Source organism: Semicossyphus pulcher, unplaced genomic scaffold (genome assembly GCF_022749685.1).
Source record: "Semicossyphus pulcher isolate SPU_LCO1_2020_fin unplaced genomic scaffold, fSemPul1.0.p SCAF_17, whole genome shotgun sequence".
Classification (NCBI taxonomy): Eukaryota; Metazoa; Chordata; class Actinopteri; order Labriformes; family Labridae; genus Semicossyphus; species Semicossyphus pulcher.
In genome coordinates this window covers 4,999,142-5,137,259 of record NW_027211681.1, presented here as the reverse complement: position 1 = coordinate 5,137,259, position 138,118 = coordinate 4,999,142, and the positions used below count along the sequence as shown (strand labels likewise).

Here is a 138,118-nt window from a genome sequence, read left to right as displayed (position 1 = left end):
TGGACTTCGCATTTCCTGTATTCCATTCAAGTCTGTTAGAAAAAGATCACACACACATCCTAACTGCCTCGTAACGTATTCTGCACATGTATAGTTTTCTGTTCCTCTCACTGTGTCCTCCAAACTTCTCATTTGTCTTTAAATTTGTCTTATTTCACCACTCCCCTTCCTGTCCCCCTCCTCGGCTGGCATGTTAATGGATGATTTTATGCCTATTAAGAATGTAAGAGTGAATTTGTCTGTGAATCCATACCATTGAGCCGACATGTCCGCCGTAAGCCACACAAATGATTTTACACCAGAGAAGAACCACGGGGGAATAAGTGTCTCATCCCTTATCTCTTCTTTTCCCTCCCATCAGTTCACTTCCCAATACCTGCTGTACCAAACAGCCAGATGCAGAGAGGGTCCAAGTAATGTATCTGCTTTAGATGACTAAACTTGTTTTAAGTTTCACAACTGGTGCACATTTTTATGATATTTTTGGGGGGGACATTTTACCTTCATTAGATAGAAGAGAGAAATATTGGGAGGAGAAAGTGGTGACAACACACAGCAAAGGACTGAGGGCTGGAATCAAGCCCGGGGCTACTATGTCCTCTGCACGTAGGGCACAAACTCCACCAACTAAGCTAAACCAGCATCTCTGGTATGATTGTCATCATATGCACAATCTGTAGGCCCGGAATAATTGCTGGCTACAATGGAAGGAATCTGAGTACAGATATGCTATGGAAGGCTAATTTCCCCACTTGAGATGTTTTAAAGTCATGTTGATGTACCATTTATATTTCATGTGCAAATATCATGCGCAAAAGTCCCCAAAGCACTCATTTCTCGATTCTGGTAATACAAGAGACTGAAAGCTGAAAGAAAAATCCTCCTGGGTAGCATTAAAGAACTTAACCAAAGCTTCTGGAGCTGGTCAGCTGATATTTTTTAGCCAGGCTAGAGGCATGGCTCTGACTGTTTTGTCAGTCTCTGTGTTGGTTCAACACTCAAGTGAAGACAGAAGTGCCTGACACAGCCTTTACATGAATTGCCATGAAATTTGGTAATGCCTTTCATGCCAAGACGATGTCCTAATGTCTTTGGTGACCCTCTGACCTTTCCTCTAGCACCACCTGCAGACCAATATTTTTACTTTACCAGTGATTTATCTAATAATCTACAAGACACAAATACAATTTATTGTTAAAGCTGCAATGAGGAACTTTTGGCTTGTGTTGATTTAGGCGCCCCCTGTGGACAAAGCCGTACCTCTTATCTCTTTGCTGATTCTGTCCTGTACATGTTTAAGTGGTGGTTTTTAACACTCATCCTGCTTTCTTTAACAGTCATATGTGTCACTCACTTTAAATTTCTGCCATGGAAAATGTAAACAAAGGCAGTGTGCAGTTCATTGCTTTGTCGGATGCCTACCCCCCACCAGCAGTTTCAGACATAACTACATAGAAATAATCAATCTTGTCGCTGATGGTCTGGTTTGCTTTTGAAGGTCATACTGAGTACTCAGTATTAATTTCAGTCAGTTTCATAACCATAAAAAAACTCCTCACAGGGCCTTTAATATTTTGGTAATGAATGAATACCAGCTAAACTAATAGCATCCCCTTTAGCTACAGCTGCCCTTTTGTTAATTGCTAATTATGTTAGCATGCTAACACACTAAACCAAAGAAGAGCATGTTAACACCAATGCCTAAGTTAGCATGATAATACATTTTTATTTGAAGGCGCCTTTCTCGGCACTCAAGGACACCCTACATAGCTATATATATATACACAAAATACACATTAAAAGAGAGAAAAAACACTAAAAGTGACAAAGCAATTCGGGGAATGAATCGATGTTGATAACATGATGAAATAAGCATGTAGCTCAAATCACTGCAGTTAAAAGACAGAGCAGTCAAAAGAGGCTAGCATGGTGTTAGCCTTGTGTTTAAAGCAGTAAGGACTCACTATCCCACATTTCGAGGTAGCTTAGTAGATAAAAAAGAAAAAACGCAGGATGTCTGGCTGCTTTCTTTCTTACTTGATTGCTTTCTTTCCTATGTCCTAAATAAATAGCAATACTTAAAACTTAAAGCAATAAGAGGCTGGAGATTTCACATGGTACAAACTAAGGAAATGAACTTGGATCCACTTGCTATGGTATAGAGGATGTTCAGCTCTGCCAGCTCAGGTGGTTATTCTGCCTGAGTTCATTATCACAATGAACGTTTCCTGAATAGGTTTGTGGTTCATTTTCACTCGGTGTGTATTACAGGGCACCCACAGGCATGTTCAGTCAGTTACATTAATTAAGTTATAAGGTTGAAACTGTTTGCAGTTACAGACGAGCCGTGGGTTTCACATGGAAGGCTTTTCCCACAATTACGGCATGTTGATACATTTATACGACTTACGTAGGAATTTTTGTTTATGTGCTGGCACAGTTTTGTGAAATGAAAAAGCCAATGCAACAACCACTGTGAACTAAAACTAAAGGAGAGTGAGTGACATGCTTATCTAAGAAACCGACATGAGATGTTTTTAAAGGAAATTTTTATTCCATGTTGTGTGTAATTTGTGGTTTGTGGATTTGAGCTGAAGACAGTAGTTAGCTGGGTATTTGACATGCAGCCTTCTGCTCTACAACATGTTCCTGGCCGGCTTCAGAGCCATCGATGATAACAGGGTAGAAAGTATGTGCACAGGTCGCTGTGAATCTTTCATCTGCAATATGTCAGCTAACACTCTTTCATTGAAACGGAGCGGGAGAAAACAGCAGGAGGGCGTGGAGGCCAACTTCAGGTACACTTGGTTCACTTCAGCCTGTGATGTGGTTTGACTGTTTATTGTTTTGTCTTCGGAAATAATTTAACAATTATTTTTGCCAACTGTTTAGACAGTACTATTCCCTTTACATAATACATTTACATAATCATGAAACATTTGCTTCTCAACAGTCAACTGTCTTGCTTCTAACTAAGGTACATTTTTCTAGCTTTTTCTGAAAGCTTAAACTTGCAATGATTGATCTTTTGGCCTCTTTGGGGCAGTTGAACAAGCACTGACCTATCAAACTTCATAATTTTATTAAACATTATGGCACAATCCAATACACCTTTTATCAAATTAGAACACTTTCTTTGCGGTCCGCTCTCTGTTGTAAAAGTGGCTTCACTGGCAGAGGGCTGCGATTAATTCAGGGGGCGGGGTTTCTGAAGAATCACTGAAAGGAAGCATTATTTTGTTTGACTGTTAACCGATTTCAATAACTGTGTAGTTAGAAATTTAGCATGTGTTATTGTGTTCTAATGCTTGTAAATTGGTTTGTGTAAAAACTGTATTGTTTTCTGGTCATTAATGAGGTAATGAGGTCAGATGTTTAAGGAGAGGGTATTTCACATTTTAAGACATATATATATAATGCTACAATGTTGGATTTTCCAGACTAAATGTGGATGAAGTTTCAAATCTGTAAGTAAAAGTAGAGCTGCTTTCCCACTGGTCAAAAAATCTGCTAACACCAGGCTTTTTTGCTTAGTGGGAAAGGTTACAATCGGCATTCAGACCACGGTGACGCAGCAGAAAAGAGAAAAGGAGTATATAAATTTAGTTGGGAAAGGGGTTTATGTTGGAGTAATCCCCAGGCTTCTCAGCTCTGTGTGCTGTGAACACCAGGTTTCATAGTTTTTTCTTCACGCTGCACTTTGTGACGGCAGACAGCTGGACAATCAGGAAAAAGTGGGCTTGTAGGGGCAGGGTTTCTTAAAGGGACAGAGCTGACTGAGTCGTTTCAGGCAGAGGTTGTATGAGGGCCTGCACAGAGCACCAGTGTGAGAAAAATGAGGAGATTTTTTAACTGTAAATTATGCTAAGCTACTCCACAGGTATCACAGAATGAAATATGAAGTTTGAAATTAGCATAATACCCTCCCTTTAAAGGTCACAGGGAAGTTAGTTGGGCATAGGTGTACCGTAAAACGTAACATGTTACATGTGAGCACAGCAGCATTATCTGGATTTATCATCATCTTCATTCTATCAAAACTGTCTGATTTTCTCATTATCTGTCTGATTCAACACACTGAAAAGACAGGAACATGACCCAAAGCTATTTTCATTCTGGACATTTGTTTTCTGGTCTGGACATTCCTATACATGCAAGTGACATTGGATAGTCACAACAAGCTGCATAACCCACCCTAAATATTTACCCTCTTTTATGTCTGTTCAGACCAGTTGAAAAATAGAATTGCGACACTTTCATCTTGCTGCTACATGCTTACGTGCGTGGTTCATGTAGTTCTTAACAGTTCCTAAGAAAACAGTTTTAATGTTTTGTCAGCGAACAGACGCCAGCAGAAATATTGTTGCGACAGCGTTCTGTTATAATTGCATATAGTGTACATTAATGACATTAATTTCACACATTGAATTCAATGTATTTCAGTTGTGGGATGCAACTCCAAGATACACTATTTGGCATCTTTAAGGATAACAGAAAGAATGTAAGTCCTTTGAACGGTCTGTTGCTGCACAACTCATGTACATAAGTTCAGATGGAGCCACTGGTGTGTACGTCAGAGTTTAACAGGTTAAGTCATTTGTTTGTCTAAAGTTGATGAGTTCACAGCTGTCTAATACGTCTAAGAATTTAGAAAGGATCGCTTTTTTTTTGTCTGAATTCACCACAGCTGAGTCACCGCTGCAGCACCATTAATCTCACACCCAGAGAGGCGATGACGGACGTGTACCTCTTAGGTGTGTGCGTATGTATGTGTTGACGACTGCAGGAAGAACACCTGTGTGGACGTAGATATGTACCAGCAGAGATCACTGACTTCTACACCTGCCTGTGGAGGAAAACAAGACACACGCAGAGTCACACACACACACACACACACACACACACACACACACACACACACACACACACACACACACACACACACACACACACACACACACACACACACACCATGACACATTAAAGGGACAGAGGCTGCAAAGTGTTTCAGGGTTTTAAGTGTTTAAATTTGAACTGTAGCCTTTTTGACATTTTTAACTTTAAGCTAATCTTAATGTTGTTTCATAACAACAATGCTTGATCACAGGACAAGAGATGACACACTTAAAGTCATTTGGGCTTTTATGATCAGAGGATGTTCTTGCTATTGGGGCTAAATCACGGAGACAAACATGAGAATTGTCTGTCTTTTTTTCTTTACAGAACATTATCAGAAAGCACAAAGATGTAACAGAGGAAAGATGAAAGGAAGAATAGAAATGATTTAAAGAAAATAAAAGAATTTCCCCTGCTCTGGTTATTTCTGCATGGACCATTACCTGCTGGATCCAACAGCGGAGATCTAACCAGTCGATGGAAAACCCCACAGAGGACAGACAGAGAGTGAAGAGAGGGGGTGGAGGCAGGGCAATATATACACACACACACACGCACGTACACACTCACACACAGGTCTTCACACATCAGTCAGACAGCCCTCTAGTCAGGAGAACCCCTGGCTCACCTTCACACAGATTCACAGATCACACACACACATATAGAAGTTGTGCTGACATGAATCTACGCAGTCACTTTGACTCACATAAACATGCCTCCTCCCTGCAAACACACACACACTTCAAAGGGAGATTGTAACCTGACAGGCCGACAACACTAAGAACCCACATACAGAATTTTCTTCTCAGAAACCCAGAAACCCACCTGCTTCTTACAAACTTTTAAGTCATACCTTTCTCTCTCTCTCTCTCTGTCTTACACACACGCTCCGTCAGTGTACGTATGCTGGTACTCAGGCGATGTCCGTCTGATGTTCTTTCCATCTCATCCTACACTGTGCACCCTTATCATAGGATTATACACACACTGAACCATGTCCTAACTAGACACAATGTAGCCGTGCTCCTGCCTGTACAACCGGCCAGATGTGAACCGCAGCGCTCTGTAATCTTATCTGAAACATGTTGCAAAGCAGATGAGCCTGTATGCTGGCAGTAACCTGTACATGGCAACATCCCTTTTATGTGAAATGCAGCTGGAGACATAAAACAATTTAAGACAAATCTGACAGAAGCGGTTTTTCCCCAGCGTCTGGAAAACATTGGCCAGATGTTGAAGGATGACAGACAGTACTGAACATAGTCAGTCAGGCTTTGTTGAGCCTTTTCACTCCCATTGCTAGTACGCAGGGGGCCAGTGGGTGTCACAGTCAGGGGGTGCGAACCTCATTCATACAACGCTATAGAGTCTGTAAGAGCGCATTGCTAAGTAGAACAAAGGCTACTGCACATTACAGGGGGGTTAAATTCCTACATTGAACAAGGTCCCCAGGTAATTCTAGTCCTATGCAAAGAGGGCTTAAGGTGTGCCAAGGTATTTTAAAAGATTGACAAGTTACTGAGCTCTGCTAACTGAATTATGCTTACTCAAGTTACACTCCTCTTTCACAGCAGCCGATTACCTTAATCTGAAACGCTTGAATTAAAAGTACACTGATAAACACACAGACAAACACTGCAGAGATAGATGAAACATCCTCACCTCAAGGCCTGTTAAGTAGCTGTGCTGCAGCTTTTGATTATACTTCAAGATCATTTTAGATGGAGTTCAATCCGTAGTCTGAGGATTGACTACTATAACCCTGACCCAGAATAACTAGCATTCAGCTCTTGCAGCGCACTGAGCAGTTTATAATGATGCGTCCTTAATTTCACACAGAAGTAAAGCAGGCCTCTTAATTCTGGCTCATGACCCCAAATTTTGCCATCTGAAGCGACAGTTTCCATACTTCGTCGTAGGCTAGCTAGTTAATTACAGTTATATATATTGTATGAGTTGGTTTAAAAAAAGGACTTTAATGTGCACTTGATGGATAATGTTGGTCTTAAAGGCTGAGGCGAGGCTATTATTGAATAAGTTTAACATTCTCACCAGTTTATGATCCGTGTAGAAGGAATTGCATTATGGTTAGCATTTAGCTAGTTAGACCTGACATAAAGTGGAGTAGACCCATAACAAGGGGACATATTAAAATTGGTTTTGGAAGTTACTAAAGCTACATGAGCGTAGAACTGTGTATAGTTTAGCAAACATGCTAAAATACATGTTATGTTAAAGTGATAAAGCACATTGTATATTTCCTTCTTCACAGTTTTGCTCTTGTGTTTTTTGGGTTAAGAAAGGCTCTTTTCATTACAAGTGTTGCTCTTACAGCCCCAAGCACACCGCTTCCACATTTGAGGTATCCAAAGCTTGACTGACCTTCTGCTAAGTTACAGGAGCTTAGCTGTAATTGGACAATCACGGTTAATCGGAGGATGGTGGTGGTCGTCTTTCTTCTGTTTTCAAAAGCTCAGCAACAGCTGCCAAAAGAGCCTTAAGGTGAGGTTGTTAATATACCTGTTGACCTTAGATCAAGAATGAGCTTTGAAACCAACATCTACTGTTTAAAGTCAACATGGGAAAGTCATGAAAGTGCAGATCCAGGACAACACTGTAAAAAATCCATCTAAGGAAGATCAAGTGATGTGAACCGAAGTGGACCTTGTTGCATACTTTTTAATCCTTTGTTTCTTAAGTCAGCAATGAACTTGGAAACCATATAAACCAAGACATGTCTTTGATCTGTCGTCTTTGATTGCAACATGCAGGAAAATGACTGTCCAACACAACAGTCTTTCTCAGACCTGTCTTTATCTGCCTTGCCACCTCATTTTCCAACTCTTGGATTACTCTCGTTTTCAATCTCCTATGCTTGAATGACATCTGGTCAATTCAGTCTTAGGTGTCGTAAGAACAAAGGTATGACTCACCCAAGACAGGCGGATGAAGAGAGAGATAAAGTGATGATGAAGAAAAGGATAAAAGAGTTTAGCGGTGTGCTCAACCTGCCAGTCACTTGTCTTAATTGTAGTGTCTGTCAGAGGAAGCGTGTACTGTCTCTTCAAGCAGATGACTTCATGGTTTTTCCTCCTTTCCCATTACAGCCATCGCTCTGTCTCTTTCAGGGGAGCCATACTCCAAACCTTTGGTCACCTTTCTCTCATTCTTGTTTTTATGATGTCTCTTTTTCTCCTCTCTGTTACATTGACTCTTAGCAGTGTTAACTCTAATCAGACCAGGCCCCTTCCTCTCCCAATGGCTGCAATTAAATATGATTTTTTTCCTACAAGGATCCGTTCATAGTATCACAATGAATGGTCCTCTTAGGTACTGTTGCAGTTGGATAATGCTATCAAACATTATGACAACATCTAACTTTTAAGAGGGTGGCCATATTTGTGGTCCAGTTGATGTCAGCTACTTCCTTCCTTACTTAATGGTGGGAGCCATACACTACCAAAATTGGATGGACATGGACCCTTTTCTTTATTATTTAATCAATTAATCCAGGCTCTTTTTAATGTTTACACAGCAGTTGCCTTATTATTCAGCAAGTGCAAATAATATTGTTAATAGATGTAGAAAACCAACAGCTTTGCTGTGTTTGCTACAACAACTCATACCCTGTCTAAACAATCTGTTGGTGTTGTTGTGTGTCGCACTCTGTGGCTCCAAAAGCAAAAGAAAAGTCACAGTTGTTTTAGGAGGTTGTTTTGTGTCTGCTGCTTTATGTGAATCAGCCACTGCAGAGCTCGGGGCCTGTACCAGCTGGTGATACTGATCCACATGTGCTTGATTTTTTAATGACAAACAAGATATGAAATTTAATGTCACACTGGCTCAGTTTTGCCAGACTTTATGGGCACCGACAAACCTTTTGGCAGTTACTTTGCTAAATGGAAGGGGCACTCCAGTGATACCTCATGTGAACGTTGTATTATGTCCTGTGTGACTCTGGGGAGCCTTTGCAAATCCTAGAGTTACCCACATGTAATCACTTGAATTTGCTTTGTTTGAACTTGGAGAGTACAAATAGTTAAAACAAACAGGGTTGAGGCGTTTGGAAGTCATTGGTGTTTACCAGGCAAGCTGATCTAACATAAGACATTGGTTGCACTATAGCAATTTAAAGAATCCGATGATTTTGGTACCTGACTGTAAGTCAAAATATCTAAATGTGACTCTTTTGCAATTCATCCAGTTTATGAAAGTGTTTTATTAAAGGTCTAATCTCGAAGATTTCAGTTGTATTGTCTTTGGTGGCACCTTTGGCGATAAATGGTAACTCCCAATTTAACCAGACGTCTACGGTTGGCTCCCTTTTTTGCCTTCAAGGTTTGCCTTCATCTGAGCGTCAAATTTGTTTCTTTTTCTTTGGATTTTCACTTATTTTTGAAGTTGTATCTGTCGTCATCGATCTTTTCTTTGTTTGTTCAGCCATCCTAGATTACCGTTTATTCGCAACACTTACAGAGAGCGGAAAAGCAGCCGCTTAGCTCCGCCTACCTTCTCTGGCAGACCAACTACTGCTGGCTGATGGGAAACTAAATGGCGTCACTAACTGGGCGCCGCTTTTGATTTTTTCTGCGAATGTCCCCACAGACACCCAGTCCATGATAATACTATATACTGCAAATGTAAAGGCTTTCATCAGTGGGCCATAAGCTCAATCACCATTGTGTTACCTTGTGTTTACCTTGTTGTGTTTATGTGTTACATAAACATTTTCAAGATTATACCTTTAAATATCCGCTTTAAGCATTTTTAATTCTTTTGGGCACCAAGTTAAGGACTAGCTGCTCTGACAAAAGCAGCGTTTAATTTCGGCCAGCTTTGGAGAGCTGAAATGTTATCAGAATTTGTCAACAAGAAGATCAAGTTAACCAAATGAATACAGATATCCTCATACTCTGTATGTAATGCACAGTCTTTGACTTGATAGAGGTTGTTTCATCACTGCACCCATACACCGTCTCACACAGCGGCCATTTTTCTCCATCGTCACACTCAGGGTGGGAGGCTCAAAAACTGTTGTGTCATACTGCTGTGTTCAAGGTTTGTAAATCATGCAAATATAGTGAATGTAACAAGTCACTATCTTTTTATTACTTTCCGACTGATCAGCTACTGAAAGAACAGTGGATAGTCCAAATTCGGAGAGATATTGGTCTACATTTTAAGGTAAAACGGCACATTTGATACATTGTTGTCTAAGCTAGTAGCTAGCTTAGACAACAGCTAACGTTAGATAAGCCACTAAACATTTGATAGTTTTACACAACAAGGAAAGGCGTAAAATCCCAGCTAGTGGTTATGATAGCTAGCTAACAGTGATGTTAGATAGCTGTTGGGTGTATGCTAGTGTTAGCGTTCTGAAGCTAACTGTTTATCAAATACTGTGTGTTGTTTTATATTGAAATATGGCAGTGTTTTTTCACTATTGTCTTTCAGATGTTGATCAGTCGGGACGCAGCGAAATGATAATAATTTTTTAGATTCCTACGTTCATACGAGTAGCAAACCTGGAATGCAACATAGGAAATGAAAGCCATGTGAATGCTGTAATGCTGCAGACACAAAGTACTAATGTACCCCTTCAAAAAGAATGGATGAATGGAAAACTGCATTTAATACAACCACACAACAAATAATGAAAGTATTTCAATCTTTTTGGTTTGTTCTGATATTTTTTTATTTTATCTCATACCTGTAAAAATATATTCTCAAATTAAATAAATATATGAAATAAATATAGTGTATGTTCTAGCAAACAGAAACTCATAAATAAGAATAAAATCTGTCCACAGGTGTGTAAAGGTGTCTCTGTCGGTCGGCCCCCGTGCAGTCAATGGGAGAACAACAGAATTCCTTCACAGGGTTCTCGAACATGTCTCTCAACTTCCAACAGAACACGCAGTATTCCACCACAGAAGAAGTCCTCATAAAGCTCCATAGGATCTTTGCTTCTTCTCGTGTTCCTCATGCACCTCGTAGAAAAGTCATATTTTCTGAGCAGCATCTGTCTTTGGAGCAGTTTCAAAGTGAATCCATCAGCCAGTCTGGGTGATTCCCCAAACAGACTGGCTGCTTTCCAGTGCATAAAACTACCTTCCTGTGTAAACCAGCCACATTGTATAGAGGATAATGCTTTTTAATTAACTTTAATAAATCGTTTTCTTAGCAGCCACAGTTGTGTTTTGAATAAAATTAAAAGGCCTACCGAAATCAGTGGAGTCGACTCAGCAGAAGAAGTAAAAAGCTACAAGCAGCCCGTTGTATATCTCACATATTACTTCCCACACTTTGTCCTCTTGTACATGCAGTTTGGACTAGCAGGTAGTTGGATTTGGATTGGATCTGCATAGGCCAATAAAGTGGCAATTTTAGTGGAAACGTCATGGGGCCTTCACATCTTCCACAGATGATCCCTGGTGCTGTTCAGTCAAACTCCCTGGCTGGTCTTCCTTAGAGAGCGTCTCTTTCCTTCCTCCATCCCAGCATCAGAGAGTGATTTGGTGCTCTTTTTATGATCCTGTTTCGTCCTGACCAACAAGATCTTCCCACTCCCACAGAAGGGTTGGGATAACTTACACTTGCTTTTCAGCCCATACGGGCTCTGACGGGGTCAACACAAAGCCCCTTCAGTCTCAGCTCTGTCCCAGTATGTCTCTGTACAGCTCTGGTACTCTCTCCGGGTCTACAGGCCTCGGAAGGAAGTGAGTGAACCTCTGATGTCGCCTCGACCTCGTTCCATCCCGAGATGTCCCATCTTTGTTCAGCGCAACAAAGTAAAACGCGCCTTTTTCCCCATGTCGGTAGATGTTCGATGAGTAGGTGTTGTACCAGTTTTCCTCAAATTGTTCCCTAAAAACAGATTCTGCGGAAAGCTTCTCCTACAGACGGAAAGATAAGGAGAAAAGCATTAGTCATGTGATGCAAAATGTGCCACCTGCTGGCTGTGTGTTATACACACATCTGTTGAAGATTTTTATATAGCATTATTTGTGTACTCACCGATCCATACAGTTCTCCCTTGCTGTTCATGGCGAGGTAGAGGCCACTGTCCACCCCTCGGATGCTAACCAGCCCCACGGCGAGACTGATGAACTCCAAAATACCTGCACACACATTTTACATTACATTAGGAATAAGGAAATAAACTTTGCCAACCCTTTTGTTCAAAAACACTCAAATATACATGCACCTGATACAAAAAGAGCACAGTAAATAACTTTGTACATTTACACCAGCTGACTCTGACAAGAATGAATGGGTGTCTGGAATGGCCTCTGGCATGAAGTTACGTCCAAGTCTCAATGGAATAAATCAAGTGCCAGAAGTGCTTCAGCCTCGCAGCCCTGAGAAGAAATCACCAAGAGGTCTACTTTTGATGTGCTGTTAAGCTGCAGCTGTTTATCTTTCCTGCCTGAAGTAAAAAACGGCTTCCAATCTGATTGCAAAGAGGAAATGTGGAACAAATGTTCAAACACACAAATCTCAAAGTAACGTCCCTCCTTGGAAAGCTCATTTGACTTGAAATAAATTTGGTGATGGATGCAGAATAACATCTAGTGTTAGCACCATAGACCACAGTCCTGCTTTTACAGCAGCAGCTGACATCACACATGGTTGACACTTATATTATTAGCTTTTGATTAGGCTGAAGTGACCTGTTACTCCTTTGAAGTAGCATGGGCATGATCACGTGATGTTATTAGTTTCATGATTGTATAAAGTGGGTGGGAATGGTGCAGCTATGCTATTAGATGCCCTCCCCCCCACCCCCCATTATTTACTATTTGAATAAAATTTTAATTACATTCACATCTACAAAGACAATAAAAATAAAGGCATTGCACTGAACTTTCTCTTTTTTTTGTTCTCTCTCTCTCTCTCTCTCTCTCTCTCTCTCTCTCTCTCTCTCTCTGTGTGTGTGTGTGTGTGTGTGTGTGTGTGTGTGTGTGTGTGTGTGTGTTGCAATGGAAGAATACCTATTGCAAAAATTGCAGATCGACTACAAGGCTACAGCTATTAGTCTACTACTACTAGTAATACTAATATTTATAGGCTAATAATAATAATGGTGAGTGTAGGTGTATTCGTGAATGGGTCCGTACCGAATCTGCTGTGGTCCTTCCTGGTGCCCTGCACGGTGCCGTCAGGACGGATCTCCAGGTGGAAGCCGGTCCTGCAGTAGAGCTGCCTCCGCCTCAGGATCCCCTTCAGATGGCTGAGGTCCGCCAGGCTCCGGGACAGCCTCTCCGCGGACACCAGGTGCTCGTGCTGCTGCCCCTGTCCCCCCATCATCAGTCCGCTCACAGAGTTGTAGTCCACCGCCCCGGCTGGGGTGAGTACGAAATGAGAGCCAACGGGAGCCGGAGCGGCACCAGCCGCACCAAAGCTGTCCAGAAATCCGTTGACGAAGCTCCCAACCTCCGCCGCTGCCCCCATCACAGATAAGACACCCGATCCGGTTTACAGCTCAGGAGATCCAAATCGAGATCCAAGTGATGAACAGAATGTCTCGGCACGAGTCAGCGAGGAGGGATAACCCGGTGAAAAAGAAAAGTTGGACGTGCGGGCGAATGAAATGCCCAATGGATGCGCGTTTTTGCGCAGTCACCAGCTCCGGTAATTAAATTGAATGACACCTAATTGAGATTTAAGTCCCGTTTTATCTCGTTGTGTGCAGGTATCCCCGGTTGCTGCAGCCCATGTCCCTTCTACTCCTCTCACTGCTATTTATCCTTCTCTCCTGCTCTCTGCGCGCTCCCTCTCTCTCCTCTTCACCTCGGGATACTCCCCTTTGCTCCGGAGCACTTCAGGGTTTTCCTCTCTCTCTCTCTCTCTCTCTCTCTCTCCCACAATTCACTTCAGCCTTTTATTTCTGCGGTACCCTCCTCTCTCTCTCAGCTCCTCCAGCAGCTGTGTGTAGCGCAGTGAGGCCAATAGTACACTGCACTCCACAGCTATATAACGCATTAATACCCCCATATGGAAATTCACCCCGAGTTGCCTTTTTATGCAAATGCGCACAGATCTTCTCCCTTTATGGCTCATTTCTGCTCCCGTTTGAAACGTGCGCCTTCATCTTTCCGCTTCTTCTGCCTCACCTTTGATGTTCAGTTTCAGCGCAGAGAGCGCAGGGACTTGGAGAGGATAAGAAAAACTACTAATAAAAATGAGCCTGAGAGACGGGTTTTCCCTTGCTGATAACTTGCAGCAACTCAACAGCTTCATTGAAGCTCAGACACAAGGTCATATTGCTCGTGGGCACTTCTGGCTGAAGGGAACTGTGCGTATGTATGCGAGGGAGTCACAGGGGAGTGCGCAACTCAGCAGCAACTTGTGTATGAAACAGACATAGAGAAAGCGAGAGTGTGTATGTCAAACACCATGAAAGTGATATTGCCATTATACCCTTAACGCGTACAGCCCCACGCCCCCAGCCCCAAATGACTCAGGTGCGGCGGCAGAGAGAGAGAGAGAGAGAGGAAAGCCCCCATTTGCGTAATTTTCGCACTCGGCTGTTGATTTATTGCTCCTGTTTTATGTAACCCAGCCGCCCGCACAGACACAAACACACACACACACACACACACACACACACACACACACACACACACACACACACACCTGTGCAAACGACATCACTTGACTGTCAATCCCTTCATTGATCTTCCCGCGATGCTTTGAACAGTTCAGGGAGCCCACAGCCTATATCCTTAATTGTGGTCTTAAAAGACGAATCAAAGACGCAGATGCTTCAAAGGGAGGGATCTTGTAAGGGGATCAGGTAATAACAACTAGAAAAAGGGAATATACCTGTTTGAACTCCAAGCTTGGATAATACCCCGACACTTGACTCTTAAAGGGCTTCAAGTAGCTGTTAATTCTTTTAGTAAATAAACGGATTTGTTACGCATATAGAGATTTTTATTGATCATAACTTTGAACATTGACTTTTCCCACCTTTCTTTATTCAAGCCGCATCATTTGTTTGATCTGCGTTGAGGGACTGTGAGGTCAAACCGCAGTTTAGGTGTTTGATTCTGATGTGATCTTAGCTAAACAGTGGCACAGGAGCCGTGTTCCAGCCTATATGGCATTGATTTTGGCAGCTATACAGACACGCGCTCGCGCACAGCTGCCCCCTCCCTTGGGAGCTGCATTGATAAATGAGTTGAAGGTGCAGAGGTGTTTGTGTGTGCGCGTGTGGTCGCTACACGCAGGTCATTTTGTAAGCCTACTTATATCAATTTCTGCTGCATGACAGGAAGACAGAGGCATTGTGGGACAGCTGCGTGTATGTTTTATTTCATTTGAACTGTTGTGATTGTGTCTTTGAACGGGCCTACAGGAGGTGTTATGTTGAGGGTGTACACTGCTCTTGTGCACGTAATTGTTAGACAATCCGTGTGTGGCGTGCGTCCTTCTCCCTCTCTCCCTCTCTCCCTCGCTTCATTAGTATTTATGACCAGAAAAAAAAACTTTTCTTAAAGGAGAAAGGATCGATCGGAATCGCCTTCAGGCTGATCGGATCCTGATGCATTGGTTATCGATCTGACCACAATGAAGATGTCAACTGCAATGCCACGATATTCAAGCCTGTTTACACAGTGCACGTTAACGTTTCTCAGGGTCACGTGGTTTGCCTTGGAGTGTATTTTCTATAGGTTTACTGCTCTGTTTGTGATAGAGTGAAGCCAAGCATGTAGCCACCATCACAGTCATGGAGGCCCCTGGGGTTAAACCCCCACCCCTCACGCACCTAACTACCCACCCACACACACACACACACACACACACACACACACACACACACACACACACAATAAATTACAACCTAATCGAATGCCTGTATAATGGAATAACTGAATAAGTAGCCTAGAGGTTATTAATGCAAGTGGTCCAAACTGGGGTCGGGGGAACTCCAGGGGTCCTGGAAAGCACCATACCCTTTCAAATGTTTAATATAATTATTACTGATTCTGATGCCATTCAGATTTACCGCATAGAAAATACATATTTACACATTTGAGGGTTTCTTACCAGTTGTAATTTTGTAATAATAATTTGTTCCAACTCCACCAGTCAACCAATCAGGAAATCTATTGTTATGAGTAATTATCATAAAAGGCTAATTCAGTTTAGGTAATGAAAATAATACATATCAAAGGAACTAATTAAAGGCTTTGTAGCTGTAATTAGTCTTTTAAAGTGTTTATTTCTGAGGTTTTGATATTCATTGTTTGATCTGTTTTCAACTTTTGGTTAAATGGAGCTTAGGTCAGAGTGATCCTACGTGCTTCATGTGTGAACAGGTGACAGGCCCATGTATTAGACTTCTCTCCTTTCTTCTCTCAGCATCAAAGTCAGAGGAAAAGCCCCATCAGGTTAACATTAGTCCTACATGTAAAGACTTAAATGAAGAGTTCATCTTTGATATTCGTTTGATATCTGCTCTCAATCGACTCCTTTGATCCTGAACTTCCCACCAGAAAATTTGATACCACACTGACCTTCAGTGAAAAGAAGATTGACAGATGTTGATATCATTGGTCACTATTTCCCCCATGCAAACTGAGATGTTTTTCAAGTTCATTGCAAGTTCATTTGTTGTGAGATATTTGAGGTTAATCACTTTCTTTCATTCCATTCTTGATTATTCCATACCCACTTCATGTTGCTTAATACTTCCACTTAAGAATATTTGCGATGCATTTGTGATGCATTGTCATGGATTAAACTACCCGACTGCAGCCTAATAAATGAGCGTTTCCTGTTTTGTTTTTTCTATACTAAAAACTAAACTAAACAAAAAATGTGACTACTCCCCCACTACTGTTAAAAATAACAGCAGGGAGACAAAATAAATCTCTATATGTTATAGGCCCGCTTTTTGATCGGATCTATCAACTTTAAAGTCATTTTACATCGTTAATTTGTCACTGAATTTGATATGTAAGCTATTCAAACGCGCATTGGTTAAATTCTACTCACGTACACAGGATGAATTTATTCCAGAGTTTATGTATGACTACATTCTCGTTTATACTGACCGGAGTTCAAATGAATAAACTCTCACTCAGTGAAACACCTAATCCTCCCCATGCAGTCTGTGTGGGACTTTGCTCTCAGCCTCAGCATCAGTGTGCTTGCACATCTCGCGATAACAGCAAGCACCGCGATAGTTTTGTGCTGCCCGCAAAGTTATAACCATAGCAGCACAGCAGCAGCAGCAGCAACAACCAAAACAGCAGCAATGGCCGCTTTCCGCAGAGTGGCAGCGCTGGCCGGTAAGCTAAACCTCTGGTCGGCGACGAGAAACGAGCTCGTCGGTGGTCAGACGGTCAGCGGAGGAAGGTCACGGAGGTGTATGGCTGTCGGAATGTGTCTTGCAACGGGAGGCGCAGTGGCACTTTACTTTTACAACGATATGACGAGCGCCAGAGGCAGGAAGAGGATGAGGAGTCACAGCATCAACGGTTTGCTCCCGTCCATCCCGACCGTTGAAGCCAAGGAGAAGGTAGGAGGCTGACTTAAACCGCCGCTCCGGTTTTTAACGTTAACAACGTGGCTTTAGAGACACGTAGCGACTTCGCAGGTCGTTGGCAGAAAAAAGTGTTTACTCAGTGTTGACATAGGGGCCTTAGTGTGAAAAACAGCGAAGATGACCACTGGGAGAAAAGGAAGAGAGCGCTGAGCTTTATCATATCTTCTTCCCCTATAATTAAACCCACATAGTTTCAATTTTAGCCCTACTTCTGTTTTGCAGCCATGTTGTGTCTGGCAGTTTATATGTTATTCCTATCGGGCGGATAAACTGTGTCACTCATTCCCAGCACACCCAGTGGAAACAGTTTGCTCACTGTTTGGCTTGGTCGCAGGAAGATGTGCGCGCGCAGATGCAGGAATGGCGCTCTCCGCTCGAGCTGGTGCTGAAATGACAAAACGATGAGGATGTCAGTCAGACAGCTGTGTGCCTATGACTGCACATAATCAAAGTCAAGGATGGTTTGAGCAGCAACATTTTAAATTTAAGAGTAACACTTTAAAAGAAGGTACAGCAATTCCTGTGTCGTTTGCAGCTCCTGTAAGGTTAAATTATTTTAAAGCTTAACTTTGTGAACTGTAGGTTCATGTTACAGCTAAGTCATACTTCAGTGAACGAGTATCCAGTGGTGTAAGAACTGAGAACCACTTGGAGCCTCTGTACCAAAGTAGCAATACCAAAAATTCAACAGCCCATTGTGAGATAAAGTCCTGCTTTCAAAGTTTTTGCTTTACTACTTTTAATACTGTTACCACTGTTAACAGCAAAATAATGTTGGGAATGACTCATTAAGGGAGAGGGACCTTTTTACAAGTGTATTAATATGTACATTATATTATACAATTATTACTGAGGATTAATATAACACATTTAAAAAATATTTCAGCTAGTACAAGTGGAGCTAATTTGACACTATACATTGTATTATATTTACATTATAAATATTACAAGATGATAATATGTATTAAATGAAAACAATGAATCCCCCAAATAGCTATGAAATACATTTATGAGTAAAGAGTACACAACTATTCATTTGAAATGTAGAGAGATTAAATTATGAAGTAATTTAAAATTGATTTATTCAAGGACTTAAGGACAGTACTTGAGCTGAGTGGTTTTGTTGTTTGACAGTAAGATAATTGGCAATAATTTTGATAAGTGATTAAGTGGTTTACATTAACCGCAAGCAAAAATACCAGAGTCTCAAAATGTACTAAGACATCAACCTATAGGGCTAAAAATATGATAACAATATATTTTTTTCTATTTTGATCCACTTCAATATGTGCTAATGCTGCAGTTGGAAAAATATCCTGATGATAAAGAAGCCTAAAGAAAGTAATGGGAAAGAGAGAGAGAAACATTGAAAGAGAGAGGCAATACAATGGTTAAGCAAAAAAAATTGTCCCAAACAGGTTAAGGCATTGATAACAACTGCCCCGGGCGATGTCAAAGCTTCAGCTTGATTTGTCGTGGAGGACAAGGCCTAATATGAAAGTGGCTCCATGAGAAGAGCCAGTATGTTTGTTAAAATGATTATATGCATTTGACATATGTAGTCCAAGGAGACTTAAACACACAGGAGCAGATTTAAAAAGTGCTCCAATGTGGTTTATTCAAGAATTTCCTTGTCTCTTTTATCATGGAAGTAGATTAGGCAGTAGTTTGACGCTCCTGTTGCTTGGAAGCTCCTAATGCCAAAACTGTAAATCTGCCCTGCTTCAAAACTATGTGTGAGCACCTGAATAACCTTACCTTTGTTGTGGGGGTAAAATTATGTGAATGTAAACTGTGGACTACAGAGCAAAATGATGAGAATATTTGAATTTCTATTATAGTCTTTCTATGATAAAGTATGGTGAAGCTGTACGGCCCAAAAGATGGCTGGTTTCGAACCGTTTTCGTTGATTTTCCATTTACTTAAATTGGGATTATTTTGCAGTTATTTATTTATTTTATTTATATTTTTTAAAATTTCACGAAAACCTTGTGACGGATCTCTGAAACCAGTCACCCTTATAAAGAACAAAAAACAGAGTACTCAAAAATAATCATTAGCCTTTATTCAGAGCACATTAACATGTATATTCACATTTGGATTCTGTATGGATTTCTACCTTAACAGAACACCAGTTGTTTGTCAACTAAGTGGTGAACATGTATTAGATATGAGCTGCTTTATGATCAGAAGAGATGTCCTGATTAAGTTATTTTTGCCTGGATCGCAATCCAACTCCTTTGATATTTGGTATATGCTGAGTCTGATCCAATTCTTGTATTTAACTACCCTTTATGTGCAGACTTAAAGTTAAAAGATAAAACTTAATTTTAATGTTCATTAAATATGTATCTGGGACACTGAAATAACAGCGTTCGTTTTTAGCAGGGCCTCTTAAATGAACTGGCACCGAGGGTTTATTAGAGGGTCTTCAACTTGCGGTTAAAAAGGCTTATCAATGATGTTCAATAGAGGTTTATCTTAAATGTAACTTGGATCAAAGAGTTTTCTGTTGAATTGCTGGGTTAAAGGAGGGGTAGGTATCCAGTTTAAAGCCGGCGAGCCCATAAGAAGACCACCATAAGATAGCGCCAAACTTTGGAACAGGATAACTCCAGTGGGAAAAGGGACAAACAGCCATCTGTTACTCAGTGAATGTATCCTGAAAGAATCTGAACAATTAGGTTGAATTCATTTTCCGTCTTCTTCCATCATGGCACCTGAAGGGGTCCAAAAATACAAGATGATAAGGATTAAATTGAGCTTAGGGTAGCCAAGATTTAGGAAAAGAGTTGACTAGCAGTCTGTATACTAGAGACTGCATGTTGAACTGCATAACGAGACTATGACTCCAGCAGTGACACTGGGCGAGGCTGGGCTCAGACAGACACCGGACCTTTTATGAATATTTTTAGTCTGACACCTGTAATCTCATTTACACTTTAAGGCTTCATCAACTTAGGCCAAGGAAAGCCAAGCATCTTTAGTGTTTGTCTCAGAGGCAGGTTCAGACTTGTTTTATCACGACAGACTACACTTTTATTACTTCCTCTTTGCAACTGTTTGATGCCTATCAATTTCCAAATGAGCTAAAAGACATCGTTCTGACCCCTGTAGGTTGAGGAACTGGCTGAAGCTGCTTGGACAGTACTACTTCTTCTAATGTACTACTTTGTCTTATATTCACTGAACTTGTAGTCAGAAGGAAGAGAAAGAAAAAGGGTTCAATCTGAAAGAATTGGGTAGATGGACAAAAAGCTGCACCTGTTAATGGCAAACACTGGACTGCCTGAGGGGAAAACATCGGAGCATCTGCTGTGCAGGAGAACGAGACTAGATGACAGGAACACATTTAGTTTTGGCTACATAACAGTGTTACCATATAAGAACACAGTGTACCACAAAGTCATTTCATTATTTTTCCACCCGTAGCTTACTTTACTTTTTACATCATGCGTTGCAGCATGCGTGTTTGCTGAGCTGCCTTTGCAGAACTTTATAAACTCCATTCATTAGTGTGAGTTGAGGCCATGGGCGTCTTTGCTCCTACACTTGATTACAGTGCATTCCTATGAAGCCGAGTCTCATCTCCTATTCATGCCTTCAAAAGCCCCCTTGGTGAAGGCAGCATCAAAGCTTTATGAATGAATCTGTGCGCTCATTAGCATGTTAGCTGAGCTGAGCAGGAACCTCGGTGCACTGGGCCCCTGCAGCCAAACAGGTTTAAATTTGGAAACCTCTCAGCTAATTAAACAGCTTCATGCAGCACAATCTGTTGGCGTAGCAGCTCTCCAACACTGCAGCTAATCAAGTTGAAGTCCTGGCTCCTCACAGAGATAGAGAGAGAGAGAGAGAGAGTGAGAGATGCTAATCAAGGAGAAAGTAGTGACAAAGTATGCGTGTGTGTGTGTGTGTGTGTGTGTGTGTGTGTGTGTGTGTGTGTTCGCATGTGCCCCCGTTCTCCTGTTCTTGTATTTTGCCAGAGGTGCTGACTGTTTATAATCTCAGAGAGCTAAATGGAGAGATGATGCCAAGAATAGATGGATTTCCTCATTATGGAGGTTCAAAGGCAGTGTAGAGGCACTTCAAGTTCAGATTTTGCTTTCATCATAAGAGGCCAGAGAGTTTCCTCTACACAGAAAGCTGTCACAGCCGGGAAAGTCACATTCAAACTGTGGCCTAATCATTGGGGCAAATTAACTCCTGTCACTTTTTAGATTATTAAAGGGCTGCAACTAATAGTTACTGTCAGCATCAACTTATTTGTTGATTATTCTTGTGATCAAGGGTCTATTTGTTTGGAATACTAACATTACAAAGTGGTGAAAAATATATGTCTATATTTCCAAACGCCGTTTGTAAAGAACCCAGAAAATAATTGCACTGAAGAAGCTCAAACCGGTAAATCAGTTATAATAATAGATGATGATTAATGGTTGACTACGAATTGATTATTGAACAATTGTGACTAGACTATTTAAATCTAAATCTACATTTTAATAATATTGTACTAACATTTAAATAACCAAAAACTGCTTCTATGATTGCTTTGCTTCTTTCTCCCAGCCTCGCTGATTTGTTTTGTTGTTGTACTTTTGTGACAATAAATTACTTAAAATATTTTGATTGAAAGAAATAAAAAAAGAAATAATAAAACCAAAAAAACTAAATAGAACCTGACCAAGAAGGGATTTGTAAGACTGATGCTATACCAACCTTTTATTGGAAAGATTCAAACATCATGTTGGGGTAGATATAGGGAATTTTTCAGCTATGATAAAGAATTCTGTGTGTGTTTTGCGCTGATTTTGCACTGATATGACTATGCAGATGTAGTAAAAAAAAGCTGTTAAATGTAAGACTTAATTTAAGAAATGTACATTGTTATATATTCAGTGGTTGTGCAGCCCACTGTCTGCTCTGCTATAAGTGCTGCAGACAGAGCTGAGTATTGTAAACTTTAAAGTCGTTTTCAGCACTATATGTTCTGTAAAAAAGTTTTTATATCTGAGATTATTGTAAAATATTTATGTCAAAACAATCATAACTGTCATAGGCCTATATCAGCCAAATCATTTAGACATATTGGTCAGGCTTTAGCTAATCTACTGGGCAACAAAGTGAATAACAGTGTGTTCTGTTTTGTACTTTGGTTTATGCAGGCCCGTCCCTTTGACTTTGAGGACGGAGACGTGTACATGTCGTCCCACGAGCATCGCTTCCGCATGTTCAGCTCTGTGGAGTACGAAGGGCAGCTGTACATGACTCCACAGAACTTCATCGAGTCGGTCACCATGGGCGAACCGAGAAGTACGTTTCACACACTCAAAAATGAGCTCTTAAGACGACGCTGTGCTTTTAATTTAACTTCAGCGTGAAAACATCTCAAGATTGTTGTTTTGAATTAAATGACAATTGGCATCATTTATTTCATTTAACGGAACAGTACAGATCCCTTCCTGCTTTTTATATTTGCTGTAGTAGTTATATTTGTAGAGTTACATTTTGTTAGAAATGGTTTGTAACCAACTTAAGTGATGTATATTATAATATTTGAAGGCAAGCTATGATCCGTAAATGTATTTCCAAATATGGATGTCAGATGTCATGTTAAAGATGAATCTTTCTTTTTACGGAAATCAAGTTTTAACACACTTAAAAATCTGTTTTAAAACAGGTCGTTGCTGTTTCTGTCAGCCTGCTGCCAGTCGTAACAGATTAGCCCGGCCAGCCAGCCTCAAAGCAGATGGCTTTACAGCTATTGTTTAGTCTGAGGTTAATGTTAGTCAGACACACACACGCACACACCACACACTTCCTGACTTGTCCACATTCCATTTGCACACATTTGCCCTTTCTCTTAACTATAAAATATCTAAACCAGACACTTAACTTTTCTGGTGACAACTCATTTAAAAATGCCCTCACAAGTTGAGGTTATCTCAACCAGCCAGCTAAAAAAGCAACAGTTCCTTCCTTCAGCTGGCGTGTGATTGTATTGCGTGCAAACTGGGCACCTGTATGTGTGTGTTTACATCCAGCCTGGCTCACTGACATATGATACAGCCGCACATAACCTCTCAGCAGCCGACATCCTCTAATGCCCCCTTTGAAGTTGAATTAGATGAACTTTGTTGTATAAAACAGAACAAAAGTAGCATGTGCTTTTACGGGGACATTCCACATACTACAAAGACGAGCACAGGCACTTTAGATGGTACAAATGGGCCTGTGATGATGACAGTGTATATACAGTGAGTGTGTCTGTGTGTGTTGGTGTGTGCTCGTACGTGTTGTGACTGTACCCGGCACATTAAGACCCATTTCTACATCATACAGATGCTATCTGACCAAGCCCACCCAAACTCTCTTCTCCTCTTTCCCTTCTTCTTCTCTCCTCTTTTGTCTCGTTTCCCTTGCAGACAAGAGGCCCTGGAGGTCCCTGACCAAACAGGTGGGAGACACACTCTTAATGCTTCTGTTGCTGGCATATGTTGCATGTTACATCTGTAGCAGGCTTTTTCTACCCTGCAAAGTTAAACCCAGATTTTTCCAATATTGTTCAGGTTTTTGGTGTATAAACAAATATTAACATGTTGCATTAGTGCATGATTGCAGATTATTATCAGATTTATTAAGTTAGATTGCAAGCCTTCATTGACCTTCACACTGAAATCATTAAGACGTCATAACTGCACCGCACAGAAAGTCATTAGAAGAGAGTCTGTCAACATTTGGAGGAATATTTGAGATGAGATGACGTTTACAGTGTGACATGGGTTATAATTTTAGTTTGAAATTAGTTAAATTTACTATTTTAGAACTATTCAATGTACATAAATATCGTAGAATAAATATATGAATGTGCAGCCTTTAATCCATTTATTTGGCCCAAATACAAGGCTTTGCTTGCGTGTAGCTCTGTTGTTGTCAGCAGGACTGAACATAGTCAAATTTGTCAATGATATTCAAATGTGTTTGCAACTGAAAGTAGAAATACAGGAAATTAGTGCCATCACAGTTTACCAGGCTGAAATCTTAGTACAATCCCACAATCGTTTTTATGTCTTCTTACAAACAAACAGTTATGTTTACTTCACTGAAAGCTTCATGTGTTTCCTTGAGGCGTAACAAACTTGCATTTCTGTGCATCAGGAGCTGGAGAAGATTTTGACAGATACTCCCCCGGTATGGAGAGGATCCTCCAAACTGTTCCGCAACCTGAGAGAACGAGGTCGGACAGAGTAATCAGACACACACACACACACTCATATATGCACACGCAAAACAGGAACAAAGGCACAAGTGCTTGTCAACATCAGTGAATGTCAGTGGATACGAATTTGAAGTTTTGATTTCATATAGTTTAACTTACTTTAAACATATACTCAATGTACTGATTAAGGATTTAGTATTAAAATGTTCTGATAATATGAGGAGTAATCGACAAACGGCTTTATAATTTTACAGCATATTTAGCTTTCTACTTCACCTGCTTGGGTGTATTTGTACCAGAGCTTACCTGCTGATGTGTGACTAAATAGTGCTTGTGAGCATGCGTGCGTGTGTGTGTCACTGTAGGTGTCTCTAATCCGGGGTTGGAGCCATGCTGACCCTCCTTACAGCCAAACAACCTGCTGAACAAACTAAAAATAAACCTCCTCTCCTCTCCTTTTTTGCATATGGAAAAATAACAGATCACTAATGTTAGTGAGAAAGAGAGAGACCGAGCGGAAGAGAGAGAGAGAAGCTCCCCCTAATTAAAGCGTTTGCTTGAGGAGAGTGTAATAGAGGAATCACACAGTCTGGGAGTGAGTCCCTGTAGTGATGATTACACACACACACACACACACACACTGGGAGATGCTAAATATAGCACATCCTCTCTTCCTCTGATGATGTTTTACATTTATAACTAGTGTATGCATGTGAGTATGCGTACATTTACAGCTCAGGGACAAGTATCGACGAGCTTGCAATCATCCCCATCATCAGCAAAAAATGAGAGGCAATGAAAAAAGAGAGTAAAGAATAAGTTAAACCGGAGCAGAGAAAGACAAAAAAGACATGAATGAGTGAAAAGAAGGCATGAAAGAGGAGCGAGGAGAAGATGTAGAGAAGTTGAAGAAGTAGAAAAAGTGATGATAAATGATAGAAAGATGGTGAACCTATCCTGAGAGGAAGACAATGAAGTTATATACACTGCATGTCTATTCAAATTACTGATGGCATTTTGCCAAGACCACACACACGCACACACACGCACACACACAGCATTCAGCAATACCTCTCTATGAACTAGTTATTTGCGTGCATTACCTTTAAACCACTCATTTGTGCATTCACAGGTTTACCCACTTAGTTTTCTTACAATGTGTAGCTAGCATAATGTGAATAATTTGTGTGTGTGTGTGTGTGTGTGTGTGCTGATGTCAGGACATGCTCGTCTCTTCATGCCATGATGAGCGAGGACAGTCAAAATCCTTGGGATGGCTTTGGATTTCTGAGAATGACAAAGGAATGCACAGAGCTGCCAGAACATTGTTGACTATGTGTGTGCGTGTGTGTGTGTGTGTGTGTGTGTGTAAGCTGTACAATGTCAGCATTGGTTGGGCGTGGTTTACACAGTAATCTGTCACAGCGATGGTATTACTTTGGTTTAGAAACTTCTTCTACACTGAGCATTTTTTATAACCATAGCCTGATACTTTGGTGATTGTAAGTTGCTCCCCTTGTGATAAGTAAATAGAGATCCGTTACCCGTGTTTTCCTACAGCAGCGAATCACTGAAAGCATGTGAGTGTAAACATGCAGGATGTGTTTGAGAAACCTGAGTAGTGTCAGAGTGTATCTCCCGCTCTTTGCACAGCTCGGGCTACACGGTGAAAAGAGAATTCAGTTCCAAACCAGCTCCTCTGCACAAAGCAGTTGGGCATCAGGAAAACACAAAGCTCACACTGGCCTGAGCTGGTGTCATGTTAACCTACATACACATATACACACGCATGGGAGAGCAGTCTCCCGTAACACTCAAGCGAGTCACCCTGAACTATCTGAGCGATCAGACAGAAAGCGAAACACAGGGAGAGAGGGATGAGCTGGAGCTAAAAAGATTCCTAAATGGGCCTGAGGCAAGAAAGGATCATCTCCTGAAACATTTTTCACTTGCTTATCCAAACACACACACACACACACACACACACACACACACACACACACACACACACACACGCATACACGCAGCCCGACCAGCCGGTGTCTTTACTTTGGACACTTGGGGTGTAGAAGAAGAAACGGTGTGTGGCCGAATGGCTGTTGGCAGCTCAGCTCAAGAAGACACATTTTAAGATGCTATCTTCATGAAAGGGAGGATTATGTGTGTTGCTGTGTGTGAGTGTGTGTGTAAGGAGGCCCACGCTCTTTGAACATCTGTAAACATTGTGGGTGTGTGTGTGTTGAATGTGACCTTTTCCTTAACTCTCTCTGTCTTGCTCTCATTACCAGGCATCATCTCATACACAGAGTACCTGTTCCTGCTCTGCATCCTGACAAGTGAGTCAATTCAGTCTCTCTACAAAACCCCCTTCGCCGATCTCATTTTCTACTCTCTGTTTCAGTCTTTCTCTTTCTTTACTTCAGCAGTGTGCTGAGCTTCTTTTAGGAGAACAAGGTTAGCTGAGGTACATGAATAAAGTATACTCAGGCCCACCCAGAAACTTAACAAGAGGCAATTATGACTCAAATCTATGGGTTTCCCCTTCCCCTTGGGGTAACACAGAAGTTGAGAGAAAGACAGGAATAGGAAGAAAAAAACACCTCTTCTTGGACTCTTGAAACTTAAATGTAGACAGGAATGTGAGGCTTAACTACTGCACTCATCTTGTAAAAGTCATTTTAATGGGCAGCCATTAATCCTGAACATTACGGGTTGGAGTCACAGGGTAACTCACGATACGATACGCGATACGTGGCCCACAATAACGATAATATCATGATGCAGCGATTCTGCAATAATTGATTTACTACAAGACAATCATATAATGATAGATCAGGATATCTGATTAAATGAAGAGTGCAAAATGCCCCTTAAAAGGTAAAGTGCAGAATTAATATAATTATTCACTGCAATGTGGTGTCAGTTACACAGAATTTGACAGTGACGCTGTGAGTCAAATTGGCAGGCAAATCTGTTCAGAGCACTGTATTAAAAAAATATATTATATCGCATGAGTCAGGACGACGATATATTGCCTTAGCGATATTTTGTCCCTCCCCTACTAAACATATTAAACAGGATAGAGTGAAATTCAGATGGGAGATCAAGGAAAGTAATGACTTAATTTTTGACAAAGCAAGGAAACACCGTGTACATTTCAAACTAGTACCCACTTCTACCTGCATAGGTTTCATGATAATATTAAATGTGAGGATAAGTCAGGTAAAATTCTTGTTTTGTTTGAAGATGTTTAGTTTGTGTTCTGTAGCAAACATCTGCGTTCTTGTATTTCTAAAATCAAGTGAGCCGAGCTTGATCTGATTTGGTAGATCCACAGCTACACCTGATCAATACAAATCTTGTAAAGTGGTGTAGAACAATCCAACTATTAACTTTAGCTCACAGCCCGTATAGATTTATCTGCCTGACACATCTCCCTCCTGTCTCTCTTATATGCCTCTTCTAGCCATGCTATTTCTGGATTTGAAATTGCCTTTTACAACCACACACACAGACACACACAGACACACACACACACACACACACACACACACACACACACACACACTCGCACACTCACCCTATGTGTTCTCCTCTCTGTTCTCCAGAGCCCCACGCTGGCTTTAAGATTGCTTTCAATATGTTTGATGCAGACGGCAACCAGATGGTGGACAAGAGGGAGTTCTTGGTGGTGAGTCTCCATCCCACGACTGAATGTATCTGTTATAATTAACCTTTCTTTTTACTGCCATCACAGAAGGCCAGTGTTTGCATATTAGACAACTAACAATCAGTGTGAAATCAGTGCTTACAGAGAGATATGAGATGGAAAAGCCTCCACTGAATCTCCATTGTGGGAGTTTTACAGTATGGGGGAGATAGTGTTTGAGAGGTCCAAAAGAGAAACCACACCAGAAATGATCTTGGGATTTGGCGTCATCATCTCAGGATGAGCACAGGATGTGTTTTTCCATTAAACTCTCTATCTTAAATTTTCACAGCCTTAAACTAAAGCTGTTTTCATGTTGAGTTTAAAGCATTTAAAAGGTGTTTTCTCTTCACTTTTTCTATTAAACAACTGAGTAACCTAAATAAATAAATACATATAATTTCTATAATTTTGATAGTTAATACTGCAGCAAGCAGGAAGCAATCAAAATCTCTGTGTAGTCTGGCTAGAGATGGAATCACATGGGGGAAAAATTATGCACAAAAATCTGTATTCAAATATTGGGAATATTTCATTTAACAATCCCCAAATATATAATGTAAGTCAATAGTGTTGTTATAATCTCCGCTTTGTTCATGGTGATATCCCTTTATAATTCATGTCACATTTTTTACCATAGTGCGGTAGTTAGGAATTTTAATCATTTATTCAAACTAACAATTTCAAATGTTGTTAATGTCTAACTTTTGTGGGTCATGCCATTGAAAGCAAACTTAGGAAATGACCTCTTACTCCCCAAATAAAGTATAACTAGTAATACTAAAACACTGATTATTGTGCAGCTGTGCACCCTTTTATACACGTATGTGACCTTAAGTCTCTGCTAAAACCAAACTGAAAAACCATCACTCTAAATCACATTGTCAAACGACCAATACTTGAATCACTGCAGAGCGGAGCACGAAAGAGTGACCGACTTTGTGACTTTGAACTTTTAAGCTTCAAACAGAGCTTTGAATTTTCAATGAGATCCTGGTTGTTTCTCTCGTTACAGCTTCAGGAGATCTTCCGGAAGAAAAATGAGAAGAAAGGGAGGAAAGGAGATGCTGAGAAGTCGGCACAGTTGGTAAGAAAGTTGGTAAAAGATGCTAAGGGTTTGTTTGTGTGTGAGTTGAGGCACATATGTATGGATGGGAAATTAAGCTCCTTTTGCTAACCACCATTTGCACAGCTAACAGTGAAATGACCCTCGATTATAAGTCTTTATGGACATGGACTTCAGTAATGCTGCGATCATCAGTTGGGTAAATTTGGAATACAAAGAAAATATTTTGTTAACTTAAACATTACTGTGAATTAATGTCCCTCTTTAAATGGCATTTTAATACATCCATGAGTGTCATATGGCACAACGTCTCTGTGTTGTTACTCAATCTGCAAAGAGAGTGATGTGTGTCAAAGTGTACATGTGGATGTATTGAAAATGACACATCATCATTTAAGTTAATCGTCATGTGTATTTAAACAATAGTGAAGTCAGTTAACCCCTCGTGTAACCACGTGTGAGTGCATGCGGCCTTACAGGAACAGTTACGATAAAGTTGTATCTCCTCAGTATTTACTGTGATAGTTAACCCGATGGTGAACTTGTTAGACTGCATACACTCTCAAAAGAATTTGTCTTTTTCAAACCTTCTGTGATTACAGTGTTGGAACAACACAAGTCAACTTGCTCTACTGAGCTGAATTATTTAATAATGTGTTTTAGGTTTGAAGGCTTGATTTTTGATTGTAAAGTTTACAGCAGGTTTAGATTTAATAATCTATAAAGCCTGCGTGTAGAATAAGAGCCAAAATAAATGAGTCAGGCTGGTCAATATTAGTTTTTGTAACAGATTATTTAAGCTCTTAGTCTCTCACATTAGAAAATTAGGTTGCAAGTTTTTATTTAATTAAAATAATATGAGGGAGCTTCTTTATAAAAATGTTTTTGTTGTTTGTTGATATAAAATATCAATATGTGCAGATATTTCATGACTGTGTTTTCTTCAGTTATTAAGAGGTCATTAATGATTGGTTATTGTCTCAGTGTTTGCCACCTTTTGTCTGCAGAAAGCAACCCTTAATTAGAATAAATGCTGTCAAACCCAAAAAGTATTTTTATTCCCACACTACAACATATTATTACTGATTTTGAAGCCTTAATGAACCAACTATAAAATCCACAGAGATCCATTTTACAATAAAATCTTCATAGTAACAACTTATTAAACCGTACAATTACATGTTTGGGTAAAGTGATAGTTGATGCATTTGTTTCTCTAAGTCTTGTAGATCTGTCCTGCTTAAGCTTTCAGCACATCTGAAATAAGGGATTTGAAAAAATCAATTCTGAAGGAGACGGTTTCGTCACTTTCCCGCACACGGTTGCACAAATCATCACTGGGAAGCGGCGTGTTGTAAAGCGTGTGTTGTTCTACAGTGTAATCACAGCCGTGTTGAAAATGACACATCCCTCTGCAGAGTGTATCCACAGCCTCTTTCCTTGCATGTACTAACATGTCTTTTACCTTCTCTCCTCCCTCTCTCTAAATGCATGCTCTGTCCTCCTCTCTCTCTCTCTCATGTCTCTCTCTGTGTGTTAGAGTATGCAGCTCTATGGATATCAGGTTGCTCCCATGAACAGCGTATGTATTCAAAACCATAACCCCTTAGTCTCCTTTCTGCTCTTTTGTAGATGGTTTAAGAAATGGAGGGAAGGATGAACAGAGAGCTAGGGGTTCTTACGTGCTACATGTTTTATTTAAAAAAACGGCAACATATCTGACATTTTTTTATAAGATAATAGTTGAACCACACTGAAGACTTTAACATGGTGGTGATAAAAGGTTACAATGGTAGACAGATGCTGTGCGGAAAACCTTTCAGAATATCATGAATCTTTTTTCAATTGTACAAATTTTCTAATAAGACTAAATATATTTCCTAGTCCTGGAAATTAAAGGAACAGTTCCAAAATGTTTAAATTATATGCTGTCTTGCCAAGTTTGTAAACATAAGGCTACATACAGCAGGCGTTAGCTTAGCTTAGCTTAGGATAAAGACTGGGAGTAGGGGCAAACAGCTAGCCTCGCTCTGGTCAAAGCTAATAAAATAAGCGCGTCAAAAGCTCATTGCTTAACCCTCTGTATCGTGAAACTGACGAGTAAAACCACAATGACTTTCTGAAGTCTCTGGTTCTGGTTTCTGGCAACCTCACAGTGGCAACAAAACCTGGTAGTCCCTGTGTCTGATTCTATAATTTGGACAGAGCTAGGCTAGCTGTTTCCCCCTGTTTCTGGTCTTTATGCTACGCTAGCCTGCACCTATTTCTAACTTCATTTTTACTATACATAAATCTTATTATCTAACTCTCAGCAAAATCAAATAAGATTTTAAATTTACTTTAGGTTTTTTATTCCAGTAGTCCACACAAAAGGCGTATTGCTGAATCAGTGAAATAACAAATGTATGGTATAGAAACTGAAGTGGATGGTGGGAGGTATGGGGATGGGGAGTGTTAGCGTCTGAACCTAGATTTTCAGAATAATGTGTCTGACCAGTTTCACAACCTGCTATGTATGTGGCAAATCAAGCTAAACCATGCTGTTCCTTCTTTCTTCCTGTTCTGTAAGGCGTGTTAGGTGTAAATGTCAATTATATGGGGATATTTAGAAGACTCTGTTTAATGTCCCTGTCGCCCACTTTTGTTTCCTGACCTGGCCTTTGAGAGAGCCTTAACCCCGACCAAGTCCACCTGATCCTCTGTTGTCACTTAAATGTACACAGTAGACCACCTGAAAGGAATAATGGATAAAAAGGATGAGCGGGATGGAGAAAGACTTCCTTAAGGACAGGGTGTCCATCTGTCAGGTCGGCTGACTGATTGATCGAGGGATGCTGGCACAGGGTTCGATGAATGGAGAGAGGGACGGAGGAAGAGGGGTAATAGATTTAAGAGGTCAGGAGAGATGAACTCCTACAAAAAGAGAGTGATGTGATTAAGAATGACTCGAGGCACTCTGAAGCAATCAGACTGTGTCCATTTGTTTTAGGATATGTGCAGTGTGTGTGTTCCTGTTGGGGTTGGTACAGAGGTTTGTTAGAGAGCAGGGAGAGCAGGAGATCAAGGAGCCCAAGACTATGGACAGAAAGTTGCTTCATTTGTGTGACCACTTTCACATTAACATTATAAAGAAAGCAAAGAGGTTACAATTGTCTTCTGAGCATGTTTCTTAAAAAATGTCTTTGATTCTTTGAATAAGAAAGGCTATCTTATTCTTTTCTCTCTGTCTCTGTCCCTCTCCCTCTCTCTGTACAACACACACACACACACACACACACACACACACACACACACACACACACACACACAGACTCTCCTTGTGCTGTCAGTGTTGTGATGGATAGCTGCATTGTCACTGTGAACTTAAGAGCTGTGCGGGGTCATGTTAAAATGGCTGCTGCTGTGTCCTCCCTGGAGAGCAGGACGAAGTGGGTGGTCAGGAGCTCCACAACACTGGGGTTGTTTTTCATTAAGACAGAAAACTCTCTAACTGAACCAGATCTTTTATTTTTTGGGTTTGTTTTGGACAGCAATATGTCTGGTTTGCTATCATAGGAGGACTAAAGGAAGTCTTGCTTTAGTGTGGAAGAATTGTGTGTTTGAAGAGGTCCATCAATAAGCTGGTTTTTATTCAGGTTTTTCAGCACAAAGGAAAACTAATGAGTTATGGATTTTGACGGCATTGGAAATAAGAAAAACCTTGAAGTCCTTTGGAGAATAAATAAAGGTTTGAAATGAAATGAAAAATAACATTTATATAGAAGGGTTTAGGCAGACCACTGAAATGCATTAGAAATTGTGTTTTTCTCCATCTTATGTCTTTGCCTTTATCTTAGAATTCTTTTATCTCCTCTTGTATAGATTTTGCCTGAATCTAACCGTCCTTCATTTACTTCCGTTATGTTTAACACTAACGGTTTTCATGTTTTGGGGTTATTACAGTTGATGGGGTGAACTCTAAATACTCAATGGACAAGGTTTTATTAGGTAGCTCAATAAGCGTAAGATTGTTTGTTACAGACCAGAATTGTCCTGATAAAGTATTTATTTATGACTGCTGTTTATGACGATACAATATTTGTACTCTAAAGCAAAAGTTTTAAAAAATCAACGTCATTGTTCTGTTTGTTTTAAGAATTGATAGAGTGATCACTGACCTTTACTTCCTGAAGTAATTGAGTTGGAGGTGAACTGACCCTGGCCCTGCTTGACCGCTCCTACAGGTGCTAAAAAAAGACAGTCAGGAGTTTGTGGCGCGGAGTTACTGGGACGTTCTGAGGCGAGGTGCCAGTCAAGTCCTCTTTTCGGACCTGGCGGAGGTACATTAGACCCACCTGTCCTCTGTTACTACATCCTTCCATATTTCATCCTTCACTCCTTCCTCTTTAGGTCCTTGTATTTAATGTTGATCCTTCGACTGGCCCCGTAGATTCAGAATAATGTTGTTGCATCAAGCTTGGCCAGAATAAGTATTAACCTTTGACTTCTTGGGCAACCATGCTAGAGATAGACCGATATGTTTTTTTCAGGGCCGATAACGATACCGATTATTAGTAGTCAAGTGGCCGATAACCGATATTTGAAGCCGATATTCATTTGCAGTAAAAGTGAAAATATTGGCGTCAAAATTTTGAATAATACAAACTCCAACACTTAACTTTGTTTAAATGCCTTTAAGCATATGCATCAGAGCCAACATAACCCAGTTTTAAATTGATCTCTTATTGGCCGTCGAAAAAAAAAAAAGGCCGATGCCGATATGTGTCAAAATGCCGAATATCGGCGCCGATAATCGGTCTATCCCTAAACCATGCCTCAATGTTAACGTTGACCAAAATATTATTTTTTAACTTATTTTTGTATTTTTTTAAGGCTAAAAGAGAAGACTGATCGACAAATGTGTCGATATGGGCCTAAAGTAAAAAGTTATGATCACCATCAGTCTTTTATTCTGGTTCGGCTTGATACTGTTAATTTACATAGACTGACATCTCATCTTTTCTCCTTTGTTCCTTTCCTACACTTAGATTTATGTCCCTCAATATCTGCCATACTCCCAACTCATTGTTGTAGGGGATAAAAAGCCATCAATCTATTCCTCCATTCCCCCATGTAAGTCATTTCTGTTTGGAAGAGCTCTAAAATTGATCTCCTCTAAAACCGAGAGAACGTTACATGAAAAAACAGTTTGAAGTGTTTTCCCCATTTCATCTGTCACTCACTTATCCCTGATGAACAAATATAACAAGAACTTTGTCTTTATATTTGTTACAATTAATTAATTATTTTTCTTCAGTATCTATCGTTCTGGTGTCACAGTATTGATCCTATAATAATGCTAGTTAGATGATAGATCTTGTAATGTCCGTATTTTTATAACCTGTTGTGTTTCCCACCTGCCTTATGTCATGTGGTCTCTCCATTATGCTTTTGTATGTGTATCGGTGCCTTGTTATCTGTGCTGTGTTGTGACTAGTGTTGTAGCTTTGGTGTCACATTGTTGTCAGTTTACACCACAACCTGTTTAATGACTCTGGTATGATGATAACAAGGCTGACAGCAGAGCACATACAAAAACCCTGATCATTATAGCTTCACAAACTAATACTGAATCACATACTATTTATGTTTCATATTAAATACAGTATAACACAGGTTTATATAAGACCCCCTCCAGTAAAAATCAAGTGTTTAACCTTGTAAACATCTCCATGTGGTGTTCTTCATGTGCTACAAGACATCAGGGACAACATGAGCAGTCATCTCCATGGCTGGGCCTGTCTGCTTTTAAACTGCAGTGTACCAAGGGCAGGCTGAACAATAACGTTTTCAGATTGTCAGGTTTGAGACATCACAAATGTAAGGAGCCAATTCTGTTAATGGACAGGGTGACACTATACATATTGTTATGGCAACCATAGACTGTGTATGGCAACCACTTGGGCGGTGCGCGAGCCAGCTGTAACCGTCATCTTAATTTTTACAAACTCACTACTGACTACTAACTTGTTGAAACTATCTAAGTTTCAACAAGTCGCCACTAAGCGATGGTAGAGGCGTGTTTTGTTTTCATGACGGAGAGGGCGGTTGGAAATGTGCACGGTGGGCACATTTTGTATTCTGCAGAAAAAAACATATTAGACAAAATTTTATGTGTCTTCCAGCCAAATGGTGACCTGAAGTATGCTTGGCTAGCTGGCTAAAGATACCTTCAAACAACCCTCTATAGCTTCTACCTCCATGAGGCATGATTTTTAGAACAATAAAGCTAAGGGTCTACAATTATCTATTATCTAATAATCTATTGTAAGCTAGCAACTCTTTGAGGCTACGTATATGTATGCACGGTGGTAGTGAGTCAAATCTAGCTAACATCAGCACGCTAACAGTTAGTTATGAAGTGCTACCATGCTGGTGTTTAGCAGTTTAGCAGGTACATCTTAGTTTTATTTAGCACAATGCTAACATTTCAAAAGTACGGCTGATGAATATCATTCGTTTTGCAGCTATTTAGTCATAAACAAAACTTAACATTTTGGCAGTTTGTGCCTCATAGAAAATTTTCATTGGCTACTTAAAAACAGTTTTTCTGATATGTCTTACACAAGGGTTATATGCTGGTAATGATTAAGAGCTAACAGTGCTAGCAGGCTTGCTAACTAATGACAGGCTGTGTGCTGCGGTGGTAGCGGAAGCTGAGGTGGAGGTAATGACAGTGGAGCGTAATGGGGCTGACCTTGTATTTACACCGAGCAGCCTTTGATCTGCCGGGATGTCAGACGGACAGAAGAGACGAATCAGACGGAGGGGGAGGATGAGGAGGGGGAAATAAGAGGAAGAAAAACAGGGACATTTATAGATATATAAAGTAAATTTAATTAAACAAAGAACTGAGACAGAATAAAAAGAAAAGGAATCAATTCCCTAAGAACCAGATCAGATAAGTAGGGGGGTGGGGGTGGGGGGAGATAAAATCAGAGACAACAAACCGGTGAGAGAGGCCCACAGAAGATGACACAGGTCAGCAGAGAGAGCAAATGTAGAGGAACAAAGTGGGTGGGGAAACAGAAGAAGTTCGGGAAATACATTTAGGGGAAACGAAAGAAGCAGGTTGTATTTAGAGAGAGAGGTGTTTACTCAACAGATTAGTCACCATTATACCTCTTTGCTTTTGTCTGGAGAAGGAGGGACTGACTGACAGGCTGAGAGGGAGGGAGGGAGGGAGGCAAAGAGCAAATCACCTTTATGTTTGTCAGGTGAACGAGTCAACGACGGGTAGTGTGCAGGAGAAAGGAAATCAGAGTAATCAAAGCAGAGCAGGAGGGAGAGGAGAGAAAGACAAATAAAGAGAGAGAAGGCGTGAGAAGAAGAGAGACCAACAGGTCGTGAGAAGGGAAAGGGAGGGTGAACTGTCTTTGCCCTGAAAGGTGCGAGTGACTGACAGTCTGACGGACTTGACTAAAGAGCGACAATGAGCTCTTCCTCTATTACTCACAGAGAGGGAGGTTGAGGAGACCATTTAGTGTTTACATCAGTAATTACTGTTTTTACCTTCAGCGGCATGATCAAAGTCTGTTAAAGCTCGCACACACAGATGGACACATGCATGCACCAGGTGTCGGCTCGTGCCTCGTGGGCGTGGTGAACATTACGTCTTCGTGGGGATGATGAGCTCACACTGCTGCTGCCACACTTCCAGGAACGATGAGCTTGTTATGTTCAGTTTGGCATTACGTCTACCTGAGGTCACACTGGTAGGGGGTCATAAAAGGGTTGATATCGGACCTTTTATTAATTTTAATCTGATTAAAAAAAACAACAACCAAGTAGTCATTACCTCTTATGCAGACAGTCATTAACTCTGTTTAGGAAGAAATCTCTATTTTGTTAGAGTTTAAAAGTTCGGACCCTTCTTCTTTTGTCGTAAAATTCGATGTTATCAGTTTCCTGTCAGTAAAAACGAGATAGGTGATACTTGCATTAAAACTTCATAATTACAGTAACAACCTCAAACTTTTTAATTTAAATAAATGTCCTGTAAGTCACTATCTATAACCGAATGAGTTAACACAATGGTGATTGAGCCTATGGTCCACTGATGAAAGCCTTTGCATTTGCAGTATATCATATTTTCATGGACTGGGTGTCAGTGGTGACATTAGTGGAAAAAATCACAAGCGGCGGCCAGTTAGTGACGCGTTTTCCATCATCCAGCAGTGGTTGGTCTGTCAGAGAGGGTAGGCGGAGCTTAGTGGCTGCACTTCCGGGTTTCTGTGAGCGTTGCGTGTAAACAGTAATCTACTATGGCTGAACAAACAAAGAAAAGATCGATGACTACAGATACAACTTCAAAAATAAGTGAAAATCCAAAGAAAAAGAAACAAATTCAACACTCAGATGAAGGCAGACAGTCTACAAACGAAAGCGAGGAAAATCAAGAGTTAGAACAAGAGCAGAAAAATTTAAATCTTTGAGATTGTATCTTTAAAGCTGCTCTAACCAGTATTCTTTATACTAACATGGATTTAATTAATATATGTAATGTGAAAGGTATGAGTCACAGCGATCAATCCACAGACAATTATCACTCAGCTTCACAGCTCCTCTTTGCATTTCAGCATCATTCAGCATCATCAACTTTCCCTTCAGCAGCTGCAGCAGATATTAGATATGGAAACAGATATTTACTTCTTCAGTTGCATAATTCAAAACGTAGCAAAAATGAGAGTGAATAATGCTGGCTAGACACAACTATGTTCACCATAACAACTTTATGAAGTAATGATGTCGTGTTTCGTTTGCTGCTTGTTCTAATGTCCCTAAACCGCTCAAAAAAATCACATAATGCAGCTTTAATCATCACTTTGACCTTTCTTTACTAGTGATGGGATAAAAAAATAATAGGTGAAGGTCATTACATGTATTTAATTGATGTCATACATTTCCCATGGTGCACTGCATCCAAATATTACTAACCTCTTTAGCTAGTTTGCACAATTCAAATGAACTCAATCAGCCCGAAGTTTCTTTTTATTATTCTTATCTACAGAAGAGCAAAGCAAAGACACAAACAGTTAGAATAAGGAGGGAAGAGCAGCAGAGAGACACCACCTGGATGCTGTCTCGATGTATGAACAGCGCATGTGTCATAAAGACATCAGTACTGCGTCAGTTATAAGATAAAAGAACCAAAGTATGTGTATCCTGTTTGTCCGTAATCAGAGGCTTAATGAAAAGATCCTCAAATAAGTGAGACACAGAAAACAAGACACTGAAATGATCAGTGTGTAATGGTTTCAGTGTGTCTGGGTTTATACGTCTTCCTTTGACCCTAATCAAAGACCAGACTGCGAAGTGAATCAGAGACAGTCCTGAATGATGGTGGTCTGAAAACAGGATTGACTTTAAATGTTTTCAAGGGGACATTTTTATTCTGTGAGTCCATTACAGGTGGATCTACTAAAATACATTTTATTTGGACTTTTCTTTTTTCCTCAATCTACTCTATCAGTGTGGAGAAGATTACTTCACTTTACTGATCATCTATCCCGATCTGAATCTTTTTTTAAATTTGATTTGCCATCGCATTTGTCTTGGCTTTTTTTCGTTTCAAATACAGGACAGTTTTACCGTTCTATGCCTTTATAAGAATTTACAAGAGACAATCTGAAGAGGAATAACACTGTTATGATAGAGTGCTTCTTGAAATATGTAACATTTGATGAGGAGTTTAATGTTTTTAAGGCTGTGATTAACAAGACAAAAAGGAGGACCTACTGATTTATCATATATTTTACATTTTAGAAGCTAACACTGGTTTTGCGTTAACGCACATCCCTGCATCTCAGTCACAGTCATTTGCTCATCCTTGATAAAATGAATACACATTTTATGTCAGAAAAACAGCACAGCAACTGTAACATCTGTCACAGATGTGATTGTGTAGTTTTCCAACTTGTACAAACCTTTTTCACGTGTGTGAACCTGTGTCATCTTGTTTGACATTTTCTTCTCATCCCACATTGGATTTTAGGATTTTACTCTCGAGGTAGAACCACGAATTGCATCGTGGTTTTGATGATGATGATGATGATGATGATGATGATGATGATGGAAATGGCGTTTATGCTCTTCCCCCTTAATATGACATGAGATTCTACCTGATCTTGATGTCAGCTAATACCTCAGCATGGCCGTGGATTGGACAGGGAGATGGCTGAGGGGGGGCATGGCAGGGAGAGAGACAAAAGATGGGGGATTGACATCGTCTCTTTTTTTTACGCTGACGCTCTGCTCAAAACTGTCACCTTTTTCTGAGTTGAAATGTAAGCGAGCAAGGAATCGCCAAAGAACACACTTAGGTCAAGTTTCCTTGAAAGCACATAACGTCCCAATCTTGCCTTGTTTTTGTAAGGGATTAAGAGGATGTTAATCACTAGATTACAGCATGAGCAAACAGAACAAACATCCCACAGCCTGTAGAATTGGTCTCTAATTAGCAGGATCATCCCATAAACATAGACTTGTAAACTTTGGGAGGAAGACAGGGGGACTAAGATTTTAAAATATTTAAGCACAGTAAAAATAGAGGAATACAAAAAACATTAAGTTGCAAATATGAAACTATGATCCTCATCTGGTGACGGAAAAAGGTGGAATCGGCCCACAGTCTGCATTTGTGCTTATGTGGGTTTTTTTCCGTGCTGCTGTTTGTGATTTGAGGTTCTGTTGGGGTGTGTCGATGTGGCATTGGCAGAGAAATGCATGGGATGTGGTGGCTTTACTGTGTCTGTGTGTTTTTGGCAGCTTAGTGTTGTGTATTGTGTGTCCGTCTCAGCCTTAGTTATCCATGTCTTCTTTCCCTCGTCTCTCTTTCTGACACCTTCTTTACTCCGCTCTATTGACTCTTCTCTACCTGGTCAACACTTTGTCCTCCCTCTTTCTACACCCCAAACTCAAGCAATACTTGCATGACTCTGTTTTCATTTTGTCTCTGTAAGTGTGCTGCTACCTGAACACTTCCTGTGTCCTCACCAGATCAGTATTGGTCCGTGTTTCACGCTGCTATAGCAACACTTCTCACCAGTCTAGGCAGCATGGACGTAAATGGCTCCATACCGCTCCTTTATATCCTTACTTTGCTTTGAAAAACAATGATAAGGATGCTCTTAACTGTTCAATTTCAAATGGACAGAGATCTTTCTGTCCATTTTACCACATCATCCTTTCTTTCTTCTTCACATATTTTCTAATGCTGGATTTCGAAACAGTTCCACCATTTTTAAAAGTGTCATCAAGTTGTAAAAGAACTAAAACCCACCTGTTTTTGTCTCATTTAAGAGGTTTAACTGAAATGTTTTAGCTGCCTAGACTGGTACGTTTGATGTCATGATGGCCGCTGACAGCTTTTTCGTTTGATTGACAGTCTGTTGACGCTTTCCCGGCTTCCTGCTAGCCTGGCACCACGGTGGCCATGTTGGATTGATGATGGACTCGCCCACTGCTTCTCCTCCAACCACAATGCTTTATTGTTATTAATTATTCTCTCATTGCTTCTTATTCCTCCCTCTCTGATGATTCATAGCGAGCTGATGAGAGCATCACCATAGACACCACGCTATTGGTGCATTTCTTTGGGAAGAAAGGGAAGGCGGAGCTTACATTTGACGACTTCTACAGGTACAGTACAAGATTTTGTGCTAATGCTTTGAACATTGCCCAAATCACAAACAATAATGTGCTTTTTAAGACAAATCTTTCCTATAAATCTCTCTCTTCTTCTTCTTCTTCCTGTCCATTGATGTGTTTCAGGTTTATGGATAACCTTCAAACAGAGGTGCTGGAGATAGAGTTTCTGACCTACTCTAAAGGGATGACCACCATCAGTGAAGAAGACTTTGCCAAAATCCTGCTGCGCTTTACCAATGTGGAGAACATCAGCGCCTACCTGGAGAATGTCCGCCAGTGTATACCTGATGAGAAGGTAGGACATAAATACACGGACACAGCAAACGACACACAAACTTTCCACCTAAGCAAGGAGATATCTCGATAATGTAATTTTAGTTTTTTTCTTGTAATCTGGACAGAATCAGGAAATGGAAGTAAAAATATGGCGGCAAAAAATGTGAAAGATTTGCAGACATCAAAAGTAAACTGAAATTTGAGAATGCACTTAATTCTTACAATGCTTTTTTTAATCGTTATTTCTCTCTTAAGATAACAGGGATAGCTTTCTTAATCCTTTGTGTGTCTGTTTAATTTCTTCCTCCTGTTTTATGGGCGCTCCCGCCTTCCAGCCATCTAGAGCCTCCGTAATTTCCCACCACTGTCTCCGCCTGAGGCTGTTGTGGCTCTCCACACTTCAGCGCTCCACTGCTTCACTCGACCACACGCATACACACACACATACACACACTCACACAACCAACACTTGACCACACTTTCAGCTACATGTCAATGTCTACATGTGAATCTATCTATCTAGATAGCCGCCCATCACTATTTCTGTCCCTCCCTTCTTTCCCTTTCATGCCGTTGAAGAAGCAGGTTGGTTTCTGCCTTGTACGACACGCAACCTGCAGTTACAATCTGTCAATATATCCTGCTACTCAGTTAGGTCACCACCCTTTTGTTAGGTTAACAGACACAGCCACCTAGTTTTTTTTTTATTAATCTGCATCTATTCATGTGAGCCTACAAAGACTGAACTTCCTCATTGTTTGAGTTTATTGATTGTTTGATAATGTTTGTTATGAATCTAGTTGTTAAAGGATTGATCTTGATTCACAGCAGAGAGCATGTGGCAGTCACAGCTACTTGTTGAATGGCTTCAGCATTATAACTGTATGCAGACACTTCAGGGTTGTGACCCTGCCATTAATGACCTTTAATGTCATTAATGGGACTTTTTCATTTAATCTTGCAGTTATTGTTTAGTAGTATGAGTTGCAGTCAGTTGCTTCTTTTTGGTTAGTTAATTTTTCAGACAGCAGAGTGGATGGGCCTCCTGGAATGCTGTATGCACGTCTGTCATGGTCCTTTGGATGGCAGTCTGCACTGAGACACTCATTACTCTCATGCACACTCCTCTCGGTTTGTTAACTTCACACGTGTTTTTTTAGGGAATCACTTTCGATGAGTTCAGATCGTTCTTCCAGTTTCTCAACAACCTGGAGGACTTTGCCATCGCCATGCAGATGTACAACTTTGCTTCTCGCTCCATTGGACAAGGTAGGATAAGAGTGTCTCTGCTTACACACATTGATGATGTATTTCCTTTTAACTTGCAACAAGGTGCCAAAATGATCTAAAAACGTTTTCTTCTTCCTGTCAGATGAGTTTGCGAGAGCGGTGTATGTGGCCACGGGGCTAAAGCTGACACGGCACCTTGTAAACACCATCTTCAAGATCTTTGATGTAGATCACGACGACCAGCTCTCGTACAAGGAGTTCATCGGGATAATGAAGGACCGGCTGCACCGGGGAGCCAGGGTGAGAAACAGAATGATTATCGATATCAAATGCTCCTTTTCAGACTTGAACTTAAATCGATAAGTTCAAGAACGATAGGAGAAGACTCAGGGTGGATCTGTGGTCCAAATAACTAAAATCCAGTCTAGCAAGACGTGCGTGAAAAAGAGTGTGATTGTTTCAGTGAGAGAAGCAGATTTATTGAGAGATGCAGTGTTACCTAAAAATCCTATACATTTTTTATAACATCACCTCAAGTGGTGAAATTCACTGTTTGACAAATCTTTTAACCATGGTGCTGAATTCTACTCTTCCACATTCCATGAGCACAGCAGACTCTGAGGTGGTGTCAAACTGAAAAACACCTCATATACATTTTTGAAAACAATAAGTACAATATCGAGCTTTCCTTCTGTTGGGCTGAACTATTTAGTAATGGATTATCAAATACTTAAAAATCATTTTGTGGACAGTAGCAAATATTCTAAATATAGTAAATTGGCACCTGCAAGAATACACTGACTTAACAAGGTTAAGATTTTTCAGGGTGTCAGATCTTGGTCATTTATTCAGTAGTTTGACAGATTCAAGCTGGTTTCAACTTCAATGACTTTCTTGAAGTCATGAAAAAAACTACACTGGAAATCACCTTTTGTGATGTCATTGTATTTTTTTCCCAAGAAGGAATACTGCCCTCTAGTGGTGAATTATTAAAGTACAGAGCCTCGTTTACAACAGAAGTGATACACATACATGGGATATGAACTGTTGCACCACAGACCTGACTAACATTGCATGATAGTGAACCTGTAAGTTTTTCTGTTTATGCCTCTTTGGGCTTTGATGCTGTTTTGGCCTCACAGTCTTGGCTTATTAACATTGTTCTCTCTTTTTCTCTCTCCGACACTGCTTGGCCTGCTTTTACAAACATCTGCGTCATTATACCAACCTCTCCTGTGTCCTGTCCTACATCTTCCCTGCCTCCTACCCCGTGCATTCTTTTCTTCCTCCTCTCTTCCTACCATGATGCCTCTTCCTTGACCTCTCAGGGCTATAAATCTGTGGAGCGAGCCATCTCTTTTAAGTCCTGTCTGAAGAAGGAGCTGGCCAGCAGATAAGTACCACTAATAACAGAAAGTTGGATTACGTGATCATGATGTTCATTGTTTTCAGTATTTTATATTAGATATGTATTTTATATCTAGTTATAATGATAGACAGTGTTTGAGTTGTGTCTTAAAAAAAACAAATTAGGCCCATATCTAGAATGGATTTTTTGAACCTCTGAATCTTTTGCTCACCTTTCCCACCTTATTCATACAATGTCTGGACTTACCACCCGTTCCGACTACAGTATAATGCACCAACAGCATGGGCTAATCTGACTCAGCTCAAGCTGCAACAACTTCATACCAATTAACTGACAGATACCTCAAAATGTAATTATTTTATATATCTATCTAATATTTAAAAAATGGCATTAAGAAATAAATGCCATTTCTAGATGTGGTCATCACATTACACTCACAGTAACCATAACCTGGCATATTGTAGGTTAAGGTAGTAATTTGTTTCTTATATTTTCATTCTTTTTTTGTATTTGTGAGTGGAATATTTTGTTATCACTCCAGCTATAATATAATGTCCAGTTAAAAGACTTCCGGCTCCCTGCATGACTGTGCCTCTCTTTGCTCCATGTTTACCAGGTGAAGGGTAAACACTACGCCTCCTTCTCCGGCTGTGTCCACTCTGAGGCCAGAAAACAAGTACACCAGCTCTGGAGGAGGTACAAGGAGAATCCTTAGAGGAGGACAGAGAAAGAAGGCAGAAAAAAAACATGAAGGAAAACGTTTAATGATAAAGTAAATCAAACTGCACTTTGAATTTGAAACAACCATGTGTTTTCAAGGGCAGATCTCCAATGGACCTCCAAAGCAGATAATACAGCTGCAAGCATGACCGCACACAGCTGACTGACACTCTGTAAGCTGATGATTAACAACATCATTCCTTTTGTGTTCCTGTTTTCCTGTTTTTTATCCTGACCCAGTGCCAGGTTTGCAAATTCTGATTTGTAATGTATTAAAACAAGTAGATTAAACTTTACTCTCCAAGCATGGCGCCTCCACAACAGTCAGTAGGACTGTAAATCTCATTTTTTAATTAATCTGTAAATGTGATGTAATGAAATGTAATTTATTCGACCAGCGTAAAAATGCAAAGTAAATAATTGTTTGAACTGCTACACTATGAAACTGTTGTAACTTCAAGAGCACACCTGTAATTAAATCACAGTTACATAACAAAATCTGTTTGATAATGTTATCCAAATAAAATTAAACATCGACATAAATTATGACATTAACAGACAACAAAACATTACAAAAAAATGTGTTGTGGTTTTGTTAATTTGCTGTCTTTTTCTTCACTTAATTCCAATTAGTCGTTTTTCAGTTGGTTTTGTCTGATCTAGTCTAGCCAGCTTAGATGTAGAGCGTAGATTGTATGAAAACTGCTGCTACAGTACATTATATTATCCTAATTAACATTGCACTGACAATGTGTTTGACCTGGATATGACAGCATGAAAGACAAATATGTGTTTATAATTTTAACATTTGACATGACATTCCTTTAATACGCTAACCTATTGTTGTTTTTTAGAGCATTACTTGCATAATATATACAGTATATATGACATATATCCACAGAGGTGCCTTCTATTCATTCCCTTTCTCATCTGAAAAATGTCACAAAGAAAACCTGACTTCTAGGACTTCCAGCACTGTGTAGCTTTTAACAGCTACAGACCTTAAACATATGTGCAACGTTAACATATGTACTTTCTGTTATTTGTCTTAACTGTTGTAATACATTATTAATTATTGAATATAATTTTGAAAGTCTGTGTGAAATATGAGGAATATTTTGAATATCATGAAGTAAGAAGTAAAGATGTATAATGTATTGTTGGTTTTGCCAAGTTATTTATGATGTTGTAAAATACTATAACATGATCCAATTATTCCATGTATTTGGCACATCAGTGGATATAGTAAACGAATTTTAAGCATGAATAAACTATTTTAGGAAGACATGCGAAATAGTTGTTATTTATTGCGCATGCGCAACGAAAGTCCTTTACACAACCACTTTAGAATCGATGGAGACGAGCAAGTCACATCAATTTTGGCTTGAAACTCTCAGCTTGTGGCAGTTGCATTGGTAAGTTCTTATTTGTTAATGCTGTTACCCTTAAAATACATATTAATTACCTTAACACCCAAGGCGTTTGTGGGCGAAAATGATAACGTTACCACGCTAACGTTTTATGTATTAGCTAGCTGCCGGACAGTGAAGGGATACGTAACTGTCACCAGTTATCTCGTCTACCGTTTCTACCATTGTACATATTACAGTGGGTTTTTGGACTAAACATAATCTCACCTGGCCTCATTTTGAATTTATCATACCTGTGGTAACTTTATCTAACTTTTCGGGAAAGTTCAATAATGTGTATTTATGAGTTGTCAATACGTTACAAAGGCACCAATCTAACTAAATTCGTGTTTGACAATAGTGAATTTTATATTATAGAATAAATATTTCAAATTTGAGCTTGTCCATGAACATGTTGAAGCTAAGTTAGTTAGATATACCGCCTTCGTGTATGACCGAACCACTCGCTTGCGAAACCGCAGAACTGAAGACTGGGCAGTTATGTAAACGTTAATTTTCAACATAAATGTACATTAGTTGGTAGTTAACTTCGGCTACCTCTGTTGTGAACGTTATATTTATTTAAAATTACGCAGTTAGAGACCCCAGAAGGAGGCAGAACTAACGGTTGAAGTGTCAACGGAACGGTACTTCGCTGCTCGGTTTCTGTCAGGAGCATTACAAACGACGCACCGTCGAAGTTGAATTTCACAAAAACTGTAATGTTATTACCTTTTATACACGAAACGTCGTCCAATTCCTATTGCTGTTAATTGTCCAAACAGTCCGACCAAGTGTCAAAGTCCTCACTTGTAAAAATGTACGAGAATATCAAAAAAATGCTCCGCCATTGTTGACTCAAATCGCAAAGCATTGTGGGTTTTCTCTGATCAACATCACACTAACGGCTGTAATAGCACTAAAGGCTAATTTGGTAATATCTTGGTATAGTTACGGGTATGCTTTGTTTATTGCTCATTCACTGATCGTTTCGCTTATGTGATACATTACGGAGGAACCCTGAGTGAAAATGATTGTTACGGGAAAGACATCCTGTCTTCACCCTCATCCAAACTAAGACTATACTTTCAGGGATCATTTCTATAGTAACTAACTTGAGAAATGTGTTTCTAAAGTGTTTGGTCTCGCTAACCACGATGATGAGTCGTGATATTCCCTTCTGAGCGTGAAGCGGGTGGAGAATAATGATTCAGTTCATATGTTCTCTATCATTGATGACCGTTCATTGCTTCCTCGTGGAGCTCTGAGGAAGGGAATATGAGCAGAGTGGTTGCCATTATTGTGTAAATATAATGTTATATAATCACTAGAGATGTCAACTCTCGTTCACTTCAGTGACCCGGATCTTCGGATCTCGTTCAGCTGAACGATTCGTTCATTACATTCGTTCACCAGGTCGTTCAGTGACATTTCCGGTTTACCCGTAACTCACTCTCACTCGTTCACGAACAATACGGCTCCCATTGCATTACTGGTCTTCTTGTTCAATCATCACAAAATAACAGTTACTTGGCCCAACTATATTAAAAAGAAAATATTATATTTATATAAAAATAAACATTCATGTGTTATCTCATCTTGCTGTTGTGTCAGTTTATTTTTGAGCTGTTGTAATATCGTTTCTAGTATTGTACTTTACTTTATTTCTTTATTTCAGACACATACGTCCATATCTGTACAAAACACAATACATAAAATAAAATACGAAGACTACAACTTCATTGTGCAATCAGTTCATCATAGTTTATAACGCAGCGCGGGGAGAACACAGACGTTTAATAACGTGGACCTGTGTTCAGATCTGTCTGTCAACAGAGACTGCAGTCCGCTGTGTACTACATATATTTTACACAGAGCTGTAGATGATCAGGCTTTATGATCAAACTTTTATATCTCGTCATCACTTCAGTCCGCGATGACCCGCTCCCCCCCTCCCTCTGTGCAGATGCTCTCTCCCTCTCAGCGCTGCGAGTCTGCATCACCGTTTTTATGATATGTTGTTTTTAAAGTTTAACGGAGGTGAATGAGGCTCCTTATATATTCACAGGGCCTGATGATGTAATATATTTAATCAGAGTCTGAGTCTGTGAATTGACTTGTATGTACAGATGCACCTAATCAGGTCGCTTCGTTCAGTGAACGAGAGAGAGAGAGAGAGAGAGAGAGAGAGAGAGAGAGAGAGACATTCGGTCAAGCGATACGTTCAGTCACTGTCACTCGTTCATGAACGATGATACGTTCAGTCGTTCTCCTAACCAATGATGGTGATTTGATACATTAGATGTGATACAAACAGCCCTCCTCTGAAACGCAATTGGCTCGTGCTAACATCAATCAGTCTGGTTTCCTAAAAGAAGAAGTGGGGAGCCAAATGAACGAAAGGAACGACTTTGATGCTTGAAAGTGAACGGATCATTCCGTTCACTGAAAAGATTCGTTCTTTTTGAACGAATCGTTCAGGACCGAAACATCTCTATTTCCAATACTGTGTAAAGTTATATAATCATACCCTTTTTTGCAGTAGTACGCATGTCTAGGAAGTTTAACTTACAGTGATTCTAGCAAGTCTGGGTAAAATGTATGACAAACTTGCTTAAGTATTTATGTAATTAAAAAAGAAAAATCCAGATTTTGTTTACAAGAAGGGGTATTTGATCATTGTGTTTTCAGAAATACCAATGAATGAAGTTGTGTACTGTATTCAGTATAAAGCAATTGAATAAGTTTTCAACAGTTAAAAAAATAAAAAAAACGTGTAGAAGGCCTGACATGTAAAAAAAAAAAAAAATGCTGTCAGTGGCATTATATGCAATTATGCAGTTTTCACTTTTTCACTGTCAACAGTAAACACCCAAAAATGTGAAACCCATGCAAAATATGAGAATATCCATTCAAAAGATATGGCCCCTTTAAGACTTTTACTTTGTACAGCAAATTCTCCTGACCATGTGCTCTCTGTGTCACAGCTGAGCTTTCACAGGCACCCACTGATTGGCTGTTCGGTACTGGGTGATTTACATCAACACATATGATTGGAGGAGCTTGATGTCAGAGGGGAACCGTGAGTCAGAGTCATTCTCTCACTGATAACATGCTGTCTTCACCCTCATCCAAACTAAGACTATACTTTCAGGGATCATTTCTATAGTATCTAACTTGAGAAATGTGTTTCTAAAGTGTTTGGTCTCGCTAACCACGATGATGAGTCGTGATATTCCCTTCTGAGCGTGAAGCGGGTGGAGAATAATGATTCAGTTCATATGTTCTCTGTCATTGATGACCGTTCATTGCTTCCTTGTGGAGCTCTGAGGAAGGGAATATGAGCAGAGTGGCTTCCAATATTGTGTAAAGTTACATAATCATACCCTTTCTTGCAGTAGTATGCATGTCTAGGAAGTTTAACTTACAGTGATTCTAGCAAGTCTGGGTAAAATGTATGACAAACTTGCTTAAGTATTTATGTAATTAAAAAAGAAAAATCCAGATTTTGTTTACAAGAAGGGGTATTTGATCATTGTGTTTTCAGAAATACCAATGAATAAAGTTGTGTACTGTATTCAGTATAAAGCAATTGAATAAGTTTTCAACAGTTAAAAAAATAAAAAAAACGTGTAGAAGGCCTGACATGTAAAAAAAAAAAAAAATGCTGTCAGTGGCATTATATGCAATTATGCAGTTTTCACTTTTTCACTGTCAACAGTAAACACCCAAAAATGTGAAACCCATGCAAAATATGAGAATATCCATTCAAAAGATATGGCCCCTTTAAGACTTTTACTTTGTACAGCAAATTCTCCTGACCATGTGCTCTCTGTGTCACAGCTGAGCTTTCACAGGCACCCACTGATTGGCTGTTCGGTACTGGGTGATTTACATCAACACATATGATTGGAGGAGCTTGATGTCAGAGGGGAACCGTGAGTCAGAGTCATTCTCTCACTGATAACATGCTGTCTTCACCCTCATCCAAACTAAGACTATACTTTCAGGGATCATTTCTATAGTATCTAACTTGAGAAATGTGTTTCTAAAGTGTTTGGTCTCGCTAACCACGATGATGAGTCGTGATATTCCCTTCTGAGCGTGAAGCGGACAGAGGATGATGATTCAATTCATGTGTTCTCTGTCATTGATGACCGTTCATTGCTTCCTTGTGGAGCTCTGAGGGAGGGAATATGAGCAGAGTGGTCCTCAATACTGTGTAAAGTTAAATAATCTATACCACATTTGTAGTGGTACGTATGTCCAGAAAGGTTTAGTCAAAACGTTTGTTGCAACTCTGGGTGAAATGTATGAGTCTACTTAACTATTTATGTAATTTAAAAAGAAAAATCCAGATTTGGTTAACAAGAATGGGAGGTTTCAGAAAAACCAATGCATGAAGATTTGTACTGTATTCAGTATAAAGCAATTGACAAAATTTTAGTCAGTTAAAAAATAAAAACGTGTGACATTTAAAAATTGCTGGGTGGAATAATATTTTCTATATTGTGTTGTCAAATGTGTGTTTCAGACTTTACAAGAACCAGGTTTTATATTCTCCTGGCATCCAAACATTACTTTTATTGTAGAAATACCTAGGCTGAGAAAAGCTATGAGGACAAATGAGTATCTGAACAACAACATCTCGTCTAATGATTGAAAAAACACAACAAATGGGCACCAGGTCACAAAAATAAAGCAAACTGCTTAACGTCTTCCAGTCATTGGGAGAATCCAGTCTTTTGTCTTACCAGTATTTAAACTACATCAAGCCAGTGTAACTTAATAACTTATTTTTTCCATTTCTGTTACTTCTATCTCTATTTTCTCTTCTCTTGCTTTCTTATAGATGTTTTTTTTTTTTTCCCTGTAGCGTTTTTCCCTGACCATGTGCTCTCTGTATCACAGCTGAGCTTTCACAGGCACACGGTGATTAGCTGTTCAGTACTGGATGATTTACATCAGCACACATGATTGGAGGAGCTTGATGTCAGAGGGGAACCGTGAGTCAGAGTCATTCTCTCACTGATAGCATCCTGTCTTCACCCTCATCCAAACTAAGACTATACTTTCAGGGATCATTTCTATAGTTTCTACCTTGAGAAATGTGTTTCTAAAGTGTTTGGTCTCGCTAACCACGATGATGAGTCGTGATGTTCCCTTCTGAGCGTAAAGCGGGTGGAGAATAATGATTGACTTCACATGTTCTCTGTCATTGATGACCGTTCATTGCTTCCTTGTGGAGCTCTGAGGAAGGGAATATGATCAGAGTGGTGTCCAATCCTGTTAAAAAGGAAAAAAATTAAGGCAACACTTACACAACACATCCTAGATCTCAATGAATGAAATATTCCAGTTGAAAATCTTTATTCATTGCATAGTGGAATGCATTGAGAACAAAACAACATAAGAATGATCAATGGAAATCAAAAGTATTAACCCATGGACGTCTGGATTAAGAATCATACTCAAAATAAAAGTGGAAAAATCAGATCACAGGCTGATCCAACTTCTGTGGAAATTCCTCAAGACAATTCAAAATGAGGCTCAGTAGTGTGTGTGGCCTCCACGTGCCTGTATGCACTTCCGACAACGTCTGGGCATGCTCCTGTTGAGACGACAGATGTTCTCCTGGTGGATCTCCTCCCAGACCTGGATCAGGGCATCAGTCAACTTCTGGACAGTCTGTGGTGCGACGTGGCGTCGGTAGATGGAACGAGACATGATGTCCCAGAGGTGCTCGATTGGATTCAGGTCTGGGGAACGGGCAGGCCAGTCCATAGCATCAATGCCCTCCTCATGCAGGAACTGCTGACACACCCCAGCCACATGAGGCCGAGCATTGTCATGCATCAGATGGAACCCAGGGCCCTCTGCACCAGCATATGGTCTGACAATGGGTCTGAGGATCTCATCCTGGTACCTAATGGCAGTCAGGCATCCATCCTCTGGCTAGCACATGGATATGCCTCCCCAGACCATCACTGGCCCACCGCCAAATTGGTCATGCTGAAGGATGTTGCAGGCAGCAGAACATCTCCATGGTGTCTCAAGACTGTCAAGTCTGTCACATGTGCTCAGTGCGAACCTGCTCTCATCTGTGAAGAGCACAGGGTGCCAATGGCGAATCTGCCGATCCTGGTGTTCTCTGGCAAATGGCAATCGGGCTGCATCATGCTGGGCTGTGAGCACAGGCCCCAATTGTGGACGTCGGGCCATCATACCACCCTCATGGAGTCTGTTTCTGACAGTTTGAGCAGAAACATGCACATTAGTGGCCTGCTGGAGGTCATTTTGTAGGGCTCTGGCAGTGCTCCTCCTGTTCCTCCTTGCACAAAGGAGCAGATAGCTGTCCTGCTGCTGGGTTGTTGTCCTCCTAAGGCCCCTTCCACGTCTCCTGGTATCTCCTCCATGCTCTTGACACTGTGCTGGGAGACACAGCAAACCTTACTGCCACAGCACGCATTGATGTGCCATCCTGGATGAGTTGCACTACCTGAGCAACTTCTGTGGGTTGCAGACACCGCCTCATGCTACCTCTTGTGGTGAGGGCACTTGTTAAAATACAAAAGTGACCAACAATCAGCCAGAAAGGATGAGGACAGGGAAATGGTCTGTGACTACCACCTGCAGAACCATTCCTTTAGAGAGGTTGTCTTGCTAATTGCCTCTCGTGTCCACCTGTTGTATGTTCCATTTGCACAACAGCAGGTGAAATTAATTCACAATCAGTGTTGCTTCCTAACTGGACAGGTTGATATCCCAGCAGTGTGATTGACTTGGAGTTACATTGTAATGTTTATATGTTCCCTTTATTTTTTTGAGCAGTGTATGAATTAAAAATGCATATTTCAACTCAGGGAACACAAGACAGCGAATTCCATCATTGAGCCTCCTGAAATTCTGTCCTTAATAACATCTGTACTGTGTTCAGTATAAAATAACTTGAGCATTTCTAGACACAAAGTAGGAAGCAATCCTCCTGCTTAAACTCACGCTGAGCTTTATTTGTGGTGTTAATTGTCCAAACAGTCAGGTCGAATGTCAGAGTTTTGACTCCTAAAAATCAAGTAATATATGAAACAATGATGTGCTGTGTGTGACCTAATTTGAAAGCGTAGGTTTTCTATGATTAACATCAAATCAACAGCTAATGTGGTGATACCTTGGTTTAGTTACAGTTATACTTTGTTTACCGCTCACTAACTGATTGATTCCGTCTTGTGGGACATCATGGAGGAACCCTGAGTGAGAATGATTGTCCCCTGAATGACATCCTGTCTTCACCCTCATCCAAACTAAGACTATACTTTCAGGGATCATTTCTATAGTTTCTAACTTGAGAAATGTGTTTCTAAAGTGTTTGGTCTCGCTAACCACGATGATGAGTCGTGATATTCCCTTCTGAGCGTGAAGCGGACAGAGGTTAATGATTCAGTTCACATGTTCTCTGTCATTGATGACCATTCATTGCTTCCTTGTGGAGCTTTGGGGAAGGGAATATGATCTGAGTGGTGTCCAATCCTGTTGATAAAGAAACAACTAAGAAGACTTAAAATGCATTTAAACTTTAATTCTTACAACCTAAAAACACTTTGCCAATTCAACTTTCCAATCAAGAATGTTGTTTTATATATTAGACGGCTGGTAGGCCATATACTAAGGTACTTTTTAATTGTATTAAATTAAGTAGTTTATTTATTTTATCACTTTGATGGTTAATATTCATTCATAGTCATTTCTTATTGTGTGTGGCAAGTCAATGTATGATGGGCTTGCTTGACAATTTTCAGACACATTAAACATTAAACAAAACATTTAAACTGAAAGATATGCATTTGCATTTAATACACATGTATAAGAAAGGGAACTTGATCATTGTGTTTTCAAAAATAAGATATTTCTTTAAAAAGGTACTATATTCAGTATGAGATTACTTTTTAGTATGATTGACATCACACTAACAGCTGTACTAGCACTAAAAGCTAATGTGGTGATATCTTGGTTTAGTTACTGTTATATTTTGTTTAGCGCTCACTAACTGATTGATTGAACCCTGAGTGAGAATGATTGTCCCCTGAATGACATCCTGTTTTCACCCTCATCCAAACTAAGACTATACTTTCAGGGATCATTTCTATAGTTTCTAACTTGAGAAATGTGTTTCTAAAGTGTTTGGTCTCGCTAACCACGATGATGAGTCGTGATATTCCCTTCTGAGCGTGAAGCGGGTGGAGAATAATGATTCAGTTCACATGTTCTCTGTCATTGTTGACCGTTCATTGCTTCTTCATGGAGCTCTGAGGAAGGGAATATGATCAGAGTGGTTGCCAGTAGTGTGTAAAGTTAAATAAACTGTGCCCCTTCTGCAGCACTTTATAGGTCCAGCAAAGCAAAGTTGGAATGTATGAGTCTGCTAAACCAGAAACATATTTTGTTAACAAGAAAGGGAGTTTGATCATTGTGTTTTCAGAAATATCAATGAATAAAAATGTGTCCTCTGTTCATTATGAAGCTATTGAGAACATTTTTGGACACAGTTAAAAAATGAAAAATAGTGTGGAAGGCCTGACATTTAAGAGTTGCTGTGTTTGGAAAAATATTTCCTATATTGTGTTGTCAAATGTAAACGTGTACGTGTACGAACAGTGGATGTTTTGGTCATGAACCATTCGTTGAAAAAGAAGTCATCTTTTTAGTGAATGGAATGATCCTTTCAATCCATGCATTGATTGGTTCCTGCCGTTCACTCTGCTCTGCTCGCAGCTTCCCCAATCCCTTCCTTCTTCCTTTTAGAAAACCAGACTGATTGATGTTAGCATGCGCCTATAGCCTTTTGGAGGAGGGCTGTATGTATCAAATGTCCATGTCATTGGTTAGGAGAGCTGCAGAATGTAGCACTTGACAAAATCTGTCTCTATATCTACTATACTGTTATACTTTGCTACCGCTCACTAACTGATTGATTCAGTCTTGTGGGACATCATGGAGGAACCCTGAGTGAGAAGGATTGTCCACCAGAAGAGGTTCTGTCTTCACCCTCATCCAAACTAAGACTATACTTTCAGGGATCATTTCTATAGTTTCTAACTTGAGAAATGTGTTTCTAAAGTGTTTGGTCTCGCTAACCACGATGATGAGTCGTGATATTCCCTTCTGAGCGTGAAGCGGGTGGAGAATAATGATTTAGTTCATATGTTCTCTGTCATTGATGACCGTTCATTGCTTCTTCATGGAGCTCTGAGGAAGGGAATATGTTCAGAGTGGTGGCTAATCTTATGAATATTAAACCAAAAAGAAGTTCAATGGTTACTGACCTGTGCCAATTAACATCTCAATAACTAATCATGTAAATTGCCATTTCAGTTACTGACAGTGGGGCTTCTGACATTAAGTTTAGTATCATTAAAATAAAATAAGACCTTGGTTGACTGAAAAACACAAAGACATCAACTTTGTTAGTTGATAATCTGTCATTTCTTGTTTGAGACGATACTGGGAAATGTATCATGGGCATGCTTCACTATTCTCAGACGTATTACACATTAAACTATAAGTTAAAAATGCATATTTCAACTCAGGGAACACAAGACAGCGAATTCCATCATTGACCTTCCTGAAATTCTGTCCTTAATAACATCTGTACTGTGTTCAGTATTAAATAACTTTAGCATTTCTAGACACAAAGTAGGAAGCAATCCTCCTGCTTAAACTCACGCTGAGCTTTATTTGTGGTGTTAATTGTCCAAACAGTCAGGTCGAATGTCAGAGTTTTGACTCCTAAAAATCAAGTAATATATGAAACAATGATGTGCTGTGTGTGACCTAATTTGAAAGCGTAGGTTTTCTATGATTAACATCAAATCAACAGCTAATGTGGTGATACCTTGGTTTAGTTACAGTTATACTTTGTTTACCGCTCACTAACTGATTGATTCCGTCTTGTGGGACATCATGGAGGAACCCTGAGTGAGAATGATTGTCCCCTGAATGACATCCTGTCTTCACCCTCATCCAAACTAAGACTATACTTTCAGGGATCATTTCTATAGTTTCTAACTTGAGAAATGTGTTTCTAAAGTCTTTGGTCTCGCTAACCACGATGATGAGTCGTGATATTCCCTTCTGAGCGTGAAGCAGGTGGAGAATAATGATTCAGTTCACATGTTCTCTGTCATTGATGACCGTTCATTGCTTCCTTGTGGAGCTTTGGGGAAGGGAATATGATCAGAGTGGTGTCCAATCGTGTTAAAAAAGAAACGAACACTTAAAATACATTTAAAGTTGAATTCTGACAACCTGAAAATATTTTGCCGTCAACTTTTCAATCAAGAATGTTGTTTTATATAATAGACGGCTGGTAGGCTATATACTAAGGCACTTTTTAATTGTATTAAATTAAGTAGTTTATTTATTTTTGCACTTTGATGGTTAATATTCATTCATAGTCATTTCTTATTGTGTGCGGCAAGTCAATGTATGATGGGCTTGCTTGACAATTTTCAGACACATTAAACATTAAACAAAACATTTAAACTGAAAGATATGCATTTGCATTTAATACACATGTATAAGAAAGGGAACTTGATCATTGTGTTTTCAAAAATAAGATATTTTTTAAAAAGGTACTATATTCAGTATGAGATTACTTTTTAGTATGATTGACATCACACTAACAGCTGTACTAGCACTAAGAGCTAATGTGGTGATATCTTGGTTTAGTTACAGTTATACTTTGTTTGCTGCTCATGAACTGATTGTTTCGATCATGTGCAGCAGCACGAGGGAACCCTGAGTGAGAATGATTGTCCACCAAAAGAGGTTCTGTCTTCACCCTCATCCAAACTAAGACTATACTTTCAGGGATCATTTCTATAGTTTCTAACTTGAGAAATGTGTTTCTAAAGTGTTTGGTCTCGCTAACCACGATGATGAGTCGTGATATTCCCTTCTGAGCGTGAAGCGGGTGGAGAATAATGATTCAGTTCATATGTTCTCTGTCATTGATGACCGTTCATTGCTTCCTTGTGGAGCTCTGAGGGAGGGAATATGATCAGAGTGGTTGCCAGTAGTGTGTGAAGTTAAATAATCTGTACCTCTTTTGTAGTAGTAGGTATGTCCAGGAAGGATTGGTCAAAATGTTTCTTCCCAATCTAGGTAAAATGTATGAGTCTACTAAATTATTTATGTAATTTAAAAAGAAAAATCCAGATATTGTTAACAAGAATGGGAGGTTGATCATTGTGTTTTCAGAAATACCAATGAATGAAGATTTGTACTGTATTCAGTATAAAGCAATTGACAAAATTTTAGACACAGTTAAAAAATAAAAACGTGTAGAAGGCCTGCCATTTAAAAATTGCTGTGGGTGGAATTATATTTCCTATTTGAGTTGTCAAATGTGTGTTTCAGACTTTACAAGAACCAGGTTTTATATTCTCCTGGCATCCAAACATTACTTTTATTGTAGAAATACCTAGGCTGAGAAAAGCTATGAGGACAAATGAGTATCTGTAGAACAACAATTCGTCTAATGATTGAAAAAACACAACAAATGGGCACCAGGTCACAAGAATGAAGCAAACTGCTTAACGTCTTCCAGTCATTGGGAGAATCCAGTCTTTTGTCTTACCAGTATTTAAACTACATCAAGCCAGTGTAACTTAATAACTTATTTTTTCCATTTCTGTTACTTCTATCTCTATTTTCTCTTCTCTTGCTTTCTTATACATATTTTTTTTTTTTTACATTTTTTCCCCTGTAGCGTTTTCCCTGACCATGTGCTCTCTGTATCACAGCTGAGCTTTCACAGGCACACACTGATTGACTGTTCAGTACTGGGTGATTTACATCAGCACACATAATTGGAGGAGCTTGATGTCAGAGTCATTCTCTCACTGATAGCATGCTGTCTTCACCCTCATCCAAACTAAGACTATACTTTCAGGGATCATTTCTATAGTTTCTAACTTGAGAAATGTGTTTCTAAAGTGTTTGGTCTCGCAAACCACGATGATGAGTCGTGATATTCCCTTCTGAGCGTGAAGCGGGTGGAGAATAATGATTCAGTTCATATGTTCTCTGTCATTGATGACCGTTCATTGCTTCCTTGTGGAGCTCTGAGGGAGGGAATATGATCAGAGTGGTTGCCAGTAGTGTGTAAAGTTAAATAATGTGTACTTTATAGGTCCAGCAAATCAAAGTTGAAATGTATGAGTCTGCTTAACTAGAAACATATTTTGTTAACAAGAAAGGGAGTTTGATCATTGTGTTTTCAGAAATATCAATGAATAAAAATGTGTCCTCTGTTCATTATAAAGCAATTGACAACATTTTTGGACACAGTTAAAAAATGAAAAATAGTGTGGAAGGCCTGACATTTCAGAAATTGCTGTGGTTGGAAAAATATTTCCTATATTGTGTTGTCAAATGTATACGTTTACGCGTACGAACAGTGGATGTTTTGGTCATGAACCATTCGTTGAATAAGAAGTCATCTTTTTAGTGAATGGAATGATCCTTTCAATCCATGCATTGATTGGTTCCTGCCGTTCACTCTGCTCTGCTCGCAGCTTCCCCAATCCCTTCCTTCTTCCTTTTAGAAAACCAGACTGATTGATGTTAGCATGCGCCTATAGCCTTTTGGAGGAGGGCTGTATGTATCAAATGACCATGTCATTGGTTAGGAGAACTGCAGAATGTAGCGCTTGACAAAATCTGTCTCTATATCTACTATACTGTTATACTTTGCTACCGCTCACTAACTGATTGATTCAGTCTTGTGGGACATCATGGAGGAACCCTGAGTGAGAAGGATTGTCCACCAGAAGAGGTTCTGTCTTCACCCTCATCCAAACTAAGACTATACTTTCAGGGATCATTTCTATAGTTTCTAACTTGAGAAATGTGTTTCTAAAGTGTTTGGTCTCGCTAACCACGATGATGAGTCGTGATATTCCCTTCTGAGCGTGAAGCGGGTGGAGAATAATCATTTGGTTCATATGTTCTTTGTCATTGATGACCGTTCATTGCTTCCTTGTGGAGCTCTGAGGAAGGGAATATGTTCAGAGTGGTGGCTAGTCTTATGAATATTAAACCAAAAAGAAGTTCAATGGTTACTGACCTGTGCCAATTAACACCTCAATAACTAATCATGTAAATTGCCATTTCAATTACTGACAGTGGGGCTTCTGACATTAAGTTTAGTATCATTAAAATAAAATAAGACCTTGGTTGACTGAAAAACACAAAGACATCAACTTTGTTAGTTGATGATCTGTCATTTCTTGTTTGAGACGATACTGGGAAATGTATCATGGGCATGCTTCACTATTCTCAGACGTATTACACATTAAACTATAAATTAAAAATGCATATTTTAACTCAGGGAACACAAGACAGCGAATTCCATCATTGAGCTTCCTGAAATTCTGTCCTTAATAACATCTGTACTGTGTTCAGTATAAAATAACTTTAGCATTTCTAGACACAAAGTAGGAAGCAATCCTCCTGCTTAAACTCACGCTGAGCTTTATTTGTGGTGTTAATTGTCCAAACAGTCAGGTCGAATGTCAGAGTTTTGACTCCTAAAAATCAAGTAATATATGAAACAATGATGTGCTTTGTGTGACCTAATTTGAAAGCGTAGGTTTTCTATGATTAACATCAAATCAACAGCTAATGTGGTGATATCTTGGTTTAGTTACAGTTATACTTTGTTTACCGCTCACTAACTGATTGATTCGGTCTTGTGGGACATCATGGAGGAACCCTGAGTGAGAATGATTGTCCCCTGAATGACATCCTGTCTTCACCCTCATCCAAACTAAGACTATACTTTCAGGGATCATTTCTATAGTTTCTAACTTGAGAAATGTGTTTCTAAAGTGTTTGGTCTCGCTAACCACGATGATGAGTCGTGATATTCCCTTCTGAGCGTGAAGCAGGTGGAGAATAATGATTCAGTTCACATGTTCTCTGTCATTGATGACCGTTCATTGCTTCCTTGTGGAGCTTTGGGGAAGGGAATATGATCAGAGTGGTGTCCAATCGTGTTTAAAAAGAAACAACTTAGAACGCTTAAAATGCATTTGAACTTTAATTCTTACAACCTAAAAATACTTTGCCAATTCAACTTTCCAATCAAAAATGTTGTCTTATATATTAGACGGCTGGTAGGCCATATACTAAGGCACTTTTTAATTGTATTAAATTAAGTAGTTTATTTATTTTTTCACTTTGATGGTTAATATTCATTCATAGTCATTTCTTATTGTGTGTGGCAAGTCAATGTATGATGGGCTTGCTTGACAATTTTCAGACACATTAAACATTAAACAAAACATTTAAACTGAAAGATATGCATTTGCATTTAATACACATGTATAAGAAAGGGAACTTGATCATTGTGTTTTAAAAAATAAGATATTTCTTTAAAAAGGTACTATATTCAGTATGAGATTACTTTTTAGTATGATTGACATCACACTAACAGCTGTACTAGCACTAAGAGCTAATGTGGTGATATCTTGGTTTAGTTACTGTTATACTTTGTTTGCTGCTCATGAACTGATTGTTTCGATCATGTGCAGCAGCACGAGGGAACCCTGAGTGAGAAGGATTGTCCACCAAAAGAGGTTCTGTCTTCACCCTCATCCAAACTAAGACTATACTTTCAGGGATCATTTCTATAGTTTCTAACTTGAGAAATGTGTTTCTAAAGTGTTTGGTCTCGCAAACCACGATGATGAGTCGTGATATTCCCTTCTGAGCGTGAAGCGGGTGGAAAATTATGATTCAGTTCATACGTTCTCTGTCATTGATGACCGTTCATTGCTTCCTTGTGGAGCTCTGAGGGAGGGAATATGATCAGAGTGGTTGCCAGTAGTGTGTAAAGTTAAATAATGTGTACTTTATAGGTCCAGCAAATCAAAGTTGAAATGTATCAGTCTGCTTAACTAGAAACATATTTTGTTAACAAGAAAGGGAGTTTGATCATTGCGTTTTCAGAAATATCAATGAATAAAAATGTGTCCTCTGTTCATTATAAAGCAATTGACAACATTTTTGGACACAGTTAAAAAATGAAAAATAGTGTGGAAGGCCTGACATTTAAGAGTTGCTGTGTTTGGAAAAATATTTCCTATATTTTGTCGTCAAATGTAAACGTGTACGTGTACGAACAGTGGATGTTTTGGTCATGAACCATTCGTTGAAAAAGAAGTCATCTTTTTAGTGAATGGAATGATCCTTTCAATCCATGCATTGATTGGTTCCTGCCGTTCACTCTGCTCTGCTCGCAGCTTCCCCAATCCCTTCCTTCTTCCTTTTAGAAAACCAGACTGATTGATGTTAGCATGCGCCTATAGCCTTTTGGAGGAGGGCTGTATGTATCAAATGTCCATGTCATTGGTTAGGAGAGCTGCAGAATGTAGCACTTGACAAAATCTCTCTCTATATCTACTATACTGTTATACTTTGTTTAGCGCTCACTAACTGATTGATTCGGTCTGGTGGGACATCATGGAGGAACCCTGAGTGAGAATGACTGTCCCCTGAATGACATCCTGTCTTCACCCTCATTCAAACTAAGACTATACTTTCAGGGATCATTTCTATAGTTTCTAACTTGAGAAATGTGTTTCTAAAGTGTTTGGTCTCGCTAACCACGATGATGAGTCGTGATATTCCCTTCTGAGCGTGAAGCGGGTGGAGAATAATGATTCAGTTCATATGTTCTCTGTCATTGATGACCGTTCATTGCTTCTTCATGGAGCTCTGAGGAAGGTAATATGATCAGAGTGGTTGCCAGTAGTGTACGATGTTAAATAATCTGTACCCTTCTGCAGCACTTTATAGGTCCAGCAAATCAAAGTTGAAATGTATGAGTCTGCTATAGAGATGTCAACTCTCGTTCACTTCAGTGACCCGGATCTTCGGATCTCGTTCAGCAGTGGTTTACACATCTGTGAATTGACCTGTATACACAGATGCACCTAATCGGGTCGCTCGCTTCGTTCAGTGAACGAGAATGGTCTTCGTTCACTGAACGAGAGCGAGGGAGAGACAGAGAGAGAGAGAGACGATCGGTCAAGCGATACGTTCAGTCGTTCTCCTAACCAATGATGGTGATTTGATACATTAGATATGATACAAACAGCCCTCCTCTGAAACGCAATTGGCTCGTGCTAACATCAATCAGTCTGGTTTCCTAAAACAAGAAGTGGTGAGCCGCGAGCGGAGCCAAGTGAACGAAAGGAACGACTTTGATGCATGAAAGTGAACGGATCATTCCGTTCACTGAAAAGATTCGTTCTTTTTGAACGAATGGTTCAGGACCGAAACATCTCTAGTCTGCTAAACTAGAAACATATTTTGTTAACAAGAAAAGGAGTTTGATCATTGTGTTTTCAGAAATATCAATGAATAAAAATGTGTCCTCTGTTCATTATAAAGCAATTGACAACATTTTTGGACTCAGTTAGGAAAATGAAAAATCGTGTGGAAGGCCTGACATTTCAGAAATTGCTGTGGTTGGATAAAATATTTCCTATAGGGATGCACGATATTGGATTTTTTACCGATATCCGATATGCCGATATTTTACAACCCATTTAGCCGATTACCGATACCGATATTTTTTTCCCGCACACCTAATTGCAGAGATCATCAACTCTCTTCTGTATTGGAACATTTTAATGGTGATACTCTTATCACATTTGTTACAACGGTCGGGGTGACGGGTCTTGAGATGGTTAATCAAGTTTGTAGTGTTGAAAGACTTTGCCTTGGCTCCTCCTCGCATCACCGAAGCTGAACAGTCATTGCAAATAGCAGTTTTGCTATCTTTTTCAGACACTTCCACACCACGGACATTTTGGCTTCTAACTCTCTCATGCTGTGCCACGCAGGCGTGTTGGCCGATATCCGATAGTTCATTTTTGAGCCAATATCGGCCGATACCGATAACGAGCGGATAATATCGTGCATCCCTAATTTCCTATATTGTGTTGTCAAATGTATACGTGTACGCGTACGAACAGTGGATGTTTTGGTCATGAACCATTCGTTGAAAAAGAAGTCATCTTTTTAGTGAATGGAATGATCCTTTCAATCCATGCATTGATTGGTTCCTGCCGTTCACTCTGCTCTGCTCGCAGCTTCCCCAATCCCTTCCTTCTTCCTTTTAGAAAACCAGACTGATTGATGTTAGCATGCGCCTATAGCCTTTTGGAGGAGGGCTGTATGTATCAAATGTCCATGTCATTGGTTAGGAGAAGTGCAGAACGTAGCACTTGACTAAATCTGTCTCTCACTCACTCACTTGTTCACTGAACAAGAATGGTCCTCATGAACGATATGACCCGATTCCGAATGAAAGTGGGTGGAAGTATTTCAGGCGTGCACACAAAGCCAATTCACCGACTTTAAATGGTGATAAAAGGCAATTGCGGGCGCAAGCTGAGCTTTCACAGGCACACAGTGATCGGCTGTTCAATACTGGGTGATTTACATCAACACACATGATTGGAGGAGCTTGTTAATGTCAGAGAGGAACCCTGAGTCAGAGTCATTCTCTCACTGATAGCATGCTGTCTTCACCCTCATCCAAACTAAGACTATACTTTCAGGGAGTATTTCTATAGTTTCTAACTTGAGAAATGTGTTTCTAAAGTGTTTGGTCTCGCTAACCACGATGATGAGTGGTGATGTTCCCTTCTGAGCGTGAAGCGGGTGGAAAACAATGATTTAGTTCATATGTTCTCTGTCATTGATGACCGTTCATTGTTTCCTTGTGGAGCTTTGGGGAAGGGAATATGATCAGAGTGGTGTCCGATCGTGTTAAAAAACAAACAAACGCTAAGAACACTTAAAATACATTTAAAGTTTAATTCTGACAACCTTAAAATACTTTGCCAATTCAACCTTCTAATCAAAAATGTTGTCTTATATATTAGACGGCTGGTAGGCTATATACTAAGGTACTTTTTAATTGTATTAAATTAAGTAGTCTATTTATTTTTTCACTTTGATGGTTAATATTCATTCATAGTCATTTCTTATTGTGTGTGGCAAGTCAATGTATGATGGGCTTGCTTGACAATTTTCAGACACATTAAACATTAAACAAAACATTTAAACTGAAAGATATGCATTTGCATTTAATACACATGTATAAGAAAGGGAACTTGATCATTGTGTTTTCAAAAATAAGATATTTCTTTAAAAAGGTACTATATTCAGTATGAGATTACTTTTTAGTATGATTGACATCACACTAACAGCTGTACTAGCACTAAGAGCTAATGTGGTGATATCTTGGTTTAGTTACTGTGATACTTTGTTTGCTGCTCATGAACTGATTGTTTCGATCATGTGCAGCAGCACGAGGGAACCCTGAGTGAGAAGGATTGTCCACCAGAAGAGGTTCTGTCTTCACCCTCATCCAAACTAAGACTATACTTTCAGGAATCATTTCTATATTTTCTAACTTGAGAAATGTGTTTCTAAAGCGTTTGGTCTCGCTAACCATGATGATGAGTCGTGATATTCCCTTCTGAGCGTGAAGTGGACAGAGGATAATGATTTAGTTCATATGTTCTCTGTTATTGATGACCGTTCATTGCTTTTCCATTGAGCTCTGAGGAAGGGAATATGATCAGAGTGGTTGCCAGTAGTGTATGATGTTAATTAATCTGTAACCTTCTGCAGCACTTTATAGGTCCAGCAAATTAAAGTTGAAATGTTTGAGTCTCATAAACTAGAAACATTTTGTTAACAAGAAAAGGAGTTTGATCATTGTGTTTTCAGAAATATCAATGAATAAAAATGTGTCCTCTGTTCATTATAAAGCAATTGACAACATTTTTGGACTCAGTTAGGAAAATGAAAAATCGTGTGGAAGGCCTGACATTTCAGAAATTGCTGTGGTTGGAAAAATATTTCCTATAGGGATGCACGATATTGGATTTTTTGCCGATATCCGATATGCCGTTATTTTCCAACTCTTTTAGCCGATTACCGATACCGATATTTTTTTCCTGCACACCTAATTGCAGAGATCATCAACTCTCTTCTGTATTGGAACATTTTAATGGTGATACTCTTATCACATTTGTTACAACGGTCGGGGTGACGGGTCTTGAGATGGTTAATCAAGTTTGTAGTGTTGAAAGACTTTGCCTTGGCTCCTCCTCGCATCACCGAAGCTGAACAGTCATTGCAAATAGCAGTTTTGCTATCTTTTTCAGACACTTCCACACCACGGACATTTTGGCTTCTAACTCTCTCATGCTGTGCCGCGCAGGCGTGTTGGCCGATATCCGATAGTTCATTTTTGAGCCAATATCGGCCGATACCGATAACGAGCGAATAATATCGTGCATCCCTAATTTCCTATATTGTGTTGTCAAATGTAAACGTGTACGCGTACGAACAGTGGATGTTTTGGTCATGAACCATTCGTTGAAAAAGAAGTCATCTTTTTAGTGAATGGAATGATCCTTTCAATCCATGCATTGATTGGTTCCTGCCGTTCACTCTGCTCTGCTCGCAGCTTCCCCAATCCCTTCCTTCTTCCTTTTAGAAAACCAGACTGATTGATGTTAGCATGCGCCTATAGCCTTTTGGAGGAGGGCTGTATGTATCAAATGACCATGTCATTGGTTAGGAGAAGTGCAGAACGTAGCACTTGACAAAATCTCTCTCTATGGGCCGGTTTCACAGACAAGGCTTAAGCCTAGTCCCAGACTAAAATGCCTGTTTGAGCTGTCTTAACTAAAAGCGACTTGCACAGACCTATTTTAAAATAGTCATAGACTTAGCCTGTTCGGGATTAAACTAAGCTGATTGCAAGAGGGAAGGTTAGAGCTACTCTAGGCCTAAATTGAAGCTTAAATTAATCCCTCAAAGAGGCAGGTTTAACTTCAGCTTAGTCCTGTTTGTGAAGAAGATGAGGACTATTGAAATGGACTATTTGGAACATCTAAATGAAGACCAACATGCACTACAGAGGCCAGCCAGACGAGTACTTGTGGATAAGTGTAATCGGAGTGCTGCACAACTACCTGAAGCAGCGCTGCTGTCCTGATCCTCCAATGGAAAATCAGGATCAAGCAGTTGTGCCCATGGCTCAGGCCAGAAATGACAAACAAGGACTTGCATACAGAGATGCTTTTACATTGAAGCACAACCAGATGAGACGCATTTAAATATGTAGTGTATTTATTATGGCTTTTTTTATTTTATTTTTTTATTTAAATAGTGTGCACAGAAAATTAAATGAGAAAATCAATATCTTAAGATATTGTTTGCGGTGATTAAAATACTCCATTAGAAGCAATAAACTCATTTGGTCCTTAGTATGAAAAAAGAATAAAGATTGACGCAGACAGTGGAATATATTGTCCAAAAACACTGACCAATTTACTTTCGGTCATCATGTGGTGTACAATTCACCTGTATTAATTCGCTCTCTTCCAATCTCTGCATTCTCTATTTGTTTACACCAGTTTAAGGTTCTTCCACAGAGTCTATAAAGGCAGATATCATTCTAAAGTGTATGTCACAAAAATAGAAATATGAGAAAAGTAAAACACTGAAAACAATAAAGATATCTCACAAGAAGTTAAACTTTTCTTGTTATATTTTAATTTGTGTTGAATTTACTGCAAATTGGAGCCCAACCACTCTTCTTCTCTTGCTCAGTGAAAGCAGTCTGGCTTTTACTTTCAGTTACTGGATTGTTTGACAGTTTTGTTTTAGTTTTTTCAGACTTTTTTCAGACTCACTAAAGTATTTTGAACAAATTATCTTTGCTTCTGCTGTTGTTTTATCTCCAGGTTCACACCAGTCACTGTGTTTTTCAATTCCATTCCGGGTTTTTATGAGCACCATTAGACCAACAGCATTTGCTCATACTTAACCTAATGAGGCTTAACCCTGGTGTTCTCTTTTAGGCTTACTTACCTTACTCCAGGACTCCATAGTCACCGACTAACTAAGCTAAACTTAGGCCACGTCCATGAAAGCCACTTAAATTTCCTGGTTTAACTAGTACACATTAAGGCCTACTCCTGGCTTAATTAAAGCCTTGTCTGTGAAACCGGCCCTATATCTACTATACTGTTATACTTTGTTTGCTGCTCATGAACTGATTGTTTCGATCATGTGCAGCAGCACGAGGGAACCCTGAGTGAGAAGGATTGTCCACCAGAAGAGGTTCTGTCTTCACCCTCATCCAAACTAAGACTATACTTTCAGGGATCATTTCTATAGTTTCTAACTTGAGAAATGTGTTTCTAAAGTGTTTGGTCTCGCTAACCACGATGATGAGTCGTGATATTCCCTTCTGAGCGTGAAGCGGGTGGAGAATAATGATTTAGTTCATATGTTCTCTGTCATTGATGACCGTTCATTGCTTCCTTGTGGAGCTCTGAGGAAGGGAATATGTTCAGACTGGTGGCTAATCATATGAATCTTAAACCAAAAAGAAGTTCAATGGTTACTGATCTGTGCCAATTAACCCCTCAATAATAAATCATGTAAATTGCCATTTCAATTACTGATCGTGGGGCTTCTGACATTAAGTTTAGTATCATTAAAATAAAATAAGACCTTGGTTGACTGAAAAACACAAACAGATCAACTTTGTTAGTTGATAATCTGTCATTTCTTGTTTGAGACGATACTGGGAAATGTATCATGGGCATGCGTCACTATTCTCAGACGTATTACACATTAAACTATAAATTAAAAATGCATATTTTAACTCAGGGAACACAAGACAGCGAATTCCATCATTGAGCTTCCTGAAATTCTGTCCTTAATAACATCTGTACTGTGTTCAGTATAAAATAACTTGAGCATTTCTAGACACAAAGTAGGAAGCAATCCTCCTGCTTAAACTCACGCTGAGCTTTATTTGTGGTGTTAATTGTCCAAACAGTCAGGTCGAATGTCAGAGTTTTGACTCCTAAAAATCAAGTAATATATGAAACAATGATGTGCTGTGTGTGACTTAATTTGAAAGCGTAGGTTTTCTATGATTAACATCAAATCAACAGCTAATGTGGTGATATCTTGGTTTAGTTACTGTTGTACTTTGTTTACCGCTCACTGATTGATTGATTTGGTCTTGTGGGACATCATGGAGGAACCATGAGTGAGAATGATTTTCCCCTGAATGACATCCTGTCTTCACCCTCATCCAAACTAAGACTATACTTTCAGGGATCATTTCTATAGTATCTAACTTGAGAAATGTGTTTCTAAAGTGTTTGGTCTCGCTAACCACGATGATGAGTCGTGATATTCCCTTCTGAGCGTGAAGCGGGTGGAGAATAATGATTCAGTTCATATGTTCTCTGTCATTGATGACCGTTCATTGCTTCCTTGTGGAGCTCTGAGGAAGGGAATATGATCTGAGTGGTGTCCAATTGTGTTGATAAAGAAACAACTAAGAAGACTTAAAATGCATTTAAACTTTAATTCTTACAACCTAAAAAACACTTTGCCAATTCAACTTTTCAATCAAGAATGTTGTTTTATATAATAGACGGCTGGTAGGCCATATACTAAGGCACTTTTTAATTGTATTAAATTAAGTAGTTTATTTATTTTATCACTTTGATGGTTAATATTCATTCATAGTCATTTCTTATTGTGTGTGGCAAGTCAATGTATGATGGGCTTGCTTGACAATTTTCAGACACATTAAACATTAAACAAAACATTTAAACTGAAAGATATGCATTTGCATTTAATACACATGTATAAGAAAGGGAACTTGATCATTGTGTTTTCAAAAATAAGATATTTCTTTAAAAAGGTACTATATTCAGTATGAGATTACTTTTTAGTATGATTGACATCACACTAACAGCTGTACTAGCACTAAAAGCTAATGTGGTGATATCTTGGTTTAGTTACAGTTATACTTTGTTTGCTGCTCATGAACTGATTGTTTCGATCATGTGCAGCAGCACGAGGGAACCCTGAGTGAGAAGGATTGTCCACCAGAAGAGGTTCTGTCTTCACCCTCATCCAAACTAAGACTATACTTTCAGGGATCATTTCTATAGTTTCTAACTTGAGAAATGTGTTTCTAAAGTGTTTGGTCTCGCTAACCACGATGATGAGTCGTGATATTCACTTCTGAGCGTGAAGTGGACAGAGGATAATGATTCAGTTCATATGTTCTCTGTCATTGATGACCGTTCATTGTTTCTTTGTGGAGCTCTGAGGAAGGGAATATGTTCAGAGTGGTGGCCAATGATGTGGGGGGGGGGAAGACAGCAGATACCTCATTGCTGTGCAGATGCAGTGAGGAGACAGACGCTTGACTTTCCAAACAGGAAATCATTTGATTGGACTGACATGACTAAGCTGTGTAACCATTCTACTTTTGATTCATAGAAAATGTCTGTTGTGAATCTGACTACAGCTTCACTTTTCTCAAACAGTCACTTCTATTGTTGAAATATTTTGGTCACAAGTGTGAAGAAATCTAAAGTCAAAGTTTACATCACTTGTGACCTTTTTCTCATTTCTTTTGTCTCTTTTATATATTAGACAAGTTGATTTTGATTGTACTGTTTAGTCTGATGTTGAGACACTCATCTTTTGTCCCAAAAGCTCTTTATAGCCAATATATTTAAATAATTTAAGTTAGATTCAAGAATAGTGAATATGGAATTGAATTAGCAAGATATCCCTGATTGAAAAGTAAGTTGTCACACGGGTTTGATTAATTAATTCTTTACATTTCTGTATTTTCAACATCGTTGGCCACCACTCTGATCACATTCCCTTCCTCAATGCTCCACAAAGCAATGAATGGTCATCAGTGATAGAGAACATATGAACTGAATCATTATTCTCTGTCAGCTTCACGCTCAGGAGGGGAATATAATAGAAGTGGTTATTAATTGCAAAAGAAAAAATTTAGTGTAAGTTGGTCTTTATAATGCAACTTTGCCTCTAGACCATGTGCAATTAGTAGTTGTCAATCAGCATGATTAATGCAGAAGAGCTCCATCAAAATACTCAAACAAATGAATTATCAATGTATAAAAAAGCACAAAACAGAACATACACCAATCAGCCATAACACTATGACAGGTGAAGTTAATAACACTGATTATCTTGCTACAATGGCACCTGTCAGTGGGTGGGACATGTTTGGCAGCAAGTGAACATTTTTTCCTCAAAGTTGATGAGTTGGAAGCAGGAAAAATGGGCAAGGATGGAGGATGAAAGGATGTGAGGGACTTTGATAAGGGGGCAAACTGTGATGGCTAGACAACTGGGTCAGAACATCTCCAAAACTGATGCTCTTGTGGGGTCATCCCAGTCTGCAGTGGTCAGTACCTACCAAAAGTGGTCCAAGGAAGGAAAACCCTTCAACCTGCGACAGGGTCATGGGGTGGCTAAGGCTCACTGATGCGCGTTCAACAGAAGAGCTACTGTAGCTCAAACTGGTGAAAAAGTTAACGCGCTAGTTCTGACAGAAAGGTGTCAGAACACACAGTGAATCGCAGTGTGTTGTGTATGTGGCTGTGTAGCTGCAGACTGATCAGGGTGCCCATGCTGACCCCTGTCCACCACTGAAAGCACCTACGATGCACATTTGAATGCTGTCAAAGAAGGGTCAAAAAGATTTTGAGCTTGTATAAATATATATTGCACACTGAACATAATACAATAGTTTCAGTATCCTGAACAAGGATTTATTCAGGACACTGAAACTACTGTTTGTTCAGTAACCGTATTGCACTTGGGTAAAAAGTGTTCAAGAATGTGGATGTGCGGGCCTGGATGGATCTGTACCTCTTTCCTGAGGGCAACAGTGAGAACAGGCTGTGTCCGGGGTGTGAACAGTCGGAGGTGATACTTCTGGCCCTGCGCAGACATCTGGTGTTGTAGATGTCTGACAGAGAGGACAGCTGTACTCCTATGATGCTCTGTGCCGACTTCCTGACTATTTCCAGAGCCCTCTTGTCAGCCTGAGAGCTGCTCCTGTACCACACTAAGATGTTGTGGGTGAGGATGCTCTCTACACAACACCTGTAGAAGGACAGCAGCAGTTCCTGGGACAGGTTGACCTTTCTCAGTGACCTTAAAAAGTACAGTCGCTGCTGTGCCTTTTTCAAAAGGGCATTGGTGTTAGTGCTCCACTTAAGGTTCCGAGAAATGTATGTTCCCAGGAACTTGAAATCACTGACCCTCTCTACTGTGTCCCCTCGGATGAGAAGGGGCGGGGGGGGTCCACCAACTCCTTTGTCTTTGAGGAGTTGAGTGCCAGGTTATTGAGGGAGCACCAGGCAGTGAGGTTCAGGACCTCCTCTCTGTAGGCCGTCTCATCATTGTAATGAATCAGCCCCACCACAGTAGTGTCATCCACAAATTTGACAAAGATGTAGCTTTTGTGGATTGGTGCACAGTCATGGGTGTACAGGGTGTACAGCATGGGACTGAGCACACGGCCCTAAGGGGCCCCAGTGCTAACTGTCAGGACTGAGGAGCACTGGGGCCCCTCAGGGCTGTGTGCTCAGTCCCATGCATGCTTAATGTGGGCTTGTCAGTTACAAAATTACAGTACGTGGAATAATAGAGCCTATATTTGATCAACAGTTTAAACGCTAAAATATACGATACTAAGACATTATTATACCAAATTTAAGTTAAATATGAAGTCAAATTGAAGATCCTAATACAGTTAGACACAATTTTAGAAGAGTCTACCAAAATGGGCCTAATTAAACAACATAGGCTAAAATTAGACCAATTTAATGTCATATTATATCTTACAAACAAAAAATATTTGGTTATTATAAAACATACAGTACATTCCCTCTCTTACAGGATCATAGATGCTTATTAAAATGAAACTGTATCTTAAACTTAGGTCAGACAACATCAGTGTTTTCCACTGGTTGCACTACGACTAAAGGCTTGTTGACATAAAGAAGATATAACAATACACTAATAGTGTACTCGTACTTTAACAGTCATACATCTTATTTATATATTTAACAAGTATTCATTATTATTTCTTTGAAACTAAATCATCACAACTTTGTGGGCAGCCAATTGTATCAAATGGCAAGAGGGAGGTATCAAAATCATCAAATCAAAATGGTAAACAGTTTAGCAGTTGTTGTCAGGACCATCGATTTTCTGTACAGTTAAATCTCTACAACTGTTGTTGGCCATAGTTAAACAAAAAGGTTATCTTTAATATATCCATAGCATAAAATAATACTCCGACCTACAAAGTGTATATTACAAACATTCAGGCAAAATTAGAAATAATACCAATTCATTAAAACACAAAAAGTCTCCAACTGATAATACAAAAGTAATAAATCCTTAAAGATTAAATTAAAAAAACTAATGATATTAAAATATTTTTGAATTGAACACTACCAATTTGTGGTCATTAAAAAAAAAATCAAATCATGGTGTTTTATTATGAAAACTGTCAGAACAGGAAGTTGCGCGTGACGTCTGCCTGCACTGTGACGCCATACGTAAATAAGTTGCCCAAGCCTCTGCTGCTTTCTCGAGAGGTTGTTGTCTTCCTTTGGACATAATTATTGAACGCCTCAGTAACATTAATGGAAATTCTAAAATGATATAAAACTATCGGAGATAAAGCAGATGAACATCTTATCTGACACATAAGTAAAGGTCGCCTGACTTAGACACGAACCTAAAAAGTAAGCCTCGTGTAAACAACAAACCGACGCGCTATCGTCACACAGCTAACAGGAGTTAGCACCACCAACCTCAACACCGAGTGCTGATCAGTCTCACTTTCTCTTCCATTTTATCTGTAGTCGGTTTCTGGATTCTGACACCAAGTTCAGTCGGTGGTTTTGCCAGGAGAGGATGAACTGGCTTTTCCCCCTGTCCAAAGGCTCCGGACCGCTCCCTCCTCTGAACAGCCTACAGCAACAAAGACAGCGGCAGATCGAGTCGCTTAAAGCCGCTCATCCCAGGTAACATCAACCAGGAGCAAACAACACCCTGCTGCGGCTTGTTAAATACTACATTATTTCTTCAACCTCAGAACGCTATCACCATAATGTGTCATGGCCACTTTACTGGCGTTAATTACCGGAACATGTTGACATATCCACACACAGGTCATGTTTACTTAGCATATGTAGCCTCTTTGCTCACATTTAAATCAGATGGAACACGTTCGGCTAACATGTAGCATATAGCCTCATTTTTAGCCATCTGATTCCTTTAATATGACAAGATACCACAAAGTCACACGACTTTAAGTGAACCCCCAACCACTGCTGAGACGTGTCCTGGTGTGGTCGTATAGCGGCTAATGTTTGCTAACTAGTGAACAGTTAACTAACCAGCTAGCACTATGTTAGCCGGCGAGCTAATCAAGTCAGCCAGCGTCTATTTTTAGGGTAGATGACACAAGTTGTAGCCGGCCTGTCATGTCCTGTGATCGCTCCAGTGTCACGTATTCATTTTAAGGAGCAGCCTGCTCACGTTAAGTAGATATGGAGATTAAAGTATTAGCCTTTGTTTACTAAGGAGCACAGCCATCCCCCAGGGAGTTTTGTTTTGTCTTTCAACTCATTGAATGATGTTAAATATAGAGTGTGTGTGACAAAGTGATGGGATTACACGCTGATTTTGATGGAACTGTGTCTTTTCTACTGAAATGCGGTCACAAAGGCTAACCTGAATGTGTTGTTGTGAATGCTGCTCTCATGTTTTCATAGCATGTCATTGGTGTTTAAGAATAAACTGATGGAAAACTCTCCAACATCTGTAAACACTAGACTAAAGAGTCTACTGGGTTTTGTGTGAGGCATGGTATTCTTGAAATACTGCTTTCAACATGCTTTTTGATATGGTGGGGATAAATGATTTATTGTGAGGCATACTGTGTAAGTTACTGAAGTGTTTAATATCCTTAAATCCTTTTTTAACACGCATGATAACTGCAAAAACAGTATATCATCACAGTTACTACATACAGTTGTAGTAGGTGAATGTCAATGGTGAAATTGCGATGATAAAAGTAAGACTAAGAGTGTTTGACACAGTGAACATGTGAATAATTATCAGATATTGATGAAAAATGTAGCGTTGTTGTGACATTTAAAAAAGTCAGATATAAAAAGAAATTTTGTTCCGCTGCTCTCCAACACTCTCTGTTCCTATCTTCCCTAAAGATATAAAAACACAAAGTTGGGGGTCTTGGTTTAGAATAATTGGTAGAGTGTGTATAGAGGCTAAGTCCTAGCCGCATCAGCCCTGGGTTTTACTCTTCACCTTTGGTGCATGTCATGCTCATTCTCGCTTCCCCATATTTCCTATCTTACTCAATACAGGGAAAAAAAAAACTGGTGTGTGTGTCTGTAAGATAAAGAAATACAGAAGAGAGCTAGAGAAGCAATCACCAAAGTGAGAGTCATGCAGCTTAAACATGATGCACGATAATTTGCACTTATCACAATATCATGATGTACAACAAGCTGTGATACATTGAGTGTATTTCATATGTCACTCACCCCTAGTTGAGGATAGACCATAAATGCTAAACTCTCTGGCCAAACTAGCTAAAGCTTCATAAACATTGGAAGTAGACGAGTAATAGTTTTCTAAATGTGCTGGTCATGTTCTCAGATGTAAGCTTCCAGATCTTGACATTCCTGTGTTTTTTCTTTTCCAACAGCCTCGCAGAGATCCAGAAGGATGTGGAGTACAGAATACCATTCACAGTCAACAATTCCACCATTAGTGTTAACATGTGAGTACACCTTTGCACTTATAGTCACAGCATCGAAAGCAGTCATACTTTCAAAAGACCCTTTGAGTAGAAATACAAGAAAAGCAAGAACAGGCACAGGCAAACAACTGCTCTGTTTGTTTAGTCCCCACTCTATGAGCTATTCAAATTTTGTCTGATCGTAGGATTTGTTAGTGAAAACCTGTACTACATTCCCTCCAGTTCAAAGGCCTCCAATTGTGTCACTTGTGCACATAGGGCAAGTCTGTAAAGGCAAAATAAACTACACTACACTTAATGTTTCCCACATGTTGTATATTTTGTTAAATATCGTATGACTTGGATTCCTGAAAGCTTTTTTTTCTGTCTTCTGCAGTCTGCTGCCTCCTCAGTTCCCCCAGGAGAAGCCAGTGGTTAGTGTTTACCCCCCTGTTGGTCATCATCTAGTAGACAGCAATAATGGCACAATGATCACCAGTCCCCTCATTAATAATGTAAGTAGTCCTGGCTTTTAAATTGATTGATTTAGTGCTTTCAAAAACATATGCCTTTTTAGGTGCTGTTTTTTTACTCCTGTTGTTTATATATAGTTGATAAAATGTCTAGCATCATGTGCTGAATTTTAACAGTACTAGTGGTGGGCTGATTTTTTCACTGACAAACAGTGTAATCATCTTTCTTTCTGAGCATTAACCCTTTTGTGTGTAATGAGGGGATGAAAGGAAATATCGTTGCACGTAGCTGTAACCGAAGTGATTTAATCTCACGTCAGACTGAAACTGAAACTGAAATGCGTTATTCAAAGGTGGTTTTCCCAGCTGAACAGTAGGTCTTTAGGCACATGTGAATAATAACGAAATACTTTGATGACTCTCAGCAGAGTCAGTTACTTCATCGTCAGTCCAAAAATCATTTCAATCTACTCTGACACCCACATGAAAAGTACAGATAGTACAGGAGCGACACGTTTCTTTGTAAAATAAATACAAACAAACTTGTGGGCTGCAGTTGCGTTTCTTATATGTTATATCATTTACCATTTCTAATGGTGTTGAAATGTATGTTTAAGCAGCGAGATCAACTCAATCAACGAAAGCTTATCGTATCCTACTTCCTGTCGGCACACACAACCTCATGCCGTGTGGGCTGCAGGCGTAACACTCCGCAGCACGTCTGCTCCGCACCAGCCTGTATATGTCACCACAGTGTAAAGGAGGACGAGGTGCTGCTGATGACAGCCGCCACACATAACTAAAAGCCTGCCTCAAAAGCAAACCCGATCATCCCACAGACATTATTTGTGACGGCAGCAGCATCACGTGCAGTTTACAGTTTACAGGCAGGTGACACGTAGACTCTGAATGCACAGTGGTCAGTTCACTCTCACTCTCATATAGGGCTGCACTAATGTGATATCAGACAGACTTTTGTTGTAGATTAGTGATGGAAAACGAGAAAGTGACAAGCACTACTGCACATCACAATTGCGACTTCTCTTGCAGCCCTGAAAGTAAGGAAATTCTCACTTTCCATGAAGTACTTATTTTTTCTTGTTGCGTATGTTTCAGTTTGGGATGCACTCAGATCTTGGTAAGGTCATTCAGAGTCTGTTGGACGAGTTCTGGAAAAGTCCTCCTGCCTTGATGTCTTCTGGCCCTGCTGGTTACCCATAGTGAGTCCCCTCTCACGTTCATGCACAGCTGCCCTCAGTACTCTCACATTACAAGAGATTTAATTCAAAATCATTTTGATATGTTTGTTAACCTTTTAATGAAATAATCTTTTCTCCTCCCGTGTTTACCACAGCAGCATGTACAAGCAGTCGGGCATCGCTCCTTACCCCACGCAGGCTTTCCACTACCCTCGCCATGTGGGCCCCAGTCACACGCCGCCTGCTGGTCCGGGCCCAGCTCCGCCTCCAGCTCCCATGCCTCACCCAGGGGTGGATAGTACCCATGGGCCCCCTCGAGCTCCAGCACCATATGGCCTGCTTTCTGACCTGCCACTGCCTGTTCCTACTGGAGACACACAGGTACTCGGGGTGTACACAAGTGGGCTGGTAACATTTATTCTTTACAGACTCACAGAGGACCATGATTTTAAAAACTGAAGGGAATATATACATGACATGGGATTTTTTTTAATCCAAGGTAAGTATAAGTCATTTAATGGAATGAAGCTGAGTTGCAGGATGCACATTTTTCTCACGATTGGCTGTTTGGACAAACTTCATGAGGATGTGAATATAAATTCCTTGATGAATGTGCTGTCTGTCTGTTTCAGGCTGGACTGAATGGACACATGTACAAGATGCCTGAGATCCCTGAATCTTTCCCTGAACTCAGTGACTTAAAGTAAAGTATCCCGAAATATTGACAGCTGAAAATTCTCTTATTTTATTATTTGTACTGATAACTAAATAAGTCTTTTGTCTCTTGTTCTCCTCCTGCTGCTCCTGATGTCTAACCATCCTAGTCTGACCCAGCTGTCGAGCATGTCTGAAAACGAGGACCTGTTACTGGAATTCTTTGTGAGTTTACCACAACTCAAGCAGGTCACCAATGACAAAGAAGAGCTGGTCAACAGTATAGTGGACATGGCGAGTAAGTACCTCAGAGGGTCTTTATGGTCAGTCATGAAAGACACAATCAAATAAGTTGAGTTTAACAAAGATATGTGTCTCGGTCACTTCCAGAGAAAAACCTTCAGATGGAGCCACATCTGGAAGGAAAAAGACAAGAAATGCTTTACAAGGTCGGTTAATAAGTCCCATCTCTTTTGCCCTGTCTTTCTCAGCAGACGCATAGATCACATTTATGCTTTTGTCGAGCAGCTGATAACGTGGGTTTTGGTTTGTTGACAGTATGAACAGCTGACTCAGATGAAGTCTGCCTTCGAGACAAGAATGCAGAGACAACATGAACTCAGTGAGGTGAGAGGCTACACTCATCACACCGAGTTCAAAGAAACCAACCCAAGCTCTATCATGTCTTTAAATACTCCAATGAGAATCATATATATTTGTGTGTCTTACTTTTGTGTCTTTAACCTCCCAATAGAGCTGCAGCCTTAGCACCCTTCAGGCTCGGTTAAAAGTTGCAGCCCACCAGGCTGAGGAGGAGTCAGAGGAGACGGCTGAAAACTTCCTGGAGGGACGCACAGACATCGATGAATTCCTGACAAGCTTCATGGAGAAGAGAACAGTGAGACGCCACAAGTTCCCTTTTGGATACATTGTCCTTTTTTGAGTCTGAATGAAATCAAAAGAGCAGGATAAGATTTGAAGAAGACATTTGTATTGAGTGTTTTTACATTATTTCACAGCTTTGCCACAGCAGAAGGGCCAAAGAGGAAAAGTTACAGCAGTCCATCAACACACACGGACCGTTTCCTACCAGCCACTAGAACACAAGGTATAACATGCACTCAAACAGATGATGCGTGTAATTAGTAAACCAAAAACAACAGACTGGTTTAACTTCCCTCCTTTTTTATCTGGGAATACTTATTGTTTTCAGCCTCTGTTCATTCTGCTTCTTACATCTTACATTTGGTCCTCAGGTTTGGTGTTCGCTCAGCCAACTGCTGCCAACTTAAAGGATAAAGATATCTGAGACGACGAAAAGCACACTGAGTCAACAACGGGCACTTCGGAGAAATATGAAGACTGTGACGGCAATGATTGGACCTGTGCCCATCTTAAAAAACTGTTGAAATTGGAATGTGTGAGAGAGAGATGGAGAAGCTATCGAGTCACCACGGGAGGCTGATACTGGCAGAAAAATTGACACGTCAGGTTTTCAAACACATTACTGTGGATCGATCACATGGTGGATAGTTTTTGTTGCACATGCCGTTTGTTCAGTTTCGACTTCACAGTGATGACAGGGAGTTTAGTTTCTTTCCAGACTTTATGTTGCATCGCTCAATACGAGCAAAACACCTACACCTGATCAGAGTGGTTTGGGATGTGAACACATTTAGAGATATTGTTTATTCCCAATCTTACACATATCACAGCAGTGATCAAATTTCATTGTGACGTAATTCATTGGTGTCTATACTTCATGTCTCTGAGATCACTGTCAAGTCCAAGCTTAATTACACCCAAAAGGTTTCAATCTTGTAGACTGGACAACGTTTGCTCGACGAACCTCCAGCTTACATTAGAAAGGTTGTTCTAAATATCTACATGAAACTCAGCACTGGCACTTAACAAGTCATGATGATCTCCCCAACAAAAAACAAGCAAGGACGGGGCCGGGTCTGAAATTTTAACTCTATATATTGGAAAGTGGTTTATCATTTATCAGGTTGGTGGGTTTCCCTCTTCAGTAATGTCTTGAACACAGCCTCAGTGTGAGAGTTTTTATACAAACAACAATTCAGTTGAACTCCATACGTTATTAATTATATTCCAACATCATCATAACCCAAATCACAAGCCGAAATACCTGTAATTTTTATTATTGCTGTGATGTGTTTGAAGGGGATATCAAAGTGTTAACACAAACTATTTCAAACATTGACCTGTTCAACAGGCAAAATCATGAAGTCAAATGGAAAGTAAAGCACTGTTAAACAGCTTTCAACGGTTCGATCACATTGTTTCTTTACATGGATCAAATCATTCGTGTGCAGATAAACATACTGATGAAGATGAGCACCATTGTGACTATTTTCTGACACCATTGAACATTTGAAATTTTTGATGATGAAGAGCCTCAGAAGATTTGTGATAATGTTGAGGAATATTAGGTTAAATGCTGCAGTAAAACTTGAGGACATTGGATACTGTATTTAAATAATGTTAATAATAGGCTATATTGTAATCAAAGACTCAGCCACCTTGTACTATATGTTATTATTTAATTTGTTAGAATAATAAAGCATTTAGAATAAGTCCTTTTTCTTTATTTGCTTTATTTGCTATCTTCTTTGCGATCAACAGCACAGGACCATTGGTTGGGATCATAACAAATGCTGAAATACTGGATCCATTGTATTTTTTTTATTGTATAATTGATCCAGTTCAGTATAAAACTCTTTAAGAAGCTTACCCAGTTCACTCACTTCCGTGTTAATCTCATAACAAGCAAGACACTATTAATACTCATAACAAACGTCACACTTTTGCCCTCAATTATTGTCGTCAAACTTGAGTGTCACATTTTATTTAAAAAAATACTGTTGCCACATGATAGCAGTGATTTTTATAGTGACATTAAAGTGTTATAGGGTCACATACAGACCCTACACACGGGTCTGTGTGTGACTGACTGACTGAGTGAGCGACGGTACTTCCACAGCCGTTGAGAGAGAGAGAGATGCGACATCGCAATGAGCTCACCTGCTTTCAAACACGTTGTCATCGGCCTCATAAGGACAGTCCTTGTAACACATTGCCCACAATTCAATCAGCAACTTATTGTCGCCTTCACAAAGAGCCATTCAGTACAGCTTTAATTCTTGAATGGAATATGAAGCCAGCACAATCGGAGCCACCAGGCCTGAACTCAACAACCACACACACTAACAACTGTGGGATTAACTGTGCGGCTCACAGTATTACTGTTCACTGAAGAGTGAAACAAATAGCTCTGTTTGTCCTGATTACTGATTACATGCAGCTGTTCATTTCCCAGAGACATTTACAAGAGATTTACTGAAGGCAAGTTGCATCTTTTTTAAAGCAGGGAATACAACAATACAAAAATAAATAATTTTACCCCTATTGTATATGGAGTTATATATGAGTGCCCTAAAAAAAGATCTGAAGGAGAATAGGAGAAAAGTACAGATGTGTATATATATATATATATATTAACTCGCCAAAAAAAGTTTGGAATATGGTGTTCGGTCAGTCATATATCTGTTGCCATTTCATCATTAGCATTCGTTTGGGAGATTGGATGATTAAACCCTATCACTAACAAGGAACCAACAAGACATATTGGTAAAAGTTTTATTTATTGAACAAAATTAGGAGCTTCAGTAGTGGGTGGAAGAACCAAACAACATAAAATAATAGAGTCTTAATTTTTTCTTAATTTCTTTTTTTTATGCATATAAAAGTGAAAGCTATATTAGTATAATTTATTTATCTTTAAAATGTAATTTTTCATTTATTTATTAATGCTAATTGAGATTTTTATTTTTTTAGTGTGACGTAGTCCACGTGATCTCTCCTCCATATCAGCAGGTGGCGGTATTTCACCTTACATGACAGCTACCGGAAGTCGACTCCGAGAGGAAGAAAAAGCAGGAAAAAAACTACATTGGAGGCGCGCGTTGCAGGAGGGGAGCTTGAAAATTTGTTCATATTTAAATTGACGTAAGAAGCTTGTTTCTGTTTAGTGTTGAACTATATGTTTCCATCACAGTAAACAACGACAGAAACTTTAGAGACAAAAAAACCGACAGTGTTTGCGCAGACTAGAGGTTAGCAGTCGTTTGGGTTGCTTAGGTGCTTTGATACGTTCTTTAGCGGGAACGTTTGCTAAGTTATCAATGTAAAAAGCAAGAAATCACGGTTCTGTAAGTCAACACTATTAATGATTGTTTTAAAATTGATTTTGTTGGAGACGAAGTTACAAGCCATAGCAGACTTGCAACGTCAACAACGTCACCCCAAAACTTTTAGCCACTAACGTTAATGTAACCATAATTTCCATGCTGATGATCATGTTAGGTTGTCAGGTGTCCCTTAAATTAATGACAGGTTAGCTAACACTAAAGCTAGCTGCAGTTCTTTTCACTTTGGTAGACAAAAATATTATTGAAAGAGTTTCTTTTCTCAATGTGTATTTGGGAACAATGTGGTTGATGGCTTTACTGTGATCTAATTTATGGTCAATTTCCTAATATATTGTGAAACTAAATGAGCTTCTCTGTTCTGTGTGTCTAGGTCAGTCCAGTCATGTCACGACAGATGGGTGACAGCCATCGCAGGTTCCTGCAGACCATGATGACCAATGGCATCGTTGATGAACAAGGAGCAAGGCGGCTCCATCAACATTGTTGTGAAACACACAACAGTGAGTCATCTTTTTAAAATCCAGAATAATTCAATAGTTTGCCTCTGTATCAGGAGAGAGGACTCCTAGCAGGTCAAGGCCTGTGCATATCTACAGTATTGACAATAACAGAATGATGAAAGCAAACAGTATTTTTAAATTTGCACCCTTTGATGTTTAACTGTATAGTTTCATACTACTTAGTTCATAATCACAACTTAAATTGTTAGAGTAAATAAGCTTACAAAATCTTAATAGGAATTAATTGATAAAGTTTTCTACCGCAATAACACTTTACACCTGGAACCAAAGTTGCCAGTATTTCTTAGGTTGTTGGCTTTTCTAGTCTGTATGGGGGTAAATGGGGCAGGTAAACTATAACAGTCCCCCTGATTACTTAACTGTTACCACCATGTTTGTGAAGACAGGAGAAATATGAGAATGAGAATCGCACGTAAGGCTTTTTGAGACTAACAAACTTGGTCTGTGTTTTCTTGTTTTACAGCACAGCATGCTCCTGACCAACTGGATGATTTCATTGAAACCATCAACTCAAAGCTGCAGCCTATGTTCATGCAGATTAGGAAAGGGACTTCTGAGGACACTGGTCACCATTACTATGCCTTGGTGAGTGGGTGTTATTTCTGTACTGGGCCTGTAATGTCAAGCCTGTTTTCCTTGTTGGTGACTATTGTTAAAGTTTAAATTGGTGAGTTAAAGGTGTAATAAGTAGGATTTTTCCTTACATTTTGTCAACAACACATTCAAACTGGGCCCCTCCTCCTGGGCTCTTCGTCACCAGAAGCTCACTCTCACTCTATAGTGGAAGAACACGCCCACCCCGCCGAACTAACGCCGACAGCATCACGGTTACTGTTGCACTAGCATGCTAACTGCCGGCTTGTAGCTTGTCCTACCCAGTTTGAGGCACCTACCTGTCCCAACAGAAAGAAGGCCAACTCTGCATCGCTCTTTCACCATGTTCGCAGGTCTGAATGGGGCCCAGTTGCTAATTTGAACCACTCCCACACTCACCTATACGCTGTGATTGGCTCAGGGAACCACAACAGCGCCCCTCCTGAAAACGTCCCGTGCAAAGCAAAACAACAGAATAGAAGCAGAGGGAAGGGTCTCACAAGGGTCTCACTAACACACGTGTATCGAGGCCCATAAGTGATTATTTATATTATTTATATATATTATATTTGAAAAAGTCTATATTTTACTTGTCTAGGAAAATCCTACTTATTATACCTTTTAAGGAAGTTTCTGTTTGACTGCAAGTTCAACATGTACAAAGACTCAATGTATCTAAAGGGAAGCAAATATTACATGTTACATGTTCTTGATTTACCATAGAGTATGTGATTTATTAAATTCATTACAACTAAAAGCAAATTTCATATTGTGCTGTTTTTATATAAACACCTGGTTTGTTTAGGCTGTAAGATGTGTTTGAGGACCACAATACGTTGTTATCATTCATCTTTAATGGTTGCTCACTTAATCCAGGATTTAGGGCCACACAATCAAATTACACGTAAACAATTTTTAGGGGGTAAAGGATGTGTAAAACTGACAAATGTATAAACTTAAAATGTCAAGAAAAAAATATCTACATTAAAAGTATATTTTGCCACCAGGTAGTATTGTTTATAACTGATTCACTTTAACCCTGTCCAGGTTAACTCGGCTATGACGGATGTCACCAGGATGTCATCAGATTACGCTGACAATGAGCTGGAGCTGTTTGTGAAAACGGTGAGTGACTGAGTTACTGTGCACAGAAAGAAATCCTGTAAAGCAACAGCTTGTTCACCCTTTTTCATTCAAAGCTTTTTACAGCTTAGTTCTTCTATAGGAGAGATGTTTCGGTCATGAACGATTCGTTCAAAAACAAGTAATCTTTTTAGTGAACTGAATGATCCATTCAATTCTAAACCGGAAGTGTCACTGAACGACTTGGTGAACGAGTCTAATGAACAAATCTTGCATTTGAATGAGATTTGAAGATCCGAATCACTGCAGTGACCGATAACTGCCATCTCTATTCTACAGTGTAGTTTGTTTTAAAGGCCGGGTTCTTATAGAAATCCCACACTGAGACATAATGACCTTCATAACTAATACACACGTCTAACATCACTGCAATAAGGAAAAATAGTAGCTGGTAACAATATTTTGTTAGATGCACAAATTCACTAGTATACACAAATTCACTGGAGAGAGGATAACTCTTCTTTTTTTTTTTTTTTTTACTATATTTCAGTTGATGACATTGGGGCATGCATTAGCACTAGTCAGAGTGTTTGACCTGGTCCTGATACATTGTGCGGATGTATGGTCATCTTCGAAACCTGCTTCTCCACCTATAAAGTTTTGTCATAATTGACTCGAGCTCTTCTGATGCAGATGGACCTGATCGTGGGCTCAGAGAACGGAAAGGCCTCCTCCACCGACATTCTAAACAGCGCTGACAGCCTGACCAGCAAAAAGCTGAAGAAGAGCGAGACAGAGCACCTGTTGAACCGACTCGTGCAGGACAAGTGGCTGAATGAGGTGAAGCACAGTATCCACTTAGATTTCAAAATCACTTTTAGGTTAGGTTTTCACGAAGTGTATGTTTTCATGAAGTCTGGCTATCTATGCTAAGCTAAGATAGATTAGTAATTCTGAATTATTTAACTGTTTGTGTTAACCATTATCTTTTTGCACATTTTAGAGGTACAATGTGAAATCATTGTGTAACAGGAACAGTTCAGATGTTGTATATTTAATAGATGATAACTTTAGAATACTCAAGTGTGACAAGGTCTTGTAATTTGGGCTTTGCTGTCTAAACAATTGAAAGGAATTTTATAAAAAAAAACACTCACTGTCTACTAACCAGATGTTACTTTACTTTGGTACCTCACCACTTTGTGCTCTGGCTTCATTGGTTTACTTTGGTGTGTAATTGATTTCTGTTCATTGATTTAGAAAACAGGTCAATACACTTTGTCCACCAGATGTATTATAGAGATGGAGCCATATATCCTCGCAATGTATCAGGACCAGGTCAAAGTGTGCCACATCTGTCACAACATCGCCATCCAGGTAAATGCCTCCTGTTCTGCATCAACGCTGTCACCATTTAATACCTGTGATGAACCCATGAAAGTAATGCATCAAAATTCGAGGTGCCATTGAGAAGCTTTCAGGTATTTATTTATGCAACCAACTGTCCAAAGTAAAAATGCTGTATCCTACCGATGAGATTTTTATTCCTTTGAAGGTAGTCCACTATAGTTACATGATCATTTTGTAATATTAGTAAGAAGTTGATCCTTACCAGGAATTAAAGCTGTACTGTTTTTGGGGGCCGTGACAATGAAAGTCTTTAATATGATTTTTAGGTAAAGAGACGAATAAGATAATTGTGGCTTAAAGTGGCTTACACTTTTTATAATACTATATCATGTGTTACAACAGTGTAGATGCAGTGAGTTTCATATCTTACGTTACATATATTATATATATTCTTTATGCATTAGTTCTATTTGGTTTTACTTCCTGTGTCATGTTCAGTTGTCGACATTGATTACTTGTTTTTTAACAACATAATTTAACTGAAGTTCAGCTGATGTGTTATAAACCTTATCTATTTAAAAGGGCTTTTTCACAGTATTTATCTTATTTGATTGATGTTTTTTTTCCAGAGCCAAATTTGTGAGAATCCGACATGTGGAATAAAAATACACAACCCGTGTGTGGCCCGATACTTTAAAGGAAGAGCGGAGCCGCGCTGTCCAGCATGTGAAGACTTTTGGCCACACGAAATCCCCGGTATTTATTGTTTAATTCTATTTTTTTTTATATTTGATATTTTAAAACCATTTATCAGACTTGCTTAAGTTGCAGCAATGCATATCATGAAATGTAATATCTGCTTGATTGGCAAGTGACAAGAATAATAAAACGGTGTCTGCATGTATGTTTCACATGTTCTTTGTTGTGTTTGTTACAGAAATCAGGCGGCCCCACTCTCAGTCAAGAAGATAAGGACGTCGGCACTAAATGTGGTTTTTGAATATAGGATTGCTTGCTCTATTTTTTATCATAACTTTGTCTTAAAGCAAACTGTTAATATAATATTCTTTATGCTTATTTTATACAAAATAAATGAAAATTAATTCCACTGAAATGTCTTTATCATGTTTGTTTACACACCATCTTCTTATAAAAACAGCCCCCTGCACTTCCTTTTCATGCTAATTATGTTCAGCCAGGTAATTATTACGAATATAATGAAGCTTTTCATAATTGTACTGTTAAGATATATACTTACTGACATACATTTAGTTAATGCTTAACATGGTTTGTTTTATCTCAATTGTTTCTCTTTCTCCATCTTGTTCTGACAAAAATAAGGCTTTTTAACACAAGAACATTAATAGTTTTACCAAAACAGAGGTACATATGTGGCCATGGTTAGGCATTAGTTTTCTAGTGCTGCAAAGCTTTCATGTCTCATTCACTTAATTCCCTGATATTACTTAATAAGACATTGCTGGCTTTACATTTTCCATCCCCTAAACTGCTCTCAATCAAAGCTACAAAAAATCTTTCTTGTTTTTAAATTCTTAATTTCATCTTAGTCTATAATCTTCCAATAGCAATATCATTATAAAATCCTTGTGCAGTTACAACAAAAAACAGAAAAACCAAGACCAAACCTACGCGGATAATTTCACCTGTCGGGAGCCCTTTGGTTTGTTTTTCTTCTATGGTCTGTAGATTTAGAAATAAAAGTACATCATGTATTAGGGAACTGCGCTGAACTATACAGCATTTTCCATTAATGAACAATCTGGTTAATTTTCTAGTTTATTTAGTCAGTTTGTTAGATAAAATATATAAAATAGCAAGAATAGTTTAGATTTTTGTTTTTTTCTGAAACCTAAACATACCAACTTTAATGAAAGATAGGGAGAAGCAAGACATAACAATAAAAAGCAAAAACCTAGATGATGAATCTATTTTCAACTGTTTATTTTGATTGAAAATGTGAATGTTTTCAGCTCTTAGTTACACTTATGTTGCTTCCTAAATCTGTCAGAGTTATGCTGCTTAGAGAGAGGAGGAGACGATGAAAAAAGACTGAAATGCACACTGCAGTGAAATCAAACATTTACATTGATGACAAACTCTACAATTGCATATAACCAACAGCAGTTTCATTTTTGTTGCACAGGTAATATATGTCATAAAAAATGTGTTGGGTGACTTTAAATTATATTTGCCAGAGAGGAGTACTGCCCCAGTATTTTCAGGGTGACAATGAACTTGATAGCTTTCCTAAACCACGGATAGAAAAGAGCATATATGAGAGGGTTCAAGCAAGAGTTAAAATACACTATCCAGGACACGATGGCCCAAGATGACGCACTGTTTGATATGTCTTGTCCTGCTAGAGAGGGGTAATAATATGGACAGAAGCTCATTAAAAACACCAGGATGACAATCCCCAGAGTCCTGGCTGCCTTTTTCTCTGATGTCTTTGCGGTGACTGTAACCCTACTGCCTGCTGCCATTATAATGTGAGACTGCAGGGCACGAGCCTGAGACACCGCCACAATGAACACTCTCATATACAGAATAATGATGAACAAGCAGGGGCCAATAAAGGTGAACACAAGGTCAACAGTTCCAGAGACGTAGTTAATGACCACCAAACACTCCCCATAGCAGGAGTTATGTCTGTCCGGCTGCCTGAGATGGTCCTTTAAAATCAGCCCGTTGTACAGAAACGAGCAGGCCCAGCACAAACACACAGACAGCTCCACTCTGCTGCGAGTGACTTGGTTGGAGTACTGCAGAGGATAACAAATAGCTACGTAGCGATCGACCGATATGAGCACCATGTTCCCCACAGAGGCTGAGGTGAGACTGAAGCCGATAATGTAAGACAGAGCGCACATGACATCACCCAGCAGCCAGCACGTTTCTATGAACCGCACCGTCTCCACCGGCATCACCAGCAGCCCGACCAGGAGGTCTGAGATAGCCAGGGAGAGCAGGAGCAGGTTGGTGGGGGTGTGAAGCTGTCTGAAGTGAGAGATGGAGATAATAACCAGCAGGTTGAGAACTACAGTGAGGACAGCGATTGAGGAGAGCAGGGTGTAGAGGAGGACAGCCTCAGTCCGAGGACGCATTAAGCCTCTACAGGATGAGTTCAGGAGCTGAGGGTAGCAGAGCTTGGCTCCCTCCAGGCCGTCCATCATCCAGCCTTGAGGGGAGGAGATGCCCTGAACCTGCTGAGCTATAACAGCTCTCTGCGCGAGACGTATTGCAGCACACTTATCTCTGACAGCACTCATCAACTTTTCTTCTGATGTCTCCTCCTCTTCATCACTCCTCCCTTGATTATTCCTCCTTCCTGCTACCCCCTCATCCCACTGGTACATGATGCAATATGTTAGTTTCATAGTTTCGTAACTGGAAACCTTTACTTTTTCTGTCATCCCTTTAGAGCTGGTATCAGAGTCTGATATCCTTCCATGTTGGTGGACAACAGAAATAAGAAAAGGCTATGAGTCATAAACAGAGACTTAACAGGGTTTTCTGAAGAACGGCATATGCCTTTTTGTCAGACAACCTTCAAATTTAAATGTCAGATTGGGGTCTGGTAAATTGCATTGGCCAATTGCAGCAAAAAGTGTGCTCAAACCAATCTTTAAGTCTGTTGAAACCCTTTCATACTCTTGATTTCAGGCCCTGGATGCAGAGTTTTTATTTGGCGCGCTTTACAATTTGCCTCTTAATGGATCTCTGGCACTTCAAGGCACTGAAGCAATTACCCATTCTTCCACCTAAGCCTCACATAAGGTGGGAATTATTGACCCCTAGGGCTGGCTGGACTTTATTCTTTTTTCATTGGATTGGCTGGCAAATTCCCCTGTGGTCAAAGTCCAATTTTCTCCTTCTAATAATCCCAGTTTAACCAAGGCCCTGAAAGAGATAGGAAGGGGTTTATAGACTTGGCAGCTACCATTTCTACAACTTTCCTTCACCTGCATGGAGCATCAGAATCAGTCCAGCGTAATCCCAAATTCTCTCATTTGTTCCAGTAAGCTGTAATGAACAGAAGGCTCATTGAATCATTTTGTCCTGAGAAGTTGAGGTTGATCGCTCAGTGGTCAACATCAGGTTGACTTTCACTTCTCAGTTATTGAGCTCCAATAACCGGGGTATTTCACTGTTCAGCCTCAATGGGAGAGGTTATTGAAGGTGCTGTAAAGGAGGCTCTGACCACTGATTGAACCTAAGATCTAGGAGGAGAAATAAGGATATTATCCTGGGTTGTACTACAATGGGCCAGTTTCTTACTCTGTCAGCGTTGTTGCTGTCATGGGACTTTGTCCATCAACTCTGCAGCTGTGTCATGCAGGTTTGTACACTCTGGAGTGGTGTGCATCTTGAAGTTTGAATCCACCATGATAAAGTCATCTGCTCCAAGACTGAGGCGATGCTTCTGTGGATTGGTTCCAAAGGGTTGGAAGAAAGTTACAGCCCCAAGCAATGGAACTAAAGTATCCTGAGATCTTGTTCACAAATAAGGAAAGAAAGAGGGTGAGATTGACAGGCTGGTTGTGCAGCATCAGCAGTAATGTGGGTTTTGTCCCAAATTGTTGTAGAGAATAGGGTACTGACCTAGAAGGCAAAGCTTTCGATTTACCAGTTGATCAAAGTTCCGACTTTAACCTATGACCAAGACCTTTGGAAAATGACCATAAGAAGGGGGTCTCTGAAACAACTGGCCTACAGTTAGGGTAAGGCACTCAGAGATCTTCCAGAGCTCACTATGAAGCATCAGGTGGACAAGAGCCAGCTGAGTTGACTCAGATATCTGAATCACCTGTGCATCTTTTGGAAATTTTCCAGGCACATCCAACTGGTAGGAGACCTTTGAGTAGATATATGATATATGTATGAATATCCACTGCGGGGAACATCAGGGACTCAAGCCCCCACAAGAGATTATCTGATGCATTTTTTATGTTTCTCAATTTTAAAAGTTATATTTCTGTGCATTGGACAAACAATTTGTGGACTGTGAAAACCAGAGTTTTTTTGGCCCTTCACTTGCGCCCTGGAGGGCTGAGGATGCTGTCCACCAGGCTGTGAGCCACCAAGAGATCATAGGGTGGCTACAGTCAGGCAAGGCCTGACTCGGATGGGGACCTGCCCCCAAGATGTGGTCCAAACCTTTAAAAAATTAGAGGAAAAAGCTGGTGGTCTCTGAAGTAACAATGATGCAGAATGAGACATACAAGATTGCAGCAGTAAGCCAACAATGGGAGGAGAACAAACTGGGAAGCAGTAACCAACAGGGCCATAACATTAGAAGATCCCAAAGGCTAAGCTGAGCTTCCTCGTAGGTCCAAATAGGACACCCTCCTGAGTCCCAGTAACTTACATCTCTGGTATGGCTCCGAAGCGATCTGCCAGCTCTGTGATGCCCAGAACCCCAGCCTGCGGAACATCCTAATAAGCTGCAAAACAGCTTTGACCCAGGGCCGGTACAGATGGCGCCATGACAGGATCCTTCTCACACTGGCAGAGGTTTTGGAAACATGCAGAACTGAGGTCGACCAGACCGCTAACATCTGAACTGCGGATACACTTCTTGAGGCAAGGCGCTAGGGCACAGAACATCAGCCAGAAGAAGTTTTCCCTCCTAAAATCCGGAGCTAAGATGAATATGATGGTCAATCTGGACCAACAGTTGAGGTTTCCTCTTGAGGTCACTGCAACATCACTCGGGCCAGATATTGTCCTGCGGTCAGCCTCTGCCAGGACAGTGATCATGGTGGAACTTACCATCCCATGGGAGGAAGGCATGGAGGCAGCCTATGAGAGGAAAAAGGACAAGTACACCAAGCTGTCCACAGCTTTGACAGAATAAGGGAGGAAGGCCTCCACCTACCCTGTGGAAGTTTGCTGCAGAGAATTTGTTGGAAAATTCATCCAACAACTCCTGAAAACATTCAGAGTCACCGGACTCAAGCAGAGGATGGCCCTCAAAGAACTTGATGAGGAGGCAGAACAAGGGAGTTTCTGGCTTTTGCTTAAAAGGAGTAGAAGTGGGACAAGAGAGGATCTTGGGGCTAGCTGCAGGGAGCAATAGGGAGACGTCCCTACTGCTGCCCCACCACCTGGAGTTGTTCTGAGACCAAAGGGGCAAAGCATTTGTGAAGGGTGGCTCCAGGCTGTCGACCCTGCAGTTGGCCCTGTGGCAGTGGCGGAAGCGCGGCAGGCGGCAATGCCCTGCAGGTAAATAGTGACTTTTCTTCCATCTGTTTGGCACTGAGGAGACCATTGATCATATTCACATAGCCATTTTCCTCTGACGTCATGCTCTGGGTGGGAAGATCATTATGTCGTACTGCTTGACATCATCATCTTTCAGTAATTTTTTGTTGATCAGCAAATGATAAGATAATGACCAGTGAAAAACCTCAGGGAAATCTGGCCTATTTGATAACCCAGTTAGCTACAGTCAGACAACAGCTAACTTTAGCATTCAGCTACTTGCTAGCAAATACTGCGGTTAGCAAGGAAATCACTGAAAGCTTATATTATTTTGTAGTGTTAATAGTACAAAAGGAAAGGCGTAAATTTCAAGCTAATGGGTCAAAATCCTGCGCCAACATTGTCTTTCGGTTTAAAAAGGGGCACCTACAGCGGCCTCCTGGGTGAAGGAGAAGGAGCTGGACAATTTGGACTCGGTTGAAACCAAGTCCAGTTGCCTTTTGGAGGATTAAGAATATAAGGATTAAGGAGGATTAAGAATATAAATCAAACATTCACTTTATTTCTTATTTGTTTTTTTTCTCTCTTCAGTTTCTTTTGTATCCAATAGAATAGCTGATAGTAGCATGTATCTGTGTACCATATCCGATGTATCTTTGTGAGTTTTTCTTGAATTATATGACATTTGTCGAGTCGGCACAAACAAATACACTTATGTTTACGGCTGTGGTCATGGCCTGCATGTGTAAAGGGGATATGGTTGCATCATGTGTTGATGTTGAAGTGTGTTCATTAACACCTTTGACTGGAATCCACCTGTGGTTTAATGTGTTATCACCATTATTAACGTGTCCCACCCGTACACAACACAGCTATCAAACATCATGTTTGTATTTATGCTGAAGCTTATGTATCCTCAAGGTACTGATGAGTTTGTTTATGGGTCATTTGTACATACAGCTAGTTAATATAATTTATATACTGTTGCATATGAAATATGATTTTTTTTTTAATCATACATATGGCAGAAGGCAGTTTGTATATCTACATTTACTATGGGTCAAATAACTACTTGTTTCATACAATTAGGTTTTGCATCAAGATTAGTACCAGCCTGTTAATTATGATACATTTTATTCAAAGTTAAAGTTACTGATTATGAATTTGGATACTAGCCTCAAAAATTGCAGTTTAATGAAGGTGTAATTTAACACTCTGAGCTGTAAAGGTTATTCAGACCTTTTCTGCTATGCAAAAGAAAGAAAATTAAATATAGTACTGTTACGCTTCTGGATGACAGGCAGTGTGAGTGAGACAAAAAAAAGGATTCAAAACCAGGTTGACGATTTACCAGTTGAGGTGTAGATTTATTTAGGCCATCCAGACAAGCAAAAAAAATCATTATCAATCAAATATCAAACATCATCATTAAGTGTCCTCTGTAGAGACAAAAGAAATGGAGGTTATTCAAACAGAAAACAGGCTCTCCTCATAGCCCTCACCTCCAAACTGACACACATCAATCCAACAGTTGATTTCACACACCTTTTATATTTTGCTTTTAAGCCAATCACAGGTGACCTCTGTAATCAGTGCCATCTTGACCACAGGTGAACTTAATCTCACCTCTCCAGGAGTTGATTACACTTAACCACAAGTGAACAAAGGAAAAATACTGAACTCAAAGCACAACTAGCCATTTTAAAGGAATAAATAATGAAAACATCCCATTTTATCATAAATTCAAACAGAAAATAAAAGAAATCATGAAGTTTAATTCACACATATTTAACAATTATTATGTAGAATTATGTTTGAGAGGAATGTACACCTTCCTCTTAATCAAAACAAATCTATCATTTTGCGGGTTTTCACACTTTATAACAAGTACCTCTGCTTTTAATGGGTTGTGTTTCCTGGAGGAAATTTTGATCACAGTTATAATCAGTAAAATTATGTAGTAAATATTAAGGTTTTAGCTATTTTGAAACATTTAATGTGTAAATAAATTCACATTTTATTCATCAATTCATTAACAGTATATTTTCAGCTTATACCACATGTGCAGCAAATTCAATGTCTAATGTTTTGTCTTTGTACTCAGCTCATTAAGTTATTTCATTGCAGTCAGGAGTAACTCTCAAAAGTTCCCGTGCAAAGTAAGTAATCTATTCCAAAACCGACTGTAGTCCTGTAAAAAAACCCTCAAATTTCAGGGATCAAAATTGAGACATAGATTTTTAGCTTTGTTACATTGTCCCTGGAAACTTTGAAGAAGGCTCAGGGAACTTCTTTATGCAGTCATATTACAAACTTTCCAAAAGATTTAGCTTGTTATCTTAACCCGAACTAAAATCTTGCACAATTTCACTGTTTCAAATCCCAATGAGAAGTTGCATCAGAAGGATTCTCACAGCTTAAGCTTTTATAAGATTGTCTCAATCTGCACCCTTTTCAGATTTCCCACATTTTCATCTAACAAGTGAACAATTGTTGAATCGTCTAAGCCTGATTATTTTTTCAGGCAATGCCTAATATTTTTTACAAGCCCTACAAGCACTGTATTTGTAATGAAGGAGTAGTTAATTTTTGGGACTTGCACCTAAATAGACAATAAATTAGTATAAAGTTGATGATAAGTTACATATTACCTTGGCTTATTTGTTATGTCTTGGATTAAGAGAAGTTTCACCAAAACACAATTTATTAAATGTATTTATTGACAAAATAATAATGTCTTCATCATGAACACCTGACGTTTAAATCTTCTACAAAGCATTAACTTAACTCATAACAGACATCTTGATTCTAGTTTAATTGTTAGTATTAAAATTACTTTGCAGCATGCTAATATTCTTGTTGCCACAGAAATTTGATATGAATTAATTTATGTAGAGTTTAATCTTAACATCCATGGACTACAAATTGCTCATTGTCAAATGTCCAATTATCTGTCAAAGCTCCATGTCAGATCATTAGACACTGATGTGCTGCCACCTGATGAACAGCAGCTGATCCAGAGATGTGTCACACTGTGAACGGGCTCCGTGGTACTAACCTCTAAACTAATCTCTCTGTGGTCGAGTTCAGCCTCCACTCTAATGGTTATGTGGCTCATCAGACACTAGATGGCTCTGTTGGTAAAGCAGTCAACAGTGATGTTAATGCTTTAATAGCTGTGTGAACTTAGTGCACTTTGCTTCGAAAAATCTTTTACAAATAAGACACAGTTTATAATCACAGAGAGTATTTAAAGGCATCCTTACTATCTGAACATCAGTTTTAGGTTTAATCATCCTCCCCAAAGGTTCCAGAGTATCCTAAATAAATATAGATTGGTCCGAGTGTCCTGGTTGAAGAATAAAGTCAGTTACTGCTGCTCACATTATAAGATGAACAACAAAATGTACAGTAGGCAGAAAGTGGAGAACAAATTAATCAGTTTCTTTTGTTAGTTGTAAATACTGTATGTATGTTTGTAAGTGAAGATAGATTTAAATCTCATACTTGAAAAACATCAGTTAGATGCTAATAGAATAGGAATCTCTGACCTGCATGATTACTGTTTTGTACGTTAGAATACAATAATAAAAGATATTGTAATGAGGGTGACTGTAGTAGCTATACTATGCATGTCACACTGTTATTATGACCAAAAGTCGTATATTTCAGGTATTTAACTTCACACTACAAAATGAGCTCTTATTCCTTTAAGTCTAACAATATCAAAAGAAGAAGAGCAATCGTCACATGGACTAAGTTTTCTTTTGATGTTGGCATAACCGTACTTTAGAACAAGGAGTGAGTGCTTAGAGGGAAACAGACTTAAATTTAGAAAGAGACGGAACATTTTTAGACGACATGGATGGGTTGAAGTCTTCAGGGGAAGAGGGCGATGTTGCTCAGATTAGAAGTGAAGAAATCGGCATCCTGGGTCGGGTGGTAGAGGAGAGTACAGAGACTACTGTGTGAAAGACCTGATCCTGTGCAGACCTCTGTGAGCTACAGTGTCTTATGTGTCTCTTCATCCAAGACGTGGAAGACCTGGTAACTCATGCTGCGTTCAATTACTTTATAATTCATTGGCTGTTTATGGATGGGGTTTAAATGTTTACTTTTTGTATTTTTTGTGTTTCCTGTTAAAAGAAGTGTTGGGCCTCGAGCTCTTTGTGCTTTGAATATGCTGAAATTAGGATCAATTAATCAGCCAGCTCTAAGGAAAATCTATAATCATTTTGAGAAAAAAATTAATATCATGGTAAGCATATTATTTGTATTGGGAGAGGAAGACATGTGGACATAATTTAAATAATGTGATGACCAAAATGGAAAGAACCGAAGTAACTGATTTTCACAATATAGAACTGAACTGAACATTTTTAAAAATGTGTTCATCAGACAACTATACAAATTTTTAGTTTTGTTTTAAAGAAATGGTTGTTACTTTTGTATTACATGAAGATTTGGGGCCTCCAAACACTTTATGTCAACCATGACTGTGAGAAAACCCCGGAGACACGAGAAGCACTTTGTTTATATTGTTTAATGGTCGACACCAACGTCTGTTTGTCTTTTTGCTCTAACCACATCATCATCGCTCTGCCTCAAATAAAACAACACAAAAACTTCAAATCTGAAATGAGCTGAAGTGTTTCTGAGTGAGAGGAAGTCACGCTTCAGCATGTTTGCAAATTTAACTGAAAATTATACAACTTGTGGAAAGAACAGTTTGTTCCTGTTGTTGATATAAAACTTGATCTTGTGATTCATGATTTTTTTTTAATGATTTCACCAGTAACAAAACATTTTTATGTATTTTTTTTAAGGTTTTGAAGACAAACATTTTCATTTTTTAGTTTGGTCTCCCATTGATTTAAAAAAAGGTAAAAAATCACTTTGCAACTTGAAACCAATTTACTACAAAATAGTTTCAGTGCTCTTGTGGGAGCATTTTTTTTGTAAAACTTCGAAGACCACTTCTTTTAAAAAGTTATTAAAAGTTCTTAAATTAAATTAAACGGTAAATTTCCTGTAACTTCACTTTTTACTGCTGTTTATGGTACAAATATGACAAAAGTTTTATTTAGCAGAGCTTTTCTAAATATGTATGTATGTAAAATAATAAATGTATCATAAATAATGTTCTAAATATAAACCAATACAACGTCATATTAATGCAAAGCAAACATACAAATCATTTAAAAGATCAAATCATCAGAAAGTACCCACACATTAACATTAACACGCCTGCTTTCACACAGTTTTCCTCCACAGCTCGCTCTCTAATTGATTCTCATTTTAATTATGTTGACCCAGACTCCGTCTCTCTTCTTCTCTGACAACAAAACCCGCGCAGGCCAGCAGTCTGCCTCTCACACTGTGAGGATGACACCTCCGTCTCCTCACAGAGGAGCTGGTCCAGGATCCACTTTGATGTCACTCCCCCGCAAAGGAAAGGTCAAAATAATAAATGTAGGCCCAATTGATGGGTTGGCAGGGGGGCACAGGGGGTTTCAGAGCCGATTTTTGGACGAGTGCTCCCCTAAAGGCGTAATGAATTCATACAGTCGGGCACGGCCAAAGAGGAAAACAGCATGAGTCCTCTTCCCATGAAAAGGTTGATCTAAATCTGCAGCCGAGCCTGGCTCCTTCTGCCCACTCGCTCTCCAACACATCACTCTCTCTCTCTCAGTCTCACACTCAAACACACACACAAGTATGAATACTCAAAATATCTCTGTCTTGCATTTCTTTTTGACACACACCTCTGCATATATGCATCACCTCCTCCTTCCAACTTAACCACATCACCATGGATCAAAAACCACTCCTCAGCTACTCCACTGAAGTCTCCCTTACAGTAAGACCGCTCTGATTCAAGAGTGAACAGCCAAGAAACACACAAATACTTCAATGTGTCTTTGAAGACTCCTCAGGTCACCTAGGTCACAGGATATCTGTTTGTAGGACATATGCAGCTGAGCTACACTCTGCCTACTGACCTTTGACCTTCTGTCCACCATTACAAACTCATGTTTTATACAGAATGTTCTTTCAAATTGTAGAAAAGATCCTAACCTTTATAAAAGTGTGAAACAGCTGGATTAGAAGTAAATGTGGATCAAATAATGCACAAGACACAAAGAAAACATGTATTGTATCTCCTTTTGATTTAGAGTAGTTTATGTTTGAATATTTCACTGTACTGGAGTGTCAGCCAGTGATGGAAGAACAAGATATTTTACTCTTAAGTACAAATAGCAATACCTCAATGTGAAAACACTCCATTACAAATAAAAGTACTCATGCCATAATGCTACTTGTTGGGGGGAAAAAACAGAGGTATTAGCAGAAAAATTAACGTAAGAGTTTATAATACAGAATGTCCCCCTTTAAGAGTTACTGGAAAAATACTGAACCATGAATATGTATGCAGACTATTAGTGTAAATTTTAACTACTTTACATGTTGGTAAATTAAAATGTAATCCTAGTTAATCATGTGTTTTGTATATATCTGTAAATTAGAAATGAAAACCCTTAACTCTAAGTCGCAATTGTGAGAAGTATAAAACTCTCCTGACAAACATAAGCAGAAGTTGGTGTATAAACACATGATGATGAGTTAGTTATTTATGTTGACAACTTCTGCACTTTAAAATGTAACAATAACTTTATAGATATATTAATTTATAGTTTTAATAAGGCCTACTAATGCGTGTTACTATATACAGTTCCATTTCCTGCTAATTAAATGTAGTGTAGTATATAGCATGCATTATTAATCGGTTTAAAAGTCAGAGTAAGTGGAAATATGTATAGCCTATATAAGTAGGCCTACCGCAAGACTGCACTTGAGGAAATGTACTTCAGATAGGCTACTTTTCACCACACAGGTGATGCCTTTCTGCAGTATGAAATTAAAGCCAAAACTAACAAATGGAGAGAACATAATTTTAGAGATACAAAACTATTTTTAAAAAGAGTAATGCTTAATACATTACAATGATGTTTTTCTTTTACTTTTTTAATTTTGGTTAGCCATACATTCACTTTGCATGATATCATATTGATAAGCAATATTTCTATTCAATATTGTGTATACGTTTTGTTACGTTAGTTTGTATTCTTCATCTCATGCGTCCTGTGGGTTTCCATGAGAGCACTTTGACCAGCTAACGTCGTGGTTTATAATTCATAATCTTTGTGTGTTTCCGCTTAGAAAATAACCTTTAAGGCTCTGTCTGTCTCACTGCATTGATGACAATCACTCAGATAGACCGGGATATGATTATTTCCCACTGACAAAACGCAATTTCCTCATCAGCCACAATCCCTGTGCTTTCACACCGAGCTGCCAGTTTCCTCCGGAGGGCTGAATCACATGCGCAGTCCTGCCGTGAATCACACATCACCACGGCAACCGGCGTTCAAACCAAGGCTCCGTCTGCATCAGTGAGGTCCGATACCGAGCACAGAGGACAGGAGGAAAGCACGGAAAACCACTGTAAGTTAATGTTATTCCTTTTATTATCACATGTATTACAGTAGAGACGGTTATTTGTTTGTGTTAGAATGATGCGTTTACGGGTAATGGGAGTCTGTACCGTCGCGGAACATCCCGGTCCAGGAGATGCTTCTTCATATGACGTGATTTACGTAAAGTAATTAGTTCAGGTAATTGATCAATGTGCTGAAGGAGATGAATGAACAGGCGTTACGTCTTGTTCGGGTTTTAGATTGGATTATATGTATCTGACAGGCTGAATTGTGTTGTAATTTAAGCTAGGCTACCTCCACATTACATAAAAGGCTACAATTAAATAAGCATCCATTGATTGTTATTATAGACTACCTTAGAATAGGCTACATTATATAGGGCCTACGTACACGATTTTTTTATAAACAAGTCTTATCACGTACAAAATGTACTGCAAATGTAGCTTAGCATATGGAAAATGGAGTTCACCATTAGAATAATTCAGGTCTGCACTTGCGGCGAAAATTATGTTAGTTTTTTCATCATCTTTCTATCTGTTCACGTGCTCCCTGGCTCCTGGTTACACAGTCTGTATAAATTGTCGCAGCAGTCTTCAATGCAGCAAGTTCAGATATGCATGGTCAGTGAAGCCTGAAGAACTTGAGAGGCTCAGGCATAAACAGCCCCCTCTTACCTATTCATAAGACAGCATGTCTTCACACTCAGAAAGCTGCTTCTCTCTGAACTTTATGTTCATTTATAAACAATATAGTTCTGCGATCATTGATCATTTTACAGTGAAAAAATGTTATTTAAAAGATGGTATTTGCAGCTCTCATTTGCTGAATGTGTTTCCTGTCAGAGAGTGGGAACAGTAAGTGTTTGATAGCAACAAGCGGCTCATTTGTTAATCACATATTCAGAATGATTCATCGTACCCACACTTCACTCATACTGTTGGGAGGAAAAATGGTGGTCCGCACAGATGACCACTTTAGCCACCCACTCACCAAAGATAGCAGACTACGCACTGTAGTTATGACACGCATTGTCTTCTTTGTACTTGACAAAAGCTACCCTTTATCTTCTTAACTTTAAAAAAGAAAGGTTCTGTATCGGTTGATATGTCTTTGGGTTTTAAACAATGTAGAGGGAATTATTGCGCACCAATATTTGTGATTGATCTGTTATTAGGCCTGCTGTAAATCTAAATCCAAAATGTGAAATATCCAGATTAAATTATTGTCTGTAAATTTGATTAATGAGTCGTTGCAGAGTTTCATCAAAAGAAAAACCTGAAATTAAAACATAAAAATAATCATATAAATTATTAACAATATCAGAAGCGTTCCACTTCATCTATTCACGGTGGATGGGTCTAGTGGCCTCCTGTATCTCTTCTCAAAGACACATTTCCTGTACATCAGGGATTACTCCTGCGGCCCTCGGCCTCCTGCTGTGTGTAGCATCATTGTGAGTCACTGGCGTCAGTGGGGCCCGTGGGGTCCTTGGCTGAAGAGGGGTGTTGTGTTGCACTGTGTGAATGAGATGAGTGCATCCTCACTTCTTCCCTTCACATGTTAGATGATCATTTGATCGAAGACAGAAAATAGAATCATTATCAGAGCAGAGAGGTGTTCAGGGCTGTGTTGGTGACGAGTTAGATTAACACTTTGATAACAAAATTAAAGATGAGAGATAGGAGAAAGAGATGTACGAGATTAATCATACACTGTAGTTATGAACATGTTTGTTCCAGACTGTTGGGTTGGGAAAACAAAAGGAAAAAGTCTTCCCTGATTAGAAAACACAGGAGGCTCAAGTCATTTATACATTCCCACAATATCTACCACCCTCGTCAAATGATTCAGTTATTCAAGCAATAGCTTGAGAGCCATTTAGCATGGCTTAGCATAAAAACTGAAAAACAGAAGCATCTAGCCTAGCTCTGACTAAATGTAATAAAATCAACCTCCTAGCTCCTCTAAAGGGCACTAAAAACATGTTATATCGTGTTACAAATACAGGATAGGATAGGATACAAATACTCAAAGTGAGTTTGCATGCATTAAGATGTTTTTTTCTTTAAAAAGCTAACAAAACTAAGACTTAAGCAGAGCTGTTAGCATGCTATACACAGTTAGTGAGGCTGTGGGTTCAGCACGCTGGTCTTTTGTGCTACATATACTAACAACATGCTAACATACTCACAATGATAATGCTGACCTATTTATGTTTAGGAGATGTAATGTTCACTATGTTCACCATCCTAGTTTAACGTGCTAGCATGCTAACATTTGCTAATAGACACAGTCTCCTGTGAGCCTCTATTTTACTAATAGAAATGTTGTTTTACAGGTACTTAGCTAAAAACGATCTATTGGAGAAATGTATTTTGATGATGTTGACCTGATGATAACTTAAGTTCAAGATCCATTCCACACAAATGTCCTGGTAGCACTCATGGAAGTCGAAGTAGTGCTAGTTACTATGAAACATCTTCAGGGCACCATGAACACCTGTACAACATTTTCTCACATTCTAGTAGTTGTTGAAATATTTCATTCTGGATTTAAGTGGTGGACCAAAATAAAACTTTCATTGTATCTCAAACAACTTACTTAAATTGTCAGAAACACCTTTTTACTCAGACCGTCTTTTGGTGTGGTCTATATTACTCCTGTTCTGTCCTCTGTGTCCTCCTCACACAGTCGCTGTCTATTACCTCTTCTTTCGTGTCCTGTCAGGAGCCTCGATTTAAGCTACAAAAGTACCGCTGTCACATTTGGTTACAAAGCGCACAGTGTGAATCAGTCTGACCCGAGCTGTCTGTTCCTGCTCTCCAGATCTTTTCAAGCACTTTCAGGCAGCTGAGCAGCCATGGTGAAGCTGGGCAGCAATCTGTCTGATAAGCTGGAGAAGCAGCCGTCTGCGGACGACGGCTTCGATAACATCCCCCTCATCACACCGCTGGAGGTCAACCAGCTCCAGCAGTCATATGCAGATAAGGTAAATACAGCTTTAAGTGATTGTGAACTTGCCTACTCATGTTTGTCTTTCTATAATATACTGTGTTTCTAGGGGCACGCCGACCACAACAAACAGTGTAGCGCAGCGTTACCGAAACAGTAAACACATTACGACTGTTGTTGGCGTACTTACCTTCCAAACACTGAGCCTAATGTATTTAACTTCCCTCTCCTGGTGTCCCAGGTTAAAACTCTGACATCAGCCCACGGGATGCAGACACCTCTTTGAATGCATAATGCAAGAAGGAAGCCCACACGATCATAAATTGGTTGGATGATCTGCAGCACATTATGTTCCACTGGCTAAAACAAAACCACTTTGCGTCTCCCAAATGTCGTTTTCAATTGTCAATTAATCTGTTTTTGCAAATGATGCTCATGTATATTTTTAGACATGCAAAATAGTACATTTAGTGGATACAGGAAGACAGAACCCGTGCTGAACACAGGAAAAACATTTACCAAACATAATTATAAAGAAATGATGGCTTGTTCAGAGTTCTCCGATTTTCCACACAATTCTGCTGCAGGTCATCGTAAAGACGTCGACACAATATCAGCTGCAGCAGAAGAAGAAGAACAAGCTGTATGTGCCCAGCATCAAGAAGCTGAATATCAACTTCTACAGTGACGTGTCAGATAAAGCAAAGGTACAACAACAACCTCATGAATGGAAATCTGCTCAATGTGATTTTATGTTTTTCTTATTTTCCACAAATTCCATGAAAACAAGAAGAACAATGGGTTGATTACACAAGTATTGACTGTTTATCCAAAGCCTTATATCGTTTATACAAAGCTCCATTGTTGTCTCAAATCTATTCAGGGCCTTTAAATCACATTTTGTTCAACCCCGCTACTGAAGATAAAGTCTACTTGTTTTATAACATCTTTTATTATTAAAAGGAAGAAAAAGAAATAATAAAGCTACTTCTTTTAGTTGAAGGCGGCTGAAGGGCGTGTCAGTGTTTATGTTTGATTGACAGCTGCTGGCAGGCTGAGCTCCAGCAGGAGGGGAAGACAAAGTAAACAAACTTGTGCTCTAGCTTACATGTCATGGGCAGAAAGCATGTCAGTGGTTGCTCTTTAACAAAGTACGGTGCAGGACAAGACGTGTGATGAAAGAACGATAGGTTGGAGACTTTTTCAGGCAAGCTGATATGGGTTGTAATTCTGTGTTTCTTGTCTTGGGGTTTCAGGCTTCTGTGAGATGATATAATGCTGATGTTACTGTGAATGATCTTATTGGCTGTAAGGGAATAACAAATCCATATATGGATGGCAGATATGAGCTGTAGCACACAAAGAAATGCAATTTAGTTTGACTTGCATTTTATGAACCATTGCAATGGCTGAAATGTTTTTGCATTACCACAAACAAACATTGAAGCTTATCTTCATTCCTATATATGTTGTGCTGCTGCTGTAAGTACTGCCTGGAGCACCACATGTGTATTAATCCACTGAAAATAGTCCCCTTTAAAAGTCCAGTATTTTCCTCTGTAATTAGTATTTTCTTAATACTGTTTTAGGGATTGTTTAAAAATTTTATAAAAAAGGAAATTTGATATGTCATGTCTGTTTTTTAAGATTTAACTGTAGTATGAATAATTGCTGTTGGGGCTCAATGCCACTGACAAGAGGAGGGAAGTCAGAGAGTACAGAGAGATGGATGAATCAAGTTTTGGTTAAGTCTTTTCATTGAATTTGTTGTAAAGAACAGAAACAAATATAGTCTTTACTACTGACAACGCGTCAGGCTTAAGTAGTATATGTACAGTAGATACTGTGTGTTTGTGTGTTCATGTGCGTGTATGTGTGTGTGTGGTTTTTCAGATCACAGGTCTGATCCTCATCACTTTGGCTTTCCTGACCAGCCTGCTCCTCCTGCTCATGTACAAAGCCATGTGGTACGACCAACTTACCTGCCCAGAGGGTTTCATACTGAAGGTAGGCAGCATGTGCGCGCACACACACACAGACTCACAATGATAAGCTCCCGTACACAGTCAAAGCCATTTAAAACAATGGTTAGTCTATATCACTTTGCAAGTTTTTTGTTCAAGCTGAGTGTGCATAAACACACACAGTATGTGGTCTCTGAGACACACACACACACAGACTCAGATATGTAAACGTGCATTTACATGATTTATGTAGAGAAAGAAAATCTAAATATCTTGGCCGTCGTCCTCCTGCAGTTCTGCAGAGATCAGCAGAAACAGCTCATATCAGAATCTCGTCCTCTGATCTTACAGACTCTTATTGCATTATCCCGGCCAAAGTATTCTGTGCGACAGCCTCTAAAGGGCTACTTACAAACTCCTCACTGCAGCTGCTGTATCGTTTCCCGGCACACCCTCACATCAGTCACTTCAGGAGGATTCTCTGAAAACTGAGGCTGGATACTCAAACTCATTATCTCCCAACGACACCTTGGAGGCATGGTGCAGCGAGCCGGCGCTGCCACGCATGTTAGTTAAAGAGGAAAATGAGAGAGCGTGAGGGGGAGGAGGAGGCAGCGACAGAGCCCGCTTTCTGGTCAGGCAGGGATTGGGACGCCCGCCTGTGAATCGGAGGGGTCTTTAATTAGGGCTGAGCGTGACTAAACTGTGATTAAAGGCTTAACAGTGAGGGGGGAAGCAAGAAAGGGAAGGCGGGAGGAGGGGGCACCTTCCGGCAAAGGCTTTTGAAGTTTGTGCCGGTTACAGTTGGTTTGAGCATTTTCCTGCTAATGCAATGTTGGAGACATAAAAAGTGAGGATGGAGGATGGAGGGAGGCGGAGTCACTGCTGAGCTTTTCAGAGGTCTGACTCCTCGCTGCGAGGGAAGGTCAGGTAGTGGATCCTCTGAAGGGAAACACTAGTGAGGTCGGCAAAACTCAAAACATAAGAATAAAAGGACGTCCTGTTTGTCTGATTTAATTCACCTATATTGTCTCGTACACAGCTTCACTTTCCTCAAAATCATCAATGTTACTTTGAAGATGTTGCAAAAGGTGCTTTTATCTTAAGCTTAGGCTCATCCTAGACTGTGGCTGAGCCTGGCAAGCATGGTATATTCATACTGGGCACCCTTCTGTGCGTTGGGATAAAGAAACAAACAGTTATACAAGAGGCATTTTAACTCCTCTGATCTGGTTGGTAGAAACATTTGCTGTGAAAAGCTGATTTGTGTACTCCAACACAGACATTAGTTCTCACTTGTTCAAACTGCTGGAGAAACTTTACATAAGAGAAAGTGTGACTGTGTCTTCTCTCTGTCCAGTTTTTCGTTGGAGGAGTGGTGGAGAGGCTTCTGGTGTTTATTTTTTTAACTTAGAACTTAGCAGGCTAACAAACTAATTTTCCTTAAATTACTTCTATTGTTTTACAATTTGTTTAACTGTTTATTTCAGTGATTGGATTATCATCTCAATGTCTGTACTGTAATACGTTTAATTGGCTGTTGAATGTTCTTTCTCGGCCTCTGAAATGATAGTTTGAAAGAGTAACTGTTAGTCAAAATCTACTTTGGATCTGACAGTAACCCTATTGAAAGCCCCATAAAAAATTCCTCCTTAAAGATAACTTTGTCTAAAGTCTTTGTAGCTGCCTCTTCTGCGCAGATGCTTGCATGGCTCGGATGTGATTGTGTGTCCAACATGTAATTCCTGTGGTCTTGTCCGTAAAAGTAGCAGTTGCAGTCATGCATATACAGTGAAATTGTCTTGAACTTGTTGTGGCAGTCCTTGCTGATGTGTGATGACATTTATTTGATCAAACTTTGCCAACACTGAAACTACTTTAAAGCAGAATCACCAGGATCCAGGAACTTTTCCCTGAACCTGTCAGAGAACCTGTGACGATCTCATGCATCAGATTTCATCAAGTTTCTGTGGTGTAAAGTGACACCAGAAAGCTCCAAAAAACAGTTGATAAATGAATAAAAAAATTAAGAGAAGATTCCACTTTGTAGAATGATGTCAAATGACTTAGACCCAGTGTCATATGAACTTTTTACGCTCTCATACAGCCAAATACTTAAAGCATTGCTGTAGCCATCATAGAGGTTCTTACAACCTATCAATATTACAGTGCATCATCATCAACATACTGATGACTTCACCAATGTCTTTTCCAAAACTACAATTAAGTTATACGAGCAGAGTCAGAATTTCCAAAGGAATGTCTGACTCTCATAATAATGACAATAATAGGGTTCATTAGGATCGACTGTACTTCCTAGCTCATAAAAAAGTCTGTGTCCTAGATTATTAAATAAACATGTTTAATTTCAAGAACACATATACAGTCCAGGTGAACCAGCATGACTTTGTTTTGTGTCTGAGCATGTTGTCTCCTAAATTGAAGCAAACAAAGATACTTCTGTCTTTGTTGTAACAGCAGAAGCACTGCACCCCGGCCGCTCTGGAGATGTACTACACAGAGCAGCAGGAGCAGCAGGAGCCCGGCATCCACGGTGGCCCGAACACCGGTCTGTATGCCGCCCTCAGCCGCCTCAACCAGATGAAGAGGACGGGGCCGGAGCTGCCATCACAGTGGTTACCCGTCATCAGCGCTCTGAAGGAGGCCGAGGCGGCCAAACAAGACAGCGAGCTGAGAGGAGCGCTGCAGGGAGAGGAGTGAAGGAGGTGATGGAAGTGCAGTGTAAGGGGGAGATGAGGTAGCGTAGGTTTAATTTGGCCGCGTGTGTGTTTGTGTGTGTGTGTGTGTGTGTGTGTGTGTGTGTGTGTGTGTGTTCAGGATTGTTTTTCCTTCCCTCACAGAGTCTGTTGAATCACTTGTTTATACCGATGCTCCAAAAAATCTAAATGAGCATCTTTTATCCAGTTATGTTCAGTTAATATTTAATACAAGCCATTACCCAACTCAGTGTGTGAGTGTGTGTTTCTGAGAGTGTGTGTGTGTGAGTTGTTGTGGTTATGGGCAGGAATGTTATTAAAGTGTAGGGGAATGTGCCTGACTTTTACAGTGTTACAACATCTGCAATCTGTGTGTGTCGCTCATGTAAAGACTGTACGCTGTAATGCCCTCATACATATAATCATACATGTACTGAGTGCATGTTTGTCTTTGTGTGTGTGTGTGTGTGTGTGTGTGTGTGTGTGTGTGTGTGTGTGTGTGTGTGAAAGTCTGAGGTGAGAAAAGAGAAGCGAGGCGAGAGCTCTGAGTGAGAAGTGAAGATAACAAGTTTTTAATAAGAGTCCTGTGAGTTTGTCCTCATCGCCCTGTCTCGTTATCTCACCGTCGACTCATTAGTCTGAGAGAGGAGTGTACGAATCGTCACTGAATGTGCTCACAATTTAACCATCGAGACAAGGAACTATAATTGAACTTTTACATTTTTTGGCGAAATGAGCTGACTCCTCATCTTGTTATCTTGAGACTTTAAAATCTAAGTTTGTGCTTTTCCAGTTGCAGACGGAGGAAAGAGAATTTTAAAGTCAAGTGGTGCACTTACCCTCCAAACGATTTGAGATACACCACCTCAAGCATGCTGGCTGTCATAAACAGACTCACACGGTGGCTATGGACAGTGTTAAACTAACAAAAGTCCAAATATCTGTTTCTCTGTGGGTTTCATCATAATGGGCTATTGTGTGTAAAATTAATCACAAAAGAAGTCATGTTTTTATATTTTAAAGTAAATCTACAACACAATCAAGTGTACAACAAGTAAAAAGAAAATGTTGAGGAGCCGCTGTAAGGTCCCGATCAGACAGAGCACGTTCTGCAGGCTGTAAAACGCAAAGCGCACCGCACCGCACCGCACCGCACTGCCTTTTCTGTCGAAGCCTACGGTTAAAAAAAGAGCAGCTCTCTGCGCCTTTTTTTTCTACTGTTGTTAAGGCAACCACCGAATCATTGGCTGTCATTAACCTAGCCGTTATACTGTAAACTGACAAAAGGCCCACCTCTACATTCATCTGATTAGACAATGAGAAAAAACGGCAATGACGTTGGGCGCTTTTCTGCTTTGAGTTCAAGTTTTTTCAACTCGAGGCGCTCAGAGCGTTTCCTCAAAAACGCAAAGCGCACAGAGCAGAAAGACGCGAGGTGCGACGCAAAAACAGCGCGCAAAAAGCCTCTCATTTAAAACAATGACAAAAAGCCGCCCCCAGCTGTCTGATCGGGCCCTAAGACTCTTATTTTGAAAACTCTTGTTATGTAACATATTCATGTGAGCTACCTGCTGTTATTACAGACAGAACTTTTAATGTATTACTGCAAAAAATGATGCTGTATGTTCTCTTATGTAAACTAATTTTAAAGACCAGCAAATAATGTCCCATGCCAGTTTTGTAACTGAATGTTGTTTTTAATCATGTTGATGTAACGCGCCTGTAAATGAACATGTACTGTACATAAGGGGTTAACTCATCATGATCCTCACATGAATGTATTAAGTAGCTGCTCTAATCATGCAGTAGATGTAATTAGTGCTTATTATTAGTGCTTGTTCTACCTGAAGCTTCATATTTTTCTATTTATTTAATTAACAGAGTAAGATTATTTCAATGGTAAAGTCGTGTTTGCAAATCTCACTTTGTCATGTATGAAGAGTTTTTTTGAAGAGTTAATTTTAAGGGAAAAAATAATATATATACAAATTGTTCTCATCTGAAACAAACTGTGTAATTTCTTCAAATGATCAGCATCCCACATTTTGACCCTCCCTTTCTCTGTGTTTTCTGATGTCTTATTTTGGAAAGAAACTCTTCATGTGAGTGGGACAAAGTGAGATCACAGCACAGCTTGTTCCTTTGGGCTCCAGTGCCAAACGTTTACATCAGACCCATCTGCTCTGATGTCACTGACTGAACAGAAATAAATGACTGAGGTGTCGAGTTCTCGCATTCACAAGCGGCCTGATGATTTAGATTCATTGCCTCTAATGAGCTGGATTAATGATTCACTCAAAGTGATGAACTATTGGTGTTGGGTTCGACAGAAAACAGTCATTATGTATTTTTAGCCTACTGGGACTAACTGACTTTTATATTTTATTATCATGTCAGTTTATTTGATACTTGTTACTTTCAGATGCTGCGGTTAAGAAGCCGACATTTCCCTTTAAATGGAAAAACTCACAAGTATCTGGTACTACATGTGCTACTTAAGTCATTTTTTCAATCATCTAAATTGCTAGTTACAGTAATAAATAGATACAGAGCGTAATTACTTACATTATATAAAATAGTTGACATTATCTCCAACTTTAGCAGCTATAACAGTAAACTTCTGATTACAGGAATAACTGAACTGAGAGCTGTAGTAGATACTGATATTTTATCTGAGTGAAAAGTAGTTCAAAGGGACTCAAAACTTTCCATTTGACAGTTCACATAGACTCTCAATCAGCTGTTGAGCAGCAAAAGTGAAAAGAAATCACCTTTTAGGCTTCATGAAAAAGTCACTTTTTCTGCCCTTTTAAGTACAGTGACTCAAGGAAGGTGTAACCCCCCTATACTGCATGATTATCTCACCATTCTTTACTCTGTCTGCAGTCTCAAGCAAAAATAAAATAAAACATCATTTTTACAATACCAAAAGAAGTTACTATGTTTTTTAAAAGTTTGTTTTTTAAACAAACGTATTAGTTAATGTCTGATTTGTCTCTCAGCGGTTTTAAAGTAACATTTGCGTAAAGAATCGCTGAGTGATAAAACCTGACGGGGCCATTCTGTAGGGTAATAAATTGCACTTTGGATACTGTATTAACCTCATTTTCCTTAAGATTCTTGCATAATAATGAACTCTATTCAGGTAGAATTTTTTATTTTATTAGGGCGTCTGTGGCTCAGTGGTAGAGTGGGTCGTCTCTCAATCGGAAGGTTGGCGGTTCGATCCCTGCTTGCTAAAGTCACATGTTGAAGGGGCAAAACACAGAACCCCAAATTGCTCCCGGTGGCATAGCCATCAGGTATGAATGGGCATAGATCTGACTGGAGATTGGCACTTAGGCCTTTGCCATCAGTGTGTGAATGGGTGTGTGAATGTGACATGTGGTGTAAAAGCAGCTTTGAGTGATTGAAGACTAGAAAAGAGCTATAAGAGCTAGTACGTTTACAGTAAGTGATGGATTTAAATGTTTCACCTTTACATTTTCAAATCTTTGAGCTACCATGGAGACAGAAGTCAGTGCATGCTGTTTTTTCCTGAAACATTTGCTCGTCAGAGTCTTGTTATAAACAATAGAAAAAGATGTAAGTCTAAATTACTAGCAGAAGAAAAATGCACAGCTCCGTTTGCACTCAGAGACGATCAGTATGCACAGAATTCAAAATATGACTCCTTCCTCCTCAAACTTTAGTTTAGCAATTCAAAGCCAAGCCACATCCTCTCTCTCTTTACTGCTGAGAGCCTGTCTGCATCTCATTTACACTCACATATTTTCACACCATCGCTCTCCACCCAGGGAAGTGGGGCTTCAAGTGTGTGTGTGTGTGTGTGTGTGTGTGTGTGTGTGTGTTTGTTTCCTTGTTAGAAGTGCGTTTGTGACTATGAACACATTAACCTATAGTTATGTGTTTGTTTTCCAAAGTTTGTGTGTGTTTCACTTTCATCTGTGTGTCTGTTAGAGTGTGTTTTAACACCTTGATGTGTGTGTGTGTGTGTGTGTGTGTGTGTGTGAGCCCAGGCTTAGCTTGTTAATTAAATCTACATTACGCCCTGTTTAGCCTTTAGGGTTTTCTTCTCCCCGCAGTAACTGGGTGACATACTTTAGATGCTGCTGGCCCAGGGCATGGAACTAAATAAAGTGCTAAAAAGTATTTATGAGGGCATTTACAGAGCCCATGCTTGGTCAAGGCATAGCATGTTGTGCCAAAAAGGCTTAGATTCAGGGCCGGGGGAAAATCACATAAAATCAGCCGAGTAGTCATGTAAAGGCCGCCAAGCCCCATTTTCCTGCTTTATAGCATCAACAGGTCTGAACAGTAAAATAGCAGGTTGGCTTTTTAATTTGTCCTGACTGTTCAGGGTCCCCCCCCTTCCCCTGCGTCCCCCCCTGAAGATAAGAGGGAGGGCCGTGCCAAGAGGCATTTAGCCGTTCACATGCCGCTAGAATCAAAGTCCTCTGAGTTCTGCTGTCACTCAAATGTTGTACAGAAGGAAGGAAGATTTGTCGTGATGTAAGAAGTGTCTCCCTGCTTTTTCTCCTCTTGTCTATCTGAAGCTGAGCAGACAGGAGGAGTTACGATGCAGCGCCGTCTGCAGCAGCGTCAGCACTTCAGCAAGATGATTAAATAAAAAGATGGGTATGATGGAGAAGGAGGAGGTTGAGGTAGATATATCCCCACCTGAAAGGAATAGTCCAACATGCTTGTATCAGTTCCTTTTCTTAGGGCTGTTTAGATGAGAAGATTGACAGCGCTTTCATATCTGCATGTTCAATTTAAAGCTAGTAGCATGTTAGCATAGCTTAGCATAAAGGCTAGAACTGGGGGGAAACAGCTCGCTTGGCTGCAGTTTTACTGGGAGTTGTGTACCAGACCATTTCTTGGCTTGGAGGCGAACAACAGAGATTCCAGGAAATTATTGTTCAAAGCCAAGAAAAAGTCCAGAAAATAAGTCCTCTGAAAACAGCAAACTGTTGTTGTTGTTGTTGTTTTTTGTATGATCTAAAAACACCAGCAAACATATTAACTTGATTATCTATTGTTAATTAGAGCTGCTGGTAGGTTAATTGTGTTAGTTTCAGACAGAGCTAGGCTTTCTGTTCCCCCTGTCTTTATGCTAAGCTAAGCTAACTGGATTCTGCAGCTTCTTATAAATGGCACAGATTTGATGGAGGTATCAATCTTCTCATCTTACTCTCTGTTAGAAAGTAAATAAGCCGATTCCCAAAAGTGTACAACTTTTGCTTTCAAAATAAAATATGTTCAGACAGGTATAACTTAAAACTGTTCAGTGTTGCAGCTTTAGATGTTTCTTAAAGACCCCCTCCAGTGAAAGTCCAGTGTTTAACCTTGTAAACATCTCCATGTGCTGTCTTTCATGTGCTACAAGACATATCAGAGACAACATCAGCAGTCATCTCCATGGCTGGGCCTGTCTGCTTTTAAACTGCAGTGTACCAAGGACAGGCTGAACAACACGTTTTCAGATTGGTGACATCACTAACCTAAGAAGCCAATCCCGTTAATGGACGGGGTGACGCTATGCATATCATTATGTGCAAAACATACATCACAAATTGCAAACTCACCACTGAATACTACGATAAACGTTACGACTACTAATTACTACATTTCAAGCTAGCTAAGTTTCAACAAGTTGCCACTAAACAACGGCAGAGACAAGTTTTGTTTTCGGCTGTAATTTTACGAAAGGGGAAACGTCGCACATAGTGGGCGGGGACCATGCAAATTCAGGGAATTTCTTTGGAGGATTTTTACAAGGTAATTAAATGTATTTTGCAGAAAAAACATATCAGACACAATTTATTATTTCAAGCAGAACATTGTATATGTCTTAAAACATGACTGGAGCTGGTCTTTCATTTTGTTACAAGTAATCTGATATCTGCTGGCCATAAGACTGTACAACTCCTCTCGGTGATGGCAAGGGGGAAGCAAACAAGGCACAAACTGAAAAGTGAACTTACACCAGGACTTAAAGCATTATGACACTTTAATGCTCACTTATTTATGGTCATAAATCCTTATGCACAGTTGCACCGTAGTGTTTTTGCACTAACTCTATCTATCTATCTATCTATCCATCTATCTATCTATATATCTATTAATCTATCTATGTTTCAAGTGAATGTACAAAAAATATTGGTCATTATAAAGAATTCAACAACCAGAACAGAGCTTAGGTCTTTGTTTTTATCATTTTCCACACTAACATATATTAAACCAAATTCTCCTTATTGTGTATTTTATGTTATTTTAATTATGTATAATACCTGCTGATGACCTTTTTCTCCTGCTCCTTGTGTATATATTTAGATATAAGAAATGTGTAAAATGGTCATTTTGACTGACAGGGGCTCTTAAATGAGAGTCAGCAAAGAACCTTATTCACTCTAAATTCGCTCTTTAGAAAGGTTATAAGTCTAATATTTACAAGTCTGACAAAAAGGAAGAGACAAAGTGAGGGAGAGAAAAGAGACAGCAGAAGGATGGAAGGAAAAGCCGAAGAAAAGATGAAAAGAGGGAAAGAGCAGATGAGAGGCGGCCGGGCCTGGGAAGGGAAGGCGGGGGGTGAGGGTTTGGGTAGGAGAAGAAGAAGAAGAAGAAGAGGCGGAGGAGGCCAAGAGGCACGGAGGTGGTGGAGGAGGAGGAGGAGGGTGAATCCAGGCTGACCCCTGTGTCTGTGTGTGTTGTTGTGTGTCTCAGTGGGTTTCCTCTGCCCTGGCGCCAGCTGGAAATGCCTCCACTAAGCAGAGGCAGTACACACATCATCCTCCATTCACCCCCATTCAGTCCCCTTTGATGAGAGTAACACTATACATGCCCAGCGCCTCACAGATCCTATCAAGCTGCTGTTTAAAGGGCGGCTGGAGGGCCGGGGCAGCTGATCATAACTTATCGACTGTTCGGACGCACTGTCGTCCAGGTTGGTTGCCCTGCGGAGCAAATAAAAAGGAGGACGATTGAGGAGCTTTTGTAATTGGAGTGATGTTGTTGTTACAGTGGAGGAGGTTTCAGGAGGTACGCTGCCACCTAGGGGTCATCTCCTATGGTTGCAGAAAAGAATGTGGCCTCCTCTGCTTGTTTTGAAGCACTAGTTTCAGATAAAAGTGGATTATTTTTCCTTTAAAGCCTCCAACAAGCTGATGTGGAGACGTCTTAATACCCTCCTTTTCTCTTTACAAGGGATTACACCTTGTTGACCATACCTGCTATCGGATTAGTCACAGTTGCTCTCTTAAGTTGATCCTCATGATGGTCGTTTTAAAATGACTCAATAGCCATGAAATTAGTCATTAGTCTGTTATCCTGCCGTGATGTTGCCCTCATGCAACAAAAACCTCGCCAGTAAACAATTATGGGGCCGACACGGCGAGGAGCAGGCCCAAATCTGCAGCCCAGACATGCCGTGAGGAAGAAAAACAACCGTCTGTGCTCAGCTTAGCTCTAGTCTGCTTTGTTCTGGCCATTACAGAGCCGAAATATTGTCATTACTCATAGACCAAATCATTTTACGACATCCTGCAATTAAACTTTAAGCTAATAGGTTAATGAGACAAATGGAGTTTGAACGCTGAGAGTTGGTTTCTATTAGAGAAGGCAGTGCAGGGAGAAGTGCAGTTTTTCCCCCTTTCCCTCTCTCCGGTACACACACACACACACACACAAACGCACACATGCAAACACAAACACAGAGCACAGACTGGTTTGATTTAGGTTTTGCGGTCCCCTCCCGCGGCAGCCTCAGACAGGCAGAGAGGAGCAGAGCGCAGTGAACTCCGGTTCAGCCTGAGCCCGGCTGTCTCTGCTAAGCTTCAAGTTGAAACCCTCCAAATTGGGTTTAATCTGTGTTTTGCTTTGCCAATTATCGACCCGCAGAGCTGCATGGCAAATGGGGATGAATGAGCTTTAGATGGGCCTGGTTGAGAGGGAGGTCACACTGTGATTAATGGTGATCTGTTGGATCATGACTCGGCCGGCTCAGAGACGCAGCACGGGATGAGTTATCAGAAAATGAACATCTGCAGGAGAAGTGCTCAGCAGGATGCAGCCGACATGCAGTTTGAATGTGCAACAATTAAAGTCAAACTGTTACTGAACCCACAGTAGGCTAATGGTACAGTACATTAGTTTTTAATCACCAGGGTCTCTAAATGCATCCAGAAAACAGGTCTGGTTTGTGTGTCATGTAATACTGTGGTATCAGTAGTTTTATGAAGATGAATATTCTGCCTGTGAACCCACTGTTCACTCTAATCACTGGTTATTATGTCATGTTCATGTGAGCACTATCAAACGCAGATTGACATCTCTACAACTTCCATGTGCGTCACTGGTTGGAAAGGTCACATTTTGAATTTTGTTTCTTAAATTTAACTTACTCAACACAAGAAACGCTACTGCTCCTATGATCTCATTCTTATCTCATCTGTCCTCTTCTGATCTTTTCTCTTCTTTAATGTGGTTTAAAAAGTTACAAAACATAACCCCACTGATGTCATCAAGAATGTCCTAGCTTGGTTTTAAGACGTGTGTTACAATATAAAGGTGTGGCCACTGAAATAATGTACCATGTATGAGGCATGGGGATCGGGGGCTAATGAAAGATGACATTAAGTTGCATTGTGGGAAATGTAGGATCCACTATTTTGGGGGGCTTGGGGGAATATCTCAGCCTACTCCTCTTTTCTGAAGACAGGAGTTAAATCTACTACAAAGAACGTTACATGTTTTTTTGTATAACAGAATATAACTGATGTGTGGTGCTGTGTTTTCTTCATTATTAATAATGTGCGGTTTATTTTGGCCAGTCTGTTATTCAAAAAGTCTGAAACTTGAAGATATGCAGTTTATGATCACATTAATCATCTTTTCTTTTTGTGAAGCAGTGTTTCTTTTTCTTTGGGCTCAGGCTTGTTCTCATGTTTTTACTCTTTTATAGACCACAATAAAGTCCATAAATAAGAAGCTGTGTTTAAAATCACCCCATTAGCTACTTTATGCAGTAGATTTACTTTTTACATTTGTTCGCCCACCTTGTGTGAAATATTTCCAGTAGAGCCCCTTAAAATTCTCACAATGGAATAAAAAGTTAGTTTCCATCGCAAGGACGGTGAACCGTCCATCCATCCATTAACTACACCGCTTATCCTATTAAGGGCCGCAGGGGACTGGAGCCGCTCTCAGTGAGAGGTGGGGTACACCCTGGACTGATCGCCAGTCAATCACAGCGCTGACACACAGACAACCCCTCACACTCATGTTCACACATACGAGCAATTTAAGGATCAACAATTAACCTGCGAGCACGTTTTTTTCAGGGATTTGAACCAGGAACATTCTTGCTGAGGTGACCATAGTGATCATATTATCATTTATATGTTTCAAAAATCAATTTACTGCTACACTGAATTATTATTCTCATGTTTTACAATCCACTCAGTAGCAAGTACCGTTCATCAAGCTACGAGAACTGAGTGTTATTTAAAAATGTGTTTGTGTGCTTTTATAAAAAGCTCTGAAAGAATGGAAACACTTTCCCCTTTTCCTCAGCGCCTGTTACTGACAAATAATCAGTTTCAACAATCACTCCCTTTCCTGACTAATAATCTTAAATGTGTTTCCGTCCAGCCAATTTGGGTGATATCAGCCAGTTTACTAGCTGCTATCAGTCATCAGGAAAATATGTATGAGGTAGTGAAGCCCTATTCTGCCTTCTAGTCAGCTGAGTTATAATCTTTTGGGAAGTTGGACTGACCCAGATTTACATTAAGACTGCAAAGACCAGCGGCTTTAGTATTTCTCATTGAAGCAAAGAAATTGAGAACGTCGGCCATGACAGGTGTCACAGAGTGAAAAAGTCCTCATCAGAAGGTGGTTGGGGTGAACAGAGGCGTCAAACAAATGCAGATGTTTTGGTCGACCGATGTTTGTGTCAATTGTGAGACTAAAGTTGAGTCATTTTGAGTCACAGTTGTTAGTTAAGCCACGTACAAAACTTAACTTCCTTATGGTTTCAGTTAAAGGTTGGATAGGCAATTTACGTTAGATGTAATTTTTTAAACTTCTATTGAAATTCTCTTCATATGACGACATCAACACAATAAATGTAACGCCGAAGAAAAAAGAAACAAATCTGCCTGCCAGTGCGGGACCGTAAGAAATCTGATTGATTGACCTGCCTACCTGCACTCTGTCCTTGAACTCATTGTGCATGACCAGCATCTTTGACAAGCTAAAGACAGTTATACTAGAATGGCAGAAAATTGTAATTGGATACAATAAAAGATGACAACAATGCAGTGTGCTCCTGTCATGAAATCGTCCTGCATGGTAAGTGAGGCAGAGCATGTTCATGTGTTGCATGTGAAGAATTCGACACTTTTAAATTCTAGCTCACTCACTTTTTATGGTTGTAACCATAAAGATGAAGATCTACTAAGGTTCCACCAGTCACTGAGGACATCACAGCGCAGGTGTTTATAACAATAAATGATTGTACACCTTTTGGCCTGCTGTAGGTACTGTTCTAAATCCACCTTAAGAAGTGACTCTTGAACCCGCTTCAACCAAACATTCAAGGCAAAACTGAAGAATATTTTTTCATTTAATCCAATCAAATGTCCCTTTCTGTTCCTTCTTCACCACATATCCAACAACACTTTTAATGATATGACAGTTTTCTAGATCCAGACCAACAAACTGGGGTGTGGCTAGAAATTCTGGGACCCCTGGCAACACCTCACAACCCCCCAACGAGTTTCTAATCCCTGACATGTTCCAGGGACCGCAGCCAGGATCTGGAGGCGTAACAGCCCAGTAACTGTGACATCTGCTCCAAAACCATATGGACATATATTTCTTTAACATTTTTGTATGTCACTGGTAATGGCCTGAATGGCCACTAAGTGAGATCTCAGCACTGCAGAAAAACCCAGAAATGTAAGAGAATTTTGAAGAAGTCGAGGAGAGAAAATGTGTTTCGAGCTATGGTGGCTAACTGGGTGTTCTTGTGCTGGTAGGACCACGACTAGCAGGCTAAAGACATTGGTACATCTGTTGGCAAAGCGAATACTAATTGACATCCTTTTTTTACTGCTCAAATGCACTTGTTTGAGCAGGTTCTTCTTTAATTCAATTTTTTGATTGTTGATTGAGTTGGTCGTTTTTCAGCTTTATGCTAACAAAGCTAGCCACTGTTAGCTATAGGGAGCTAATGTGTTGCTGTGATTTTCTGATTATTTCTTGCTGTTCTGACATTACAGAGTTTCACAGGTTATTACTAAGCGTAAAGGCCTTCCTGAACACACCATCACTTCCACTTCTGCTCAACATTGTCATTATCATGTTGGACTTCAGCTAACAGGCAGCTAAAGCACAGATTTTGCAGGATTAACATTGATTGCCAGCGCTGACAGATTCCCTAAAATCCCTCAGCGGGGCGACTCGGGCTACTTACACACAGAAGCCGACTGTTAGCAAACCCCACTGAGATTCACTTAAAGCTGACACACAGCAGCTCACTCACACCGCACCACTTTCTGTTATCAGGCAACTACAATTTCACCACTGGATCTTCTACTCCTTTATTTGGGGAATGAAAATGTCAGTGTTGATTTGAGGTGGTATGGCAGGTCTCCGCGTCTGGTCACATGGTGTAGCATGGAAGCCAAATATCAGAGAAGAGAGTCTTGTAAAAACTTAGCGGTATTTATGAGAGTATCTCTTGGGCAAGATTCTTAGCAAGTCATAAATATGAGAAACTCCTCATAACCTCCCCATAAATATAAAAGAAGATGTCATGTGCACATTGCCTCACATCGGCCTAATTCTCGGCATGTTTTCACCCCTCACTTCATTTGACAGTGGTCATAACTGCAGAGGAAACAAAGAAATACTTTCAAAAAAAACAATAAATTTGGAAATGATGATGAACAACTGTCAACAAATAATGACAGTCGCTATTAAAAACCGAGCGACCCTCTTGCCACAAGCCTCTCTGGAGGAGGCCGAGGGGAAGCCAAGAATAAATTGCCTGTCTGTAGTCATTTGAATGCAACATTTAGCCGTGATTTATGTGAAGGCACAAAAGCATTATGAGAAAACATTTTCCAAGTGCAACAGCTTGCAGCAATTTACATTATATGGGGGGAAAACCGCTGAAACAAATATTTGACTGGCCTCCATAATGAAATGGATATATTTATACACACTGAATTGAGTCAAAGGCTCTTTAACGAACGCATGGCTTCACCAAAGGACCTCTCTGCGTCCTTGTCGTAAACATTTTTACTGATGCTACAGGGCCTCGAATGAAAGTTATTAGAGCTGTAATTCTCTCAGCGGGCCAAGAGATACAAAGATAATCCACATAAAGAGGGAGAGGATACGCTGGAGGGAAATCAACGCTGTGTTTGTATTAGTGACAGAAAGGTTCAGAGATTCAATTTCAATTAGTTTTGATCTGAAATAGATTTGCCTTTGGACTTCTAATTACCGTGTTACTCTTTAATCTTCCAAACTCTCTGAGGAAAAGGTAAATATATTTATGGCAGAGTGACTTTATTAATATGACTTTATCTCATTTAACTTTACTTTATAACTTTAGCTTTCAACAGATTCGTATAAACACATGTTAGGTATTATATTATAAATTGTTATTGCAAATTTTGTTATGGTGGAGCAGCGCGGTGGTTTGCACTGTCGCTACAAAGCAAGAAGGTTCCTTGTCCGGCTGGTTGGGGCCTTTCTGCGTGGAGTTCTCCTGTCCATGCCTGGGTTCTCTCCAGGTATTCCAGCTTCTTCCGACTGTCCAAAGACAAGCTGTTAGGTTAATAAGTGACTCTAAATCTGCCCGTAGGTGTGAGTGTGAGCGTGAATGGTTCAGCCCCGTGATTGACCGGCAGCCTGTCAAGGCTGTACCCGGCCTCCCGTCCAATGACAGCGAGGATTGGCTTCAGCAACCTTTAAAGTAGTAATCTCAAAGATCTCAGTTTCATTCTCTTTGGCGGCACCTTTGGCAATAAACGGTAATTGCGGGAGCACACTTCCCAGATATCCAGACAGTGTTGCATGTGTGACGTCCACGGTTGGCTCCGGTTGTAACTCTTGATTTTCCTCGCTGACGGTGGCTTTCTCCTGCCTTACTCCTTTCTAGACTGTTTGCCTTCATCTGAACGTTGAATTTGTTTCTTTTTCTTTGGATTTTCACTTATTTTTGAAGTTGTATCTGTAGTCATTGATCTTTTCTTTGTTTGTTCAGCCATAGTAGATTACTGTTTACTTGCAACACTTGCAGAGACCGGAAAAGCAGCTGCTTAGCTCCGCCTACCCTCTCTGTCAGATCAACCACTGCTGGGTGATGGAAAACTCGTCACTAACTGGGCGCTGCTTGAGATTTTTTCCGCGAATGTTGCCACAGACACCCAGTCCATAATACAATCAGACTTAACAGCCATTCATTTAAATGAAAATCTTTGAAAAGCTGCACTCAGTCATGAGCTTTTATCATGTAAAAGGCCACAAAACGTCACTATACACTATCTGCCTTACAGCAAACAGCACATGGAAGTTATAAGCTAGCTGGTGGAGCATAGCAAACATGCTAACATAGCTAACATGGTTTAGTAAACATGTATTTCCCTCTGAAATTGATAGAGAACAAAACAGACCTAAAAGGCGAGTTAATATCCAACTTACAGTCATCAGGTGCACACGAACATGAATCCAAATGATGAATTACGATAACTTGCTTGTTCTGCTCAGTGTGTAAATTAACGATTCTATGCTAACAAGTTAGCAAGAACAATGCATGGCAATGTGTCCTGCTGCCCCCAAATGGCCAAAAATTAATTAACAAATGTTTAAGTTTGACTGATTAAGAAATTAAATAATACTTAACTTAGGGTTTCAGTGTAAAAATGTTAGCATGTAAAGTATAACTGAACAGCCAAAATATGTAAAACTCTTTTCTGGTTTCTGGTCAACATTTCCGGAGGATGTTGGGAATGCATCATGGCCTCAGTGTTTCTGAAATCTTGGCTCCGGCCCTGTTTGCTAGTTAGAAAGTGAAGCACTGTGTGAGTCATTTTAAGACAGATGTGTCTTTGTTTTTAAATGGTAAGCAGATGACATACAGTCGGCTGTAATGTGTGTACAGCTATCTTGTCCCTATTTAGAGAGATGAATGAACACACGCACACACACACCACACACTCTCTTCCTGTGCAGGCGAGAAGACACAAACCTAACACTTTAATTAATATGTCACAGAGAAACTATTTTAATGACTTACAAATGGGGGTGAGTGCACGCTGCCCCGTGCCGTTTGTGTACAGTGAGGCTGAGACTTACTGGCATGAGGCAGCACATACAGCAAATTCTTAGACGACTAAATTAGAGGGGGCCTGGAGTGTCGTGGCTGCAGATACATGTGTGTAACCCCTGTGGTCTCCGAGCCCCCTCCTTCAAATTTGCGTCTTCCCTAATCAGTGCCAAATGGACATTTTTCCCCTCTTCCCCGGCTTGGGCAATACAGGCAGTAAGAGAGAGGAAGGAAGTCATTGTATTCAATGAGAGCCTTCCATTTTTATTTTTTACAACCGCGTCACATTCATCCCCCCCCTTTACCCTCACCCCCCCACATAAACGCAGTAACTCTTACAATTACCCACGCTTTCATGTGTCCCAGTCAGCGGTTGGTGGGGAAGGAGGCCCAATTGCTTATAATTAAGAGGTATTTGTTTTGGAGCTGCAGGGTGCTACATTCTTCATACACATGACACTTTTGTGCCATATTAGCATCACTGTAGGACAAATATCTTTACCTAAAATTCTGTAAAATTTAACATTTTCTTGCTACATTTATAAGATTATGAACTCTGAATTTGACTTTAAATAAAATTGAGTATTTTTATCCAGAGAAAAAATGGCTGTCTGTCAGAGGTGCTGTTTAAAGTAAACATATCTAACACAGACATTACGGCACTTTTAATCTCATTTGCACCTAATGCCACAGTAAAAGCTTTCCACACTTCAGCCAGCATATGCTAGTGATTATTAATTAGTGTTTTGCCTGCATTTTGGGTAATAAGAGGGAGAAACTGTAAAATTCAGAGTCCTCATACTCTGGCAAATGCCTACAATTAAAGTTTACTATGTGTTTGTTTTTCAATAGCTTTTTAACGTTGGGCTGATGCAACAACTTGGCAGACGCAGGCTCGGAGCCGCTACAGTCCCTCCTGACGGACAAACAAAGCTACATGTATCTGAATCATAGAGAGTGAAGGTGAAGGACAATGTCGGCGCAGACGTCTTCCTCGCTGCGAGGCCGTCAAGGTGAGCAGAGGGAGGAGAGATTACTGACAACAAAGTGATAAAAATATCAAATAAACTCAAAACTTAAAACAAATGTTCAAATGGAACAAAGAGCTTACTATAAGAAAAACAACCCTAATTTAATTCAGTACTCAAATAAACACAAACAAGTTGTCTGAGTTTTTAAAAAGCCACAACAAACAGTAGAATAAGTACTGAATACTGCATTTGTAGTGTTAGTTTCTGTGTGATGGTTTTAAGTGTGTATCCTGTCCAAGGTCTTGCAGCTAGTTTTTTTTAATGGCAATAAAGTAACAGTAACCTAAATCAACAAACATTTATAATACATAAATTAACACAGACATTATAAAATTTAAGTTTGCTTAAAGGACAAGTCCTAAGGTGGTCCTATGGGGCAAACAACTATCCAAAATTGAGCAACATGAAACACCCTTAAATAGTCAAAACCAATGGGTTTATTATTAATGTATTAAGACCTCAGTTGTTAAACAAAGATAAACAAAGGACAAAATTAACCAAACAACAAATCCCTGTCTGAGAGACACAAACCACAGCAGTCCAAAAGCCTGTCTGCAGATGTCATGAGTGCAGTTTTTAAGCATCAAGACCAGGTGCAGCTCATTTAGCAATCATCTGTGAAGAGACAACAGAAGTGGAAAAGGGACAAACAGGGCAGGGAGTTTCCAGAGTTTAATTTATTATACTCCTCAGTCTCATAAAGCTATTTTATAAAATGTAACTTTGTCACTCCGAGTTTCTTCATTACTTTAGTTAAACAGACCCCAGTTTATTTTGACACAATTCCACATACACCATCCTGCTGCTCTCACAAGAGAACAACATGAAAGTTTGACTGACGCTTAAATTAATTTACAGTTACAAAAATAAAGAATATTATGAGCCCTATTCTTTATCCAGAGTAAATTAAGATTTGATGGATGCTCAGTTTTTCATCAATCAAACACTGAATCTATCGCTGCTGCAGGTCGATGGTACAAACAGGAGGTCACTTTTTGTCCGCTGATTGACAGAGAAGATGTCTAATTCTCCAAAGTGACACTATACGCTGCACTGTTCTCTCTCTCTCTCTCTATGTGTATGTGTGTGTGTGTGTGTGTGTGTGTGTGTGTGTGTGCGTGTGCATGCGGGGGTATTACTACCATAGCACTGTCATTTGGTCCTGCTGACATGGCAGAAAAGCGTCTGGGTCACAGAGTCAGCTGGCACCAGAGCTAATGGGCCTGGCCTGTCTCTGTGTGTGTGTGTGTGTGTGTGTGTGTGTGTCTGTGTGTGTGTGTTTGTGTGTGTGAATGGACAGACTAATGGTTTTGTTGCATGCATGTCTATTCAAATTAATCGACGTGTGTGCATGCAGATACACGTTTGAGGTTTCGTGCGTGTGTACAGTATATGTCTGTGTATGTGTGTGTCTGTGTGTGTTTGTGTGTGTGGGTCATTCCCTCTCCGGCCCCCCAGCTCTGCTCTCGGTCCACAATGAGCAGCGCTCTGAAACATGGAGCCGGGTGATGACAGGCCGATCGGCGGGGGACAATGCGCTGTAATTTGTGAGGGGCCTTACAGCGAGAGGAATGATGGGTAATTAAGAGGAAGACACTGAGAGACACGGCGGGGGCTCGCTGACAGGCGACAGGCCATTGGCTGTGTGTGCCGACAAGCCAACAAACCCGGCTCTGGTTCTCCAATAACAGGCCGGTCCCCTGCTCTGTTTCACTCACAAACAAACACACACAGACACACACACAAACACATGCACTGCTGTCTAAACTACATACCACATACTGATGCTGACTAAGTGCAATGTATTTCCTATTAGCTTAAATAATAAAGGGAGTAGGACTAGGATAGTTATGGCACACATTTCTATCCGTTAGGATACGACTGTACACACCACTTTACAGGGGCATGTTTCATTTGGGGGTAAAAAATGTAATTATAGTGATAACACCAGAAATGATCTATATGTATCTATCCCTCATTGCAAAGAAAAAACGTGCCTGCTCAACTGCGGCAAGTACAAAAGGTCAAAGGTGAACTAGATTGACTTGGTCTTTAAACTGGATTGGATGTTTGTGTAATAATTATTTTCTCATAAATATGTCCAAGCTTTGACTTTAACTTCCCTTTAGTAGTTTAGTAACAACACTGTCACTAATCTGAGCGAAGACGGGACATGACTGATTGCCAAATAACCAATGAAGGCAGTCATGTAATACCATGGATGACTGGATTAGTGTAACCATAAACTTGCCTCTTGAAAAATACACTTAGACTAACACAGTCTGATACAACAAACTCAACATTTAATACAATGTGTTTCTGTTATTTGTGCACCTGTTGAAGAGCAGCTAGATCTGGCTTGACACCAAATGCAGTCAACTGTAAATATGATGACTGCATTAATATATAATAATGAACTAAACAGGGACCTGAGACAGAGGAGGCTCTGATGTGTCACAAACCACATGATAGAAAGACAGACTGACTCTTACGGCTAGATTAACAAGAAGTACACGTCTTTTAAAAAGATCTTGGCAGATATGACAGCGTGTAGACGCTCATTCATCAGTGTTTGGCAATAACACTCTGCAAGATGTCAAAGAGTAATGTCTGCAAATGAACAGAACTCCTGTCTCTGGTAAATGTGCGCACTTATCAATGCATGTTGATAATTGAACACATGAAAGGGTCATGCTCATGTCTGGTTGTCATAAAGAAAAAAAGATTCCAATCAAAGAGTAGAAAGTTGGGTGACACCTTTTATAAAAGATGAGATAAGAAAACTGCCTTTAAGTATATTCAAAGCGGTGTGGACATCAGTATGTTCCTCCTTCACCTTCAAGTCGATGGCAGAGACAAATTATTCATGGCAGTAGAATAAAGCAGGGGGTCTAGCTTGACCTGGAAGACACAAAACAGGTTATTGATGACATAATATCATCGCACCCTCCTCAGAGAATTCAAATAAAGGTAGTTGTTGAAACCAAACCATGATCAGCATTTTTTAGTGATAGACTAGAAATGTGTGCAACGTTGTTTTTCTGGTTGTTGATGTTTCAATGCAACAGGTCTTGTAGCTGCACTGCACGATGGACTGCAGCTGAATCAAAAAATCAATCTCATCTTTTTAAACAACACATTTCTTTGTTTAAAATTATTTTTAGGCTTTTGCCTTTATTTATAGGACAGCTGAAGAGGGACAGGAAGTGTGGGGAGGAGAGGGGAGGGCGACATGTACCAAATAGATCGGCAGACCGGGAGTCGAACCTGCGACCACTGTACATGGGGGACCTGCTCCACAAACCGAGCCAAACCAGCGCCCCCATAACTTATTTCTTACTTCATAAATATTGAGTTTTGTCCTCTCCTGAAGCCAAACATGGAAACTATCAGTGACATCATGTTGGCTACATTTGGTCAGTTTAGTAAAAATGCACCAAACAGACAAACTTAAGCAAATTATGTAACGTACATCCTGAGTCGTCATACTTTAACAGTGTTGGTTTAAGTTACATCCTTCCCTTTAAAGAAACATCTAAGATCAATAATATGTATACCTTCTGTTTTTTATCTGAAAGCATTTCCACAGCGTATCACAGGAATGTGGCTGCAGCACAGAACAGGCTGTGGTTGAAATCCTATACATATGAAAAGGGGCATTTATCCTTCCAGAAAATCTCCAACATTTCTCTTTGCTTTGCATTTCTTCTCTTCCTCTGCAAACCTTTTCATCTTATTGAGGTTTCACCGCATTACTACAGGGACCTTCAACCGCTGGACCAAATCCTCAAGGTACACAGAACATCGGCTCTGTTCCCACAGACTTTACAAACCCGTATCAGCCCATGTCTGCACATCTCTCCCTCACATCTCCCTCGCAGCCTGTAAATCACCAAAGCTCACTCCCGGGCCCGCTGAATAAACGCGCTGGAGTCGCTGACTAATTGATAGCGTTACAATCTGAACTGGTTCATAGCGGTGCTAAATTGAAAACACCGGGGGAGGAAGACAGGGGGATGTTGGTAGTAAAGAGAGGGAGGAGAGAGACAGAGCTCAGGGGGTGGTAGGGAGGAGACCGAGGGAGGGAGAGGAAGAGGTTTTGATGATTGAGCAAGAGAGGGAGGAGAGAAGAGGGGGTGAATAAGATGCTGATAGGAGAATGGGAGGAACGGCGGCTGAGGAGGAGGTTCAAGGAGAGCATAGAGGGAGATGTTAAGAAAGGAAAGGCTTCTGTGTAGTTGTCAAAGATATAGCTGCCAAAACAACACCAAAATATCTCTTCATCTTTAGCTGCTTTGAGTCATCAACCACCGAACCTGCGTCACAGCCAATACATCGCAGTATTAAGTTGACTGTTTTCCTGTTAACTAGAAAAATCTGATGCTATCTTTTTAGCAGGACCACATCGTGTGTGTGCCACTCTTTTTTTCAAGGTAAAACCATTATCTGAAAAACCATTGATCTCCCACTATAACGGTTTGATAATGTTGAGGTAACAAAAAAGGGACAGTTTGAGGAAAAGGTGGTGGTTGGGTTAAAATAATTAATTGTTAGGTTACAGAGCGATGGTGGTCAAGGTTATCAGAACAGTGAGTGAAAGTGACTAAAAGAAACAGGAAACAGGAAGTGCCCCTAAATGTCAAATCTTTGTTTACCCATCCTACAGAACGATCTCCTTCCTGTTTGAACTCTTCTTGTCACACTACTTCATTCTGTCGGCAGAGAGAAGACAGCAACCGCTTGTCACTTTCATAAGACAGTCTTCTTGTTTAATGTAATCCAGTGTGACACAAAAGAGCTGAGATACCTCTACAAGATAACATTGTTTATCAGATGATGTTTTACGCTGTGCTAGCGCTGTGGCTATATGGACAGTGATGTCAGCCTGTTGGGGGTTCCAACACTAACAGGATAGTTTCCGTAAAAGTTGGAACAAGTTTGTGCAAACACACTTGTTAGAAACTGCTTCTAATTCTGATCCTTTTATCTAGCATCATCATCAGTTAAATACTTTCCCATCTTTTGGATGGGAAAAAGTTAGCATGCTAATAAGTAAACCTGTGTAGCTAACATTAGAATGTAACCATAGTACTCATTAGCTGTGTTTACACGCACACGTTTTTGTCATTCTGTTTACATGGGGTGTGATCCTTTATGGTCTGGTGTTTACATGCACCGACGCATTTACTCAGAATAACTCTGGACATGCGCACAGGATGCATTCGGTTCAACGCGTTTTATATCAGCTCGAGATGGAGATCTATCATCTGCTCAGCGCAGTAGTTGCCATTCAATAATATTAAGCTCCGAGGTTTTCCAGTTTAACTTGGATGCCGTCATCTTATGAAGCGTAACATTTATATCAAGACGGAGGGCATGTGCAGAAGAACACAGTCCTGACGTAATGAGCTCAAATCGTCTACATGCTACAATTTTTCATCTGATCGGTTTATAAAAAGGTTTAAACCACTCCTCTGCAACCGATTGAAATTTCAATCTATTTTTTGGCCTTTTTATTCTGACTGAGGTGTTTAAATTGAGCATTTTTATTCGGTTTGGGCTTTTAAACTGATCATAATCTGAATTTTCGGCTCCATGTAAACCCTGCTATTGTGAGCATGTTCGCATGCTAGCATGTTAGTATTAGCTCAAACTGCTGTGCCTAATCCTGAACCTGCTTACATCTCTATAGACTCTAGTTTAGCTTGTGCGGACAGCCCAAACAAACAGTAACCTCTGCGCTATGATTGTGATCAAATCACCATGTTTAATGATGAAAGACGTCTGCAGAAATGTACTGAAACAGGTTCATGTCAACACAGAAGTAAGAGGATTGCCTTCTTAACTTTACATGTCAGAAAAGGCTTACAGCATTGTTTTGCCGCCTCTTTGGTGCCCTCCTGTTGTAGACGATGACCTCAAACCACAGCGTCTGAGTTTGGCTGGAGACCTGTGTTGTATGGGGCTCATCATGATGTCCCCGGGGTCCTGTGTTCACTGACAATGCAAGAGACAGCTTAGCTATTTCTGAAGTGAATAGAAGAAAGGGAGGTTTGAAATGCAGTTTGATTGGTGGATGTTTTAATGAGTATAACAGTAGTAGGCGATAAGATAAAGGCTGATTTCAACATAATGACCCAGGGAAACATTTACATCATGAAAAACCTTCATCAGAACATATACCCTCAACAATGTCTCCTCAGTGTGTCATAATAAGAAGATAATAAGCTAAAAGATAATTATCTGCTCCTGTTGCTCGTCTGTCTCCATGTTTCTCTCTTTCTCCTCGTGTCCTGTCATCTCACTGCTGTCGATTGTGTAACAGACAAAAATAAAAGATTGATCCACTCTGGAGAATATTTTTTTAAATGCTTTATTTTCTTAGTGTGTACGGAGGGGGAAAGGTAGAGATAAAGGTGTTCTAGCAAATTCAAAGCATCGGCTAACTCAGAAGGAGAGAGAGAGCGATCGAGAGACAGAGCGCTGGATGTGGAGGAGGAGAGGGAGGAGGAGGAGGAGGAGGGGGGGGTTGTCTTTGATCTCAGCACATGTCTGCTTTGCTGTTTTCCTTCAAGGCTTCCTGGTAAGTTTCAGTAGACACCAGCGGGTCCACTCTTGGGGATCGGACGCTAATGGATCAGTTAAAGGGGCCTATGCTTTATGGCCCGGGCTAAGTGTTATCAGCTGGGGTTAAAGACACTGACCACGGAGCAGATAGCTGCTCCTCTGGGGGATTACAGTAGACCCTTTGCCAAAGCGAGGAGGCAATTGAGGGAAAGTGGAGCTCATTCTTTGTTTTCTTTTGATTCATTTATCTCACTTGTATTTTCTCTCTTTCTTCGTCCTTTCTCTCCATTTTCTCGTTCTCTCCACAGACACACATCAGGGAATACTTCTCCAAAGCTACACGAACGCTGGTTGAAACCATTTGTCAGTCGCGAAAAGACAGAAAGCTGACGATGGATTCCAGAGGTTGAGGTGACCCCTTTCATACGACAGTTTATCCGTGAGACCTGTCAGGGCCGACCGCTTCAAATAGGACGCAGGGCCCGTCAGATAAGCATCACAAAGACAGAGACATACCTCCTAAAGTGATCGCTCTGCGTCTGTGTTTTTGTTTAACGAGCGGGCCGAGGGCTTGGATTGACAGCTCATAGGCTCCCTCTAATTGAATGTGATAGATTCAGTCATTAAGTTAATTGGCAGCTGGTTCTGATCAGGACCTGTCACACTCACTCACAGATTTTATGGCATCATTTCTGTAGTCAATGAGGAAAGTCGGTCTCACAGTGAATACCAGGTCTGTGAGAACGCACCGGAGCTTTCAGCAGCAACTTTTCAACACGTCATGCGAACATGTGTTGTTAAAATGTGTTGCTACTGTCGCAAAGGCAACACGGATCAGTGGGCCAGGTACACAGTTTTGTTAACTTTGTGTTAGTTTTGCAAATCCGTTCTTTCAGTGAAAAGTAAACTGTCAGTCTTGTTTCCTTTTTTCACATGAAAAGTAGGAAAAGGGTACAAAACCTTTAGTAGCATCCCTCGCACAACACATATATTAATATCTCTCTGACTGTGAACAAACTCCACAAAACAGAGAACAAAAAAGTGATTTTTCTTACTAACAAAGGGCACTTGTCAGTGTTTCTGTGTTCCTCCTTGTAAAGCAACCTTGGGTCCCATGAAAGGCGCTATAAAAATTAGAGTTATATTTATTATTATTATTATAAAGTCTGATATAACTCATTTCTTTAAAAGATAAGGTACATTTTTACTGATCCCTATTGGGGGAAAGTCACTATAAAGTCATTGTCCTTCATGCCACAGACCTTTGTTGTCATCTAAGATCATTAAAAACAAATCATTGAGCAACACTGTTCCACTGGGCGACATCTTGCTGTCATTGTGATGAACATGGGCACTGTAGTTTTTTTAGTGAATCAGACAATTGTTCTATTCTACTAAAAATACTCTTAAATCACCCACGGTGTATTCATCCGCAGCAGAAAATAGTCCCGATTAATAAACTATTTACTCCAGATTGACTAACTTTTAATAAACACTACAGCACCCAGCTGTCTTGGGGAATAGCTGGACTTTCATAATAAATGAAACTATTTATTTGTGAGCTATTATATATATATATATATATATATATATATATATATATGTGTGTCTCTCGTAGAGCTGAGTGGCCCTGGCTGGGTTTGAAAGTCAGAGAGCAGAGAAATGTATGGTTGATATTGATTTGATGACAACAACAAGAATAACCTTTAAATAACACCTTAATAAGGAATTATAATTCTGGCAAAGCTGTCATTCTTCAATATAAATCAAAAGGGTGAGCATATCTAGGGGATGATTAAAAAAAATGATTGTATATGAAACTGAATTCTTGGTAGATCAGATGTAAATACGAGGTGTTGACAGTGAATTCCAAATGTTGTCAGGAGTAACAGAGACTCTGGAAAAAGATGTTGCTGTTGAACCATTTCAGAGTAACTTCTCACTGTAAGTCCCATTCACTCCCGTTTCTGTTGGAGACATGTTTCTCAAAACTTTGTAAATAAAAGCAGAAATGCAGCTCTAGTAGGATGTGAGAATAATATCTACAGTATGTAGCAGACCTCTAAGATAAAATAGTAAAAGTAACATATGACTTTTAAAGGGGCCATATCTATTAAATGGATATTCTCATATTTTGCATTGGTTTCACATTTTTGGGTGTTTATTGTTCACAGTGAAAAAGTGAAAACTGCATAATTCCGTGTTTTTCCAGAATCACATTTTTAAAAAGGTCGCCTCTGAAATGGGCCGTTCAGAACAGCTGCAGGTTTCTATGTAGAACCTTGCTTTAGCTGAAATCGACCAATCGTCATTCACCGTCATTCACCTCAGGCTGCCTTCTTGCTCTAGCTTGTAGTCAAGTCGTCAAGATTTCAACTTAGGATTCAGATACCTCCTGGCGATTCTGGCTCGTACATATGAGGCCAAATAACCGATCCTAGAGTAGCCGTGCTTTCTACAACTTTGGAGTGACAGTGCAGTGTGGATCACACACACGTGGGGGAGGGGCTATGTGGCCACTGTCAGCCAATCGTGGCACAGGTTTAACCTTTGAATGGCAAAACGGCTTGTTCGTTTCAGGAGGAAGGAGAGGCTCACAAAAATAACTAAATTAAAATATGTCTTCAATTTTAAAAACGAAACAAACTATACCAACGTGATTCTAAAATACATTTGAGTAAATTTGATTGCATTGCTAAAATATGGCTCGTTTAAAGGTAACTTTTTTCAGCGCCAGTCTCACTTAAAATACATCTGAGAGTTCAATGACTTCCTCTCACCACCATCTCTTTCGTCAAACTGTCAATCAGAAAATGTTGCTGTCCGAACCTGAGAAGTTCCTCTTTGACGACCAGAACATGTGAGTCACGTGAAAGAGGGGACCTGTCGTAAAATAGCCAATAACACGTGTTTCAAATTGGCCATTGGTTATAGATTGGTTTACAAGGCTGGCTGCTTATCGGCCCAGTGGCGTTTCCCCGTGTTGATAAAGCACCAGGGAGTTGTGGGTCAATTAGTTTGCCACAGCAGAAGTTCCTGCAGACGGCCAATTAAACCTCTGGGCCTGTATTCATGGAGCACGTTCTTCCTGTTGAAGGCTCACGCAGTTATTCTGAGCCCCCGGCAGCTCCTCTCTCTGCCTTATAGTAGGTCCAGAGCTATTATGAGGACGCTCTGGGAGATCTCCATAGTTAGCTGAAATTACCTTACAAAACTTGTGTTTCTGATTGTTTCTGATGCGATGATTAGGTTCCCTATTTTGCGCTTAAATCTGTATGCGCAAAGATAAACACAACATGTAAAGAAATAAACACAATCAAAGGGGGTGAAAAGGAGTTCATGTGTTCAAAGCAGCAGTGAGCGCGGGATGATTGGACCGTAGGCCCGAGTGGTACCGAGTGCAGACAAAAGACGGCGGGAGATGATTGCAGGGAATCAATTTTCCATTCTGCTCGGTCTGACTTTGTCACAATAGCCTCAGAGAGCAAACCTATCCTCTGCAGGAGGAGGGTAAACTTTTATCTGTTCTCCTCTCTCTGCGTTACAAAAAGGCAAAAAAGGCGCTCGCTGTCAGAAGCTTTTATTGTGAAGTCTTTTGTTCACGTTAGGGCTGCAAATTGTTGTTTTTCTGATGTGACGCTAACGGAGCAGAACAGTAAACACTGGGCCATTGTGGGATGTCGGCCGAGGTTTGGAGATCACCAGATTTTTCTCTTTGAAGGCGAGGAAGAACACAGCTGAGTCATAGACATGTGTGTGCGTGTGTGTGATAGAGAGAGAGTGTGTGTGTGTGTGTGTCGGAAGAAGTTTAAAAATGACTTCAAATCTCTTTAATGATCGTCTAACTGATAAAAGACTACAAATAAAGACACACACATGTACCTGTGATGTTTATAATTTATACACTCTTTACAAACATCATCCCCACACTCATCCACTTTGCTGAAAGTGTAAAAACATTAAAGATGAAGCTCATAATTAGATCTGATTTAATCGCACACACCTGAGAGCAGCCTGATCTGTGTGTCCGTCTGTGTGCCGGAGGCCTCAAATAAAACAGACTTGGTTCCTGGGATCACTATCCTCCTCGCGGCGAGGACAACATGCATAACCACTTATGATCACTTATAACAAGTCTGCAGACACGGCGAGCATCAGCTGACGCACGCCGACAGGCACAAGGAGCGGCACCCCAGGAGAAGCTCCCTTTAAAGGCCAATTACCACGTGGAGCCGGTGTCGTTTCAAAGGCCAACAGTAGAAGATGTTGGCCCCTGATAAGGGACACATGTGTTTCATCACATTAATTTGAAGCAGGGTTTCCTGAAAAAGAAACAAGCCCGCAGCGAAATGACAAAACAAACAGATTTAAGGACATAACAACTGTATTTGTAATGGGAACGTTTTTCATGGTGCGTGGAAATTGCTTTTCGTGGGGCATATTCCTTTCTGAAAAAGTCATAGTTCAGCCCAGCGTGGTGAATGTGAGTGAGTGTATCTGTTTTCTTACTGGACATCATTCTGTCTTGGAGAGCGCACCATGACGAGAGCTTTCCAAACCTTCCCAAATCTGATTACAGGTCTGCAAAAACCTCAAACAATGCCGTGGCAAGCATGTCACTTACAGTCACAAGCCAAAGTCCTTCTCTGATTTTTTCTCTCTCTCCCTTCTCCTCTCTTCTCTTTCTTTTCATCCCTCTGATCTGCAGTTAAGAATAAAGACATTAGTCATGTGTTTTAAGAGGAAACACGCAGAACAAATTTACAGTTTAGAAAAAACTGCGCAGCATGGAGGGAAAAGATAAATCTTCATTTGTGTGTACTGTAAACAAACAGCTGCACATAGTGGCTTCAATTTGAGGAGAGTAAGTGTTCAGCAGTTACATCATCTTTGGTGTTTGGATGCAGAAATAAAAGCGCAGTTATTAAATCATATAAGGGAAGAAAATGAGGTAAAGAATGAAGAGAAATGTAGCGTCGACGCCGTCTAACCCTCTTTTATCTGTAACATAAGAAACGTTTCTGTATCATTGCTCCCGGCCTTTTCCCATGATCCTTTAGGATGTATTTAGCATTTACAATTTCTCATTTACGGGGATATTATTACCTCTCTGGCACAGCGCCCCGTTTTCTGAATCCCTCCCTTTAATGTTAAATCATGTGGACATTAAAGTCTTTCCTTGACTTACAAGACATGACATCTCTGGAAACATACAACCCGGGTCAAAGATGGAGCTCGTTAAAGGATTGCACACGACCACAAATTCACGGAGAGAGAAAAAAAAGGGGGGATGAAGAGAAAAAAAATGTTTAGTTAACTCAGACTTCAGTCGTCGAGGGGAAGCTGGGCTTTGTGACCGGCCGCTGGAGATGAGAGACAAAGACGGTTCTGTGCAGACGGCTCAATAAGGCTCCCCTGTCGTTCTCAGTTTATCACGGGAAAATTGTGTTTGTTATCGACGGTGGCTTTTAACAAGCACCGCAAGCAGCGAGGGGATATGACTGTAAGGAGATAAAACCTCAAAATAATGCACGCTATACTTTCCTCCCTCTGATCTTAAATTAAGAGCACGTTTTTAAAAAAGGTCAGACATGATTAAAAGCTGCTGTTCCCCCTGTTTTCAGTGGCACAGAACTGATGCAATATTGGCTCTTTTCTCATTTTGTATCATCCCTGTTCCCCTCATCTTTTAGGTATTTATGCAGCACTTTTTATTATCGCTGAACACATAATCTAAAACACACTCAATAGACATCATCCAGCCATTGATTCTCACCTACAGAGTACAAAGACATCCCAAATTGACTTGTTTAGCCTTCACAGCGTCCACATCCAACTTTCAGCCAGGCATAACTTCAGCTAACTGTTTGTCTCATTAACTGCAGTTTGTATCTCATTAAACCAGGCCGGGGGGACGCTTAATGACCCCACAGACGGGCTAATTACAGAGGTAATATCATGATCTTTAATTAGACTTTACTAGCGGAGTTATTTTAAAGTCTGGTTTTTCCGTAGAGATCCGACAGCCGAGGCTACATCTCCACAAGACAAGTTTACACATCCCATAACTGCTCAATAATCCCATTTGCTTTAATTGGAGCTCTTTTTTTTCCCCCTCGCTGCTAAAATGCCCAACATCATGATGCAATTTGGGTTTTTTAATCACCGTTTTAGCAGTTACAGCGCGGCTGTCCGATTTCCTGCTACAAAAGTGTGTAGCGCCATTAGCGTGAGTAATTCCACACAGCAGGCCTCCAGTTGTGCGTGTGATCGGAGGAGACGAAAACAACAAGCGTCACGATGGAAAACCTGAGCTAACGTCCTCCATTGTCCCACCTTGTTGTGGTCGTTTTGTGTAGACATTATGGGGCAGGAATACCCGCAGATGTAATCCCTCATGAGTGTGCTTCTGCGGGGTCACACTGAACATCAGGTGTGTTTAGTGTTATATTGTCTTTTTAAACATGTGACAGTCCCACAAGGTTTCCTAAATGGGTCTGGAGGAGTGCTGGAAAGTTGCAAGGTCAGCAGTGAGTCATGGAGTTGTCGGCAGACCTCTTGGGAGTGTGGTGCAGCGCTGGGATACTTTGCTACTGTGTCATTGTTACATTAAGAGAGGCCAAGGTCGACCTTTTTAAGTGCGCTCCACAAAGAATCCCCTCTTCTCCCAGCGCCGGCCTGCACGTCGCTTTGTGGACAACCACGCACTTTCAGTGAAGTGTATTTTTACACACTCCCAGCTCCATATGCCCGACAACATGGAGGGTAACCTCGCGGCTTTGGCTCGCTCCACCTTTCAGCCCAACGCAGAAGTCAAACAAGCAAAGCGGCGCAACGGGTCAGATATTGAAAACGCTGCACTTACAGAGTGAAAAGCAAAACAGAGAAAGTTCTTGTCCTGTTTAAAAGTCAGCCTTGTATAAACGCAGCCAGGGCCGGGGTGATATCTGATAAAATAGATCAAAATTACATTATTGGCTTTTATAGCCCACTGAAAACATAGCCCAAAGGTATGCTATTTGGCAGAGAGCAGCTCGTAATATGTCGAAGAATTGTTACCATCTGGCATGACTGCAGGGAATGCTTCTCTCTTAAAAACCTCAAAGTCCAAATGATACAAGTAAAACGCAGCGTTCATAACCAGGTTGGCTTTTTATGGACGCCTGTCCACATTGATTTGGCTCCACGCTGTCTTGAAGATAACTCATGCTATTTAGAAGTATTACTTTTTCCTTCTGAAAGGGGGTTTCACCTTTTCTCTCTGACTCAACGGCGTCCAAATGCAGCATTATTTCTGAAGCGTGATGACTCATGCCTGGAGCAGGAGTTGTTCTTTGTGAAATGTGTCGTTTTGGTTCTAAAAAACAACCTTTCAGTTTCAGCGAGTCTTAGATATAAGGAAGCAAACACACAAAGAAGAACACGCAAACGCACGATATACAACCCCTCTGTCTGTTATCCCCTGACATTTTAACCCCTGCTTTTCGGAGCTACACCCTTCTAATCGCACTCCTGTACACAGTTTCGGCCCCCATTACCTTATTATGAGATTACAATGTCAGTGTGCTCAGAATTGTCACAATTACAGTAAGTGGTGGAGTAATTTTCTGCATTAAATGGGCTCTTTGTGTGCTATGTTGCTGTATGTTTCCGCGGCCTGTCATAGGTTGAAAGAGGGCCGTCTGGCGTCAGGAGGCTCTCATGTGTTCGATAAGGTGAGCAGGTACTCAGATGAATGTGTGTGCGTGTAAGAGTGTTATGAGCATGTAAAAGAAGGGTTACATATTCATATTAGGAAACACTAACAGGCTGCCATGGAGCAGGAATCCCAGTGTGTGTGTGTGTGTGTGTGTGTGTGTGTGTGTGTGCGCGCTGAGGCCTGTGGCATATGAAACATGAGTCCCTGTTTAGCAGTGTGAACCGTGGGGGGGTGAGGGAAGGGGGGAGGCTGTTTTCTCAATGCCTCCTTGACCTGTCACTATTGATGATGTGTGTGTGTGTGTGGATCTGTGCGTGTGTGCATGCGAGTGTATGAGAATCCTACAGACATCTACAGGGGGACAGCCACCCCCTCGCCCTCCTCCCCCGCTGCTGATATCCTCTCATGCCCCCCCCTCCCCCCTCTACTGGCGCCCCGGTATGAGAGAGAAAGCTGTTGTTAATAAAAAGTTTTCAAAGAATGGGATGAAAAGGGAGGTGAAATTGAGCGGCCCTGGCCGTATTATTTCTTCTCCGTATGGGAGCTGGCCTCTCGCGGTCTCTCCGACGCTCTCGGACCAGGAGGGGGTCGCTGGCTCGGTGACCAATACTGCCCCGGGGCCAAAGCAAATGATTTGCCTCTCTGAGGCTTCAAAGGGGAGCAATTACACTTAAGTAACCAAATGAAAAGATAGCCCAGCTTGGCAGCAGTTTGGGGGAAACAGTGGAGGCCTTTGAGGGAAGAGGCACCACACCTCAGGAGTAATATGTAACAGCTCGCATCACACACAAAGAAAAGAGAGAAGAAGAAAATAAACAACAGAATATTCAGCCACTGAACTGAGAAAAAAAGGTGCTGAAACCTTCCCAAACCAAAACAACAACATCATTTAGAGCGGTTCACCGACGCAGCCGACAGCTTTTAAAGCAATTGTGGCTGTACAGAAATACAGACCCGACCAGCGGCCACTCTGGCCGGCTCGTAACATAAACACAAACTGTATGTTTGCAACATTATATCAGGCACATTTAAGAGAAATCAGATACAATGTTTGTTTTCTTGTCAGATGTCCTGCATTGTATTTGCCTTGATTTGTTTTTGTTGGTTGATTACTTGACATCAGCCTCAGAAGCTCTGTTTGCTTCTGTGATGCTTGTGTGTGTTTGTTTGTGGATCTGGTAATTACTGTAGACACCGACTTCAAACGGAACATCTTGCATCCAGTCGAGCTCGAGGAGATGCTGCTAAAACAAGCCATAAATCTCCTGCGCGCTGAATCGAGCTGCGTGTGGAGCACAATGACCAACATTAATTGCAATCTTGAGCTGCATGAATCGCGGCTCTGTGAGTGGCACACATGAAGTCAGCCTCTCCGCGCCGATAAAAGACTTGAAAAAGGCCCTATTGAGTGAAGTGGAGACTGGGAGTTTGGTAGGGGAGCTCACCTGTGGAGAGGAGTCTATAGCTGCATAGACGGCCCAACAGCTGCCAGGGTTGTAAGTCTAGGCACCTAGCGGAGCCGCAGAATGGGAAATGCACGGTGCTCTTTCAATGCACTGCCACTTAGTAACAGAAGGCATGTGCCAAACTTGCAGAATGAGAATGAAAACTCCCCCTTCGGAGTTCACTAAATATCAGCAGCGACTCTCTTTTTATCCCCTCCCCTCCTCTCCCCCTCCTCTCTTCTTCTTTTCTCCCTCTCCTTTAGTCTATTATAATTCCTCCATAAAAGAACAATGGCTGACTGAAAGACCCCCAAACCACAGAGATATACCAACAATCGGCGGGGAGAAGGGGGGACTGAGCTGAAGTGTGGAAGCCATCAATTACTGAGGGCCTAAAGTTAACATCCCAGCAGGATATGTGCATTAGAATGCAGATATAGGCCGGCTATGGGCAGCAGATGCCGAGCGGAGCGGTCAAAAGAGCACCCAGAGCTCGTGAGAGGACATATGCAATGTGGGAGAAAGTCTCCTCGCCGCTCTCGCCTCGTAATCTACAGAAGAATAGAAAAGTAAATTGAATGATGATTGTAGAAGCAGCTAAAAAGAACCATTGTGTGAAACCGACTGGAATTATGGGTTTGAAATGTGACAAACAACTGACATCTCACACAATGGGTGCC

At 40.2% G+C, this 138,118-nt stretch overlaps 6 protein-coding genes, 19 non-coding genes and 1 pseudogene across 28 annotated transcripts; 23 read left to right on the top strand and 3 right to left on the bottom strand.

The window, feature by feature from the left end:
• Positions 1–11,546: 11,546 nt before the first annotated feature.
• On the bottom strand, positions 11,547–13,350 carry LOC138595119 (fibroblast growth factor 20-like). Its single transcript, XM_069666453.1, has 3 exons — positions 13,017–13,350; positions 11,914–12,017; positions 11,547–11,792 (listed from the first exon to the last, which is right to left on the bottom strand). The coding sequence occupies exons 1-3, from the start codon at positions 13,348–13,350 to the stop codon at positions 11,547–11,549; spliced, it is 684 nt and encodes a 227-aa protein (XP_069522554.1).
• Positions 13,351–17,161: 3,811 nt separating this feature from the next.
• Positions 17,162–44,708, top strand: micu3a (mitochondrial calcium uptake family, member 3a). Of its 2 annotated transcripts, XM_069665946.1 has the most exons (15): positions 17,162–17,428; positions 22,619–22,766; positions 23,879–23,910; positions 24,612–24,690; positions 26,961–27,008; positions 28,281–28,363; positions 29,397–29,468; positions 30,988–31,029; positions 33,671–33,766; positions 41,032–41,126; positions 41,259–41,430; positions 42,572–42,680; positions 42,784–42,941; positions 43,970–44,034; positions 44,624–44,708. In XM_069665946.1, the coding sequence occupies exons 1-15, from the start codon at positions 17,165–17,167 to the stop codon at positions 44,628–44,630; spliced, it is 1,470 nt and encodes a 489-aa protein (XP_069522047.1). In that variant the 5' UTR covers positions 17,162–17,164; the 3' UTR covers positions 44,631–44,708. The 2 variants fall into 2 exon arrangements, with proteins under 2 accessions (XP_069522047.1, XP_069522048.1); XM_069665947.1 differs by lacking the exon at positions 44,624–44,708 and having other exon boundaries at positions 43,970–44,038.
• A 2,507-nt stretch (positions 44,709–47,215) lies between these two features.
• LOC138595429 (small nucleolar RNA U3) lies at positions 47,216–47,431 on the top strand. Its single transcript, XR_011308479.1, has one exon. It is a non-coding gene; the product is annotated as a small nucleolar RNA U3 (small nucleolar RNA).
• Positions 47,432–49,277: 1,846 nt separating this feature from the next.
• LOC138595430 (small nucleolar RNA U3) lies at positions 49,278–49,493 on the top strand. Its single transcript, XR_011308480.1, has one exon. It is a non-coding gene; the product is annotated as a small nucleolar RNA U3 (small nucleolar RNA).
• Positions 49,494–50,133: 640 nt separating this feature from the next.
• On the top strand, positions 50,134–50,349 carry LOC138595436 (small nucleolar RNA U3). Its single transcript, XR_011308485.1, has one exon. It is a non-coding gene; the product is annotated as a small nucleolar RNA U3 (small nucleolar RNA).
• Positions 50,350–51,201: 852 nt separating this feature from the next.
• LOC138595438 (small nucleolar RNA U3) lies at positions 51,202–51,417 on the top strand. The gene has a single exon (XR_011308487.1). It is a non-coding gene; the product is annotated as a small nucleolar RNA U3 (small nucleolar RNA).
• Positions 51,418–53,442: 2,025 nt separating this feature from the next.
• LOC138595434 (small nucleolar RNA U3) lies at positions 53,443–53,658 on the top strand. The gene has a single exon (XR_011308483.1). It is a non-coding gene; the product is annotated as a small nucleolar RNA U3 (small nucleolar RNA).
• A 596-nt stretch (positions 53,659–54,254) lies between these two features.
• Positions 54,255–54,470, top strand: LOC138595437 (small nucleolar RNA U3). The gene has a single exon (XR_011308486.1). It is a non-coding gene; the product is annotated as a small nucleolar RNA U3 (small nucleolar RNA).
• A 724-nt stretch (positions 54,471–55,194) lies between these two features.
• LOC138595452 (small nucleolar RNA U3) lies at positions 55,195–55,410 on the top strand. Its single transcript, XR_011308499.1, has one exon. It is a non-coding gene; the product is annotated as a small nucleolar RNA U3 (small nucleolar RNA).
• Positions 55,411–56,163: 753 nt separating this feature from the next.
• On the top strand, positions 56,164–56,379 carry LOC138595448 (small nucleolar RNA U3). Its single transcript, XR_011308495.1, has one exon. It is a non-coding gene; the product is annotated as a small nucleolar RNA U3 (small nucleolar RNA).
• Positions 56,380–56,989: 610 nt separating this feature from the next.
• Positions 56,990–57,205, top strand: LOC138595425 (small nucleolar RNA U3). The gene has a single exon (XR_011308475.1). It is a non-coding gene; the product is annotated as a small nucleolar RNA U3 (small nucleolar RNA).
• Positions 57,206–58,073: 868 nt separating this feature from the next.
• On the top strand, positions 58,074–58,289 carry LOC138595453 (small nucleolar RNA U3). The gene has a single exon (XR_011308500.1). It is a non-coding gene; the product is annotated as a small nucleolar RNA U3 (small nucleolar RNA).
• Positions 58,290–59,000: 711 nt separating this feature from the next.
• On the top strand, positions 59,001–59,216 carry LOC138595433 (small nucleolar RNA U3). The gene has a single exon (XR_011308482.1). It is a non-coding gene; the product is annotated as a small nucleolar RNA U3 (small nucleolar RNA).
• A 753-nt stretch (positions 59,217–59,969) lies between these two features.
• On the top strand, positions 59,970–60,185 carry LOC138595426 (small nucleolar RNA U3). The gene has a single exon (XR_011308476.1). It is a non-coding gene; the product is annotated as a small nucleolar RNA U3 (small nucleolar RNA).
• A 619-nt stretch (positions 60,186–60,804) lies between these two features.
• Positions 60,805–61,020, top strand: LOC138595427 (small nucleolar RNA U3). The gene has a single exon (XR_011308477.1). It is a non-coding gene; the product is annotated as a small nucleolar RNA U3 (small nucleolar RNA).
• A 711-nt stretch (positions 61,021–61,731) lies between these two features.
• Positions 61,732–61,947, top strand: LOC138595432 (small nucleolar RNA U3). Its single transcript, XR_011308481.1, has one exon. It is a non-coding gene; the product is annotated as a small nucleolar RNA U3 (small nucleolar RNA).
• A 1,809-nt stretch (positions 61,948–63,756) lies between these two features.
• Positions 63,757–63,972, top strand: LOC138595440 (small nucleolar RNA U3). The gene has a single exon (XR_011308489.1). It is a non-coding gene; the product is annotated as a small nucleolar RNA U3 (small nucleolar RNA).
• Positions 63,973–64,594: 622 nt separating this feature from the next.
• On the top strand, positions 64,595–64,810 carry LOC138595439 (small nucleolar RNA U3). Its single transcript, XR_011308488.1, has one exon. It is a non-coding gene; the product is annotated as a small nucleolar RNA U3 (small nucleolar RNA).
• Positions 64,811–67,387: 2,577 nt separating this feature from the next.
• LOC138595435 (small nucleolar RNA U3) lies at positions 67,388–67,603 on the top strand. The gene has a single exon (XR_011308484.1). It is a non-coding gene; the product is annotated as a small nucleolar RNA U3 (small nucleolar RNA).
• A 753-nt stretch (positions 67,604–68,356) lies between these two features.
• LOC138595424 (small nucleolar RNA U3) lies at positions 68,357–68,572 on the top strand. Its single transcript, XR_011308474.1, has one exon. It is a non-coding gene; the product is annotated as a small nucleolar RNA U3 (small nucleolar RNA).
• A 620-nt stretch (positions 68,573–69,192) lies between these two features.
• Positions 69,193–69,408, top strand: LOC138595428 (small nucleolar RNA U3). Its single transcript, XR_011308478.1, has one exon. It is a non-coding gene; the product is annotated as a small nucleolar RNA U3 (small nucleolar RNA).
• Positions 69,409–69,931: 523 nt separating this feature from the next.
• LOC138595441 (small nucleolar RNA U3) lies at positions 69,932–70,129 on the bottom strand (annotated as a pseudogene).
• Positions 70,130–72,712: 2,583 nt separating this feature from the next.
• vps37a (VPS37A subunit of ESCRT-I) lies at positions 72,713–79,794 on the top strand. 2 transcript variants are annotated; one of them, XM_069665829.1, is made up of 13 exons: positions 72,713–72,862; positions 72,983–73,144; positions 74,857–74,931; positions 75,287–75,404; positions 76,479–76,582; positions 76,720–76,942; positions 77,194–77,264; positions 77,386–77,513; positions 77,606–77,664; positions 77,774–77,842; positions 77,970–78,113; positions 78,235–78,323; positions 78,472–79,794. In XM_069665829.1, exons 2-12 carry the CDS (start codon positions 73,035–73,037, stop codon positions 78,313–78,315), a joined length of 1,182 nt encoding a protein of 393 aa, XP_069521930.1. In that variant the 5' UTR covers positions 72,713–72,862; positions 72,983–73,034; the 3' UTR covers positions 78,316–78,323; positions 78,472–79,794. The 2 variants fall into 2 exon arrangements, with proteins under 2 accessions (XP_069521930.1, XP_069521929.1); XM_069665828.1 differs by having other exon boundaries at positions 76,717–76,942.
• A 1,379-nt stretch (positions 79,795–81,173) lies between these two features.
• Positions 81,174–86,103, top strand: nsmce1 (NSE1 homolog, SMC5-SMC6 complex component). Its single transcript, XM_069666467.1, has 8 exons — positions 81,174–81,244; positions 81,818–81,947; positions 82,432–82,553; positions 83,610–83,687; positions 84,339–84,485; positions 84,906–85,022; positions 85,625–85,751; positions 85,933–86,103. Exons 2-8 carry the CDS (start codon positions 81,830–81,832, stop codon positions 85,965–85,967), a joined length of 744 nt encoding a protein of 247 aa, XP_069522568.1. The 5' UTR covers positions 81,174–81,244; positions 81,818–81,829; the 3' UTR covers positions 85,968–86,103.
• A 1,090-nt stretch (positions 86,104–87,193) lies between these two features.
• Positions 87,194–88,189, bottom strand: LOC138594882 (trace amine-associated receptor 13c-like). The gene has a single exon (XM_069666155.1). The coding sequence runs from the start codon at positions 88,187–88,189 to the stop codon at positions 87,194–87,196; it is 996 nt and encodes a 331-aa protein (XP_069522256.1).
• Positions 88,190–98,557: 10,368 nt separating this feature from the next.
• On the top strand, positions 98,558–108,594 carry caly (calcyon neuron-specific vesicular protein). 2 transcript variants are annotated; one of them, XM_069666432.1, is made up of 5 exons: positions 98,558–98,726; positions 101,546–101,708; positions 102,259–102,378; positions 103,565–103,678; positions 106,117–108,594. In XM_069666432.1, exons 2-5 carry the CDS (start codon positions 101,580–101,582, stop codon positions 106,354–106,356), a joined length of 603 nt encoding a protein of 200 aa, XP_069522533.1. In that variant the 5' UTR covers positions 98,558–98,726; positions 101,546–101,579; the 3' UTR covers positions 106,357–108,594. The 2 variants fall into 2 exon arrangements, with proteins under 2 accessions (XP_069522533.1, XP_069522532.1); XM_069666431.1 differs by having other exon boundaries at positions 98,571–98,726; positions 106,114–108,594.
• Positions 108,595–138,118: the final 29,524 nt, after the last annotated feature.

Bases quoted from the DNA above. Each gene is read 5' to 3' on its own strand.
- LOC138595119 (XM_069666453.1), bottom strand. From the start codon at position 13,350: ATGGGGGCAGCGGCGGAGGTTGGGAGCTTCGTCAACGGATTTCTGGAC. The intron at 12,018-13,016 runs GTACGGACCCAT...ATGTGTGTGCAG, and splicing joins GAAGGACCACAGCAGATTCG to GTATTTTGGAGTTCATCAGT. The intron at 11,793-11,913 runs GTGAGTACACAA...TTCCGTCTGTAG, and splicing joins AGGGAGAACTGTATGGATCG to GAGAAGCTTTCCGCAGAATC.
- micu3a (XM_069665946.1), top strand. From the start codon at position 17,165: ATGGCCGCTTTCCGCAGAGTGGCAGCGCTGGCCGGTAAGCTAAACCTC. The intron at 27,009-28,280 runs GTGAGTCAATTC...TCTGTTCTCCAG, and splicing joins CCTGCTCTGCATCCTGACAA to AGCCCCACGCTGGCTTTAAG. The intron at 31,030-33,670 runs GTATGTATTCAA...CCGCTCCTACAG, and splicing joins AGGTTGCTCCCATGAACAGC to GTGCTAAAAAAAGACAGTCA.
- vps37a (XM_069665828.1), top strand. From the start codon at position 73,035: ATGAACTGGCTTTTCCCCCTGTCCAAAGGCTCCGGACCGCTCCCTCCT. The intron at 77,514-77,605 runs GTAAGTACCTCA...GGTCACTTCCAG, and splicing joins CAGTATAGTGGACATGGCGA to AGAAAAACCTTCAGATGGAG. The intron at 78,114-78,234 runs GTGAGACGCCAC...ATTATTTCACAG, and splicing joins GCTTCATGGAGAAGAGAACA to CTTTGCCACAGCAGAAGGGC.
- nsmce1 (XM_069666467.1), top strand. From the start codon at position 81,830: ATGTCACGACAGATGGGTGACAGCCATCGCAGGTTCCTGCAGACCATG. The intron at 82,554-83,609 runs GTGAGTGGGTGT...AACCCTGTCCAG, and splicing joins GTCACCATTACTATGCCTTG to GTTAACTCGGCTATGACGGA. The intron at 84,486-84,905 runs GTGAAGCACAGT...TCATTGATTTAG, and splicing joins AGGACAAGTGGCTGAATGAG to AAAACAGGTCAATACACTTT.
- LOC138594882 (XM_069666155.1), bottom strand. From the start codon at position 88,189: ATGATGGACGGCCTGGAGGGAGCCAAGCTCTGCTACCCTCAGCTCCTG.
- caly (XM_069666431.1), top strand. From the start codon at position 101,580: ATGGTGAAGCTGGGCAGCAATCTGTCTGATAAGCTGGAGAAGCAGCCG. The intron at 101,709-102,258 runs GTAAATACAGCT...ATTCTGCTGCAG, and splicing joins AGCAGTCATATGCAGATAAG to GTCATCGTAAAGACGTCGAC. The intron at 103,679-106,113 runs GTAGGCAGCATG...TTGTTGTAACAG, and splicing joins CAGAGGGTTTCATACTGAAG to CAGAAGCACTGCACCCCGGC.